Here is a 144,179-nt window from a genome sequence, read left to right on the forward strand (position 1 = left end):
GAGTCTTGTTTCTTCTTATTGATTTGTGCAAGCAGTGAGGACTATTAGCTGTGACACCTAAAAACATGTACTACTTGTGTTCAGCATGTCAATAGTAAACTCCATCAACATTTCTGAGATGAAAGTGTGGCATCATGTGAAAAAGTGCTTCAACAGTGATTACGAACTAACAAGAAAGCACCTTCATCTTGATGGGTCATATATGCTGGATGTTTCGATTTAACTGCTCGGAAAAATATTCTGTGGTGCTTTAACAAGCTCCATTTGTGGGTACAGTAAGTTGCCATTTTCACACAGCTTATTTAACAAAAACATCTAATAGCTTTATAACTTCACAGGCATTAGGTTAGTAGCTCTTGTTTCATCTTAGAAGGATGAGTTAAATGCTGCCCTGTTTGACTTACGGAGTGGTGGTAATATGAGAACTGCTGAAAACCATGACCTCTGTTAGCTCGCAGCCTGTCTGCGCATACACCACTGGACTGTGCTTGCTCTCTGCAACAGGAGGTATTTCTAAAACTGGAAATAGCTTCTTGGCTCTACTCAGTTATAACTTTGCAGTGCAAAACAATATCCAAATACAGTTGTTAGTAATGAATGTTGCTGATAGCTTTTAATCTGAGGAATCAAAGATGAGAGCTGAAATTGGCTTCTCATGCACTTCTGTTTATATATCCTTTGTCCTTGCCTGGAGCTTCTTTTTGGGGTTAGAAAAGTTAAAAAATTTGCTAATGAGAAACTCAGCAGACCAGTAAGGTCTGTCAAGGGGTTTTGTTCATTTATTAGGCAGGAGGGTGTGACGTTGTGCTAAGATCCTGGTGGTGTTGACTTAGAAGTGTAACTCCACATGGACCCTCACTGACTCCAAAGGGTGAAGAACTTCAGCCTGCTTTTGGGAGAATCTGCTTCACAAGTGATGTTTGTAACCAAATGCCCAAACATTACCGCTATGAGTGTTTGGTCTGGTTGTAACACACAGGGAACGTCAGGCCCTGCTTCAGTAACAGTGATGTGGGATAAGGCAGAGGCAAGGTCTCTTGGGAGGACAATGTGTGTGGGAGTGTGTATGTGCAAGCATGTGCATACATATGTGCATAAAACTGTGTGGATGAATATATAACCTCCCCCCACAAATCAGTGAAATCATATGTTGCACAGAACAGTGTGCTCATGCAGCTGGTGCAGGGGAGCTCCCGTGGCTGCTGCAAAGGTGCACCTGGCTGCAGGCAGGAGCAGGAGGTGGCCCCATCTTTGTGCACGTGCCAAAACCAAGGGTACTCCATGCTGGCAACATTTTGTCTCCTCTGACAGCTTCTGAGGGATTTGTTAAGAGCTTTGGCACTGCCCAGTCTGGGATCCAGGGAGCTGTAATTTATCTGCTTACTAAGTGGATGGTATCTGATATGGAATGTATTCAAAATTATTAAAAATTCAAATAATTTTGGATCACACGCACAGACTCAGCACCTTATTTGCATTCATTGCTGTACGACATCTGAGGATTTCTGCTTTTTTTCCTTGCATTCAGCCTATGGAAATGCATGATTTGGTGGTGGCATTAAAATGACTTAGCCATATTAGCACTATTTCAATGTCTTCTTCCACACCAAATTTTCTTTCCGGGGCGCTGTGAGAGCACTGTGCCTTGTTTTGCTTTGGTGGCTCTGGCGGCGACACGCCTGGCTTTGCGGGGGTCCCTCTGCTGCCCTTTCTCCCCCGGGTGTCCATTGTAGCAGGCTCACTCATGCATCCCTAAATTCAGCGCGTGCAGCAAAATGCCAACTTCCAGGGGCAGGAAGGGCCTTCCTGAAACCGCCCCGCTGGCTAGAAACACCACGCTTGTTTAATGCCCTCCTCTGGAAATAGCCAAGCCCCGAGGAGCCCGCCCAGCTTCCCACCTCGCCCGGGCAAGCACCCTCCTGTCCCTGCCTGGGCGGTGGGGGGACAGCCCCCGGCCGGGCCCCCCGGCCTCCCCTGCCCCCTTAATCCCTCCGCCCGCGTTGCCCAGCCAACAGGCCAGACAAGCAGGTGATGCATTGACAGGGAGCAGATGGTCTCCCGCCGAGGTAAGCGGGGCTCAACAATGAAACCATATTGATCATATTGCTCCCTTTCTCTTCTTCGGCTTCAACTTCGGTCTTGAGGTTTTGCCGCTAATAACTTCTCGCCCCCCTTCTCCCCCATCGCTGCAGCCTGTCAGCATTTCTGGGAGAGAGGAGTCCAAGCCTGCACCCTGCCCACCCAGCTCCAGCTCTGTTTCCTCCCTGGACGAAAAGCCCTCTGCAAGCAGGGGAATTCAAAGGGTGCCTGCCATTGCCTGTCACTAGATGCAGCCACCTCCCCCTACCCCCAAGACCCTTTAACCCTGCCCCCCGCACCCCTCTTCATCCTGCACCCTTTCCTACCCAGCATGGGGCTGAGGGGGCTGCTGGGCCCCCAGCCCGACCCACCGAGGCATGGCACCCTTCGCCCCCTCGTACACCTCTCCCGTCTTCGTCCTGCTCTCTTAACCTTGTTTGTGTGCACGCGTGTAGCAAATAGGCCAAGGAGATGACAGATTTGCTCCCACCTTCCCTCGGGTGAGAGCTCCAGGGACCCCCTCTCCATTTGCTGTCTTGTCAGTCCTCTCTCATACCTGCCTGTGGCCACAGCTCCTTCAGTCTGCTCAGAGTGTTTAAACGAAAGCCAAAGCCGATGACTTACGCTCCCTGCCCCTGTCACTTCCCCTCCCAACTGCACTCCCTTCTCCAACAGCCAAAGAGCCAAAAATGTCCCAGATCTCTCCCTGTGCTCATTTCTCACCACTTCTCCCTAAGTGAGCACTGGCAGAAGCACAAGGAGCCCTAGTATTTGCATTTTGCTCTTTCCATCGTGTGCCCCGCTCTGCATCCTCCCCAGATGCTGATGTACAGATAAATAAGCGAGAAAACCCAGGCCACCAGCCTGCCTGCCCCCCTCACTCCCAACCCATTCACCAGCCTCAGCCCTGTATTTACTGCTGTGTGAAGATGCTAACACTGAAGGCTTGAGCACTGTTAGCTACTATTCACAATTTTAATACTAGCTTCATAGCTGTCACATAAATTCATTACTGACTTCAGGCTTAGAATGGCAAGAGGGAACTTAAAAAAAAAAAAAGAAAAAGAAGGAGCATGTAAGCAAAAAGAAAAAAGAAATCCTAAGGGCAGTTTGCTATGGTGTCTGCACTTGTTTGCAGGTGGTTTTTGAAACTATAACTACTGTAACTCCATGCAGTGTTCTCTAAAGTAGCTGTCACATTGTGGTTTTTTTTTTAATTTTTAAATCTATTACCCCAGCACACACACTTCTTTTTTTTTTTTTTTTTTACAGTAGATAAAAATGCCTATAAAGGTTTCACCCCTCCCTTTTTTTTTTTTTTTTTCCGAGGGAGTTGAGAAGGAAAAAAAAAAGAGAAAAGCAAAGAAAAAGGCTTGTGAATGAATGGAAAACAATGCAGGGTCACAAAGCTGTCGCAACCAATGTCATAGTGGCGCTGCTGGGCAGGCTTACAGAGGACTTCTTGTTCCTTGATTTTTATGGTGATCGGTAGAACGCATGTAGCACTTTGCGAACAGGTTTAGGACAAGCGGCAAAGAAAAGGGTCCTCACAATAAACTCTTTTCTACAGCATAGGGAGCATTATGCCTGCAAACACCTGTGGCTTGCAAAGAGGGAGCTGTAAAGGACACACACAAAAAATATATATAAATAGACGGGAGAGACATTGTTTTCAAGTTACACTGCATGTCACAATAGTGCACAATGGTGTTTTTTTTTTTAACTCATCTGAGACTATGGTGTTTAGAAAAGCCCCAGAAATATTACTGAATACAAATGCCAGCATTTAGAGGATGCTGAGCTCGGGAGACAGAAAAATGAGATGAAAAAAGGAATGGAAAGATCAGCCTAATAATCCCACAGGGTATCAGTACTGCTCTGCGACAATGTGGCAGGAGCTAAGACTCTATTATTCTTTCTGAAACGTGTCTCTGAAACAGCCACCAAATCCCTACGATCTGCTAAGGGCCTGTGCTGAAGTCCAAGGAGCATCCTTGCATATACCATCCAGCCCTATAAGGGCCCCAAATTACAGCCTAGACTTTCTTGCCTAGGTACTAGAAATTAGTTTTAAAAAATTAAAAACTGTTAAAATAATTTATCTTCCTCTTCTGCAAAAAGTAATAAAATGTGATTAAGAGAACCTATACAAATGCTCCTTGGCTTCACTGAGTTCAGGCTGGTGAAGTAGACGTCTTTGCACCTTAGGATTTCTCATTCCAGTACGTGTATTGTGAGTCAGGTCCCAAAAACTTCTTGGGGTAAACATCCCCATTCATTTCCAAATAGACAGCTATTTTCATTCAAAACCTGTAACAAAGGTGCTCATTAGCGTCCAGGGAGAAACCTCTTCTCCCTCTGGAACAGCCAAAGTTGTTCATTATTTCATAAAATGAAAATGTAAAAAAAAAAAAAGTATAACTTATTTTGATTCTCTAGATCCTTGGGCGATTCTCCTTTTCTGTTCCAAGTTTTTCTTTTTGGACGCAATTCCTTAAGACTTCACATTTCTTTCTGTATATTTTTGTGGTGGTGTTTTTTTTTTTTTTTTATTCTACAGTATTAAATTTAACAAAACCTGTTTTACCTTGGTAAATTATAAAGTCCCAGCATTCCTTGTCTTGATTAATTCTGTTGCTAGGATCTTTTTTTTTTAAAAAAAGACACCTCAATTGCGCCCAAACTTCATCCTACCTCTTCCTACTTCTTTTCAATTATCAATATAATTATGTATGCAACTTCACTGATTTATTGAAATATATTATATTTGAATGAGAGAAGATTGCTGCATGTTTCACTTGGAAAGTGATCTCATATTGTGGCTAGGGCACTTAACCAAATGCAGGGAAATAAAAGCGCAGTCACCCACCTCTTGTATGACACTCCTTAATGCTTGAAACTATCACATCTTGAATCATTTGGGGGTCTCTGCACTCAGGTGACTTTTTAAACTGGTACACAAATAAATGAAGCAAGCAGGCTTTCAGATCACTTGAAAGTGAGCTGTATTTCAGAGGGATCCACAAAAATAAATTGATGCTTGGTAGTTTAAGATTGTTAGTCTGAGATCTGCAGCCTCTCTGTAAACTTTCTGGCAAATTGGAATGAGTTGGGAGCCACTACAATAAAGGAGGACCTGAACAAGATGATACACTTTTTTCTAAATCAGTGAAATCCTCTTCTCTGTTCCCCCCAAAATCTGAATATGTTTCATTAAAAATGGAGCTTTTCCTTTTTTTTTTTTTTTTTTTTAAGATGGATTGAAGCTTTTCGGTTTTATCTAAGCGCTCTGAAGATACTTGCACAAGAAGAATTTTAGTATGAAAACTCTACTGCTGCAATTTAACTTTGTAGGGGTCTGGCTTGTCCTATTAAACCTACAGTTCCAAGCACTGTAATTCAGAACATTGGTTCCTAGTGCAAAATTCTTGCTTTTCTAGTAGTTATCTCTTGTATTAAGATGACTGGAATAAATGTCTTTTTACTCCTTAGATAGACCTTAACTATAGAGTTGAAACAAAGTGCAATGAATCTTTCTGTTGAACTTGTTGGCTTTGGCTCACTTGAAACCTCAGTGAAATTGTTGTGCAGGGACACGTTACTCTGATTCTGAGTTTCTACCCCTTTCAGCAATTCTACTCCAGTAAGTGTATGACATCTAGGAGTTTCAAATCAAATGTACATGCATGTGATCCTCTCCCTTAATGAGTTAGATATGCTTATCTGACAATTGGCAGCTGCATTAATTAACCTGAGTTAAATAGCAATCTGTTGCCTTTGGCTGATGTATAACCAACTTTTTTTTTTTGTTTGTTTGGGAAAAGCTTTGGGGTATTTTGTGAAAACTTGATTCTGCTTGGGTGTGCTGGTGATGACACTGTTACTGCTAGACCTTAGCACAGCATCAGATGGGGCAGGGGGAGCGTTTGCTGTTCCCAGTCTGTGTGGGCTTTACCAGAACAGGGTTGTGAATAAATGACATTTCCTTGCCAAGTTTAAAGAAATCACAATGCCATGTGTAGTCAGGGCTTTTAGCACCTTAATTATATTAGTAGCGAAACTGTGGTTCTTCAGTTCCTCTTGAAATGCTGACACGCTTACCTGTCCTTTGTGATAATGAGGTTAAATAAGTTCAGCATGACCAGCAGTGATGTACTAGAAGGATGATATTTTGCCCGTAAGTACTTGAGACTGATAGCTCGATTGTGTGAGATAGACCTGCTTTCTGTATGCTTCGCTAGTTGTCACTTGAGCATGGACTGAGATTAAGATATTTTCTTTGCCTTTGCATCTGTTCCAGACACTTTTTTGGACATGCCTGGACCATTCATCTTTCAGAAGTCCAAAGAGATGTATACTATAACCTATTTTGGTCAACTTGAAGCTGATCAGACAATGAACCTCATATTCAAATGGGTATTGGCTAGAACAATTACAACATAATTAATTATTGGAATTTATCACTTTGTAAATTGCAAGTTTGCAGCTTGATCCAGGAATTCTTTACAGCCTTATGTAGTACTGTTAATACCAATCAAGTGTGAGATCATGAGGCCAGAAACTTTCAGAATGATCCATGTGTATACTTTCACGTATAAATAGTATTACTGAAGTTGATGAGACTCGTTAGAAGTATAAAGCTATGCATGGAAGTGGTTGCAGCAGTAAACCCCTAATTTGCCTTTGCTCATTATGAATTGCTTGGCATAATTTGGTGTATATATACACATACCTTCAGATATGTATATTTACATATGTGCTTATGCACATAGGCAAAATTTATCTTCTCTTCCAGCAGTGCCAAAGTAGAGCTTTCTTGACCATAAAGTAAAGAATGAGTCAAGGCTTTTCAAAACGGCTAAATACTATTATTTGTACTTTGTCATGTGGTTTTGTAATGCCTATAGTCATGCTTCTTTGCAGTTCTTATTGGCTATGGGGAGTTTGCTGACTGCAGAAAGACTATTCTGTTTGAGATAAAGTCTTCCTGACATTTAGAATATACCCTTTGACCTATATCCTCTATTTCTGCTTTCTCATACGCACACTCTTCCTTTTGTTTGTGGCAAGGAAACGGATTAAAGAGATAGCAAGCAGTGTGAACTTTCAGCTCTGACAGGGCCTTGAGGCATCATCAAATAAGTTTATTACTTTGAGAAGGGCAAGCAGTGTGCTTGGCTCAGCAGTCTGAGAGCATGTACTGACTTGTTCTTAAAGGTGCTCTCCTGGGCAAGCATTGCTGCCACTGAGCTGAATTTATCTGAGTAAGGAGTGCTGGAGCAGATGCTACAGGGCTATCTACTACATGGCTTTCAGATTCAACTGGGTTTCTCTAACAGGGTATGTAAGTAAACAGTATTTCAACTTCCAAATGCTTCAAAATACAGCCCTGCCACAACCCTGGTAACTACAGTCATTGTTTCTGCACTGTGGTAGCAGTCTGGTTGTGTGATGTAAACTGAGAGGACAGGATCCCAAGTTTCCTAATTGTTTCCTGACCGCATAGAGCAGGGAGCCTATAAAAGACTTGGGATTAAATCTGCATCTGAGCAAAACAAACAGGACCCGTTTATTGTATGCTGAAAGAGGCAGACTGGCTATAGTTTCTGGCTTTCGCATTATTGACACCATGCTACGAACACCATGGCTGCTTCCTTTGCAGTGACAATTGAAAACTCCAATATTCCATACCTTAAAAATCTAGTGTTATAGTTTGTTGCATGGTTTTCCACTCATTCATGTTGCTCCTCAGTAACTTAGCAATGACCAGTCAAGATATGCACACACCATATTGTTTTACATGTTTGACTAGAACACTGACAGATTAATAGGAAGGGTAAATAGCTACGCACTCTGTGGTGGCTCAGTGTGGGCTGGCAGGATTGACTGCTGCCAGACTTTGTTGTATTTGCACAGAGGAAGCCGCAGCAAAAGCCTGCTGGGGCAAGGTGACGTGGGTCATGGGTATTTGTTTCTCATCTCTATAGAAAACAATTGTCCTCTCAATGGAAGACAGCTTTTGGAAACTATGTGGTTGCACTAGTGGGGAAGCATTTGTACTTCCAGAGCGCTAAATAAAATGCAGCTATAGAGTGGCAGATGCGTTAAGTGTCCACAATACAGTGCATATCATGCATGAGAGTTTGGGTTCACACACTGATAAATTATTTTCATCCGTTTCTTTGACTTGCTTAGATTAGAAGAACAAGAGTATTACTCAGATTTTCATTGATATTCTCCTGGCATTTTCTTCTATGCTGAATACATTTCTATGACATCCATTTAAGAAAAGCACAAGGGCCTGCATTTGTCTATGAGATAACTACCTTGGTTGTTACAAAAGATTATTATTTTAACAATTGCTAGAGCATCACCTAGGAAGCTCATCTGAGACCACATCTTTACAGAATTAGATACCATAAAAATGTACAGTGACACTGAGCTCCTAAAGTGGTTACAAACTAGCCAGGCACCTAAAGTAGTATTTTTTTCCCATAGTTTCCAGTGGGAAGCGCATCACAAAGCCAGTTGTAGACAGGTCAGATAGAGGTCTGAGGTCTAGAGTCAGACACATGGTTTCTTCAACTGTGGAGTTGCTGGGAGAGCAAACTGAGGCACTCAGGTTAGGTTCCTTGTGTAGATGGTCTCAGTACCTCTCCAAGAGATGAACGTCCTTGTGAAGGTACATCACCTGGATGTTCATTAGGTAGTTTAGGTACTGCTAATGTTGTTGTTGTGGCAGTACAGGGTGCTGGGGAGGCTGAAAAAAAAACACTTAGGAGGTTACCATGTGTTGATTTCCAGGATGCCCCTTCTGCACCCCTCAGTGGTTGATGCTAGCTTTGATGTACATCCACACAGACTACAGCCGTGTTATCAGGCAAACCTGATGTCATCTCCAAAGATCACACAGTGTCCTACCCACGCAATTTTAAAGCACAGTTTCTGAAACTCAGTCTTGTGTCTCAATCTCCCTCCTTTCCTGAGTTATCCTTGAAGATAAACTGAGTTTTGCCATGAACTGCAAAGATGTGGGGACTTCCCACTGTGTCTGACCACTACGGAGTGTTAGGAACTATTCCATGTATAAAGGTCTGTGTAATGTTCACTCATGGGATGTCCTGCTGTCTATTTGGTTACTAGATACAATTTTATTCTAGGTTTGGTAGTGGCTGCATGCAGTGTGTGAAGAGCATCAGCCTCATGCAGCGTAGGCATATGCCAAATATAATATTGTTTTGTCTCACATTCATGCAATTTATTTCCTTGAGGCAAAACCCCCCAAAACACCAACAAAAAGCACAGATGATTCTAAGTTAAGACATTTTTGAATTCATGAGGCTCATTTAAAGTAATTTGTGGTGGCTATAGAAACTATTCATTGCTTATGTATAATTCTCAAGCCCATAAGAAAATCAGTGTAGGAATCAAACCCCTGTTGTTAAGATAATGTAAATACATGACAAAGAGCATTAACTCCGAAATGGGAGGAAAAAGGCAATTCCTGTTCCTCCTTCCTGCAGTCTGTTTTACCCTTTCTCTGCTCCAGTGTAAATATTTGCAGTATAGTGAGGTGGCCATAAAGTGCTATCATCCTGAAAGTGTGGTGGCATGAACAGGTTGCTATGGGGTAAAGTGGTGTGTGAGCTTGAGAAGCTTCAAGTCACTCCCTGGGTTGAGTTCCCCTGACCGACTGCGCAGTAAATACCAGAGGGCTTCACTTTCAGTGCAAGATGCAAAAGCTACTTTGTATTGCTTGTAAAAGATCGTGTGTGAGGCCATAGACAGTAATAAGCTATATATTCAAGCTCTAATTTGCTTCACTGTATTTGTTTTGTATAGTTGTGATCTGATTTGGTGATGTTTTACGGTAACTTTGTAGTGGTTAAAATGACTGCAGAAGACCTAAGGATCCAGACTGGGCCCCAGTCTTTTTTTTCTTCTCAAGTAGAATATTTGAATAGGTTAATGACCACAATAAACCTGTGGACTGTCCAGAACCACATCATGATGTGACAGTGATTAGTTGCTGCCGTTTGGTAATGGAGACAAGACTCTCTTTTTCCCTCATTTACAATGACCTCGCCAGCTGTCACTGGATCTTTTCAGCATATGCAGAGACACCGCAAGGCCTCCATGTGATGGAAGAGGGCTCTGGGTTTTGGCCATAGTTCTACTGCAACCTCAAATGTACTTAGACACTCTCTCTCTCTCTCTCTCTCTCTCTCTCTGTATATATATAAAATAATTTACATATAGATAAAAAATCAGGCAGTGCAGTCATGGAGAGATTAAATGTGTTGCTGCCTTAAACTTTGTCTTCCAATGTTTCTGAGCTTGCAATAGATATATTCAACTTGTTTGACGGTAAAGGCACAACACAACTGCATCATAAAGAATCGTTGCTTTTATGCCAGACTGTGAAGTCTGTGAGTCAAAAGGGGAAGAAATATAAATAAGAAACAGTGTCACATATGAAGATGCCCGTAATCACTTTCTAACTCATACAGCTGGCAAAACAATGGAGACTGTGTAAGTTTTGTGGTGTTTGGAGACTTTTATTTTCCATTGTTCAAAATGGAGACCCCCCCTGCCTGTCTCTCAGCAGCTATTGCAGTAGTTTCTTCCCAATGTCTCCCTCCCATGGGGCAGGCTCAGACATCCCAGGAATGGCAGTGACTCCTGGGTCCAAGCAGGACATCAACAGCTTCAGGTATTGCTGGAGTAGCTAGCTCACGTAGATGTTTTCCCTTGGGAAAGGAAAACACCCCAGGAACTATCTTTTATGTTATGTGGCTTTATGCATCAGTATTCACAGAGGTCTTTCCAGACACTCCCCATGAAATTATGACATAGTTTCATGTTCCCTATGAAGACTTTTGATAGCAGGGCCTGGTGCTGGTCCACCGCACAAAGTGTGGCATTTTCACCCCAAATATTTCAGTGTCTCAAATGATACGATTCCTGTATGAAAACTTCCCCTGTGCAGAAACTGCTCTGGGCAAAGCACTGTCTTAAGCTTGAGCAAAAGAGTTACTGCTGTGACCTCAAAGCCCTAATAACGGCCTCTCTCAAAGCAGTTTCCTATGTAGGTAGAAGGAGAGACTAGATAGATGTGGCAACTGGGGTGTGAGCAAATATAGGGGAAGTCTGAGAGTGTAGGGAAGCTGAACTCCTTAGAGAGATCATATCTCCACTTCACAGGGTGACTTTTGGTTGGCTGGCTCTGTACAACAAAATTGAACAGATGCTTTTCATTAGTATCCATCATTTTCATGATGGATCTTCACCTGAATTATACATGGTGGGATTCAGCAACAGCTGTACATTTAGGATGGGTAAAGAATGGAAGTAAACAAAAGCTGTATCAAATTTTACTGTTATAATTGCATTTTCTTTACAGGTTCCCTGTTGCAAAGTTAACTGTTTTAAATGGACTTTATAAAGTATTGCCATGGGTCATTTCTGGAGAATCCACCCTGTTTTTTTGGTTTTGAGACATTGTTTTTGTGTTTGCAGAAACAGACAACACAAACAGGTACTGTCAAAGATCACTGGGAGTTAGGCACCCAGTCCCCACAGAATTTAAATAAGGTGTTGTAGAAAGGATGTCTCCTGGTTTATATAAGTATATTGCCATATAGTACAATAAAAAAAAAGAAAAAAAGCAGACATCAGTTTACCTTTTATACCGAACTCACAGACAGCATCAATGTAGGCAGGAAGGAACAGAAAAACACGCTGCAGTACACATGCACAACAGCTGCTTTCTATTGTGCGTTTAATAATTTAAGGCCAATAAAAGACTCTGGTAGAGCCTGACTAGCTCCAGAAGACTCCAGACAGACAGTGATTAGTTATGAGCAGGGTTAAATCCATAATGTTAGTTTAATTACTTAATTTATTTTTTACTGATTTACTATTTTTGCATGCTCCTTGCCAGGAAGAAGAGGAACATAAAAGTGCTGATTTACTTTCCTTTAAAGTATTTGCAGGAGCGGGACATCCCACAGAACATTTCAGTACCCCTGTCCAGCTTGCCTGACCCTTATCAGAGGAGTTGCTGTGTGGCACAGGGGTTGAATTCTGACCCAGTCAATGAAAGGGTTGGTCGATCAACAGGATTGTTCAAATCAAATCAAAAACAGGACGGGGTACAAGCCCAGGTACTGGTGAGAGAAAGGAGAGAGGGTAATAGGAATAGGAGTAGGAATAGGAATAAGCCTGTGTAGTAGGAATTAGTCCTGATCACTAGCATGGTTTAAGTTTCAGAACTGGGAAAGACATATCACATTTGAAAACAGCATTGGCATGTCCCAAATGCTGTTAACAAGGTGGGTGGTTAAACCCCCTCAGAGACTCAGTTCTGTTGCCTTTGCTAATTTTACTACTAGAGTAGTCCCTCTTCCATGGTAGTAAAAGCAGCAGAAAGGGGGCCTAACATCTGGAGTTCCCTTCAAATATATGACAGAAAGACCTCTATAAAATGGGCTGCACTTTAATGGTTCAATGATTAAACCTACAATTAAGATAAGATGAAATTTAGAATCCCGGAGCAGACTGGCTGAAGAATAACAAAGGTGCATGAGTAAACTTGTCAGATAAGAAAGCCTTGCAGAGAGGAGGACTGGCCTCACTGCAACATGAATTAATTGGCAGTGTTGTCACCCCTCCGCCTTGTTGGGAAATGCAGCTATCAGCTCAGGTGCAAGCCTGTAGTTCTGGATCTCCATTGCAGCCCCTGAGCCCTGCTGACAGAAAGCATACCTTTTCTCATTCAGACACACAGCCGCTGCTTTGTGAGCTTGTCCTCTTTCCATAACTTACAGTGCCACTGGCTCTGGGTTTCATATAAATAATCCTCGAGTCATTACCCAGCCCTTTCTGTCAATACGATGGTAAATGCTGACAGCAAACCCACTTGTTACTGAAGCACTGGTTCTTTAAAGGCTAAAAGTAACCCCCCATTTCTCCTGCAGAGCAAATATTATTGATAGTTTTCTGTCACAGCAGTTTGTACCAGTCCTGGAACAAAACCAAGATTTGTTAAAGAGAGTGGGTTACTCTTGTTTCCAGTTCACAAGATACTTTTTAGGAGCTTTTATTTCTTCCAATATGCCTCTAAGCTGAGAGGCAGGGCAAGCTGTTGTTTTGAAGGACCTGCTTGCTAGCTGTTGCCACTTACTGCTGCAGAACTTCCCTGGTCTGGGGTGGAGAACCTGTGTGCTTAGGGGAAAACTACGGCCATGGAAACTGAGGACTGAATTTTGGTTTCTGGGTGGAACTCACCCTGCTATTATTAATTGGAAATTTGTAATCACAATAATGAAGTTCATTCAGGCTGAAATTTCCTGGAAGCAAAATTGCAATTGGGAAGTCATTTGGGTTTGTGATTTTTTTTTTGCCTTTCTTTTTTTACAACTTTTGTGTTGTTTGAGCTGGTTAAAATAATTTTTCTGGTGGATTTTAATATTTCTCTAGCTTTACAATGCTCACAAATAAAATTACAAGAGCCCACTAAACTGCACCATTCAGAATATGTATAAAGACCAAGATAGATTTCCTTATTTTCTGTACCATATTCTTCTAATGGTCTTGCAATGAACAGGAAGGTTCAGTTTTACTTGGCCACATTGTGGCTCACTGACATTGTTTGGTGGCTGTGGAGACAGTAGTCAACTAATATGCTATCAAATTAGTTCCTGCAGAATTTAATTAAAGGCATCTGTCTATGCCAGCACTTTTTCTGAGTAGGGTTTAGGAAAACCCTTCCCCCACAGAAAAATATCTTGGCTCTTGTGAATCTTTATTCCACTTGGGGTGTTCTTTTTATCAAAGCTGCTGCTGCATTGAAAACCTGTGTCACGTACAGGCTTACTGTGGAGTCTGTAACAGTGATGAGAGCTTGCTACAGAGACAGAAAATGCTGCCGAAAGTGTTGGTGTTTATTATGAAACAACCAGTTGTTGACAACTAGACAGTTTCATTCAAAACCTAGAATTTTTGTCTTTCTGCCACCAGTTTGTTTATTGATTTTTCAGAATATCAATTTGTTCCTTCAAGAAAAGCTAAGTTTTTAAAAGACAGACGTGAAAGGAGTCTCCACTGAACTCAAAGTCCATTTTCTTTTTGAAATGAGCAGGCAGAACTGCAGACCTGATTTGTTTGTCAAGCCTCAGCTCTCTCTGGGACACAGGACCAATGACCCTCTGCGTGTGAAAACCATGACACTGAACTAGCTACACATTTTCCCTCTCCTAAATTTCCACACGGAGGAAGTGCATGGCCCTCTGGGATCAACTGCCTAAACGCCTGGTACGATGGCAGCCTGATGCCTCAGAAGTCAAAGTCTTCCAACTCACTGCTGATGGAAATTCATCTCCTACAAAGGAAAAGGAAAACAAAAAGAACAATTATAGGTCTTTGCTGGACTTCTGATGCTGGAAAGACCTGATCGAAATTTCTCATCCTCCTGTCCTGAAGAGAGGAAAAGCACTTATCTTAAAGATTCATGATCTGAGAGCCTGATAGGATCTGCCGTTTCCATAGAGCCAGGCCCTAGATTTCCCTTTAATGTAATTAAGCCTGAAGATTTATGAATACAACAGGCCAGAACTTGATCCATGTTCATTTTCAATTACTGCAGTGAAAGGCCTCCATCCAGATGTCTCTATTTACAGCATTCACACAGGCAGGACCGGGGGCTGGGGGGGGAGGGACCACAAATTGTCACACTTGTTAATTCTTCACTGAGGACACTCAGCAGAGGTCTTGGCTTTGACCCCAGGACAAAAGGTAGGGGTCCGCTGGAGCAAGTGCATCAATGATGAGGGGGCTGACCCGCCGACCCACCGGGGTCACTCCCTCTGCATTGTAGGTATTTGGGTAATAATGGGGGTTCATTCCTTATTTTTATTTCTGTTACAGTGCCGGGGCATGGAAAGAAAGAGAGGAGCTCTGATGTGAAAGACAAACATACATAATGAGAGGATCAAGCTTCCCCTGGCAACAGTAACGACTATGAAATGCTACAGGGGAAATACACAGTACTTGGTGACCCACATAATCAGACCTATTTTTGCAGCATTGTTTTATTTTTCTTTTGAAGACTTTGGGTTCTTTTTTCATGTTCTCAGTTCCATAATTTAGTTCAATGAGCAATATTTGGGCATAGCGTCTTCTCTCTGTTACCAGACCTAGCCTGATGCCCGAGGTAGGCTTTTAATCATGCGTGTGATGGCTGGTACAATATCAAGTGTTGCACTGTCTGTATATATTTTTATTCCCGTTCCTCAAGGCTTCTGTCCGACTCATGCTAGATGCTTTTTTTCCCGTTAAAAATGCTTAGAGAAAAGTAACTGAAGTGTCACTGTAAAAAGAAAACTGTACCTTTCAGACATCTATGCAGAGCTCGGTGCTTTGTTCATCTTCGACAAAGCTAGTGAAACATTATGTGTTCCTAAAAGCAGCAGTTTCTCTCTCATAATGGTGTTTCTATTTTCACAGCACAAGGAACAAGGCTGTGACAGTGCAATATTGTTTTCACTGAACTGTAATTGCATATCATAAATTAAAATATCTTTGTTACAACAAACCCTTTACAAAATTTCCAAAGGGCTAGATTATTTCTTGAAATAGCAGAAAATGTTCCGCTCCATTAGCATTTCAAAGAGATTTATTTCTTTTGCCTTCTGAAGCTGTACCTTGGCTTGCAGATAGGTTTAGGGGTTTTCAAGTGATTTGAACAAACTTTGCCAATGTGAAATTATGAACAAAACCAGAAACCCAAAGCATCCTCTCCACTTTCAGCCACTGAATAAAACCTGCACAAATACTGCCCAGGAACGGCTGCTATATAAAACTATTTGGAAAAGAAGAATAAAAAGGGAGATCAAACACCTGACACTATTAAAAATGTCTATTTTTTATTATTTATCAGGATGAAACTCAGAAGTTTCTAAAAGATTAAAACTGAGAACCACCCTGTAAGAGTGGGTGCCACTAATTAGGATAGCTATGTTGCAAACTGTAATACAAGGTTGAATCCTGCTCAGTTGGCTTCAGAGTTAGAATGCGAATGTGATTTATGCTTGGATTTATACCAAGAGGTATATTTTAGCTTTGGGCTTAAAACCTATTTTAGCTTTAGACTCTTGGTTTTTAGCACAGATTTCACCTAGGACTGGCCAAGCCTTGTGGCTCTAGATTTCAGTGGAATGTATGTTTCTGTGGTGAGGTTCCTTGTTCTCCTAGATGGACTTCAGTTCTACATGGGAAAGCAAGGCACAACCATTGTTTCAGAGTCTCTACACAGGGCGTGCAGTTCTTGCCTGTCTTTTTTGGGATAGAGTCTTCTTGTCATGCTCCCGGTGTCCCACCCCTGCAGTTACTCTGAGGAAAGCCAAGGAAGGTGGCTACAGGTAATCAGGGAGGACCTGGTGGTTCAAAAGACTGTTCAACAATAAAGAGAAAAACAGATAAGAATATTTCATTAAAATAAAAATAAAGATTTTTGTTATTGTTTTTTGCTAGAGTGAGAAGATCAGAATCCTCAACAGCAAAACTTGTGTTAAACTGATCCCAAACCATCATGGTGAAAAGAATGGAGGGGGTGGTAAGAAGGGAATAAGGGAAACATCTTTCTTCTCATTAACCATCCATGGGAAGGATTGCACTGATCCCAACCAGTCTTTCCAGCTATGATTTACAGTTTTCATAAGAAGCAACCATTCTACTCGCACATAGAAAGACAAGGATTTATTTTAGGAACTAATAAGTGAAGTTGAAGGTATGTGGCTTGATCTTGCTGCACTCTTCTGTTCAATTCTTGCTTCTCTTACAGTCAGGAGAAAAGATCAGCCAGTGACGGCAACACTTTCCATAATCTTTAATAACCTCTGATCATGTCTTACAGAGCACCCTGTGCTTGCCTACTGGGAACTGGGCCAATGCAGAGCATGTCAGAAAATCCCATCGTGATGGCCTGCAATTAACATTGCAACCATAGAAAAGCTGTTACAAGTATGCACTTGTAGTTTGCCATCTTGCTCAGTTGGTGCTCCTATTTTGTTTTGTTCTGCGTAAGTAAACCTGAACAAACTTTACGAGTTTTTATTTCATGTAAAAATAGAGATTCCAAAATTTTAGTTATTTCTGATTAAAAAGCACTGACAAAAAATGTCAAAAGAAAATTCTGGTTTGAATGAAAATTGTAATATGAACATGCTGAAAAAGAAGGTAGATGTATGCTATTTGTAAGACTTGTTTTACTAGAGAACACTTTAACTTCACATTATTTAATAGCATAATTAAACGTGGTTGAATCTTGAATACAGTAAGTAAAAAGCATGCAAAATTCATCTTTCTTCCCTCGGGGAGAAGACACTTTCTCTCTCAAGCATGGAACTGAGGCAGTGCAGTTCAAGCTCCTTTTTGACGGAGGAGGGATTTGAAGTCCACAGTGTAGAACACAGCTAGCAAATTGTACAGCGTTGTTGAAATGGCCCAGGGGCTACTCTTTCCCTAAGATTCGCTGGTGTTAATATTCAAACCGAAGTTTCCTACCAGGTTTTCACAGAAGCACGACCCCGCTGAGGTCAGTAGAGATGTGCTGTTTTAAATTAGTCATTATTGTTTCTTTGTCTGCAGGTAACAATGGTCTCACATCCCAGGACTTCAAAACATATATTCCATGGTTTGCCATTCAAAAAGTTGCATATCTGTTTATTAGGTACTGAGCATGAACTATCACTATATTGTTATTGTAAGAAAGAAATACTTTGTGGAATCTTATCATCTTTTCATGACATACTGAGACACTTTTGACTTATTTTTATACTGTTTAGGTACCTTGTCAAAGGTTTTATTTGGAAATATATTGCTTCAGTGCACTTCAATTTTAAATGCTGTTGTAGGTAACATGGTCAGTTTTCTCTAACCCTGCACTTGGTGGATGGGGAGGAGTTCTGCTGAGGCAGGGTTTTCAGGATCAAACATGCTAAAACAACGGGTTTGAAAAAAGAGCTTGTTACTTGGGTAAAACTTAATGGAACGATAACATGGTGGGTGAACACAGTTGTCATGGGTGACAGGCAATGTAGCTGGTAAGTATGACATTGCTTTTAGATTTGCATACTGTTGGTGACCAATGGAGTTGAGGAATTTGGATGTTTGAGGTCCTGGTCTCCCCCTCACAGCCAGTTTACCTGGCAGGGGGCAGCATCACAAACCTGCCAGCTCTTCAAAGGGACACACGGGTTCCTCTGCCTCCTCTTTCCAGACAGGGAGCTGGCATGGTACTGGTCTGCCTCACCCATGCTCTTTTGGAGGGCTCTGGATTTGCCTTTGAGTCTTCAGTGAAGACTTCGGGGTGAAAACAAGAAAAGTAATGTGTGGCTGAGGTGTGTAAAGAAGAAAGACTCCTCCTGCTGGGTCTCTTCCTGGTCTCTGAGGAGATACTAAGACAGCTTGTGCCTTCATCAATATTCTTTTCTGCAATAAACCTGGCTGCAATTGCCTGGGGTCCCACACCCCCCCAGGTTTTATGCATGGGCTTAACTTGGATTTAGTTGGTTGGACAGTGAGACCACTCTTGGTACAGATAGGGAGTGCACATATCCTTTGCAGGTTCAAAACCAAAGCTGATGGGTCCATAACTGCATCTCTTCCTTACACAGTTGAATTTGCCACTTGGCAAAATGACCTGAGATGATGTAAGCTGCTTTATTAATAAGACATAACCCTCCCTTTCCCCCCATACTCTCTTAACTCTGCTCCAGGGATGACTGAGTTCATCCTAGATAATCTCAGCAATGAGATCTGGTTGCTTTACTCTTCTTGGAAAGATAGTGTAAAGGCCTGAGAGTGGTGAGAAATATTGTACTGCTGGCACCTCTGACTGATGCCAGTACAGTCTATTTTCCAAGTGTTCCTCCTTTTTTATTAACCACAAACAGTAATGCTATCTTGAACTTTCATATACTGGACAATTCTGATCTGCTCTTCTACACAATGTTAGATTCTTATTGTTATTTAGCCTTTAAACAACCAGCCTTTATGCCTGTAATTGCATTTATTGGCTTTTGTCAGGCTGCAAGAGTGTACATTCTTCCTTTAGTTTATCATTTACAAGATGAGCTTATACCTTTGCGGAGAACACCTGAGATAAAACACTTGACTGCCAGTTGTCATCTGTGGATAATAGTCAGGCAAGAATTTATTAATTTTTCCCACTGTATCATGCCTCTCCCTGAAGATTTTGAACATTATGCCTAGAGCTGCAGTGCAGAAGGTTAAGACACACTTATGAAAACCTTTGAAGCAAAGACACCTATTTTGCTTTCTCAGAGGAGTCAGACCAAGTAATCTGCTATGCAAGGTATAAATGACTTCCTGTTACAGGGAGGATGAAAGATGTATTATTTAAAGAGGGACAAAAAAAATCTTAAACTGACCACCAGCACAGTATGGCAGCCTAGTCACTTGTTTCAGAAAAACCTTTTGAAGCAATTCATGTTAAAAAACTCTACTTTAAAAAAGGTGAGTGTGAGCCTGAAGATTTTACTCACTCACTGGCTCAAAGTCTCCTGAAGGGCATGATGTTTTTAAAAATCTTAAAAATAACCTCGAATCCAATCTCATGAAAACACAAAAAGCATTTTCCTAACTTCCACACTGAACTGTACAGAGTTGTGTGAGAACCGATCGGTCTTTCTCTTAAGTATTTTTTCTAACTTAGATGACCTGTGCTTGTTCATTTATTTTTTTCCAAAATGTGTTTTTGCATTTGAAACACCTGATACAGTAAGTAAAACCACAAGTACTTCCATTTGCATTTTGTGCTGTTAATGTAATATAATTGCTGTTGTGAAGATGGTTTTAGCTTGTTCTCTGAATAGGGCCAGGAGTCTGTTGTCACGCTGGTGTGTTATAGATACCCGTGCTTCCTTCAATATTCAATTGTTTTATGAAAGTTAAGAGTTAGAATATTAAAGTAATTGAAGTTGAAAATCCCCAGTGCAACTTCATTTCAACTGAGATGTTGTTGATCACTTGTATTTTGCTTTTCTCCTTGTGGGATTGATAAATGAGGCACTTGCTGCACCAGTTAAAATTTCAAACTGCTTGTTTTGCTATGAGGTTTCAGACGAGTTTATTTGCTGCCTAGGTAACAAATCCAGATGTGGCACTTGTCTGTGTATTTTACTGAATTATGTGGAACAAGCTGAGGACAAACACAGGAGACCGTACTCAGTGAAAGTATATGCTATGGTATCCCAGTGCGTTACTACGGAAAACAAATATTGTACTCCTTGTCATTTGGATATGTCTGGAAGTGAAACCAGAAGCTTGGCATTTAGACACGAATAACTGCCTGTATGATTTCCATTATCTTTAGTTGACCCAAGATTGTTTTACTTTAAAAAGTAATTGCTTTGTGTATTGATTAAAGCCTCATGACTACAGTGTTTCAACAGAGGAGAAAAATCAAGCAGAGGAAAGAGCAGGATTGTTTGCTGCTACAGAAAACTAACAGTAGTTTGTGTCTTTTTATCTCTGATAACTTTAACCTTGGAACTGGTTTTCTAATTGTGATTCACTTTGAAACATGCTTCTGAACTGCAAAGCTCAGCTTGCTGCTGGGACTGATACAGTTAATGATAATAATTTTGCACATCAGTATAGTACAGACATATGCCTTCTTGGAAGAACAACTGCATTTTCTAAAGAGTAATTTACTTGGCAAACAAAAGCACCAATACTTTGCCATTAAAGGGGCTACTGAGGAAAAAAGCCCAGGGCTCTGCCATAACATCTAACTTTCTGTTCTGTGCTGTTTAGCATGGTAATGACCTGAGATTCAATACTATAACTATAGGCATTTAGGAAATATAAAAGGTGTTTTCTGTATTTAATGAGGTTTGAAATGAAGGTAATATTCACAGTACGAATACATTATATTCCTGATGTCCCTAGAATCATACTGATTTCAGCAGAAGATTTTGCAGTTTAGCAGCAAGTTATCCTCCCGTTGCCTGACCTCTCCTCAAACCAAAATTAATGTAACCTAAATGGGGAGTTGAATAATCTCTCTTAGTTTTGGTGAATGGCTCAACGGCTAAGACCAAACAGGATTTAGCAGCTCGGATGGTGTTTGTGGTGACTGTGGTCTAAGACTCCCTCTCTGGGCTGAGACTGCCCCTGCTCCAAGCCTCTGCAACTCTGCCCTCAGATTGGGAGCAGAGTTGAGTCTTTCAGAAAGCAGCCTGGTGGGAATGAAGAAGGAGAGAAGCTGAGCTTAATTTTGAGCAAAGAGCTGGGAACAGTCCTGGCTCCACTGAAGTCAGTGAGTTTTGCCATGGACTTTGATGGGGTCACGGTTTTGTGTGATCTGGGGATCTATTAGCAGGGCCATGGATGCCATCCCATGCTGGATCTGAAGGAAGATGCAGAGAAATATCCTATGATGGAAATGTTCAAGAGAAGGCATTTTCCTGGACAGGAATGAGAAATACTCAAAGTCACAAAGGACTGCAGCTGAAGTGATTTGAAATAATAAAAAAAAAAACCCAAACAACACACCACTCAACTTGCATCTTCTCATACAATAACAGATACGCTGGCTCCCAGTGTCTAAAGTTCTTTCACTGTAAAATGATTGAACAAAATCTGAAGGTTGAACAACTCCATTTTACCCTATCATCACTAAAAGAATAACTGAGTTTGGGAGGCAATTGCATTAATATTGGTGGGAGTGCTTTAAACATATTACGAGGGTGGCAGTATAATAGTAGATGTTCTGAAATATTTGGTATTACACAAACTTTTCAATTGGATGCTTCAGGTCAAATCCTGTCACTTCTGTGCACTTCAGTAATCATAGGGACTGTAACACACATTTGCTGTGACCAAAGTCACCTGGAGGAGGATCCTGACAGTGTTGTCTCAACCTCCTCAGTAGTTTTGCTTGCTGCGTTGGTGGTTTAAATGTGAATTTGTGCATATATGATGATAGCTCTTCTACATAGTGGCTTGAAGAAATATTGAGAATACATTATACATTCAAAATGGATCTGTACCCTGAATTACCTTCTACTTTTAAAGTCAGTTGTTTGACTCAACAGTGGTGTGTTTTTGAGGCTCCATAAGGTAATACTAACTTTTCAAAAAAACGCGTATCTGTCAGCTCTTGACAGCAATGAATCTTAAGTAGGTTTGCAAGTTATTTATGGGTATCAAAGTGATGTTCCTATTGTAGATCAAGAGCCATAGTATGCTTCCCCTCTCCTGCTTTCCCCCTCGCAGTGCTGTAAATCTAACTTCTGCCCATCCTATTGTTCGAGGAAAAGCAGCCATATTGTGCTGATTGCTATTAAATTAAAGCAGAAAGGGAGGGAAACAAATGCGGAAGCCAGCCTTACCAGCAGGGATACCACTATCTTTTATTTGGCCTTTTGGGGGTCACAAAGTCATGGCAGGCAGCTGACCTCTGATAACCTTTTCAGTGCCACAGCATGCAGTTTCTTTCGGAAGAACTTAATTAAACACAACTGAAGTTCCCAGCTAACATTTGTGCCTGAAAAGAGTCATCTTTGATTGGTGTTTTCTGCTGAGGCGACAACAGAGATGCTGCTTTTGTTCCGAGGAGAAAAGTTAGCATATGTTAGTTAAGGATTTGTGGTTTCCTATAGTGGTGCTGGGTCTTTCTGAAGATTCACTGGTTCACAGCTACCACTGAAGCACCACAGCAGTGGAGGAAAAGCACACCAAGGAACTTTAAAACATGTTTTAAATGAGGATACTGCTACTTATTGAGGGTGATGTGTAGTTTGGTCCAAGGTAAATAAAATCATATTCTCCCTGTAGAATTGGTGATGTACCTGCGGTAGGCCATGTCTTTGATATGAACCATGCAGCATGGATCATCTATCTGCCAAAGTTTGACTTGAGCTCAAGCAAGATTAATTTGAGCAAGATGAGGTTTATTTAGTTCTTCTGTTGTGGACATGTGCTTACGACATGGGAGAGAATAAGCAGGTTTTATAGCATAGGATATAAATCCAGAACACTGATTGAATTTAGACAGCACCTGCCAGGTGAAGTGAGTAAAGCATTTTTAATTGCAGAAATATCTGGATATAAGTAATTTTCTGTATGACTGTTTTATTTTGATCATATTGGCATTTTGTAAGTGGAATCGGTGGCAGAACATTTGACTACAGGGAAAGGCTGTTACTGACTCCTGGAAATGGAGCTGGGTTCTGTACTTGGTGATTGCTGAACCTCTTTGAAACAGGAAACATTACTGACAGGTCTCTTGGTCTATTTCAGGATGTGTGAGCATCTGTATGAGTCTTTGATGAAGACAGAATTTCATCTTTACTGCACTAGCAACAGGCAGAGGGAAGACCTTTCCTTTTCCCAGTGTCATGGGCTGGGTGTTGGCAGAACCTAGGTCACTGGTTTGGTCAGGGAAGAAGGTCCAGCTCTCTGAAGTAAGGAGTGATGTCCCGATGGAGGGGAAGCTTGTCTCAGCTGCTACCTCATGCCATAGCACAAGGGCCTCTCAGTTTGCAACATCTCACTTTGTTTCGTGGGTCAGACTTTGCGGCCTCTCTGGCAGCCAAGGTCCTGCTCTGCTGGCAGTCCTTGCTTGCTGGGACAGGAGCTCCCTGGGAGCTCTCGGGGCAGACAGGAGCAGGGGAGCAGCTCCTGCACTTGTGGGTTGTCCTGTGTGTTGCCGTGGGAGGCGAAGTGGCACTGCTTCATTGAGCGCAGTGGGATGGGGTGTGGGAAGAGATTGGGGACAGGAATACATTTCTCCATGGGAAACCTCCTTCACTAAAGGGAGACCTGCTGAAGCAAACCACAGCCAGGCAAAAATTTTCACATTACTTGCTCGTCAGTCTTCTCTTTCCTCCTTTTGCCCCTGTTCTTTGATACTGTATGTCTTAATCTTGCAAAAGAGATGATATTTGCTGAGGCTGTGTCACCTTCCTCAGAGTTAATGTGTCTCTGTGCAGGCAAATGGTACTGAAAGCATCTGTTTTTGGGGCTGGGGCCACAGCAAGCAGAAATCATGCAGTCAAAACTGCCTGGAAAGATCAGGTTACCAACTCATTAGAGAGAATATGTCCTGGTAACTGTAAAATGAGCTTCCATATTCCCTCATTTCTAGCATCTAATTTGCTAGGTGGTTTCGTTTATTAGCATACATTCAAGTGTGTGGGCACTTGTATGGCTCTTTCTTTAAGAAACAAAAACATTAACCCTCCAGTACACCACCTGTTTGCACTTCATTGTCAACTGTGAGGGGTTATTTTATTGTCTTCATTGTTTCACTTTTCATTAACTTTTTCTTTATTAACATGCAGGCTGCAATCTGATTTCTTTTTGCTTGAAATGGACTTTGTTTGTCATTAATACCATACTTCTGGCTGTATTTCTTTATTTAAAAGAAATGAAGCTTTTCTTTTATATCTAGTCTTTATATCTACCCTTGGTCTGTGTCTCTGTCCTAGTGGCTTTCCAAATGTACTTGATTTAGCTTTTCAATATGTAATTAATGCCAAACAAGTTAATTGCTTTACAAGTGTCCAAAATTCCCTCGTTTCATTTCTATTCATTTATCAACCTTCATTATACAGCCACTGTTCCACATTAACACAAATGATTGTTAATGAATGCCTAATGTTGTATTCATTAGAAAATCAGGTTAATGGCTAGTAATGAATATCTGAGCTACTTGTTACTTCCAAGTATGTTTTTTTTCCTTGTTGATTACAATACTTCTTTAAGCTACAAAGAAATCATACCTGTGTGTTAGGCCAACTGAAACACGATGAGGTCAAACCTTTGCAAAATCCCACAGCCATTCCCATATTGCAGGTGCTTTCACTTTAGGTGGAATGCTGAAGGCATTTGACAAAGACAGACAACCTGTAACTGCTCGTTTATCCTCAGTTTGTGATTAATCTACTTAGGGGGACCGCTCATGTTCTCAAAATCATTTTAGGCTAGTCAAGGTGACAAAGATCATTCCTAGATGCCCTTTTACAAATCTTCCTAGATTTCATTATGCAGGATTAATATCTGTAGCTGACACATGCTGAGACAGGTATAATTTTAATGAATAGCATATTTCTCATTGTGGGAGTATGTGGTGCATATTCTAATGCTTCCACCTTGTTTTGCAAGCTATTAAGGTTCAAGACAGGTGAGCACTCAAATTGAAAGCAGTGATAAGTTTTATACTAGCTAAATTTTGACAAGATAGTATTATTTCACATACTTCTATACATCCATGTGCTGTTACAGACCAGTAGGAATGAGCAGGTTTTAAATAATTTAGACTGCAGATCCCCAGCTGCTGTGTATTGTCTAACACCATGAGGATGATCTGCCCCCAAGAATGCCTAAAGCAGCACTGGAAGTTTACATCTGCAAAGCTGCAGCCCCTGCTTCAATAGCTGATGCTGTGTGGGTTTTCTAGGCAGTGGTCCATTTTAGGGTCGTTTTGGGCATGGAAATACAATCCTGCACTGAACGTTGGGTAGGACCTGAGACCTTCAGAAAATGTGCTTTGGGAAAGACCTTCTTTGAATCAGAGGTAAAACTGGGTCCTGACTTTCTTAGTAGTTCAAATTTCACTTGAACTTATCCCAGAGCAGATATAAGACTCTGCCCTGACCAAATTTTTTTCTAGCTAACAATATTCCTTTCTGTCTACCAGAGGTAGTGCATTTTAACTTCTTGTCTTTATAACTGTTGCAGTTTATATTAGCATGGTTGGTATCTCCCACCCCAGTTGTGCCTGCATTTCAATGAATGAAGCAATCCCTAGATGTTGTCTACAGTGAAATGTTTTAAAATGCTGTATTTTGACTTACAAAGGTTCAGTAATCCTGATTCTGCTAGGTTATCCAAATGCAAACGTGTGTATGTGCATGCATGTGCAGTGTCTTTTTGCAGCTATTTAGAGATAAGTAATACTTAATTGTATCTCTTGTCTTACTTTATAAGGCTCTGCCTGCCAAGAGGATTTAGCTATTTGAAGTTATATGTCCATAATAACTAGGCTATGTTTCATATTTTGTTTTATAAAGCATTGGCTCATCTTTGTTTGCTATCGCTTCTGCCATGGTAACATGAAGGTCTGGAGATCCTAGGAGCATTTGAGCTGGAGCTATAGTTCTTCAGTTCTTCTGAGGGCTCAGAAAACAAAATACCTTGTACTGTTTGCATTGATATCCATCAACAGCCTACCTGTTTTGCCTTATTAGACCTTTAAGGGACTTCCCAAACATATTGAACAATAATGGTGATGAACATGGTCCTGCTGGACACCCCAAGCACAATGGCTCTTTACAGTTATAAAGAAATTGCTCCTTATTGGTAAGTAAACCTTGAAAGAACACATTTGCCATAATTATAAATGGTGTGAAAAAGAGTCCCCAGAGTGACTGTGCAGACTGCTGTTTGTCAGACATTGCAGATAATTAAAAAAAACCCCACAATACAGTTAAAATGTAATTGACTATAATGTTCCTGTCAAACAAATTACAATGTGAAATAAGATGAGAGAATTTATGCAATGAAAGACAGTAAATTGTATTTATTACTTAATGAAAGTATTTAAGTGGCAGTGCTGCATCAGAAGGCATTATCTGCTCCTAGTTAATGTTGGTCGTTTGTAGTAACCATGGTCAGGATTAGGGTCCTATGTCAGCATAACAGCTAAGTCTGTTGTGTACGTTGCTTGATCTCTAGCAGGAGTAATTAACAAGTGCTTATGGTCAAGATGATTCCCAAGGGTATATCTCATATGTTGAAAGTTGAATATATGCTGTGGGATTTTTCTGAATCATTTCTACTGACATCCCAGATGTCATCAGCCCCCTCTCTGTCTGCTCAGCACTTTGCCTGATGGAATTTTAGTGAAAGTGCCAAAATTTAGGCAAGTGCTGGGGTTACTCATTAGGCAGGGACAGCTGAAATTACTGCTAGATGCAATATGGAAGAGCATTGTGGTATCTCCAGGCAAGTCTTTTGTGGGTGCTTTAGAACACATGTATGATGGGTTCCTGGGCTTGGCCTGGGAAGGGAAAGGGGAGCAATTAATACTGACGTAGGGCTTTAATGTACTATGAGAATAATAGTGAGTCAAGTCCAAGGTATCTGATTTTACTTACGATTATTTTGAGCGGGTCAAGAGTGTCAGCCAATGTATGATGGAGAAATCTCATGCTTTGTCTTTCCATTGGACTTGGAGAGTGGAAATTGTAGTGCAGGCAGTCTGGTTTTAAATGGCGTCTAGCCCTAGATGATGTAATTTCTAGTAAATTATCAGCAAGTATTTGATTTCAGAAACCGTTTATTAGTGTGACACGTTGGCTGAGAAGCCAACCAAGGAAATCTGATAATGACAGATCACACTGCTATACTGCAAACTTGCATGAGTCAAGACTAAAATAGGAGCTAAAATATCTGTTCTGCCACCTGGGAGTCTCCTTAGATCTGTTATACCTTTGAAATCTCTTGTAGAAGCTATGTGCTCAGCCTCCAAAACCAGAATGAAAATAAACTAAACTACTTTTTACATACACTGCAGGCTGTCCCTTACTACATATGTCCCTTACTACAGCCCATGTGAGTGGAGTATCATGGGTTGGAGACATTTAAATGTGCTCTACGTGCAGTCTCACAACCACTGTGTTGCATTCAATGTGGCTTTGTGTGTTCTGCTCTACTGGCATCGGTCCCTTGTTCACAGAGGTTTGTTTGGCTCTTCAGTGCTCTTCACCGCACATCCTGCACATGCAGAGGGATGGCTTGTAGTTTTGATTCTCTCATTCTGCTGCAAGGAGGAGAAAGACCGCCAGTAGCAAAAAGTGTAACCTTTAGACCGTAGACATCAGACATGCTTGGTAAATCGGCATCATTTGCTGGCAGCTGTGGAAGGGTTGGTGGGAGCAGGTAAGGGTGAGATACCAGGGTACCTAGAAGTCCTGGACAGAGGGACAGAGCTTGGCGTGTAGCACAGGGAACTCATGGAATAGCACAGCTCATCTCCGCCAGATGAGCCAGACCTACAGGCTGACAGCAAGCAAACATCCAACAGGAAACACCATCCTAGACCTCCCTTTTCTACCCACAAAGTTACTCAATTTTTAGCTCTTTTTAATAAGTGCTATTGCCACATCAGTAACATACAGCATATTCAAAATGCCCATCATAACTGTGGGAGATGTTTTTGCTTGTTTTTTGTTTATATTTCATTTCTCATGTAGTTTTTAGGAATTTCTGATCAGGCTTGGAGCAAGCATTCTCATGCTGTTGGATAGCTCTTGATCTTCTGACTGATTAAATAACCCCTTTTCCACACACAAGGATTATAAAACAACACAAAACAACAACAAATAAAACCTTGCTTGGTGTAATCTTTCCTACTATTTCTAGTACTATCACCTTTTGCATTTAATACGCTATTCAGATGACTCTTCGAAGCATATTTTAGGAATACATAGATGAAGCATTGATTTTGTTATTCATCTACTGTGTAAGAATCAAAATCAGCTTTATAGGTGCAATTTTCTCTTCACTAGAGGTACAAAGCACAAAAATTACAAGAATAATTTCATCTTTCTCTTTCAAATAAAAATAAATAGATGAGTTCATCAAGGAAATTGCTGACCTGTTATATTTTTTCTTTCATTTGCTAATGATCCCCTTTTTCAGTGAATGAAGCTTGAGCCTGGTGATTTTCTTGCAATGTGTACATGTATATCTGGTAAATTAATGTCAGTGTGCCCGGGGAAGATGGTAGCCATAGGCCAGGGCTTTCCGTTGCCATGGATCCATTGGAGACCTCTCTGATTGTAGCTTGTTAGGGCTTTGTTTAAACAAGTAGGAACTGGGGAAAAAAAGAGGTTTTCAGCTATTTCTGTCATTTACATTTTAACTGTTCTAATTGTCCTAATTTCCTTCCTATTTATGATGAATGGTTCGGGGAGTAAGCCTTCAGTGGTGACCACTACACTCTTCAAACTCAGGCCACACACTCTGTCCATGTTTTGTTCCCTGTGCTATTCTGGCATGGATAGGATTTAGCCTGCCTCAGCCTGCTTGTGGGAGACAATATGCTGTACCTTAGATACACGCATACTCATCACCCAGCATTAGTTTTAGAAAATACTGCTCAGTTCCACCATACTCTCTGATCTGGTCATCTGTGTCACTTGCTTGAATTCCTCAGTGTGTTTTAATTTTAGAAATGTATAGACGATAGAAAAAAAAATATAAATTTAATTATAGAAATACACCCTTTGATATTTTCCATTGTTGTTTGTATTGAGAGCAGGTTTATGCTAAACACAGGTTGCTGTATGTGAAGACCAGCGACCTGCTCTGAGCACAGCAGTGGTACCTGCCTGTGCTGCAGCCACTGCTGTGGTGCCAGTGTGGGGGACAGTCATGGTGACAAAATGTCAGTGGGCCTCTGGCCCTGTATGGACAGTAATAAAACATCTGTGTCCAAACGTGTCCTCCAGCATGGCCTTCTCATGGTGTCTGCAGTGAAACGCGGGAAATACATGACACTGCTGGCCTGAACTCCACCTGCACCAGAGGACCTGTGTTATTTCTGTGTATTTTCCCTCTGTGTCAGTTACGCCTGTGCAGAAGTGCTTCCCATCTCTTTCTACAGACCTTCTCTTGCGTGAATAAAGAATTACTGTGTATCAGAAGAGCTGCTAGGCCTTGTTTTCATTGCAACTGAAGTCCTTTTCACCCATCTAATAAAATTTAAGGTAACTTTGAGTGATGTACATCCAGTTTACTGTTACTTTGAAATCCTTTTTTACTCATCAAGTGGCTGAACTTGCTATAATGTAGATGACAGCCTGTTTTTAAATTTGAGAGCAGTATTTCACCCTGAAGTTGAGTATTGTGACTTTGCTGTGGTTGGAGATGTCTAAGGTTGTTACACTTAGAAGCAAAATTCAGTAATGGTGCCAAGATAAGATTGATAATGATTATCAGCTGACTATGCATAATGATATAATTAACAACAGTGCTGATGAAAAAAGCTAATTTGTTGGCTGGCTTTTACTTATTCAAACCTGTATGAACTGGAAAGTGGGAACCAATTTCTTTCTCCTTTTTTTTTTTTTGAGCTGTAACACGCAGCTCACTCAATGACAGCATCTAACCTTTTTAAGATTGTATTGTAAACCAAAAGACTCAGGCTGGCCACAGACAGTGGTCCAATGAAGTGTCCCAGCACTGTAGAAAGTAAAGGCAGGATTAGGATTAACTGTAACGTTACCCCATTTTCTTCCTCTTTTTTCATGACATTCCCAAACCATAGTCACCTGCATTTCTTCAGCCATGAGGATTTTAGGGCAGAGGCAGTCAGGAAATAAAGGTGGTGAAGCAGCTGATGAAACAGCTATTCCATTACCTTTTGCAAATGTCGCTCTTAGCGTTACTTGTGACGGTGCTGAGGCAGTAGCTGTTCCTGGTCTTTTTGCTTTGGTGTTCTTTTCAGCTTGGCCACAGACCTTTCTCCCTGCCCGTATTGTCTCTTTAGGCTGTGAGGGTTTGGGAGCAGGAACAGTCACTTTCCTGGGCAATGTTGCACATGGTAGATCTTGGTTGTTCTTGTCCCTCAGGCTGTACAGTTATAAAAATTGTAGTCACAAAGATGACAATCTGTCTGGGAGGGAGAGGAAAGGAGATGGACTGATAAAGTTCAGCCTAAGGAATTATTTAGGCAACATTTGCCTATATGAATCCAAATCGCTATTCCTGTGGGCTCAAGCTTTTATTTGGCCAGCATATGGAAGATTACCTGCTTGCCTTTCTGTCACCATACACTTTTTCCCTTTGCAGTAAAAATAATCCAAGTGTTTATGGCAGCTTCTTCACATTGCATTTTCCTCTGCTACAAATAGCACTTAAAGCAAGACACATTGTTCTCCTCTCCTCCGCCAGATGTTGGGGCACGCATAAGTCCATAATCTTACAGCCTTGAGCTGTACAATGTGCTGCTAGAGTTAGCAGTGTCTGTGGGCAGAGGTCTGCCGGGCTACCCTGATAATTTAAGTCCTGGCTTTCTAACAGCACCAGAACAAAATAATTTCTCACTGGCCAAGGCATGCAGGAGCTTGCAGGCTCTCAGTGCATTTCTCTGTAACACAGCAGCTCGGGAATACCGCTCCAACTGACTGCAGAGCTGGAGGGAGGCTGCTGGCCCCTGATGGGCAAAACCTTTAGGTTTTGGTGCAGATTCTGACCCTGGAAAGGTCAGAGGGGAGGCAGGCGGTGATGGTGTGCCTATGGCCGTATAGGCACACAGGTATTACCCTCTAGTGGAGACATGACACCTGCCAGCAAAAGGAGGGGATTCTCCAGCCAATTTGCACATCAATATGAACAGTTTCAGGACAGGTTTGTCGAATAACTGTACGGCTGCTGTAGGTTTGTGTGTAGGAAATATTTTAAAAGCACATTTGTGACGGTTAGAGAATATGATTTATTTCTGAGACTCCTACTCTGGCAGGCAGAGCTGTGTAGTGTAGACCAGTCTTTTGTTATGTCATTCTTAGTATTATACATTTACGTGGGGGTAAATTAAGTAACTTACACTCAGTTTGCAATGCATAGCTATGCAATATAGAGGCTGTTAGCACCTTTTTTGAAAAATGTTTTCCTGAAAACTGCAGGTAGCAGAGGTGAGAATGTGTTGTATGCTATTTCTTGCTGTTATTACTCCTCCACTTCTCTGCGAACTCCACGAGAATGCTGAAATTTCTGCTGGTAAAATAGAAACAGAAATATAGGAATTCAGCTAGATAAATAATTAAAAAAGTGAACCACAACAAATCTTCCTTTTTTTCTCTGTCATTTCCATGTGGAAAGTTGGATGGCGTTTTGTCAAGATTTATAGCATTGGGATGATACTGGGATGATTGTATATTTTTCAGTAATTATTACGCTGACATATATTCTACTTCTGTTATAAACCACATTGATTTTAGTAGGAACAGAACTAAGACATGTTCTGTGATGTCTTTGTTTTGTTATGAGATAGCATAAGTGTTGCGAAGGAGCATCAAGAAAGGGGCAATATATATAAACCAAAAAATCTGTAATGCCTGCCTTGAATAATTCTCACTTAAGTAAAGGATATTACTTAAAACTGGAATATGTTATGTTGGAGGACGAAAAGATGTTGGAGATCTATGCTTTTTTGTTTCTTGAGTAAATTTTCAATTTGCCTTTCACTCACAAAAGCTATGTGAGAAATTGTTTATTTAATAATACAGTAGTCAGAATTTTGATATTATTTTCCAAGATTTTTATCAGTGTTGCAGATAGGGAAGCATTTTGAAGTAAAATATCCCAGTGATTACACTACATTGTAAAAAATGGAAATCAAGCTGCTGTAGGTATCGCAAAATCAAAAATAAAAGGAAAAGAGCAATGCTGATCCTTTAGTATCAATACTTATCATATCACATTTATACTGTAATTAGCCTTTTGATTGATTATCCAGTTAAGTGGGAAAAGTTTCCGTGACTTTGGATTTTGGATGTTTTCTGTATGCAAGGACTAACCTTTATTTCTGCTTGTATCATTTTGTTCTGAGCACAACTGGAAATGATATAAAGTACAGTTTGGTTGTCCAAGCCCTAAGATAGTTCAGTGGTCTGGAAGCTGGCTTTCCAAGGTGAAAGCACCCAGGATTCAGCTGGGACCTGGTGTAATTTTGCTGACTTCTGAGGAGTGACTCTAGATTTACACCTTTGTAAACAACAAGCTTAATTAGGCCTGTTGTGTTGCCTGCTTAAATTGCTATGGGCTCAACTTTTTCAACTGCTTCCTAGGTTTTTAGTCAAGCTCAGGGAAGGTGGCATTTAAAGGAAATGCTTTAGTGTTCTTTTTTAGTGTTGGCTTAACGCCACTTTCTTTGAAATTAAGTGGAAGTTTTGAAAATCCCATCAGCACTGTCCGCTTGCTGAAGCCAACAGGATTAATTATGCTTAAGTGCTTTGGCATACTAGGTTCAGCATCTTAAATTTGTGTGAATGCAGCATAGAACCAGGAGCTGAAGTTACTTTTTGAACAGCGAAGCAGCTGTGTTGGGTTAAAATTTATTGATTAAGACATCTGCTGAATGAGACAACGGCATGTTTCTGGAGCGGCTCTGGAGCAATGAGGTTGTGGATGGTGTATTTACTCTGTGGAACGCTTGTCTTCAAGGGAAAATCACACCTCTAAAGATTAAATTATATGAAATTATAGTTTAGGATTGTGTGAGGTTATTTATATTATAAGGTATGAGGGGGATAACCAGTGGGGAACAAGAGGTGCAGTGGCAGAACTGCATAATCTTCCCTCCAGGTGTAAGCAACTTACATTCACCTACCAGGCAGGTCCTCTGAGGCACTCCCATCTGCAGTGGTGCTCTGGAGGGAATTATTTCAGCTGTGATCTGAAAATCAGCCAAACTGCGAGGTGCTGGCCTGCTAGCAGTTCACATATTTTTATCACAGAATTCTGGAGTTTGGTTTTGTGTCATTTTTAGTAAGAACTACAGACTCTGCCTCCCCTCTCAGCACCCCCTGCCCCTTGAAACTAAAGGACATAGGTAAATAGCAATAAAACATTTCCCTGATTTTCATTTACCATTTTGAAAGGGACTCTTTTTTTCCCCTAGAACTGTACAACTTGTCAAGCTCAGGCACAGCATGAAGAAATTAATCTGTGGTGATTTTTTTTTGAAGCTGTTGGAAAATAAGATGGTGAGTGGAAGAGGAAGGGCTATCCAGCTTTTACTGGAGCAGCTGTGTGCCCTGAATCCCTGTGTCCTTGGACAGAACAGTAGCGGCGGTGAGCTAAATCAATAAGTTTAAATGCAGGACCATCCCTTTCCTGCAGGCAGCACGTCGCCCTGGTCTCCCTATCCTGCTCCAGAGCGATGCTGGGGCTGGACCATGGCTGTTGCCTCGTGGAGCTCAGGGTGCAGGAACAAGCATGGGAGGGCAGTGTCAGGAGGCAAGGACACAGGGGAGGCAGTGCTTAGCACACCATAGATACTGTAGCAAAAATTGTGAAACTAACTGCAATATATTATTCAGACCAAGACACAAAAATAACCCTAAATCCCTCTTTTTGTACCTAAAATCCTAAAGGAGCAGTAAACCATGTTTTGTATGATGCCAGCTGTAGAGATTAAAATGCAGTAAACTCTCCTGGTGTTTTTCTTTCTCTGTATACAAAGGTATGTTTTCTTTCACAAGAAAACAGTCTAAATATGCCATTAATGCCTTATGCGTAATATTAGCAAAACCCCTTTCAAGATAGATTACAGTATTTTGATTTGTTACTCATCAGTATGTATAATTATCGTTTAACAATGTTATGAAGGACTGATGAAGGGAAGCAGGTGTTTAAACATGCGGTACCAGTGGTTTGACACAGCATTTAATTCTCTTTATTTGCACTTTTTAAAGACATCTATTCAAGGAGGGAAAACAATGAGGCACTATATAGTCACGAGTGTTTGCAAAGAGAAAGGAGAAAGATGTTTAGTCAATTTTTGGAGCAAGTATTTTATTAATTACTAAGGGTGAATTTTTAATGGTAGTATAACATCACATGAAGATAGTGAAGGTAATGAGGTGTATTACAATTTTAGATAGCAAGAAATTTATATCTTCAGATGGGCTTTAGACTCATAAAATGTTTCTGGGTAATAAGGGTAACAAAAAGTACAGCTTGACCCTGAAAAGCCAAGTATGACTTTTGAAGTCCACACACTGGAGGGTGCCATGGGCAGGCGGTAGCTACCAGGGCCCTGGGGAGGGCCAGCGCAGCCCTGCGGGTGATGCCCCCTCTGCCTGCCTTATGCTGGGCTTAGCTGTGTCCATTACCTGTGAGGGGGGCAGCATCCCTGCTGGAGACCGCAAAGGGGGGAAAGAGCCACCTCTTCAGAGCTTTATGTGTCAGAAGTTGGGATCTTCAGGACCAAAGAGTACTGAATGTGAAAACTCCCATTTGCCTCCAGGTAATGCTTTCTGGGGAGAGGTGCTTGAAAACCTCCATGGCTATGAGCTAAACTTTACCAGTAGCAGTGGTCTCCCTGACCACTGCAGTTTGTCTTCTCATAATTATTTAGCTACCAAGTTTTAATTGATAGAGGTTAATAGAACCTTCAAAACTATTTTTTATTTGGATTAAAAAGATGTGATTTTCTTGTTTTGTTTCTCCCAGCAGATTTGTCTCTTGTGTTCAAAATAAGGTAAGATGAACTATTTTGCCTTCTGAAGCAGCAGTTTTTGTATAGAGGTCTAGCAGGTGCGCCTGTAGCCAGAGCAGGCTGTTTGAAACACTTCTGTAACACTGCGGTGCCAGCGCTGAGCTTCCTTTGAACAGCACACCTGGCTGTTTCTTCTTTGTCTGTGGCAGACAGGCTGAAGTCTTATGAGGTGTTTCAGGACACCTACCTTTAGCTTTTCACTCTGTTTTATTGTGGAAGACCAGTTTCAGCATCCTGGGTATGGTGTTAATGCTGCAGCCTTATAGATCTTGCAGGGAAGACTCTCCTGCCTCTTGATGGAGGAGAGGTTGGTACCTCCAGAAAGAGGGCAGATCAGCCACGTCTCCTGGTCCTGTTGCTACTCTGGTGACGTCATATCTCTTTTTTATCACTCTCCAACTAATATTCATCTGGTTCTGTGGGGCTTCACAAACTCAATGATTGCTCTTCTGAGAGGCAAAAGGGTTTTTGCATTAGCAGTTGTGCTACCACCATTATGACTTGCTTTAAAAGTGCCAGACCTATGCCCTGCCTTATGGTGAAAGTAATTGTAAGTTATCCTAATGATTCCTGTCAGCCATAAAAAGTACACATAGAAAATAAACATAAGATGTTGTTTCATGATTACATCTGTGTTTCTCTTTGCCTGATAAATTTGTTTTCCCTGCACGATATTCTATTCATGAAAATGGTGTCTTTTTAAAGTGACTTACTTTGTGGGCAACACTAGTAGTTCTTTTCCTCTATTTACTTTGTCTCCTAATTGCTGTTACATGTCATTAACAGGGCGGCTAGAATTATTGCACCTGCTGGGCCACATAAGTGGACTTTTTCTTTCATTTCTCATTGATCACCTTGTTCAAATTAGTTCTCAGCATGCTTGACAGGTATAGAAATCTTCCACCTTGCTTGTGCTTTCATTAGGCAAATTTATTTATTATTTCAAGGGTAACGCTTATGGTGAACAGGTGTGATTGTATGTACCGAATCAGGCCCTGGGCAAAGCCAGTTCAGAGACCCAGCGTCAGCTCTTATTGTTTGTCTTGCAGACTCATCTTTCCTACCTTTTGGCATGGCAGACAACCTGAGCAAGGTGTTACTCCGCTCAGCAACCTGTCCCTTTATCCTTGATTGAATTCAGTGCAAAGCCCTGAAGGATGAGTCTATAAAGCTGTAGTTTTCCCCAAGACTGCTGTTGCCAGGAGTAAAATGAAGTAAATATAACAGTGCAGGCTACCTGTGTTTTATAGATATTCCCTAGTTGCTAAGGACTCTTCTTTGTTAATATGAGTGTCAAATGCTTTCATTGGGGAACTTCTTTGCTCCGCACATGTGGATTGCTTGCTTTTCACCTTTAACATACATCATGCCTAACCAGGCCTTTCCACCACCATAAAGTGCTATACAGAATTTGCATGCAGAGGTGGCATGTAAATGCCAACTCCCTTAAAGGCTACATTTGAGTTAAGGAAGGGGTTCTGGGGATAAATACAGGTGGGTCAGCAATGACTGTGTCCAAGGGACATAACCCCTGGCTCACCAGGTGGCTGGTGGTTGGGGCTTGGCGGGTCTGTGCTAATGTTTTGCTGAATTTCTTTCCATTTTTCATGGTAATTTGAAGACTCAAAGAGTGTATTCCTACAGACCTCAGAGTTGGTAGCTGGCCTGTTATTTCCCGCTGGGGTAGGTAGGGCCTTGCTACCGCTTGGGTGCAAAGATCACCCCTGAAGCTCCCAGGGCTCGTGCCCTGGAGGTGCTCAGCAAAGGGCTGTTTTAGGAGGGCAGCTGCTGTAATTTCAAGTGTCCAAGTCAGCTCCCTGCTCTGAATCCTCTGCCAGAGGTGTCTTTTCCTATTTTCCTATTCGTAGGGAGTTTAGGAAGCTGAGCTTCCTAATTTAGGCAGCTAAATATACACCCTGCTGCTTCATTTCCCGAAGTTTCTGTCAAAGACAGACCCCTGCTACATGGATGTTGTGGGACCCCAGCAGTTATGGGATGGCTTCCAACTGCCTCCTTAGGGTGCCCTGCTGTCTGCAGTGCCGGCGTGCCTGCTGCTCTGCCTGCCCCTCCTGTTTCCTTCCCCCAGCACCTTCCAGCCTGTGGAAGACAGTGAGCACGGGTTCAGCTCCCTCCTTCTGATGACATCCGCTGCGTTGTACAATGAGAAGTTATTAGGGCACCGAGCTCGTTTGACACATCATGTCAGTGATGTGATACCCTGAAAAGCACCAGCTTTTGTGATGAAACATTGCCATTTTGCCAGAGTTTTCAGCACGTAAAAGTTAACCAGGCTGACTTCAGGGGGAGCGGAGGGCTTTGGGCACCCCGCGGACACTCAGCCCAAAGAGCAGGTCCTGCAGTGATGGGCTCGATGTCATTTTAATGTAGCTTTTGTGTCTTCACAAAAAAATGTAACTTCTGGTGTCAGTTGCATGAGAGTTGAAGTTTAACTTCTTGGCCTTTAAGAAATTATAGTTTGACATTAAGTTTAACTTTCCTGGCTAATGAAATTATCGTGATGGAACAGCCCAAGTAAATAATAAATACAGTAACTCTTCTTTGCCTGTTGTGTGCTTTTACTATTCATAATTTTTAGGACCACAGATATTAGATACACTTACGTAAGACTTAACGAACAGTAATTATCTTTTGGCCAAAGAAAAAGGCCAAACAAATGCTAAGCTGCATTATCGCTTGGCTTCTGACATGAGCTGATAATCAGATTTTCTTGCTTAAATCCATGGTGCTTGAACAATGCTACCCACTGTCTGTCCTTCCCGATATTACCCTTAATTAGAAAGAGCAGAAACACAAATCTGAATTATTTGAAAATCTGGTTTCCATGGTCAGTGGTTGGAAGGGCTTAACTTTATTACAAATAAACCTGGCTTTATTTACTAATGAAATCTGAAATGCTAGGCCTGTAATAGTAGATAGTCTAATAGTATGGTGTTTACATGCTGAAAAATCTTGTGTAGGCAAAGTATTTTGTAATAAATCATTAAGTAATTGAATTATGATTCTTTTATCCAATTAATAAAGCTGAAAAGGAGACCCATAGGAAGCCCTATACTATAGTTTCAGGCAAGAAATGACACATTGTTCTCTAGCCTTGCTCTTTGTATGGACTCTTTTTTTAAGATGCTTTTGGTGAATGCCTGTTTCTGTCTTTCCATACATTTGAGATTTTGATTTCTCTTTTTTCCTAATCCTTTTGTGTTTACTGGTTCCTTGTTTCTGAACACTTGGCACAGTAAAAAACTTTTTCTTTTTTATTTTTTATAGATGCATATCTGGGAAAATCATTGTATTTTGTTCTTTTTATTAGTTTAGAGGATTGGAAGCCCCCTTTTCATCACTAAATATAATCTTTTAATTTTGCAGCACTAACTTTTAGTCCTTATAAACCACTAAAAAGGGTATTTTATGCTACCTGATCTCTCTTACTCCAATCTGATATAATTGCAAATCTGCTTCCATAGTTATTGTTGTGGTGAAATTAACTTTAGCAAAATATAAATTTAAATCTAGCACAAAACCAGAATTATTTAGTGCACACTTTTTGTTTCACAGCATATATTTATGTAGCACTTGTTAACGTACCAGCATACATACAAACCTTGTATCAATAGCTAGAGTTTTCTAATGCATTTTCAAGCTATCTTCCTTTTCTAGTAAAATACTGCACATCTTCAATAGATATTTTGTGCATAATAAATAGTTATTTAAGAGAAAAGCCAGGAAGAAACCCACAGTGTTCTTGGCAAGCCAACAATTGAAAAGTACAGGTGCTAGGAGTGGGTATAGGCCTAAAGTAAATAGTTATGTCGTTGTTGTTTTTTTTTTAATCAAAAGAAAGTACCTTTCGTTCTGAGAAATTTATTTCATTTAAATATTTGCAATCCACAACCGATAGCACATAACACCACTTTTCTTTCTTCGTTGACAAAGGGAATAGCTTGTGGTAACAAGCAGATGCTTGAGTGGACTGTGTGGCCTGAGGTGTACCATCAGCCAAGAAAATCAATATTTACTGTTCTAGTATCTTTGTGGTGTGGGAGTTTGCCTTGTTAAAAAGAGGATTGTGTATTATATATAAGACCTTGCTTTTAGTTAATCAAAAGAAGGGTATTATTGAAAAGGGCACGTTCTCTACAATGAGTCACACTTAACCCTCCATGGCCTATAGTCCTGGCCTGTTCTTTTATTATACCAAAAAAATGAAACTGAAATCAGCTGAATGCAGCTTGCAGTCATTTTCTTCTTTACAATTATTTATTGGGACATAATAAATATGTTTAATAACAGTGGTAAAACTGGTATTTGTTCACTAGCAGGGTGAGTCCCCAGCCACCAACAAGACCCCCGGACCTGGCTCATAGTGGTTTGCAAGAGCACACTTCTGGCAGCGACTGCAGGAAGGGCCAGCAGAAGATGCATCAAACCCCAGTATGGAGGAATGCTGAAACACAGGTCTGTGCCTTACTTGCGGAAATAAACTTTTGACCTCAAGGAAACATTTGTAATGAACAATAAAATCAAGAAATCTCAGAAACATTTTCCCAGTAATAATAATTTACTTTTCAAGATTACATTTTTCTAGAAAGACTCAGGTATCTGTTTTGCATTGCTTTCTGCACCCCCACCCCATGCCTCTTTTCACTTTACATTATAAAAAGAGATTTTAATCCATTGTGATAAATTCTCATGCTACCTTTTCTTGCACTGAGCCTTTCATCCGTAATTTTTTAATTCATAGTGGGAGAGTATAAACAAGGAAAACAGATGTTAGAGATGGCTATAGGGAAGCTATGAAGTTTGCAGGCCAATTTGGTGAAACTGAAAGTTACTTACTAATGGAATGGAAATTATTGTTCATTTCACTGTTCAGCTTTGGTCTTCTCTCTCTTCTTTCATGGTTTATTGGGCAGATGCTGTTTACGACGCCACACTTTAACTTCTGTTTATGGGTTTCAGTCATGCAGTAGTGTAAACCTCTACTTCATAAAATTCTTGATCCTGTGGAAGGCTCTCAAATGTGTCAGAAACTATGAGCGCTCCTGATATTGTAATAAAAAATGAAGTGGCAGAGAGTAGTAAGAGTTCCTAAGTCAGCCCCCTTGCTGCTTTTCACCGTACTCACTTTTCTTTTGTTGTCTTTGCCAGGATTGCAGGATTGGGAATTGAGAAGAGGGAGTCTGTATGCAACTGAAGGGTGGAAATGCTTTTGAACATGTTAGGCACAGAGAATGAGAGGCTGCAGAAAAGGGTGCTAAAGGGGCAGTCAGTCTCCCAGGAGCTCTGGAGCTGTGTTATCCCAAGTCCTGAGCCTGGTTTGAAGACCAGGGATTGTCTTTGAGGGTTGGTGGAGGGACATCTTCCACTGAGCTACTTCTTCCCACTAACTCCCCATAAGCCTCACCCCCCGATGCTGCCAAAACCTCCTCCTTTGGCTTTTCATGGCATTCACTGCCTTATCCAGAAGACTGGGGTTAAGAGCCCGGGGTGAATACTATAGAGCTGCCATGTGTAATATAAGCAAGACATTTATTTCAGTCATCTATGTCTCTCCTGACAGCCAGTGGGATGAGCAGCACAGAGGGATGTGAGGGGAGGTGGAAGGCCAGGCTGGCATGCACAAGGGACTAGCCAAAGTCACAAAAGCTCACCTGGGTCCCCAACCTGTGGGGGAAGGACTTGGTGGGAGCTGTGGCAGACACAGGAGAGCTGACATGCCAAGTTAAATGCACAGTTACTGTGCATCTGCCAAACATTAGTTCAGCATAAACCAAAACAGATTCTCCAGTTGTCATCATGCTGTGATGTTTAATTGATCTCTGTGTAGCTCCTGGGAGTCTGCGGGCCTTATCTTGCCCAGCTTCTGCTGCTTAGCCTTAAAAAGCTCACTTTAAAAAATGAAACTGAAGTTACTTGTTTGTAAATGAATGTGAAAAAAACAAGAAATGAAGGTGAATGGAAAAACCTGTCTAAATTTCAAACCATATCAAAGCAATATATATACATATATATATATGTATATCTTCCTTCTCTTTATAAACTCTTCATCTTCACATCCTGAAATAAAAAAAACCCCACAGATTATGCTGGAAAACACTTCCTACACCTCCACTTCAGTTCTGTTGCTCTGTGGTAGTAGGATAGTGTCTCACACAACACCCACAGAGATGTGTGGAATTTCACTAGTGTTTCACTTCACACAGCACTCCCGGAGGAAGACCCTTTGCTGCTTAGCCCCTGCCTTGTGCCATCTTTGATGATACTGTGTGGGCGTGGGCTCAGCACCAAGCTCTAGGGCCTTCCAGCTAAACAGGGGATTCAAACCTGGCGGGCAGCTCCCCTTCTCAGACTAACACATGTGAAAATCCAGGCAATAAATTTGTGTTTTCAGTCAAGGGAGGCTTAGGATGTTGGAGTTCTCAATGTTATAATTGTGAAGCTTTGCTGTTTGACTGTTTTTTAAAACAGAAAAATAGAATATCAAAGAGAAGTTAAGTTGTGTGCTGGTACTGTGGGCACACAAACATGTATCGTACAGAAAAAACATTCAATGTTTAATGTCTAATAGAACTCAAAGTAGAAAGGAGTTATTTGCTATAACCACACTTGTACAATACAATTATTCTTGCACTGTATATGGTAACATCATCTTGTGACATAAACATACAGTAGGATCAGACTGCATGACCTCTTCATGATAAATTTTTGATTTTCAACAATTGTAAATAGGTAAAAAATATCATATGGTAATGCATTCCTCTTTCTTGCTTATTATTAGCAGCACAAAGGCATCCTGTGTTGCTCATTACATTACTTTCTTGCTGCCCTTGCCTTTTTCAACAATGATGGTTGTAATTTGCCTGAATATATCAGTACTTTTTTCACGCTGAGAACAACTGCTTCAATTATCTGGCTTAAATTTCCTCATAGTCCAGAAGAGGTCACCTGGTGGATGGCAGTGGCATTGAAGCAGAGCTATCTAATCTCTGTTTAGAAAGTTCTCAAGAGTGAGGTGGCTTCTGTATTTCCCCCAACATTTCTTTCTGTATTTCCAGCCAACTGTCTCAACAGCCACATCATCCTCAGCACCTTATACTTTTCTACATCCACTTTCCCACTTCTGGATAATATTGGGCATTTACTGATCTCTTCAAGATAGTAATCCTCAAGACAGTTCTTGCAGGTAGGATTTTTGGCCTTTCTCTCCTGCCATGTTGCAGCCCATAGGTGAAGAAAGCTTTCATTGCGGTTTCTCTTTTTTGTGTTTCTGTACAACTCTGACACAAAATTTCACTTTTTTCAAGATGGGCTGGAAGTGCACCAGAAACATGTCATACTGATTTCCATGAATACCATATCCTGTGTCTTGGAAAGAGCCATGACGACACCTCGGCATGCAGAACCTACTTAAGAATATTGCCTTGAGTTGTTAGGACTCAGCAGGAGGCACTGTGTAACCTTTTCGCTTACCCTGAAAAGCAGAAGGTCCAGTTTGTTCCTTCCCAGTAGTCTAGGGTCAAATGTTTGCTCAGTGGGGAGCAAGACATTTTCTGTATAGTCTCCAGCTTCAAAGGAGAATTGGTGTGAGCCCAAATGCCAAGTGCTTTGGAAATTTCTCCAAATAGACTAGGGGCTACAGTTTACCTCAAATTATTGCTAAGAGAGGGCAGAAATTCATCATGGGAAGTCTTGATAGAAGCTCAAATTTAGGAACTGCCTCAAATCCTTAGGAATAGGTATTTGGAAAGAGATGCTGAGAACAGGAGGGGAATTTCTCCATTTAGAAAGTCTGCTTTTTCCTAAGATAAGCTTGGATTTTTATGTCTTCTAGTCTGAGAGATGTGAGAATTTTCTGAAGTGTATTTTGAAAGTGCAGAGCAAGTCTGACCTAGAGATATAATTTCCAGCAATATAGGAGGCAAAATCAAATTCTGCTTTTTGTGTTAAGTTGTGAGACAGTTCAACATTCATTCATGATGTATTTAAGTGTTCTTAGACTGCATACGTGTATAGATTGCAAGTTGAATGTCTGACATAGAGGGATGACTGATATAAACAGATCAAAAAAATGGTCAGGGGCATCAAAAAGAACAGTGGGAAGAGAAACAAGCTGGAACATTCTGAGTGTTTTTCAAACTTGTACATGAATTAGCTTCACCCTATGTGAGTGTGTAAATAAGCTGTAGTGCCTAGAACAAGAGGAAAAATATTTTCTTGATATATTGATTGATATATTGATGTTGCTGCTGCATTTTTTTATCTTCATTCATTATTATAAAGTATGGACATCCTACTCTTAAAGTTGCATGCTATTATCATTGATTGAAGGCAACAAGGACACATTCCAAATTTTAACTATTCAGGTTTAATTTTTCTGTATTCACTGTCAGCCTCTGGCAGAGTCTTTTCTTTTTAACAGTTTCAGCTGCAACAGTCGTGCTGCTTCTGAAAAGAGTGTCAAGGAAAACAACTTTACTTTGCTAATGTGGAAAGATTTAGATTGTTTCTTTGATAAACACCGGTGCTCCCTGAGAGCAGGGACTAGATCTCAAGCAGGATTTATGCCTCTATCCTGGATTTGCCTTTTGCCAGACCCATGAACTTTGCCAAGTGTATAATAATAATAATAAAAAATATTCTGTGCTTAGAGAATGATTAGGCAGCAAGTCTTGGAAAAGTCCTCAGACCTTGAGAGCTCCATTCCTTGCATCCCTCTGAGCCTCTCTCTCCAGGGCTGCCTGCCTGTTCAGAGCTGCTGTGGTGTGGGGCTTGCAGCCCAGGGACTGGGGATGTGTTCAGGTTGTCTCTTATTACAGTTGGGAAGCACAAAGGAGGCTGAAGATGCTGTACAACCACGGAGGCAATGTAGGAAGTTACAGAGCTTTGGATCAGTTGCTGCTCCTCTCCACCCTCTGGGTCCTGGTCACTCCCTGTCCAAGTTGTCTTCTTCCCTTTCACCACAGATCACCCAAAGGCACAGCATTTCTTCTAGTCACGTGTGCCTGATACTTATGCATTATTATTTAGAGCTGAATTAATGGAACTAATCCTTTCAATTTGGACTGGTCAACTCAGCCTTTGTATTTGATAGCACATGTTTCTTTTCCTTGTTCCAAGCACAGGAAGGCTAAAAGTCAGCTGATTTCCCAAGAAAAAGCTCACCTTGATTAAAACCAGCAAGATCAGGGAGTAGTAGGGGGAAGCTAGATCCAAGAGGTAGGAGAGAAGCAAATCACAAGAGACAGACGAAGGTATAAGGAAGCCTGTAGGTAAAATTCAGAAAAAGATCTGGAGTCTACTGATGGCTTTTGAGTATGGCAAGGCAAAACTTAGACACCGCCATAGGAAATGAGCTGCTTCAGTACCGGACAGTGTTTATAAACTCCTGAATGCTTCTGCTTAGATGCTTAGCAAATAAATGGTCCTCTGAATGCGAGTGGAATGGCTCACTGGAAATCAGATACTGATTTTTTTGTCAGTAGAGGCTGAAATGTTGTCCTCTGGCTTTTAAATCTGGTTTAGTTGCAGGGAACCTTGCTGTTGCAGTCACTCTCAGTTCAAACAAGGGGAAATTCGAGCTCTGTACAGCAAAGCATTTGAGCGCATAAAAAGTTAAATGCAAAACGGTTAAGTCTGGGTTTGGCTTTAATCCTAAGCATAAACTTAAGTATTTTGTCAGATCCCATGTACGATGCCTGAATCCTTTGCTTTGCCAGAAAGAAATCTGCTGAATTATGTTGTGTTTTTTTCCTCCCCTCCAACATAAATTTTGAATGTAGCCAGTGTTTCTAATTATTGTCTGGTTACTTTACACAGGTATGTGCCTGATTTATAGAAAGCTCACTCAGCAGCACGACTGTCATTCAGGATTTGGCAGAAACAGCCTTCTATTATTTCGTAGTGGTTTGGTTTCTGGAGGGCAGGCTGTAGACACAAACAAGAGACGTAGCCCTCAGAAACATTCATGAAGCATCCTTCAGGAAGGGAGGGGTGGTTATCCAAGTCCCCATGCTGCTGTACTCATATAAATGCTCCCTCTTTTGTTGCTGCTGGACTCCAAAGAATAAAAACAAAACACAAAGCAGAGGCGGCACCACTGAGCGAATGCCATAGTGTTCCCTTAATCCATGTGGATCAAAAACATGAACGTTTTGATTCTGTAAAGAATCTTCCTCAGCATGCTGGATTAATCACATGGATTAATAAAACACTGTTGCACTCACTCAGTGGTGCCTCCTCTGCTTTGTATTTTCTTTTATTATTCTTTGGAGCCCTGCAGGAACAAAAGACGGCGCATTTATAAGAGTACCATAGGCACTGGGAATTCTATAAACCTCTCCCTCTGTAAGGTATGCTTCTTGAATTTTTCCCCATGGATCATGCACTGCAGATTTGTCTGCATACTAAGTTCTGTGCTAGTGTTCCTATCTGCCTGAAATACACCCAGTTTAAAGCCCATGCTTTTTTCTATCATTGTGTTTCTATTTAGTTCTGCAAAGAGTGTGGCGGGCAGCACATGTGGAACGCTCTCATCTAGCTGATTTTGTGGAGCAAACAGTTTTGTGTATCATTTCAGTCGCTGGCTGGAGAGTGGAGCCAGTGGACAGGGACTGGCTTCAGAGGAACCCTTAACTCTAGCAACTTTCCCATGCAGGAGTGAGGAGATATAGACTTGCACTTTTCATTAATGTATACTCACACATTAATATATATGTTAATATTAGCCTTTGTGAAGCCATGTGATAAGTTGCCAGCATCCGGCACCTGACTGTTCAACTCCCTCTCTGTGCACCGATTCCAGCAATCTGCATTTTTTCCAACATCTGTTTTCCAAAAAAACATCCTTTTCTGCCTTGTAAATGTGAGGCTGACCCTTTCCTCCGCTGTAGGCCCCCACTTCTTTTCATGAGTTCTGGACATAGGATGAGTAGTAATCAATCTTATGTTATAGGTAGGTTAAAGGTCTGAAATCTCTGGGTTTAGCAGACCTAAAATAAAAACTTCAAACCTTGCAAACAGAACACACAGGGTCCCTGGATGACCTTAATGGAGTTAATTTCGAAGATGCAAAATAATTCCTTTTTCATGATTAGAATGTACTTTGAGTCTTTTTTATGGGCTTATGTTTATCACTTCTAGGGTTGGTATACAGTAAGAAAAAAAGAGTTCTGATCAAAAGTAACTTGAAGGTTTTCTAAAATGTTCTGCTCATGACTTTGCACACCCAGGTTTTATAGACATACAAGGAGATTCTATAGGTGTTCCTGTGTTCATTATTTATCCACTGTAATTAGAGATTCTGGCCTTTATCTGTTTAGTTCTTTCTCACAGCCGTTCCGCCTTTCAGGACACCTGGGTTACATTGAACCTAACAAATTACAGTGTCATGGTCTGTTATAGTAGCTTAGTGTGCATATGTACTGATATTCTCTATCCTAGGCCTTCTGAACACTGTGGATGAAGATCTGTTATAAAGGATGTAGGTGCCATAACAAATTCGTCCAGCATAGTAATTTTCTCAAACAGTACATCTCTGCATCCTTACAGAGGTGAACATTTTCTCATGTGGCTAAGGGAACATCTTTCTCGTTACATTCTTCACTGTTTCTCAGGCTTCCAAAATTCTTTCTGTTCCTACCTTCCTACCCATACCTCTGTCCTGGAATGCTACCACAGCATCCCTTTTACACACACATCGCTACAGTGCTGGCTGACTGTCATATTGCACCTACCACTTCCAGAATGCTCCAGGGTCCAGTCACCCCGTTATCGGTCCTGCAGCATCCCCTGACCTTCAGGAGGTACAGCTCTTCAGACTCCTTTTCTTTCTGTGCTTGCATTTACTTTTGCTAAGACCAGCTTTCATCCCCTCTGCCAGAGACTTGTACTTGATTGACTGTAGCGTTACACCATCAGTAACCTGGTGTTTTCTTTTGAAATGCTGCTCTGAAAATGCATTTCTTTTAGGCTGATAAGGCAAATTTCAAGCAGCAGGACATCCTGCAGTGAACTCCTCCTTTACTTTCATAGTCTATCTGCTTTGTCTAGGATTCTCTTTTTTATATCCTGCTTTATTCTTTGAGGTTTAGAAATTCTCCTACGAATCATATTGTATAATTGATTCATACTACATAGTATTACTTTTTCTACCATGTATTGCAGAAGTTGTGGCACTTTGTTCTGCAGTTCTATTGTGCTGAGCACCTTCTGCTATCATATTTTGTAGCCAATAGTGCTAAATTGTTGTTTGGGACTATTCTCTATTGGTGCTAAGTGATGCCAGAGTTGTGCAGCATAATTTTCCATAGAAATTCTGAAAGCAAAAAGGTAACAAGGGAGGAATTGCTCAATAAAGGGAATTTTAAACACACAGGGTATAAGCTCTTTCACTCTGTGGTAAGTGCCACTCTGACGAACGTAGAAACATTTTCCTCTGCTGACTAGTGTCATATAAGTATCCACTGTAAAGCTTCTTACATCTTCCTTTAATTTTTTAGGTGCTGACCAAAGTCCTGTATTGAAAGGAAAAGCAAGCATCCCTGATAATGTGGTAAGGCTGCTGACATATGTGATATGTTGCAAGGGAATCACGTATGGTATCTGAATATGTATTACTACTACTGCCAACGTGAGCAACAGCTGTAGAGTTATAGTTGCCTAAAGTGGGAGCAATAACTGCTAGGTACTGCAAACACTTACCCATTTTCCTGTGCTCTTTCTTTGTTCAAAGGTATTTCTTGTCCACCAAAATGAAAGAAAACGCTTCCTTCTCCCAGGTATTTGCATGATAAAGGAAACACACCTATTCCTTTCTATTGCTAGATGAAATGTGTTAGACTTCATATGGTGTGAGCTCACTGAGGCTTTAGAGAGCACCTGATGTGGCACTCTCCTGAGCAACTAGAGAATTATAGTCTGGGTTACTGTAGAATAGACTGGACACAAAACTGACTGCATAGCTATTCAGCCAGGTGAACAGCTACAATTTGCAGTGGCAGAAATGATGACTTAAGAATTGTGGCATACCCTGGCAGACATGGGACAGAGCCTGTCAGTTCTACTCAGCCCTGATCGATGGAGTGTTTTGCCAACTTGGGTAGCAGATTGCAGGAAATACGTGGTATCCATTTTAGAGCAGAAGGGATAATAAGAGTCTTGGTAAATTAGAGCAGTCTTCAAGGATACAAAAGAATATGAAATCTGACTAGAGACTCATTTCACAGCTGCTGAGTATTTAACAGTAAGTTAGTTCATATCAAAAAGACATAAAGGTTTTATTATAACATATAAAAGACACTTCTGGGTAGGCTGGCAGGGAGTGGTAAGATATTTTTTTTTTCCCGAATTTTTGACATAACTTGACGCATCACTGTAGCTGAAAAGGACAATAGAACAATCATTGCCCCAGTGCATTCTTGTAGTGTTTTTCTTTGTTTTTGTTGCCTGAAGTTAGATGTTAATGTGCTCAAGCACAGAAGGAACAATATAAGCCAGCTTTAGGTCAGTCTCATCTCCCAAAATTGAAAGGACAGTCACTTTAAGGTGGCTCCACATGCTTTAAGTTATTTCCTTGGTCTCAGATATATCGCTTTCTGAATTTTAGATTTTTGGGGGTGTGTGTATTTCAGGGCTTTTGTCTGCTGGTCCAGGGCAGTTAACCTGGGGGTTATTTGTGCATTTTGTGTGTGTGTGTGTGTATATACAGTCTCCAGATTTTGTACATAATCACTACAATCAAGGTTTGCCCTGGCTATCCTGATTGCTTGTAAATGAAAGGATAACAAAACATGTGCTTTTCAGTCTGGTTAAAAGAACTATGAACAATTTCTGGCATATATTTGGAAGCAAGTGATTGTGGGAGAAACATAGCTTTCCTTTTGCAAATGCAGGTTTTAAAAAAGATCAACTTACAGAAAACTTATGCTAGGAAATAACTTCCTAGGAAAACTAAACTTGAATACGCAGTCCAAATGCAAATTGAAAACTCAAAAAGGAAACCAGCCCCTAAATTTTTATTATTAGGACTATTTGTTTAATGTCAGTTGCTTTTAGCCTTCCTCATACATCTTGGGAGCATAACACATGATTTCTAGTATATGGGATAGATATAAATGTTGTTTAAAGACTGCATACCAGCTAGGCTCAGGAAGAAGAGCTGAGATGGAATGAGAGGAGCAGATACACCTTACAGGGCTGTTTACATCATTCAACTAAAGTTCTGATACGTGGCAATTTTGGGCCTGCCAGAAGAAGTTTTTGGAAGAGCTGATGGGTCCCATGTCTTCAGCTAATCAAGTAAGATTTGGTGTGAAGCACAATTCTATGCTACAAGCAGGAAGGAGAAAATAAGATGACAAGTAGGCCACTGACCATGTGGTGGGTCTGGAAAGATAAGTGTCCTGGTTATGAAAGAAGGGATTGAGTAGAATTCCCCTAAGGAGCCTCTCATGATGGAATGAAGAGGGCCAAAGTGACTAGAAAAGTGAGAAAGGAAGGGACTGCTTAGAAAGAGGGGCTGTGGAGGATTTGTGCAGCGTTTTGTGGCAGAGCTGCTGCTCCAGAACACGGGACACTTGGTGGGTCAGCAGAGGGAGAGCCCCTGCGTACGCTGCAGCTTCCCTGGCACACCAGAAACACCAGTTCAGCAAGGGGAGAAAACCCCAAGAAGCTGTATACCTGTAGAGATAACAGGTGTGGGACACTGGTGTGGGTATGTGCCTTATTCCTAGAGGAGTCCACCAAGAAAACAGGATAGCAGAAATCAGTGGTTGGTCTGTCTTGTTCTGTTAATTTCTCTGGATTAATGTGTTATTTTTTCTCTCTGGACTTCAACTATCTAGAAGTCGGCAATTAATCAAAACTATTTTTCCAATCTCTTTTCATAGACAGGAGAGAAAGAAAAGCATGTTCTCAGGTGAGCTGTGCTCTCTGCTTTAGGTATCTACTTTAGAAGCAGGAGTACCTGTCTGCCCTGTGACCGTACATGTCTGCCTTGTCCTTCAACATTGGATGAGTCCTGAAATTACGGAAGAGTAACAATGACTCTTGCAAGGTAAATCAAGATTTGGGTATCTGGTTAGGCCTGGATGAAAGCTATTGCAGACAGGGTATGGAAAAAAGGAGAAGAGAGAGGAGGGTGAAGAGCCTTAATCTATGTCATGTGACGTGAGTGTTCCTTTGATAAAGGAGAAGCCTCACACCCTCTGTAATACATGCCAAAAAATGAACAATTGATTCTACTGTAAATGGCCTGTCTTCCTGGAGCAGTGATTGTTTTCCATGCAATAGGGAATACTGAAGAAGTTAATTGCTTCTTCAGAAAAGAAAGGGAAAAGCACCATTTCGCTGGGAGTGTTCTGAGACAATGTGTTACAGGAATAAGGAACAAACCCACCCTCTTGAAGGGATGTAGCTAGATCAAACTGACAATAAATGGTACTGGCTCATAATGCCAGTTCTGGCTACTGAAAATTGCAGCCTGTGTCCTTCTGCTCAGAGTTTGAGATTATCTTCATGCATTTAACTTCTTGTGGTATACTTGTCTACATGTGTCTTTCAGCATCAGTCAGTAAACAAGTTTTTGTATTTCTGAGAGTCAACCCATCATTGTGTAGGATGAGGAGTATGATGAAAACCTAATGCAAAATGTCTTTCCTCCATTGCAAGTCATAATAATAGTACTTAAATTATTAAACTGAGAGATTAAGCAAACGCAGCAGTTAGACATCTGGTAGAAATCTTGAAAATATCATTGAGGATATTTTATACAGAGCATGAAATACTCAGTATGATCAAGCTGCTAATAACCTGATGCATATTTTCAAGAGTTGTTCAGAGCAGGCATGAAGCATCCTGTATCCATTTTAAGGGATTTGCATGGTCCTGAGCCATACCACAACGTGTTGGTGGTGACAACAAGGAATGACTAGGAGGAGTTTTTTGAGGTGCTGGTTAAGGAATTTTAAAGCTCTTTTAAGGACATGTTGAGTCATATTCTTTTCCACAAGAGTATTTGAATGGGATTTAATCCTACGCTCAAGCACTTTTTCTGAAAATGGTTGCCCTCTGGAATCAACATTCACTTCAATTTGTCATCTAGTGACAGCCCCCACCTGGATTTGAAAAGAGGTCATTGGACCTGAAAGGTGAGTATCTAAGTAGCTTTCATGAAGACTTACTGTGTTGCCTATAGCTACTTTCCTCTTAAATAAGGAAATGTGGCATGTTTGTACTCACAAATGCCGTTGTGCAATGTTCTGTCTCAATTGGGGCTGTCTGTGTCTCCATATTAATTCTGAGGGCAGCTGCAATTTCCTCCATTTCATGCAAATTATCTTCAGCCTTAAAGCTCCTGGCAGGTTGCCAGCATAGCCCTCTGGCAAAATTTGGATTTATCTGGGCAAAGGTATTAGCCCTTTGGCTTCAAAGGCCTTTATTTAGGCAAATATTTCAGGATTTTAAAGATAAATACTTAAGAAAAATCTGTATCTTTTAGACAGATGCATTTTTTAACTACTAGAATAGTCCCAAAGATAGATAAATAAACCACAAATACTTAAAATAATGGTATATATTCTTGCTGCTTATCTTAAACATTACTATAAATGCCACTGCACCAGTGCCATTAAAATGCATGTCAGGAATTATCCTTGGCTGCCTCTATGTGGCCTTTTAAGATCATTCAACTACATAATGACTTTTAAAGATATTATTTTTGAAATGGAAGGACTTATTTTCACAGCCTAGCTGAGAAAGGTATTCCACAGTTTTTCTGTGCAGGTTTTAAAGGTATCTTAATTCCATCTCTCTGATTTTTGTAAAACAGTTAATTTTTTTAGATTGCAAAATGATTTTGTGGTTTAATGTTTTCTATAGTTATTCTGAGAATTTTTTAAACTTTTACATTATTATAACTATTCTAGCCATTCTTGGTTTTATTCTGGTTTTATGCTATTCTTTTTAAAAGTCAGATTGATTTTTTTCCTGTAAAAGTAATAAAGGTGCTAAATTCTTCCTCCTTCTTTTCACAAGGATCACATTCATAGATTTCCCAGCAGCCATTATTTAAATTCTAGTTCTACCTGAGCAGTGGCAATAAAATAGCATGAAAGATTCTGCATTCATGATGGCACACTGATTTTGCATTTAATTAGTTAGCAGGTAAGTTTTATCTTTTCCAGATATTGCTGCCATATAGTTTCTTGGCTGCTTAGAATCAAGGTATGTTTGTCCTGTAAGGTTATCATCAACAGAAGTAGAAATACCACAGTTCAACTTGTGCAAACGTGTTATTTTTACCTGATGCCCTCATCTCTATAAACCCTCTAGAGCACAGTGGACTTCCACAGGCATTACTGAAACCACCGTCTCAAGACACTGCTTGTGATTAAAATGATTGGCTTTTTTCTTTCCTGTTCCTCCTGACATGCAAGATGATAAGATCCCAGGCTGTAGTATCTAAAGTGTTTTCCAAAGCCAGTATTTAGAAAAATATCGCTGTATTTGCACTACAGTAACTGGAGGCACTTTGCAACTGACTGTTCCCTTGTTCCCGTAGTTACTGAGCCAGCATTCATGAAAGCTCCCAATTTTTAGGCCATCTATTGTTGTATGCACTTATATCATATCTGCTGTTATGTCCTCTCTAAGACAAACTGTGGCAATCATTTCAGTTTCTGTTTAAGAGCTTTTCTGTGGCCTTCTCTGGGCCTCTGTAATTTCACGCGGTACCTGGTCACCCATGGAGATGGAGAGCCCTCTCTGCACAGAGGGGTGAAGGCACCTGGTCTGCCTTGTGATTTTCCAAGGTGATAAAAAAACAATACAGATATTCATTCTTCAGGAATGGATTGAAAGTTTGAGAGTAATACAGGAAAACAGGGTTTATTGTTCAGCAAAGTGTGGTTAACTTTTGTAGCTGCTGTAGCTGGTCACCTGGCTGGATGTTTTAGGTAGTTAGATTTTTAGAAATATTTCTATGACAGTGGTTAAATAGTATAATCTACTGTTTTACTTGTGCTGGAAAATTGGCTGTGTCACAAAGTGAAGCGATAAACAGACCGGCTTGTTAGGGACAATGAAGTATCCATTGTGACCCGTCATGGCCAGCAGATGTGGCATCCACAAGGTGATGGATGTCTCTCCTTGGATGATTTAAAAAAGGCTAAAAAACATTCCTGTGTTATCTAAGATCTTTTAACCCTGGGAAGCATACGTTTTCCTGAAGGGAACAATTTTATTGGAAATACTGGCTCAACCACAATTACAAGCTGGTGGATCATAAAATTCTTGAAGTTTCACCTTCTTTTAATTATAATCTGTATTTTTAAATGGATATTTGCTTACCAGGCAAGTAATTTCACCAGGAATTAGGTAGTGGCTTGGGTATAAATGTTATCTGTTTGATCACAAAGAATCAGAATTTCATTTAAGTAAAATTCAGAAGTTCTCAGATCTTGGTATACTGAAAGACAACTGTTGATGTATTTTCTCCATGTATTTTGTGTATGTAAAAATCCTACTAATGTGAAGAATCAAATAACGGCCTAATGCTTTGGTGAAATATGTTGTTATTAGAATGCCTATTGGCACAGCTAACCTTTATTTGGAATGCTGGTAATACCCATAACACAACCCCTGCCCCAGCTAATTACTATTTGGGGTGGAGTTCCAGGGCATATTTTTTTTCTAAAGTTTTTTTTTTTTTTAAACACAGAACATTTCTATGATCAGACACAGGTGAGAATGTGGTGGAAGCAGTTTGAAGGCGCTAGCACAGATAAGCACGAGGATAGGAATGTCTTAAACTAGCTTTGCCTGAAAGTTTGTGATCACAGAACTCTATCTTAGAGTCCTTGAACTCAGTCTTGGCCTGGCAACTGGTCCAGATCTTCATACCTGAGTGCTGGCACTCCATCTCTTGCTGTGTAGAGATAATTCTGCTCTGTGTTCTTTGTATGTCATTGGTACCTGTTAATAAAAACTAAAATACTGTTCTCAGAATATCCAAACCACTCAGAAAGGTCCACTGAAGGAATCTGGTCATATCTAAAGTATGTGAGTGTTTGCTGTAGTGAGGTGCTGCCAAGGAACTTACTGCATCAGTTAGATTACCTTTACAATACTGCAGTCCTGCTCTCCTGCAAATATTAAACTCCTGCAGGTAGTGAAGAAAAGAGAATAAAAAAAAAATAAATAGGAAAGGAATGGGTGCAAATGAAATCCACTTTTCCATAGGCAATATTTGAATTAAACAGGATGAACTCCTGCTTGTTCTAACAACTGTTATCAACAAGATTTAGTGGAGCATTCAGCTGTCAGAAGATAATTTCTCCATTTGATACTCACACAAATTAAATGGAACAATTGGTGTCTGGGACAGCACCAAAGGGAGCTAAAACTGCATCCACTTTCTGTTCATAACAATGGGAAAAAACCCAAAACCATTTGCACTGTCCATGCATGTTAGCTGTGTCCAAAATTTGGGTTAGTCTTGGGGAAAAAACTGCCTACCTAATGGACAGGCTCAACACATCATAAAGGAACAAGTGCAGGTGCAGATTTCAAGACCTGTCTGGTAGTCATATCCGGAAAGTGCGTTCAGACCTGGGTGCAGCTATAGCCTTTGTGGTCCACTTGACTTCTTGCTTCTGGGTTACTCATCTGGCCAAGAAGATGCTTTGAGGAGGGTGGTGGGCACCATCGGTACCATGGTCCAACTGGTCTATGTGATGCCAAGGGGATGAATGACTTGCCCAAGGTTTGGCAGTGACAGGGACAGGATCTCAACAGGGATCAGGCTGCACACCTGGGCTTGCTCTGTGCCTTTCACCACTGAATCTACACGAAGGAAACTGAGGTGTCTTGGCTGCCTGTACTGTCCCCTATCATCTGCAGAGTAGCTTTTGCCTAATATGTTATAATTGTGATGCATATTAAAATGTGCATGTCTGTGCTACACACAATCTATATGCCAGAGTTGCAGTTGTTCCCAACAGCAGTAGTTGATTTCTTACAGACCTGTTTGTAAATAGTTACTTTTATTTTTAAATGGCTTTAGGGTGCATTTGGGACACTATTAATGGCTGCAATAGCCAGAACCATTAGCTTTCCTGACTGTGATCATCACTTCATGATGTCTGCACAATATGGGGGTATTTAATCCCATATAGGAATATAGGTAAGATCTCTTCTTAATCAGAGGGCTAGAGAAAAGAAACTCAAAACACTTCAGGGAGCAAAATGTGCTTAGAGGTCTTAGCTGAGCTTTTAAGTCCATTTGATGGAACTATCAGACATATTTACCAGGTTTGTCCTTGTAGGTGAGTGTTTGCTCAGAGGTCTGGGACTGACCCTTCAAGGAGCTTGCACACTGCAGGTATTCAGTATAAATTCATATGCATCAAGCACTCAGACAGAGAGAAGTGTGGAGGAACCTGCATCCCAGCTATTTGCACAATGCACCTCAATTGCCTGAGAACAGAAGACGCCTGAGAGCCCTACATTGCCAATCCTTTACGTGGGTCGAATTTATCATTTTAAGAAAGGGAGAAGCAAGATGAGACAAGCAGGATAGTTTATTGCAAAGTTGCTTTAGTGTTTGAGAAATGGAGAAATGTGGTTGAATTGTACTTTTCAGCCATGACTTGCCACCGTCCATCACTCGGTGCCCTAAGAGTCATTGGGATTCTTGCAGGGAGCGCAGCTTGCTGCCAGAAGATCTCAACTTTTGTTAATGTATAGGCATTCATCATCTGCTGTTCATTATCACACGTATTGCTAATGCCTGGCAATGGAGCGAACATTTTTCTAGAGTGGGGTCGAAAAACTAATTATTCACCATATGGTGGCCAGCTCAGCAACAATTGCTGAAGCCATGGAAGCAAAAGGAAGTTGGCTGGTTGATTTCTTTGGGCAGTTTGCACAGTGATGACTCTCTTGACACATGCCATTCATGTGGCCGCTGCATAACAGATGGGCTAAGGCTGGGAACTGTGGAAAAATCATGGCAGAGATCTGGTGGCAGCCCCTGTCTTTTTATCCTTCAGAATGACTTTGGGTCACGTGGGCTGTGAAAATAACAAGTAGGGGATTGTGCTCTGAGGATTTCCCTGCTTCTTTCATAAAGCCAGAGCGTAATTTTGACTGCCTTTTCGTATTTTGTTTATTAAAGGGATCAGGGTTTTAGATGAAAGAGATTACTTGGTTTGTGGTAGGGGGCTGTGCTGTGCCCATGACACTCAGCTCATTGTTAGCAGGAAAAATGCTGGCAGTTTGATAAGGGATAAGAAAATGGAGGGGTTTTAAATTAAAATTTAAATTACTCCGTATTTGTTCTTTTCTCATTTGTAAATCTCACATAGGCAAGTTAAGATAAGAGCTGTTTTAGATTCAGAATACTCAAACCTGAAATGAGTTAGTGTTTTTTCCAGAGGAGCTTAGTAAGGGAGGGTAAGATTAATTTGAGCATGCTGCCTTTGCAACTTGTATGCTTTCTGGATTGCATATTGTCCTAACAGTGACTGAATGGGGAAGGCACTGGAAGTTGCTGACTTTTAGTGTAATTCAAAATTAAATAGGGTGGGTTTGAACTATCTGCAAATTAGATGTTAATTGATTATAACAAATTGTTGCAGTTGAGAGTTTTCTCATGTCTCCTTTCACAGGAGTTGAGAGGAAAAGTTGACAAGCAATGAAGGTTTTGCTAGATCCCTTCTGATGCAGCGCAGCCTTCCCAGGTGGGTGCTGGTCACAGTGGACATAGGAGGGGAAAGGAAAGGCGAAGTGAAAGCAGAACTGAGCTCAAAGTTGCCCTGCATGAGGGGAAGCTTGAAGGTGAGTCAATCACAGTCATTTGGGATTTGGGTTCGTCTTGTCAGGAACAAAATATGAAGTTTCTTAGGTGAAATGTGATTTTGTGAGGTCTTGGTTCGGGATTCCAATTCTGTAAAAATTTTTTATTGTCATATTTTAAACGTATACAGGCTCCCCTCCACACCTTCCCCTCCCCCTCAAAAAAACTGAAAGAAATTAAAATCTCTTACATAGGAAACTTCAAGCAGTATTTCATGATTCACTGGTTTTGAGATTTCTCTTTATAAGCAAACGGGCCTGTGTGGCTTATCATTGTGGTGTTACACTGTTAGCTGCTGACAAGCAACACTGTCATTTCTTTAGCAGTTTGCCACAGAGATGGCATGGTGACACCAATCAGGCTGTCGAGTGAATGCCACATGGCTTTCAGAGTCCTCACATCAGCCTTCATGCAAAAATGTTCCATTCTTCCACGTCAAAACCAGGCCTGTTGGTTTCAGAGGTGGGATCTGCTTCTCTCATAGCAGTGCTCACAGGGAGCCTCTTCACAGGCTGGCACTCACTGCATCAGGGCAAGTACACGGGAGAGATTGAGTGGAATGAAAAGAATCTGTTTTTATCTTGGATTCCCCTGTCACTCTTTACTGCAGGCGAGGGGGTAAATAGCATTAGTTTTCACCAGGGCATGATACTTTTCCAAGGGTAATCAGGGGAACCAGCTCTATCTCCTCTGTGAGAAGGAAGTTCACTAGCCCATAATGTTGCTGGCACTGAGCATTTCTTCTGGAGAAGGAGTAGTATGTTTTATTTGATGAACTTTCTCATCAGCTGTTTTGCCCTGCAGTGATCTGAGCAAGTGCAATGTGGGGATATGCTGAATTCCCCTTAGCTCTATCGTGCGTTGCCTGCATTTCTGGGCTCTTGTGATCTCCTTAGTCCATGATGGCTTTTTCGCTCAGCCAGTGCATACCCCACCTTCCCTTAGCGGTTTTCCTATCAGTGCTAAAGAGAGGAATACTCTTTTTAGCAATAAATGGGTCCAGCAGAAGATCAGGACGATTATCCTCTAGCAGTTGCTGGAGATTTACATGTCTCAGTGCCCTGCTAGGATTAGACTACTAGAGGGCTGGATTTTCAGATCACTGCTTCTCTTTGGCTTTTGGACATAAGCCCAAACTCCCAGTGCCTATTCAGGTGTTCCTCCATGTGTGTTCCAACTGCTCACCTGGCTGGAAAAAGTCCCTCAGATTTTGCATAGAGATTTGCAAGGAGTTCTTGTGGGTTGCAATACATAAATTTGAACGCCTGCCAAATGTGATGGTAATAGTTTCTTTTCTCATGAGAAAAATCCAGAAGAGGATAAATGTTTATTAGGAAAATTCAACAAAATACCTAAGGCCTCATGTGAGGTGTAAAGCCATTTTGCAGATTTGAACAGAGAAGAAGATGGCATGAAAGTGTGTCCATATACACATTTACACATAAATGTACAATATACATACATATGCACTTCCATGCCATTTCCCAGACATGCACATGTGTGTATTCAAGCATATACTTAATAGCAAAATAATTAATTTTAAAAATAAAAGTTACATATTAGGAATACTAGGTCACAAAGAACAAAGCCAAAGAACCTGAACGTAAGACCATTTGGGTTTTTTGAAATGCCAGTAGTTGCCGTAAGACAGTGATGGAAAAACGTTGCAAACCAGTTTCTTCAGAAAGTGCTTCTAATCCAAAAGATGATTTTGTAGTGATTTCACCGTACGCAACTACTCATCTCTTTGTCTTTTGTTAGAATCTTATCTGACTATTTTACTAAAAGTGCACGTGGTGGGTTTTTTTTTTTTTCCACAGTGCAATTAGGAAAGTGTAATCTGTGTTCCTCCCCTGCTTACGAAATACATCAAACATAAAAGGCAATCTTTAGACATTAAAATCTAAAAATGGTTTGGTATGAATGAGGTGAACAGCCCAAGTATCTGTGTTGAGGTCAGTATCTCAGATTATGTTTCAGTTACAAAAGACATAAATGAATTTGTCTCTGTGTTAATAGCTAATAAGACTGCAAATGATATAGTTTTTCTTTTGCAGTCAGCTGAAATACCACATGCAGTGGGAAACATAAGATTTAATATGTTGACTGTTTTGCTTGAAGTGCTCAGAAGACTGAAATTTGACAGAAAGTTTTCTCAGATCAGATTTTGCTGTTGCTTGCTCAGGTTCCTACAAGAACTGGAGGTGGGGATGGATTGTACAATGATTCCTCATGTGAAAATCCATCTGTTGCTGTGCTTTTGTCCTTTTGCTGCTCACTGAATGGTTTTGGTTTTAAAGTTTCCTTCACAAGAATCTTATCAAAGTGTTCAGGCTTTTGAAACAGATGATAGATGAGCATAATGTTTTGTTTTATGAATGAAGATGTATTGTAGAATAAAGGGGGTTTTTTTGGGGGGTGGGGGTGTTGTTGTTTTTTTAAAAAAAATTGAATTAAATTCCAGACATCTGGACATTGAAGTGTAGGGTTTAATTTAACATTTGTTTAACTCTTCTTACACAACCAGCAAGAGAAGAGCTGTGAAGCCCCAGGTATAACAAAAATCTTTCTGTGTTGAGGCACAAGATCTGCCATGGGCTTCATATAGGGAACTGGTGGATACTTGCCTTGCAAAAAAAAACTCTATAAATTGCCATAAATTATGGTTACAGAGCAATGCAGCCGTTTCTGGCTAAACCCTGGAGCCCAGAGTTTGCTGCTTTATCCAGCCCTCCTAAATCATATCAGAGTCCCTTGTGGAGCTGATGGACTGACCCGTTTGGATAGGATATGCTGTTTATTCTGTTGCTAGGCTAAAGCACCTCTCACTTTAAGAACAGCTGAATTGTGTTGTTCTCATCCTTGTTTAATACACATCTTATGTAGATTATATGAACCAAATTGGTTTAAACGGGAGATTAAGTGAGCGATGTGCAGTGATTATATCTGCCTCTAAGTGTTAGGCTGGCTATTTAAAACTTTGCTGTGTATATTTTTTCTAAGTTGGTTCACGTAGAGCATGGTAAGAAACCCCCAGTCAGAATATAGGGATTTTTCCAAGACGAACATCTTACACACTTCTTGAATTAGCTTTGTTGCAGCTTTGTCAGCCTTATTAGATGAATCATCACAAATGTTTATTGGATGTTTTGGCTTTGCTACTGTCTCCACCATGCTGAAGCAGGCCATTAACTTTGGGAAATACTCTACTGCCATTCTCCTGTCACACATTAGCAGTTTCAGGGTCATAAACAATGAAAAGAGAAAAAAAGAGAAAGATAGGATGGATATTGCTTTCTGTATTTCCCTGTGTTTTATTTACATTATTCGTTTTTGTCCTCCAGCAGCTGAGTTGAAGCAGATGGTTTAAAGGGGAGATTAAGCAAGGACTGTACAACCCCATTTTTGGGGGAATCTCAGCCAAAAGTCTAGTCTCCACCTCCCAGGAAACAATTCAACCCAAATTTGATTTTAATTAGATTATGGTAGAGAGCAAACCTTCCTGCTGTTAGTTATAATTTTTCTCAGAATAAAATTTATCACAAAACTAACACTAACCACTAACCTTGATGGTCAGAGTGGACCTCAGGGTGTCTGGAAGCCCCCAGTGAAGTAAGGATCACCAATAATTGTCCAGTTTGTGACTAATTTGTCTCACAGGCTTGTGGAGGCCTGCAGAGGTGGGGTCTCTGCAGCCCCCTCAGGCAACGTAACCCAGTTGCATGTACCCTTCTTGCATAGAACTAGGTTTCAGGGTTTTGCTGCTGCACTCAAAAGCCGTTTAACATGGGACCCTGGAAGACTTTTGGGTTGCAGGCAGCAGTGCCTGGCAGTCAGAGTTTAAAGCAGGTTGCTTCCGATTAGCTGCAAATAGCCTGGCACATAGGGATTTTTTATGGTTTTTTTACACAAATAAGGTTAATCCCGTTACCATGCTGTCAATACATCTGTGGTCTCATAAACCTGTGCTCATCCTAATGCCACAAAATGCCTCATTTGTTATTTGATCTGGCCACCTTTACGCATATTTCATTTGATGTCTGTGTCAGCCTCAGCTTTTTGTATCGCCTTTCAAGTGTACCTAAAAAAGATTGATGGTAAACAGGTCTTACGGTTTTCTTCTATTTGCCCGGGAGTGTGTAATGCTATTCCATTTACAGTAATGTTCCCTGCATTTTACAAAGGCTGTATGATGAATTGTCTATGAATAGGAGATCGACTTATGTTGTGTGACTCTTTTTTGGGATGTGCTTCAATGTTGCTGAAAATCGGCAAAAACATGAGCAAAATGCCTGGTAAGCAGATTGCTTTATGATAAGAGTAAGGGTTGTCAGAAAAGATGTCAAACACTTGTATGAATTGTGGGAGTCTCAAGTCTATACATATCTGCACAACTAAATAGGATAAATATTTGTGGTGGGTTGATTTTGTTTATTGTGTTGGTAAACTTGCCAAACACATGACATGGTGAACACAGGGATTGACAAGAATGACAGAAGTGATAGCAATGACAATACGCAGGGTGTATTAAGGGCTCATAGTTTCCTACTAGCTTAAGTGATAGTGGTACCCTTATGGCACAGTAGAATTAGAATGCAAGTATTTGTGGTTTGCACATTTTGCATATAAAAAGACTCAGTTTTGGTCCTTGCCGATTCAGCCAACAAACTTTTTTTTTCTCCACGTATCTTTGGTCTTATACATGTTTATAACACTCAGAGCTATAATCTTACATGTATGGACACGTGCAAGCATGTGGATGCTATAGACTCAGTAAACTCTGAGCTTATTGATAATGCTGTGTGATATGGCAGTAGCTGCAAGATGGCAACCTTATTTTCTCTGGTTGCTTAGTACAGATGACAGTTTTCCATAACCTAAAAGTTGTTTCTGGCACTTACCATCTGCTAAGGAACTCATGAACTGTACTGTAGAAAAAAAGCAGAAGCTTAAAGACAACCATGATTTTGGAGAGAGAAAGTATTTTTCCCCTATCCTAATAATGATAACTTTACTAAGCCCATGTTTTTGATTTTTCAAAAGACATGATTTGTTGGGACAGAGAAATTGATCTCTCTGAAAAAAATAGGGCGTATGTGTGATGACAGCTGGGATGTGTTGATGTGGTGGTTTTTTTCTGTAGCCATCTAATTTTTGTTCTGAGAATGTTACACAAACTCAGACACTCACTAATTCAGCAAATAAGGACCCACTGCCAAAGCAAATTCCAGCTGTGAAAATGCAATCAGTTCTGTGGCTCAAATAGGAAAGTACCCTACGCTTAAATTCAATTTCCATGCACATTTGTCTGTTTGGCTGCTCCCTCAGTCTTCGAACAGTGCAGTTTTGCAGTCAGTGCAGAAGCCGACCCCATTGTTCTAATAATAATGAAAATAATTGTTGCATGGAATGTTTGGGTTTGCATCTGGGTTTTCTTTAACAGGACCCGAGTGAAAGCCAAATCCTCAAGTATGGCTGTGAGGGTATAACCTGACTGGCAGGCGGGTTCCTGTCTGAAATGTTGGTGGGAGGTATGTGCAGCCTTGGTGGAGGGGGCAGGGACCAACTGCTCGCTGGCATGTCACCCCCACCTGATGTCCCCTGGGTGTGAGGATGCACCTCCAGCACAGAGAGCTCTCAGGGTCTTCCTGCTTGTATGATGACGTTGGTCTTCAGTGCTGAAGCACTTGCGGATTAATGGGAGATTCCTTCCCACTCTGGCAGTATTAGTGACACATATGGGCACAGCCACTGCTGTCATGTGGCAGCGGGGTTGCTTCCCATGCAGCTGCTCTTCTTCTGTGCCCCTCCAGTGAGGCAGTGCTAGTGCCTGCTGACCTCTGCTTGTAGATGCAGAGCATGGGATGGGCTGTCACTGATGGTGGATAGACAGACTAGTGACCAAACTGGTCCTTTGCTCCTGGCAGGCACCCAGAGGGATAAGAACAGCAATGATCAGGAGCAACATGTCTGCTGCAGGGTTTTAGGCTTGGGAGAGAGCTTTTGAGAGCATAAGGAAAGGCCCTGAGAAGCATTTCTGGGCTCAGAGAGCTCAGCTGTGCGTCCAGGCACTTTGAGGTAAGGTGATAGGCACTTCTGCACAGCGTGGATGTGCTAAGGCTGGGCCACGCCAGTGCAGCTGGGGAAGCCTCCAGGAGGGGCATGTAGGCTGTGCCCTGCAGCAGCATGCTTGCTGGACGGGCTTAGGATGTAAGCCACGTTCAGCTCCCACAAAATGCTTGTGAGGGTTGGGAGCAGGATCTGCCTGGAGATCAAACCACTGTATCTGCTAACATCACCTCCTGCTTTGCTTTGAACTCACACTTCTGGAGATTTCTGGGTTTGCCCCAAAATTATCTGTGCAAAACAGGTATCAGCAGCAGAATCTGTGTGTTTGCATTGACCATTTCTGGTTTGTTTCTTTTTAAATGGTGATGAAGATCGTATTGGATATATTACTATTTAGTGCTGAAATGCAAAATTACATTTCAGTGAGCAGTCAGACAGAAGAAATACTTTCAGATACAACTGAAACATACTGGATGAATTAGATTTAAGGTCTAGAGGCAGTTAATGTACATTACCTGTACCTGATGTTATGCCGGAGCCAGTTCTAGGCCTTACTCATATGGGCTGGAGGCTATATGAATATAGTTGCAGCTTCTAGTGCTCAAGCCCAGGGCTGAGGACACAATGAGACTGAGTAAGACTATCTGCAGAGCCAGAGCGTGCAGCTGAACAGGCACAGAAATGTTCTGCCAAGCTACAGTCAGAGCGTGCCTCATGTTTTGGAGAGCGGACCTTGAGAGTCAGCAGATGAGTCCCCCCAAACCATGCTCACTGAAGAGCTAAAGGGTGTGATTCTTGAGGATGTCATAGGAAATTATTTCCCATTTTGTTCTGCTGTGGCTGTTGCTATTCAATTTTGCTTTCCTGTGGAACATGGTGGATTCCTCACCTCCACATTACAAGTGTGGAAAAAAATTACCTTCCAAATAATTTTGTGCTTGGAATGTTATCTGAATTTCTTCACAAAATTCACTAACACTTGCTGAAAAATTAATTAACCAAAAATCTTGGAACATTATTATCAAGAGCATATAGGTTCATAGTTGAGTTTGGTATTGCTTTTACTAAACCACAGACTTTGTGTTCTGATTAAGCTGTGTTTCAGACTCTGAACTGAAGGTATTTAACACTTTCCTTAGTTCATATTCTTTCTAAGGCAGTTGCATAAGCTATGGTATGGTTAGGCCAGAGCTATAAGAGCCTTAATAAATTAACGATCTCTGAACACAAGAATTAATTCAGCTTGGTTCCTGGTAAATTCAGATCTCATGTCTGTCACATTTTAAGCAAATGCTTAAATGCACCAGGGCTGTAGTTTACCTTTTTTGAGAGCACCCTTCCCTCAAACCTCATACTAAAATATTTGTTAGAGCAGAAGGGAGCTGCTCAGAAGGAGCCTTGACCAAAAGTGCATGTCCTCTCATGCCTGGGAAGCCCGAAGCTTGGGCTGAGTCGTCTCTGTGGTGAGGAGAGGAGCAGTTTCCATCCAGCCCTCAGCCTCTCAGTTCAGCAGTGAGTGGTACAGCCATGGATTTTGCTGGAACTTTGGCTGGCGGAAACCCATTTGTGTCATCCTTGGTGCCTGCCCAGGAATCCCTCCTGGGCTGCTTGATGTAAGGCTGTAAAACTGACTTGGAAGCAGAGTGTTCTCCTTCCTTTTTATTGTTCAGCTGATAAGTAAACACTCTTACCAAATTTAAGAAAGAAAAAAAAAAAAAGGAGATTTTACAGAAATGTGTCATACTCAGATTTTAATTTTAAATGTGTCTGTACAATTGTGCTGTGCATTGAACAGCTGTTAGAACCAAAGTGACCAATACATAGTACTATCTTTCTGGTTTCTAACTGTTCAGTGGGGCAGAAAATGATTGGGAAGCTAGTATTTGTTCAGTGAACAAAGGAGTCAAACTATTTAATTTAACTAAATGAATGAACACTGACAATGGAAATTTTCTGTCATCTATTAATTTTACTAAAAAGACCTCTACAAGGATTGTAACAGTTTTGTCCCTTCCATGCCATCTAAGGGCCAGACTGTGAATGTCATATACTGAGAAACAGTTGCTGATATAAGTAGTGCAACTGATGTTTAACTGGTGTAACCTCACTGGCATTATTTTCATGACTACTGAAGGATCAGTCAAAGATTTTAGCTGGCTGCACTATACCCTTTTTATGTCAATTTTCAAATGTTTTTACAAGTGAAGAGTGTATTATTGGGCCTCAAAACTAGAGCATCATTGCTGACTACCCATTACTGGTTAGCCAATGTGAGAGCTATTGTGGGATCTCTACCTTATAGGAGGAACTGCTGTTCAGCCTAATTATTACAGATTATTAGATTAATTTTTTAATTGAGTAGCCTAATTAAAGTAGCCCCCCCACTAGCAGTTAGGATGAATATATCTATTATCCTGTGTTCTCCTTCTCCACTGCTGCTGTGCATTCAGCCCCTTGAAGAATTGCCGCTAAGGAGGACCGTCAAAGTGGTCGCTGGGTTTGCATCGGTTGCCAACTTTCAGACGTGTTCTGAAAACAACAGGTCTTGACAGACTTCTTAAAGCGTTTTGCCCCCCTGTTTTGGGGCGATGATGAATGTGCCATACAGATCACCTTTGCACAAGGCCGCATGCTAATACTCAGAACCGTGCTTTTGTTTGTCTGGAACAATGGCTGTCATTAAGAAAGCTGAGTTTGCCAATATGCCCCCCTGTTTCAGCGCCGGACTCTTCCTGATTGGACACCGGGAAGCATCATGTGCCTTTGACTGAAATGACATGGAAGATGTATGGTCCGAGTGCTGTCCTCAGCACCACTGCTGTGATGGGAAGAAAACCACGCTGACCCAAATAGACCTGTGCTCAAACAATGTCACACCAAACGAAGACAACATATTGGGAAGAAAAATGCTTGTAAACTGTGTGTGCTGGAAGATGTATTGGCCAGACGGCCATAGGGCAATCTTTGAACTATTGAAATCTTTAGAAATATTGTTTAGTTCTCGAAGAATACTTACAAACCTAATTAATCAAGCATAGATGGTTATTTTCACTCTTTACATACTGCATCATTTTGGGACAAGAATAGGGCTGTCACATTTATTTTGCTGACCACTTCCCAGGTGCTTGCTGGAAAAAACAGGGTTTGAACATCCATTTCCCCAGCAATCTTCAAGTAACAGCCTTAAGACAGCTCCTGGTCTTCTCCTAACCCTTAATATGCTTCAAAACTTCCTGTGTGTTTCCATTTTTCTGTTTGTGCATGTCTTTGGCTATGACACTTCCATTTTCTTTTTGGTTTAGTTCTGTTTATATTTAAGTATTGCTGGGAAGAAATCTGACATCTCCAGAACAGCATTTTAAACGTAGCATGAACTTAATAAGTGATGGAACAGCTAATGACATAATTTTAATGTCAAATCAATTGTATATGTACCTCTCAAGAGATGTGCGGATAAAAAGTTCAGTATAAGACCTGTTATTACTATTTTATTTTCTTTTCTTTTACTCCAATCTTATGTGTAGAAGCTCCTGGGAAATATTCATGCCACAAATTCCTATTGAATTGGACACAAACTGAAGACTTCAGTCTCTTTCCAAAACTTAGATTCTTTGAATCCACAGTCCTACTGAATTCCAAATTCTCATATCCCTAAATTTAGACTACTGTTACTACAGTAAATGTTTACTGGTTTCAGAAATGTTGACATACACCTTCTGGACTACTAGAAGTAAATAACATAACATATTTAATTAGTTTTAGAGGCTATCATCACATTTAGTAAGGGCTGAAACTAATTTGTACAGTCTGTAAACAATTCATGAAAATGTTAAAAACTTTAAAATTCACCTCAAGCTATAATGTACAGCACAAGCCATAAAATACTGTATTTTGTTATAATTAAAATCACTGAAACAACATTTTAATAGTTTAATACCAATTATATCTACCAATTTAATACCAATTTGATATGTATCGTCATATAATAGTCATACTAATATGTTCAAGTGGTGTGCTAAAGTAAGCTATTATTCAGAAAAATGTTTAAGTCACTTCTGATCTTGGACTTGACTTCAAATGAAAAGTCAGAGTTAAAAACATGTGTATGAACTGCCCTCAGAGGCAACACTTTCTCAATTCAGAGATTACTTGCTATAGGAATAGGCGTCCTTAAGCATATGGTTTACTATATTCGAAGGCAATGCAGTAGAGATATACCCATAAAACACGGAACTATTGGATGTAACCAAGAACTATTTTGCAGTTCTAAGTGCACATAGTAATTAATATGAATTGCATGTTTGTCACTGTCTTTTTTTAAGCACATTTTTTAGTCTACCCCCCTAGTAGTCTCATGCATGTATATTTAATATAATAAACAGTTCATATAGAAGCATGTCCCTCCCAACTAGGCTTGAGTTGGTGTGGGAAAATGTTCACTCATTGCTTGGCAAGGTCTGCTGTGCAGGAAACAGGCGTGTACCATCCTAGAAATCTTCCCATTTGCAGAAATGAATGGCAATAAGCCATACAAAAAGCTGTTTTGATCAGGCTAGAAATGTTGAACTCACGTAAAATTAAAATAGTCCCAGGTACGTGGATCTTCAGGGTCTGCACACACAACCTGATTACAGGTAGCTGTGTAGATCTACGGGCTAATTTTAAAGACGCCAAGCTGCTAGATCTAATCAGACAGTGTTTCTGTCTCTCAGCACTCAGAGATCAGGAACTGAACCACTTCTTCACTTGGCATTTAAAAATTCAGGATCTTTGGTTTTATTCTACAAAGACTGGAAAGGCAGTATTTTCATGTAAAAGGGAGAGACAGTGACTTAATAACTTTAGCTTGGGGGTTGCTGCTCCGCTGTATAGAGGTTTAACTTCTTTCTCTGTCTGTTTCAGTTGGGTTTAGAGGAGAGGACAAATGGGTTGTGTCATCACAGTGTTTCCAAGTCACCTCCCCCCCGGAAGGCTTCTTTACCAGGCTGAGGGCAAGCAAGTATCCAAACCTTCTTGGATTCTGTGGGCCAACACAGGTGTTGGATAAAGACGCTGCTATATTAGATGTGCTGTGGGTTGATGGTGAGAGTAGAGGTGAGGTGCGCCCCGAGGCTGCATCGGGGCCATGCCCAGGCTGACCAGGCAGCACCCAGCAGCAAGAGAGTGCTGCCAGGCCAGGTAGATACGACCCCATTTTACCTTCTTTTTCCCTGTGTGGACTCATTCACTCCGTTCTACTTTCAATCTCATCTTCAGCAGCACCAAACCAAGCCTGTCTGAGATTTCTTTACGTCAACCAATATTCTGTAGCATATTTCAGAAACCAGTTACACCATTCATCACATTTTAAATGGAAATGAAAACCCCATCTTTAGAGTATATTTTCCATAGCTTGGAGCTCCTCTCCCTTTCCTTCATGACCAATTTAAATACTGATTACACTGGAAAACAGATATTTCTATCATAGGGAAGCTGTGTTGAGGTTAATGCAAAAGAAGAGGAACTAAGCTGTAAACCTAAACAGTCTAATCATGAGACAACATTCTGACATAACATATTCCAGTCCCTGGTGACCTTATGAGTCAAACGACATGTTGGTGACTGTCTCAGTGTATCCATCCTTAGATGAGGATGGAGGTTGCTTTCTGGCCCCACTATGGTAAGAAGATAGTCAGCCTGCATGTCAGGCGCTCTGCAGGCACCATTTCATCCGCCTCCATCATTCACAAACCTGCCTGCACCAGTTGCACGTTTTATATATTTCTGTACTAACAGTGACAATAATATCTAAGTCTTTCCAGGTCTTTTTTGTGCGTACATCTATATGTCAGCTCATTTGCTGAGCAAATCCTCACTCGTAGTTTTTTTCCCTGAAATCTCCTCAGCTTTTTCTCCACCTGCGAGGGTCCCCTCAGCTGCGGACATGGAAGGAGGCAGGAGCAGCATCCAAACCTGCCAACCTGCGCCACATACAGGCTGTGCCTGGGTGGCGGAGGGTGGCTGCGGCCCCAGCAGCCCCAGTTACCATGGCACTGGAGACATTCTCCAGGCTTCTTCATATTCTGTGAAAAAAATGCTCGGGGCAAACACCTTCTTTCTCAGAAATTTGGCATGACCGTCTCCTTCGCCGCTGGCCTGTTCTTCCACCCATCTCCCCACAAAGAGGTTAATAAATGTTTACTTTTTTTCCTGTTTCCATATGGTTTGTTCACAGGCTTTTGCTTGTGTGTGTATGAATGCTCACTTGCATTGACTGCTGTGAGGGAATTGTTCTACTAATGCTGGCCATCTTCAAATCAATGCCTGCACATAACAACAGAAAGTGCCTCAGATGTAGTGGTTTCCACAGGACTATTGTTAGGCCTTTGTTAAGCATTTTTGAACCTAATAAATAATGTCAAAAGTCTCTATCCTAGCCAAAAATGTTCCTTTTGAAACAGTTCTAATAGTATTTTTGTTCTGCAATGTCTCCCAGTGTTGTGAAGAATTTGTGCCTCACAATAGGAATCTGGTATATCGCGTGCCGCATTGCCTTTTATTTATTTATTTATTTATTTATTTATTTATTTATTTATTTATTTATTTATTTATTTATTTATTTATTTATTTATTTATTTATTTATTTATTTTGAGATGTGAACTCATCTCTTCTGGGCAGGAATTCCCATTTCTTTACATAAATGCTACTTTTTCTTGGATAAGCACATAACCTGGAACTTCAGTTCTGTAAACACTACTAAATTTCAAAACCTACAGGAGGATCGAATTTTAATAATGATGGAATGAAGGGAAGGAAAACAAATCGCTGAACTTAATTATGTGTTATTTCAGTGAACCTCCTTTGTGTTTTGTTGCATAACTCATAATTAAATTATGTCTAAAGCAAGGTTTTAACAATTGCTTTATGCACTGAAAAACAATGATAACAATGGTCAAAGATGATCACAGTAGTCCCCTCTGGCTGTAGGACCTATTAATCAAGATTAATGACTATTGACCTTAATGACTATTTATTCTGGATAAAGCTTTAATTGGAGACTCACTGTGATTCATTATACCTTATATAGTACATATTAACAATAAATTTGACCTGTGCTTAATCTGTAGTTTAATTTGTGGATAATATTCCCATTTCTGCAGTGCAATAATGTGTAGCAAATCAAGCTGGGATGAAGCATATTTGCTAGACATATTTTATTTTTGTGCATTTTACTTTGCTTATTTTAATTGAGCTCTGGGGAAAAAATGTAAAAAAACACATTTCTGTGCATTCATTTTCTCTGTGGCACCAAAGCCGTTGGATGCTATCTGTATTAAACAACTGTTTATACTGTAGGGGTTTTTTAGTCATCTCATTTCAGCTTAGTGCTAAAAGAGACATTTTAGCTTGTTTTTTGGCTACAGTAGAAATAAATGTAAGTTCTACAGTAGGAACTGCTTATTTCTGGTGTTATGTGGGAGGGTCTAAAATAAATTTCAGCTCACTACAGTTGTAGTAGAGAATGAAACTCTATTTGGGGTTTGATAAATCAAGCTTCTAATACTTCTGATGATAGCGCAGTAGGCTTATGTCTGTGTTCACTTTCTTTTACAGTTGATGTCAGTGGAACTGCTACCTTGGACTTCTGGAGGGCAGACTTTGACCTGTTTAGGAGCCTGGTTGACAGAGTCCCTTGGGAGGCAGTCCTGAAAGGTAAAGGAGTCCAGGAAGGCTGGACATTCTTTAAGAAGTAAACCTTATAGGTACAGGAACAGACTGTCCCCATGTGCCAAAAGACAAGCCAGTGGGGGAGAAAACTGGCCTGACTGAACAAAGAGCTTTGGCTGAAACCCAGGAAAAAAGAGTTTATGACCTTTGGAAGAAGGGGGCAGGCAAATCCGGAGGACTATAAGGATGTCATGAGGTTATTCAGAGAGAAAATTAGAAGGGCCAAAGCCCAGCTAGAAATTAATCTGGCTGCTGTTGTAAAAGACAACAAAAATGTTTCTATAAATACATAAGCAACAAAAGTAGGGCTAAGAAGAATCTCCATCCTTTACTGTATGCAGGAGGAAACACAGTGACAAAGGATGAGGGAAAGGCTGAGGTACTTAATGCCTTCTCTGCCTCAGTCTTCAATAGTAAGACCAGTTGTTCTCCAGGTACCCAACCCTCTGAGCTGGAAGACAGGGATGGGGAACAGAATGAAACCCCCGTAATCTAAGCGGAAATGGTCAGTGGCCTGCCACACCACTTAGACACACACAAGTCTACGGGGCCTGATGGGATCCACCCAAGGGAGCTGGTGGAAGTGCTCCCCGAGCCACTTTCAATCATTTATCAGCAGTCTTGGCTAACTGAAGAGGTCCCAGCTGACCAGAAGTTAGCAAATGCGATGCCATCTACAAGAAGGGCAGGAAGAAGGATCTGGGGAGCTACAGGCCTGTCAGCCTGACCTTGGTGCCAGGGCAGCTTATGGCGCAGATCATCTTGAGTGCCATCATGCGGCATGTACAGGACAACTAGGTGATCAGGCCCAGCCAGCAGGGGTTTAGGAAAGGCAGGTCCTGCTTGACAAACCTGGTCTTCCATGACAGGGTGACTCGCTTAGTGAATGAGGGAAAGGCCGTGGATGTTGTCTACCTAGACTTTAGTAAAGCCTTTGATATAATTTCCTACAGCATTCTCCTGGAGAAACTGGCTGCTCATGGTTTGAATGAGTGTACTCTTCACAAAGTAAAAACCTAGCTAGATGACTGAGCCCAAAGAGTGGTGGTGAATAAAGTTAAATCCAGTTGGAAAATGGTCACAAGTGGTGTTCCCCGGGACACAGCACTGGGGCAAGTTCTGTTGAATATCTTTGTCAATGATCTGGATGAGGGGATCAAGAGCACCCTTAGAAAGTTTGCAGGTGACATTGAGTTGGGGGGGAGTCTTAATCTTCTTGAGGGCAGGAATGCTCTGCAGAGGTATCTGGACAGGCTGGATGGATGATGGGCCAAGGCCAGTTGTATGAGGTTCAACAGGGCTCAGTGCCAGGTCCTGCACTTGGGTACAACAACTCCACACAATGCTATAGGCGTGTTGAAGAGTGGCTGGAAAGCTGCCTGGTGGAAAAGGACGTGGAGGTACTGATCGACAGCCAGCTGAATATGAGCCATTAGTGTGCCCAGGTGGCCAAGAAGGCCAACAGCATCCTGGCTTGTATCAGAAATAGTGTGGCCAGCAGGACAAGGGGAGTGATTGTCCCTTTGTACTTGGCTCCGGTGAGGCCGCACCTTGAATACTGTGTCCAGTTTTGGGTCCCTCACTACAAGAAAGACACTGAGTTGCTGGAGTGTGCCCAGAGAAGGGCAACGAAGCTGGTGAAGGGTCTGGAGCACAAGGCTTATGAGGAGCAGCTGAGGGAACTGGAGTTGCTTAGCCTGGAGAAAAAGGAGGCTCAGGGGGGACCGTATCGCTCTCTGCAACTGCCTGAAAGGAGGCTGTAGTGAGGTGGGTGTCAGTCTCTTTTCCCAGATAACAAGCAATAAGACAAGAGGAAATGGCCTCAAGTTACACCAGGGGAGGTTTAGATTGGATATTAGGAAAAATTTCTTCACGGAAAAGGTGGTCAAGCACTGGAACAGGCAGCCCAGGTAAGTGGTTGAGTCACCATCCTGACATGTAGACGTGGTTCTTAGGGACATGGTTTAGTGGTGAACTTGGCAGTACTAGGTTAACGGTTGGACTTGATGATCTTAGCAGTCTTTTCCAACCTAAATGATTCTATGATTCTATGACATTTTTTAAAAAAGAAAGAAATTTCCTTGCACATCAATGCAGCACTCTTGGCCCTTGAGCTATGGCATTGGTGCAGGAGCAGGACGCAGGAATGAGGACTGCTGATTGTCATGGCTTCTCCAGGGAACACAGGATGCTGCTGGTCCCAGCTGACATGACTCCAGGTGCAGTATGGTACATGATATCCCCTCAGAGTAGGAGAAAAATGAGTGCTATCAGTGCATTTTTAAAGTGCTGATAAATCCTGGAATATCTTCACTTTATCTGTTGAAGTAGGAAAAAAGAGATGAATTTTGGGGTGTGAAAAAACACCTGAAGAAGCCTCTCTGAAAACTGAAATGCCTCTTACCTACACAGGGAAAAATGAATTTTAGCAGAAACTTTATTAATAGAGGTTTTTTAGATTTCTTTTTAACTGCTGTCTCTCAAATTTAACTTATAAGCTCAAACCAAAATGAAATATCTCTCTGGAAAAGGTTTTAGCAAGTAATATGATTTGCTGTCAGAATTTAAATAACAGTGTTATCAAAGTGTCTGCCAGAAGAGAAAAGAAAAAAAATCACCTGAAAAGCTGTGTGAATGTTTAAAAGGAAGTATTAAGAGTTTATTTTCAGTATTGAAATTATGAAGAGGAATACTGGATAAAACAGTTCTATTGGATATAACAAATACAATAAAAAATAGTTTTCAAGTATAGTTGTGGGGTTTTGTTATGTTACAACAGAAGAAAAAAATTATGTTGAACTTTTTCCTAATATTTGAAAACTCAATGTAATTTTAAATATGTGAAAGTTCTCTTTCTCAGAGAGATTATTTTTTTGTAAACTTAGGTGGATCCATATGAGTTTTAGAGTGAGGTTAGGGTTAGCATAGAATTATTTTGAGTTTTACTGAGACAGTAATTCTAATACCTCCCAGTTTTCATTGTGCGTTAGGCTGCACAACACTGAAACACTTCTGCAAGGCATGACTGACCAAGTCCCAAACCATGACACAAATGCCATTGGTCTACAGTAATAAAGTGGAAAAAATAGTTTTGTTATAGATGAATGAAAAGGTTAGAGCCAAATAAAAGAGCTTATGAACAGCACCATTCTCAACACTGATATATGTCTACAGTCAGATAGACCTATCAAAATAGTAACATAAAAATAGGGGAATAGCAGTGAACTTAAAATACATCAATTATTGACCACTGTACCAAATTAAAAAGGGACTCTTTTTAAAATGCAGGAGACTTCTTTCTTCTGAGGGTGAAGTCTGCTGCTCAACTTGCCATTGCCTTTTTTTTTCCTCAAGGTCTTTCCTTCTCAGGAACATGTCACTGTCGTTCGGTAGGACAACCCTGGGGAAGTAGCTGTTTTAGAGGCTTTGGAGGCTGGTGGCAGATGCTGCCAAGCTGCGACGTGTGGCAGCTTCTCTGTCACCAAAAGTGGGTGCCAGGCAGAGGCTGTATTGTGGTGGGTAAATCGCTGGCTGGGCAAGGGGGTGCCTGGCTGTGTCATAGAACCATAGAATAGTTTGGGTTGGAAGGGACATTTAAAGGTCATCTAATCCATCCCCCCTGCAATGAGCAGAGACACTTTCAACTAGCTCATGTTGCTCAGAACCCTGTCCAACCTGAACTTGGATGTTTCCAGGGATGGAGCACCTGTCACCTCTCTGGGCAACCTGTTAACAGTGTTTCACCACCCACATTTGTTAAAAATTTCTTCCTTACATCGAGCCTCTTTTAGTTTAAAATGATTACCCTTTGTCCTATTGCAACAGGCCTTGCTAAAAATTTTGTCCCCATCTTTATTGTAGGCCCCATTTAAGTACTGAAAGGCCACAATAAGGTCTTGAAGCCCTCTCTGCACCAGGCTGAAGAACCCAAACTCTCTCAATCTTTCTTCACAGCAGAGGTGTTCCACCTCTCCGATCATTTTTGTGGCCCTCCTCTGGACCTGCCTCAACAGATCCATGTCTTTCTCGTGCTGAGGGCTCCAGAACTGAACGCAGTACTCCAGGTGAGGTCTCACCAGAGTGAGGTAAAAGGGCAGAATCACCTCCCTTGACCCACTGGCCATGCTTATTTTGGTGCAGCCTGGGGTACAGTTGGCCTCCTGGGCTGCAGGTGCACTTTGTTGGCTCATGTTCATCTTTTCATCCACCAGTACCCCCGCCAAGTCCTTCTTGGCAAGGCTGCTTTCAATCCCTTCATCCCCCAGCCTGCATTGATACCGGTGGTTGCTCAAGGGTCCTGCCAAGGGACAGGCTGGCATGGACTATGTGGTGGTCTTTGGAAAGGCTTTGGGAGGTATTCAAGCTCCTCCTGCATCCTGGTGGCTAGTGCTCTGGGGTAGACTAATTCCTATCATTTGAATAGTACTAAGGCAATGGAGCTTTCATCCCAGCTAGTGCTAGGGGGAGCTCCAGTTATTGAAAAATTGAATAATAATGGTAATAATCATCTAATAGCATTGCCCTTTCTTTCTCAAACAGACTACTTGTAGCCATGCAAGTCTGAGACATTTTCTGGCCATTGCTTTTGCCATTGCCTTGGGCAAGGGGAATGGGGTGATCCCGAGCTTCCTGATGCCAAACCGACCTGACCCAGCATCTCTGCCTTCCCCACACAGCATGCAGGAGCTGCAGCCTGCTGAAGTCTCTGCTCTCAAGGAAAGGAACATATTTTGCCACAGTTCACCTGAGTGCAAACAAGATGGTGGGTATGAGCTTGCTTCGATGTAGTTAGCTTCAGAAGTGCCCCATCACTGATGCAGAATGGGCCCCAGTAAGTGTTTTGGGCAGGTAGCCCATGCTGAAGCTGGTGTTTGGTTGGTACCTGAGGTGGCTAACTTGACTCTAACATGAGTGTGTCTATATGCACGGTCACTAATTCCCAAGGTATCTTAAGTCTCTGCTACCTGCTTGCTCAGCTACATTGGTAAGAGCTACTGTTTTCTGAGTTCACATTCAGTTACTCTAAGAGGTAGCAAAGAAGGTCAGAGTTTGAATGATTTCTATTTATTTTTTCTCATAAAATTGTCTTTTTTCCACAGTATGGGATTTTTTACAAGGTTTCATCTTGTTTTTTTAGAACAGATGGAGAAAAAAAAAGAAAGTTGATATGGTCTGTACTGAGGCCGTCTCTAATAAAATATGTCTGGTCTTCTAAGGAATTTTTCTAGGAATGATTCAGAGACCTTCATGGTGTGGATTGTCTGGTGCATCTTTAGTACCTCCACAGACAGGGCATTACATAGAAGGTTTTTTCTTTTCCTTTAATAAAGGATTGATGGAATTGATATATTGCTGGAAGAAAGCCAAAGTACTTACCTTACCCATGAAACATCTTCCCTTTGACTTGAGAGATCTGTAGCTTTCTACCTCTCTATTACTGCAAACAACGTGCCTAACAAGATTCATGTCCAAAGAAAAGCCCCTGTAACATAGTAGCTGTGGAACAGTCGTTCTGCAATGGGCAGAGGCATAGGCTGGACCTACAAGTGGGGTTTGGTTCCGTAATTAAAAACATAAAGGTTACCTGGTGGGGTGGAAAAATGAGAGGACACACAGAGAGCAAGGAAAAAATCTGTTCATTGCTGTCAGGCTTTGGCAACAAGTGGAAAAGAGCAACAGATCTGAGCACCCTGATTAACTTCCAACATGATGAGTGTGGCAGCATCAGGTGTGCTAAGCAGTAGCCATGAGCACTGCTGAGCTAGTGACAGTGCTGTAGGTGCCCTGAACATCATATGCCAAAAATCCAGCCGTGACTACTGATGCATCTCTATGTATGCACAGTCTGAAACTATACAAATTTGATTTGAACTGAGACTCACTGCCTTCCAGTTGCAAACACGATATTATATTTCCAAGGGCCAGATCATACATTTCACAGTAGTTTTCTTTTACATGAAATATAATTCTTGTGGGGAATCTTCATGGGTTCTGGTGAGATATATTTTCTTTCGGACTATGTTTCACTAGTACCTAAAACCCAGAGAAAAAAAATTAAATTGAAAAAAAATTGCAACTGCTGGTGATGGGAAGAAGAAGAAAGCCTTAACATTAAATTGACTGTGAGAGAGAATCTAAAATAAGGATTTCTGGAGGTAGGAGTTCTTGGTGATTGATATTTGTTGTTTCTTTTGCTATGCCTATTCCTGCAATTTGTATTTTCTCCTTTCCTGGAGACTGCTGAACTTCTCAGAAGAAATCAAGAATTCAGCTCTTCTTGCCTCACCTTGCCTCGCTTCTCCCTTAACCCCTGCAGAATGAATACATTTGAATGTTGCATTAAGCAACATGACTGTCATCTGTTCATGGCCGCTTTCTTCTCTGCTTGCACTGCCTTACCGGTGACCTTTTCATTTGTTCTGGTTTTCAAAGCCTGTGATGGCTGTTAGCATCACTCGCCGGCAGAGTCCCGAGGAGGCACAGCCAACACTGTTGGGGCTCCTGCGACATAACTTGCTGGTCCTGGGCCGGTGGCCAGAGCCCCTCTGACAGTGGGACGGGAGCCGCCTGAAGCTCAGCCAGGAGCCTGGCTGGTGTTACACATTGGCTCTTGGCTGTGTGCTTTTCATAGCCCGGCTGCTGTAGCTCAGCTGGCAAAGCTCTGCGGTGTGCACCTGGCCTTGCTGCCTTTTGGACCTTGTTCTTCAGGACAATTATTTGGAAAGACAAGGAGGAGACTGTATGTGATTCCTTGTTCTCCTTGGTGGACAAAAAGAAATTTCTTATGAGGATAGTGGGGGAAGTTCCCTAAGAAATTGAACGGTTTGATATAGGATTGAATGAAACACCTGGGATTCCCCAGAAGGGTATATTTTAGCCATAGAGCCTTTGCACCTGGAGCCTTTTTCTGTCCGCCATGAGGCTTTTCCAAGAAGGAATCCAGCTTCATGATAAATATCAAATGTTTACAAGCTTCTTGGAGCCGAGTAGGAGTTTTCTTCTGCTTGTTGAAATGGTGTCATCCACTCAGCTGTTTCACGTTTCAGCAAATACCTCAAAGCAGCCTCAATGACAGCTTTTACAATAGGGGCCAAGATGCGTGAGAATGTGTGACCCTCCAAACCCAGTTTTCTCATATCCCTATTTCCTGTAGGCAACCTTGCAAAGAGCAAAGCTTACTCATGAAAAGTTACAAGAGTTCTGTCTTGTCTGAGGTCCTCACAGCATAGTTTTAATATAAAAAAAATTAATAAAAGTTTTCCTTATCACCACCAGTACTATGTTTGATGGAACTGGAACTTTGAAATTCAAGGCAGAGTGTTTTTGCTCGTAGGACTTCAGTTTTTCCTGAAAAATCCTGAAATACTGATTTAGCTAATCAATTTGATGGTGACACATGAAAGAGGACAAAGCTATAATTGTTCTGCTAATAACAGAAGTGAATTGCACTGTGTCAGTCAGGTGTACGCTCCTGAAATCAGAGGAAATAGGCTTTTTTTAGAGAGGAAAAACCCTGGTATCTTTTGAAAGCACTGTAAACAGCTATCTGAAGGTTGGTTGTTTTGTTGGTTTTTTCCACTTGTCATCCTCAGAAGTGTACCTGAAATGTACATGTGCACTATCTGGCTAAACAATTAATTGCAAATATATTACCAGGTGGATTTAACACTTTTGTTCTTTAGTCATTAATTAAAATAGTTTGGGTTTTTGAAGGTATTTACTACTGCAACAATTTAATTTTGTTTCAGAAAACTTTCCCCTGTGTTTTCCGTGAGCTGTTCCTTCTGATCCACAGCTAGTTGTTGTTCATGGAGCATAACTGCCTTTCTGAGTCACGTGTGATTGTCTCCTTCCCTCGATTTGAGAACTGGGTCTTTCTAAAAAGAAGAGTAATGAGCTGTGATTAAAGATTGTTATTGGGCACATGTTCATACATCAATACAGGATAATGGAGGATATTGGTGAATTTGCCTTAACACTGTACAGACATGTATGAAAAGTGGCCAAGTTAAAAGAACAAAAAGGACAAATTTGCTGCTTGTCAGCTCTGCCTTTCACAGAGATACATCAGCAGAAAATTTGACCCAACATTTTTGTGTTATCTAGAGTGCTAACAATCACAGGCAAATTTAAATCCTAATTATGTTCTAATTAGAAAAATCATAACAAAATCAAACCCACATTTGTCATTAAATGTCTTTGTACTTCATACTACATTTCCAGCTTATTCAATTTACGGTGCTGTTAGTGATGTCTATACACATTCATCATCACAAAATGTTTTTTCGTGTGTGTCACTTAGCCAACCTAATGCTAAAGCTGAATTTTTTTTTCCAGGTGTCAACGCTAGGATAAAACTTTTTGGACTTTCAGCAGGTATCATTTATCAATGTCTGACAATAGAAATAGATGGAAGTGGGAGATTGTTTTTCTTACAGCAAAAAAAATGTACATGAAAAGCCTGAAAGCAAGATTTGTATATAACTGTGTTACAAGTTCGGCCCTGAGCATACACAGATTTCACCTATCCTGAGAAGACGACTGTGTGTCTGCCATGCCCATTTCATGATCCCCAAGGCTGAACATAGCTTTCCTCCTCCTTTGCTTCTGACTGTGACAGCCTGCTCTCATCTTCAACATTAAAACCCAGTAAGGGGACAACAGTTCCCTTATCCTCCAAACACCCTGTCTGCTGAGATTCATGAGCCATGGAGGGTAATAAGTTGTCTGAAGGAAACACAGAGGTTGGGGAACATGGTGCTGTGGGGGATGGTGGAAGAATATGAGAGAGAATGGAGGATGGAGGGGGAAAACCAGGATAATGACATAGCCTGAGTTGCCTCACACTGTTGGTGGGGGGAGTTTAAAACTTTGACCCTTGCCAAGGCATTGCTGGTGAGGCTGGGATAGTCACATATGTCTCAATTGCACAGAGGCCAGCAATTGTGTAATGACCATTTTCATCACTATTTTGAATGATCTAGTTTAAGACCGCTTTCGCAGCAAGCCTAAAAGTCACAAATGCTTTTGAAAAGAGTTAATACTGAAAGAAGCACTGATAATAGTACCGTGACTCCCATTACTGTTTAGTACCAGGTAATCATTTGCATAAGGCTGTAAAAAGCTCATTAAAAAAATTGTTCTAAATTCAGAGACAAGGGTTGTGCGGTATAGGGATTAGTCTACAAGGCTTTCAGCTCAACTTACCTTCACAGAAATATTTGGTGCCAGATGAACGCTGAGACATCAATATTTTTGAGTATTTAATTTTTTTGTTGGAATGTGTATGAGTGTGAAGTAAAGAAACTGAGCAGATAAAATAAGAAGTATGACATATTTATAAAAACTGACCAGGGATTGCTACAAGACAAGTTTTCACTGCTGAGATGAAATGATTTGTCAAAAAGATGGAAAAGATTTTATACCTGAAAAAATGACTTTGAAAACTCTTGAAACTATTGACCTTTGATTAGCATTTTAGGAATAGATAGCTTTGATGGGTGTGTGTGAAAGAAATTTTGTAGAAGTTTTAAGTAATTGAAGCTGCTTTTTTAACTGCAGGGAAGATAATGGTAAATAGTGTTTGTTACATTCATTATTTCTTACTCTTGTAGAAATGGGCTCCCATTACAAACCTTGATTTTTAAATATGATATGAATTTGAACTTCCTCAAGTCTTAAATAATTTCATTTTTTATGACCTTCACGAATTTCATGTCCAACACTATTGGTGACTAAGGAGAACACCACAGACCACAGTTCTCAGCAGCTGAATGTTGGCTCATTGATTTTGGGGAGATAAAAAGCTACATCACCTCAGAGGCCAGTTCTGCATCTCAGCAGATACAGGAAGATCTAAGAAAGTCCAGCCCCAGACTCAAGGATTTTCCAAAATTTGAGAACCTGTTCAGTGTGGCTACACGGTTCCAAAGATGATTTTTTGTTCTTATTGTCATCTTGCTTGAAGGCTTGAAAAAGCAAAAAGGGAGAAGCTGTCTAATAAGCAATGTATGCAAGACCATCACTGACCTAGTCAGAAGTACAAGTGTGTGAAAACAGAGCTGACTTCTTGCTCCCAGCAATGTTACTGGAATTTTTGCCACTGACTTCAGCAGGGTGGAAATTTCAGGCATTTTTCCTGTCTGAAGTCGCTCATAATGGAATGTACCCTTGCTGCAAATGCAGATGCAAATGAATACACTTCATGACTAGTTCTGCTGAATGGAGGCTTTTTCAGGCTTATTCCTATGCAATGCTGCATTCAAAAATCAAAAACAAGCCAACATTTTATTAATAGAGAAATTAGACTTCTAATAATAATAAAAAGTAAGAATCAGGTTTACCTAAATAAATGGCTTTAGAAAAATCTTTTATTTCATGGAAAATTTATCTTGGGAATTACATTTGTGTAAATTAAGTCTACAAAACTTTTTTACAATGGTAACATCTGACTTTCACATAAGTGTGACGAGAACATGCAGACACAAAGAGGTTTCAGTAGGCTGTATAAGTATTGATTTAGATCATATGCATGTAACGAAAAATATTTTTGCAATTTTCCATTTTTTTCTTTTCAAACAATTGGTATTAATAAATGAGCAAGTCCATTTCAGTACCTAAGATGCACCCATTCCATTGAGCTGTGCAACACACAGTGATTCCCAAGGAATGTTGTGAAAGCTGGAAGCAGACAAATGAAAAAGTCATGGGAAAATTACATCTATTTCTCTCAGCGTTGCTGTTGGTTTTCCCCTTTGTTACTCAACCTATATCTCTCTTGTCTTTTCTGTGCTCTGGATGTATGTTGCTAAGAACTGCCATATCTAAACTGAAATTCACGGTTTGTCCACTTGTGCTGCTAGGTTTTTTGACTCCATTTCACTATGAGATTACATCAGTATTTTGTGTTGCACCCCCCGCACCCCTCCATACTTCCCCAGCTTAAAGATGTGCTCTTTTAGATTTTTTTGTGTGTGACTTTAACAATGTTCTGTTCACATTTCCTTGGATAGACCCAACAATTGCTTGTTGACCCATTTTAACCCCTTTTGAGCATCATCTTCAAAGTGTAACTGTCCTTGACAATGAAAGAGACCTTCCTATTGTCTGGTCCTTCCAGGCAATCTTTAGCATTGAGTTAAATGGCTTTCAGATGGAGGAGTTGGCTGGAAGGAAGGAGACAAAGTGGTCTGTTGTTTCTGAGTGACTTTGCTAGAGTTTCCCTTTTTTCTTTTAGAATGGTGCATTTCTATAGAAGATGACAGACGTTTTGACAGGTGCAATATGCTTTGAACTGTTGTGTCAGATAATTCTTTTGTCTTGGTTTTTCCCAGCAGAGTGGTACGTCTCCTTAGGATGCTGATATGCATATTGTTTGCTTTTCATTTAGTGTGGTGAAGCCTTCCATCCTCCTTTTCCCTCTCTCCCTCTCACTTTTTTTATGGCTCTTTGCATATATGTAGCTAACCCAGATAGGAAAGCGGAGTGACCATGACTTTAACTTCTCCCTCCAACCTTTTGATTGTGATAACTGACAGTTATAACTCAGGAAATTATAATGGTAATAGAGGAAGAGCTGGCAAAGACACACAAAAGCACGACCTCAAATAAAATCCTGGTATAATATCTCCGGCTGCAATGAATGATGCTCGTATAAAAAAGATGGTTTCAGGGCTGTTACTTCAGAGCAGAAAAGATCTAACTTTGCTCCTCTATGGATCGGCCTAGGTGAAAACAAAGGGCAGTCCCATCACACAATCAAAACTGGTTTGAGGGGAAAAGAAGAACTCCATGATAAAGTTTTAAATCTTAAAAAATGTTTTATCTTACTCCTAGTAAGGATGTTTTATTTCTTTTTTAATATTCTCAAAGAGTATTTCTCAGTCAGGTGGTTTCATGTATTTGCAGTGTGTAGGGCATGTCCTAGGGCATGATCAACGTTTTTGCAGTGTCAGCTCTGAGGGTTTTTAGTCCTGCTATGAATTGCTGTATTGTAAATAGCAACACTGTTACATGGGTCTTGCAGAGAAGATGTCAGGGTTTGTGCCTGATACTGTTTTTCTATATATGTCTGTGCTTCTGCCTGCCTGCCCATTTTGGGCTTAAACAGACTTTCCTACTATTACTGTTGATGTTTTCTTTCTATTTTCAGAGTTAACATCCCTTCTTTTGGTGGCCTGGGTATGACTCTCATTCATTGTGTCATGAATGACGCCCATGTTACTGAAAGACAACCTGACCCTGAAAAATTGAAAACAAGATCTTCTTTTGCAGTTGCTTCACATGGCGTAATCTCGAGGGGCAAGGCAGATTTAAAGGCTGCCAATCAAAGAGAGGAATGGACAACATAATTTACTGTAACAGGGAGAGGTGGTTTTGAAAATGTTGCTTTACAAATCCTTCCAGAACATCTGAGAACTTGATTTAATGCCTCATAGCATACGTGTTTAAAATATTTGTTCCAAGTTTTTTGAAAATCAGGGACTAGCAGCTAAATCTTTGTAAACCATAGCTGGGTGACCTGGTGGCTTGATTTCCAAAAATGGCAAAACCCCACGAACTTTAGCAATTTTCACATTTGTCTGCTCCACCCTGAGGAATGCTTTAGAGCATCTTACTCTAGTGTTTTAGCCTACAGTGCAATTTAAGAATTGTGTGTGTTATGGTATATAGTGGGTAATCTTGCATTAAAAATATATATAAATTCTAAAATGATAAAATTTATGGGAAGCTTTTGACTAGTACATATGATATCCCAAGCAGTGAATGGCTATTTTTGTTTCATTACTAATAGATGTCTCAGTGCTGCAGTGTTCTACAGCAGTACCTAAGCATGTGAGATCAATGGATCTGAAATACATGGCTAAAACATTGTCTGAAATGCTGTCTGCTGCCATAGAATGGTCCTAATAATTGTTATACTTGATTGTAAAAGTGCTTCTTTGGAATCACTAAAATTTTCTGTCTTTTCAGTTACTTTTTTCTGAGTAATTCTTGTTTATATTGTAATTCTTGTTTTTGTCAGTCATGCAAACATGATTTTAGTGGTTATTCTTCTGAGCTGAAAATGTAGTATTTTTGCCACCTGTGTTCTCTGCTCAGCTGTTACTACTAGTCTCTGGTTGCACATTTATTCATGTATTGACTGATAAATGGTTGAAACTCCTTGTGTCACAACAGCAGAAAATATATTTGCAATACTGGAAATTTCAAAACAGATTTTTGTAGTTAAATGTGGTAGGCAGCCGAGAACAGGTTCTTATGAAGATTGTTGGATGGTCTTAACAACAGGCCTATTTACTAACACCATCTCTAATTGGTATGTGTCATGGAAAGTTCTCATCTTAAGAAATCTGACATCATTCAGAGAAGAACCAAACAGATCTGACATTGAATTGCTTCAGGCTTTTTTGCAAAGTAAAGTATATCTGAAGCTGGGAGAATTTTGCCAAGGGACTCATAAGGCATGAATTTCTTGGGACGATGTGCATCACATTCAGTTTTATGGTTTCCCTTTCACTATTTGAGGACATTGCATAGCTGAATAGTTTGAAGGGGAACCCACGCCTTTTCTCAAGAGTTCAGTGTAAGCATGGCAGAGTCCTTGTTATGGTCATCAGTGAGATGGTTATTTATTACTTGATCGGTATCTGAAATTTCTATAGGGTTCTCGTCAACAAAATGGAGGTGGTTGCTCTTTTTATCAGGTCTAGCAGGAAAATACGCAGAGTTCTCACAGACTGCTGATGCCTCAAAATATGCCCACTGTAACAATTCAAAGGCTATACAGACTTCATGGTTGTCAAGTATTCTGCTTGCCCTTGCCATATAGACGTCATGGTTGTCACTGGAGATAGAGCGCTGTACCTTCTGCACCAAACACGTAGGCTCCTACTGTCAGTATTGGTATCGTGTTGCGAGCATGGGGAGACTATGCAAATTGGATAACATAATGCTGCTCATATAGGAGCTGACTGTGCTAATTCCCACGTTAATCCTGTGAGCGAATGCAGTATGAATAAGACACTCACCCTAAGGCTAGTTGAGGCCAAGCCATGTGTTCCCGCCATTAAGAGCTGTGTCTGCTCTCCAGGTGAGCAGTCTGACTGCTGAGTGCTCACTAAACAGTGCACCTGCCACCCAATAGCATTTTCCATTACCCTAAAAGTGTTAAGAATGGAATAATTGGTAAGGAATCCACTGGTGAAAAACCATTTTAAATCAGCTGGGAACCTTTCCACCATTTTGGTAAAATTTGAATCACATCATCAGCAAGAAAGCCATGCTGGGCGCATACTTTCCCAGAGGAATCATTTCACCTGTCAAGCAGAATAACATCAGATTGATGCAGTCTTTCTTAGAGCAACAGAATATGAAAAATCCTACTTTTTTTCCTTGCTCAGGAACCATTCCAGGCCCATAGGTTCCTTCCTACCTAAAATATTCTATTCCTATTCTATTCTATTCTATTCTATTCTATTCTATTCTATTCTATTCTATTCTATTCTATTCTATTCTATTCTATTCTATTCTATTCTATTCTATTCTATTCTATTAATTTCATTTCACTACGTTTCATTTCATCTCATTTAATCTCATTTCCATGGATAGGAGTAATTTGTCAGAGCAGCTCTGGAACACTGAGTTAAGCAAGAGGCAACAGCATCAGTGTTATCACTACCAGCTGCTTTCTGGTCAAAACCTTTAACATTTCTTTGCTTTATGAAACCTTGAATGCCATCACCTGAACGTATTTTTTCTTTGAACACAAACTTTATTGTGTTTTATATATTCTTGCATTCTTAGATCCCTCTTGCACTCTTAGATGAGTGAGATGGCAGTTTGAACATTCAAATTTAGTGGGTTGTACAGACCTTTAATGAACGTGGAGAGCTTCTTGCATACAGTCTCCTCTTTGTCCCAGCAAAAAATGACTCATCTGACAAGACAGTCATACCTCTTAAGTATGTTTTCTTGCTGATTCCTACTCATAACTGCCATGATATATTGAAAAAGACTATAGCACTTTATGAGTGCATTCTTCACCAAGGTTTAAAATCAACCAACAAAAACTTAGAATGAAATCTCTAAGTCCACATTTACTTATTCAAGTTTCTACTGTGTTTCAAAGCATGTTAGCATGCTATAAAATTAATGGTGATAATGAAATCCCCATTAAAAGGCATAAAAAGTTATGAATCCAAACCCACTACATTTAGCAGTCGCTTGCCAACAAAGTACACTTGTATGTGACCAGATTCAAACAAAACGATAGACCCATAATTTTCCATCTTCATTATTATGTAGGTCAACATAAAATTCTATTATCAATCATCTCAATTCAGTACTGATTTGATGCTGCTGAGATATGGTGAAACCGTTAAGATGTCCTTCTAGCCTTGCATCCAAACATGCTAGTCAAAAGTTAATGCCTTTTTCTAGGTAAGGTTAGTCTCAGATACTGTAGTCTGAAGTGTTTCATTTGTTGTATTTGATGTATTTAAGCAAGCTGAAGGTGTAAATTAATGGCTACAATAAATAACTACAATATCCTGTCCCATAGCTATAAGAAAGTTCATTTATGCGTTAACTTATATGGTCTATGTAGTGAAGAAAATTCTGAGAATTAATTTTACCTCTGATCTCTTTTCTCCCTCACAATGATGATGTTCAATCATTAAGATTTTTCATTTATGGATGGTTTTCCTTATATAAGAATTTAAGGATAAACTGAAAGAAATGATGCACAGAGGCCAAGCAAAGTTCTCCACATTACTTTGAATCCTACTGAAATATTTTGTGTAAGAGTTAGATGATTTCTAAAATGGTTCTGAATGACTTTGCACTTTTTATTTGGGCTGGTTGAAAATTCTGTTTTCATCTATTTTCCTTTTACAAAATGTTGATTTTTGGAAAACAATATGTTCCCCAAAAACATACTGATTTTATTACTATTTTAATCAAAAATTCCTGAGTGATATTTTCTTTTCAAATTCAAATAGTTTTGTTCCAGGTTTTCTTGATCATCATTATTTTATGATTTATGTTATGATGCAAGACAGAAAAAAAAATATTGAAAGGATGAAATGTCACTGTGAAACATTTGATAATGTCAAACCAAAATCTATCATTGTATGGAACTCTGCAACAAAAGTTTTTCATTCTGCTTCCACGAGAAATATCAACATAACATATTCTAAATTAGCAGTATAATAGATGCTGCCAATCACTTTTCCTCTATGTTTTTCATTTCAGGTTTCTCAGACTTGAACATTATATAAAGAACCAATAAGCAGTTGTTACTTTATCTTTGTTTCACTGAGTTCAGTTTATGTATAAATTTCTGTTTCAGGAGTTCTTGGTCTTCTTGCTTGACTGAGAATTGAAATCAGTTGCTTAGCCAAAGTTTAATCTTCCTGTTTGTAGTGCTGAGGGTGACAACTAGCATTAGTAGGGTGACTGTTAAGTAAACTGAAGGAGTTAAGTTCTTACTATTTAACTGAGACTTACAATAATAGTGTCATTTATTCCAGTAATGTTACTCCACATAATTTGATCCTGGAATATGACTTCAGCTGAAAAGCATTTGCTGATGTTGACTGTAGAGAAAAGGATCACAAAAGATATCTTAGTGCTATGTTGCAAGAGGAATACTATAATTATTTTCCTAAAAAACAAAGATGAAGTAATTTGAAGATCCCTTTTTCTTTCTCCTTATATCAAAAACTTCCTTGTGAAATGTGAACAATACTTGGACAGTGTCTCTTCACTGTTACCTGCTTCGAGTCAACACTTAACTACTCTGGAAGTCAAGCACAACAAATGCACCTACTTTGCATAGACTACATGACTACACAGGCAGAAAGGCACTGGAGAACCTGGATACTATACTCATTCTTTAACCCCTGGATTGCTGGGATTTAATTTTGTGGCATATTTTCTTCCCTTCTCTCTTAAGAAGCCAGGACAGAAAGGATATTTCTAAGGAATTCTCTTAACCATTCACAACAAAATCCACGAATCATTGCAAATGCATTTTTCTCCTTTCAGAAGAATTCAGTGTAATTAATAGCAGTTTTCCCTGTTGGAACTGAGATTTGAGCATTAATTATGTATGCAACAATGAATGGGTAGTTGGTATCAGACTTTCTTTGCTGGAGAACCAGAAATAGGAAAAGGTGCGTCATGAAAAGTATAATTAGAATGTTTTAAGAACCAAGTAAAGTTTGCAAAGATATTTCAGGATATAGGAGGCAAAATATTGTTGGACCTACTACCACAAACAGAAATGGTAGGAAGACGTTTACATCAGCAGGGCTTTAGTTTGAAGTGACTCTGATTTTCACTTGGACAGCAGTTAATATATTTGTCTGCAAATGTACTAAGTCCAACTCACTGGCAGGGCAGTCTTGAGGATTTTCCTTCAGCCAAATGTGTAGAAGGCACAACTGAATAAAGACTGAAAGGAAGCAGTGGACAGGCTACAGAAATGGAGGAGGAGAGGGACAGGATAGTGGAACCCAAGTTCTTGCCTATGACGGTTTGTATGTCAGCTGCTTCAATCTACAGAGGCCAAGGATGTGTTTGTTGAGCTCAGATGTCTCTTCCTTTTAGTGAAGCTGTTACAAGGCGAGTCCTGAAGGCTGCCTTGTTATTCCCTGGTATAGTCCCTGTGGTCAGGGATAACACCTCAGTCGTTGAGACTGAGAATATAATATCATTAGTTGGAAATTCTGAGCCTGGGAACTCCTCATTCCCTCACAAATGCTGAAATACAAACCCATAATTCAGGTTCTCAAGACTCAGCGCTTTCCTATGTTCTGTATGTGCTAATGGCATCTTGAAGATGTTTAAGTGTAACTAAGAAGGGAATTTGGTTATTAACTAATACTGGTGCCTCTCCTATGGTGATGAGTTACCTCCTTTATGGTACCATCACATTCAGTTCCCAGGCATCAGCTCATTACATTAGCTTCAGGCACAGGTGCTCCTTTTCTCAAGTTTTCCCACAGCCTTACTCTCTCCCTTCTCTAAAATGTGTCACACTAGTTTGAGATGTATTTTGAGAGTTTTTGCTGTCTTTGGTTTCCTATTATGTACACTATGTGGGAAACTGAACTAACCATGACATAGTCACATCTGCGAAGAGGAAATTTGCCTTTGGTAAGATAAACTGAGACAAGGACAGACACACTGCACATCTAACAAGTAAAGCTAGGATGTAATCTACATTTGCTAATGAATTGTTTCAGAGTGATGTACAACTTGAAAAATCAACATCTAAATGGTGAGCTATCTTTGTTGTGGTATTGCTTGATCTTCATGGTATGATACATAGTTCTGAAGGAAATGCAGATAAGATTAAATAGCACACAGCTTTTCAGCTTCCATTCTGAATGTCATGCACTTTTCTGGACATAATACAGCTGGGAACATAGATCTTGTGCAAGCTTTAAAAAAATATTTCTTAAAATGGTTTTCATTTTGATAGCTTTAAGGTAGCTTTCCTATATCAAGATGAAGATTTCTGAAGATGAAGTGTTTGACTTACAGCCCAATTTCAAAATATACAGATTACTGTAAGTTATTGTGATGCAAGAAGAGGAACGACATTGATCATCAGTTGTTCAATTTAGTTTTAATTTTACTGATGGATGAATGTTGAAAATAGCCCTAATTAATTTTTATGTGTGTTAGTGTTCCAGTAAAATGCTGATGTGGGTTTCCCTAGTATCTACTGATTTGGATAAGATCAGGGTTGGATGCCTCAAAGTGGTATCTGTATTTATATTTTAATTATATGCAAGGGAGAAAGGGAATCCCATAACTATATTTTGCATAGCTGGCAAACCCCAAAATATTTTTAAAATAGCTGGTTTGAAGAGCTTCTTCTTGAACTGGCCTTATATGAGCAGGTCTAGTTTAGTTCCCAAATGATGGGAGACAAGTAGAATTAACATGTTTACAGCATGTTGAAGCCTGTTTCACTACCAGAATAGGGGTTTTAATTATACATATAGACCTCATGCTGAATCACTGCCCAAACCAAATAAACCAGGGACCATTCCAAGGCCAAGTCTTCCAGTTTTCTTACAAATACCTATGACCTGGCTGTCTAGGAGAGAATGGCCCAAAACAGATGGGCTGCTTCAGCCTGCGTGGAGGATCCTTGTTCCTGGTAGAGTTTATTTTTGTTCCTGGGAAGAAAAATGCCAGCAGAACATCACTGCCTGTCTCTTTGGCTATAGCTTGGCCTTAGCTGCCTCAGAAATCAAAGTTTTGAAGGGGGGTGGCGTGTGTGTGTGTGTGCGCGTGTGTGTGTGTAAACAGTAGACAAGGAAACTTGGGACATTCTGGGACTGTATCACTTCTGACTACACCATGATTGAGTTACTGAATGAGCCAGTTCACCCAGGGAGCAGCACTTGCCAAAGTGGGTAACAATTTCAAAATCTAGGCCATGCTTCTTTGCAATTATTATCTGTATAATTTCATTTGAACTTCTCAGCATTAAGATTACTCCCCTAGCAGAAAAACAACTATCATTATGGTAACTATGGTATCAAAAGCAACTATGGTATCATTATTATGTAGTTCCAAGTCATAGGATGTTTTCCAAAACTATTTTATTTTGCTTATAATGAGACAATGAAAATGTTTTGTTTTAGATGTACTAGAAATTATAATGGATAAAGAAAATGGAGCCAATCTGTTCAATGTTATTTTCTTCTTAGTTTCTTATTACTCTACTGTTTTAATTCCTGGCAGCATTGCATTAATGTTAAGCACTGGTCCCCAGCACCGAATAGCAATTTATCATCTTTCTTGGCAGGCTTCCTGCTTCACCCTGCACCTGCCTCCTTGAAAGAAAACAAGACATCAGATACTTATTCAAATAATGCAATAGCTGATCAGCAGAGTATCTACACAATGGTAAGTTATCCATGATAAAAGGACAACTTCTTCATGCATTATGTGTGACATATGTGTCCTTTCTCTTAAGATTTATGACATTCATGACGGTTAGTATTGTTACTATAATCAAATCTTTTATAGCCTATCTGCAAAGGTTCAACTTATTGTCAATAGATTTCTATATGAGAGTCAATCAAGCAATTTCATAAATGCTTTGAAACACCTGCACTCTTCTTGGAAGTGTAGAAATAGCAATATTATGGTCTCATCTTTCAAGTCATGAAGCTACTATGTCTTTGTAAATCCCTATAGGCAAACTAAGTGGAAGAAGAGTCAAAACTATATGTTCATTTGCATTTTTTCCATATGATACATCTTTTACATATATATGCAAGTGTGTATATTCATATATGTATTCACATTCATACATATATATATTTATGTGTTTATATATATAAACTTTCTGAAGAAAGATATATAAAATTTCTGAAGAATATTATAGCCTTAAGGCACAAATAAAGCAGAAATCAAAGGAAAGCTATATCTAAGAGTCAGGATGTGAAGAGAATGGTAGGAACTATTCATAAAAAGGATACACAAAATCTTACTCACAAATATGAAAGGAAAGTTCATGCGCTTTACCAGGAATTTGCATTTTACAAGCCTCGCTGGAAGCTAAATGCACAACTTCTAGGAAGCGGGATGTCATGTTCCTTCTGGCATGGGAGGCAGGTCCTTTGGTTAAGGCATTCATTAGAGTGAGGTACGGAAACCATTTCCTTGTGCTGCCACCGATCCCCTGCAACTACCTTCTAGCTTCCCTTAGCCCCACTTCCCATCTGTAAAATGGGTAATCATAGCCTTTCCCTGTGCATTGGCTGTAGTTATCCAAGACACATGCAGGCACCAGTCAGCTTCTTGTATTTGATCCAAAGTATTTAAAATATTAAAACAATGCAGCTGCATTTGGGAGCATGGTGATCGATAAAGCCAACTTACTTTCCGATGAGGAATACTGTGCTATCTAAGATTATTAAGAATCCATAACGACAACCCACTCTGTTAGGAGATGTAATTAAGGATAATTCTTGCTTGAGAGCTCTCAATCTAATGAGAAAAATGAAGAGGGGTTAGAAACAGTGAGAATGGAACTATTAAAAATGCCAACCCCACACAACGCAACAGGCTTGTGGAAGAGTGGCTGGAAGCTGCCTGGTGGAAAAGGACGTGGAGGTACTGATCGACAGCCAGCTGAATATGAGCCATTAGTGTGCCCAGGTGGCCAAGAAGGCCAACAGCATCCTGGCTTGTATCAGAAATAGTGTGGCCAGCAGGACAAGGGGAGTGATTGTCCCTTTGTACTTGGCTCCGGTGAGGCCGCACCTTGAATACTGTGTCCAGTTTTGGGTCCCTCACTACAAGAAAGACACTGAGCTGCTGGAGTGTGCCCAGAGAAGGGCAACGAAGCTGGTGAAGGGTCTGGAGCACAAGGCTTATGAGGAGCAGCTGAGGGAACTGGAGTTGCTTAGCCTGGAGAAAAAGGAGGCTCAGGGGGGACCGTATCGCTCTCTGCAACTGCCTGAAAGGAGGCTGTAGTGAGGTGGGTGTCAGTCTCTTTTCCCAGATAACAAGCAATAAGACAAGAGGAAATGGCCTCAAGTTACACCAGGGGAGGTTTAGATTGGATATTAGGAAAAATTTCTTCACGGAAAAGGTGGTCAAGCACTGGAACAGGCAGCCCAGGTAAGTGGTTGAGTCACCATCCTGACATGTAGACGTGGTTCTTAGGGACATGGTTTAGTGGTGAACTTGGCAGTACTAGGTTAACGGTTGGACTTGATGATCTTAGCAGTCTTTTCCAACCTAAATGATTCTATGATTCTAAGAGTATGAGCATATGTAGACAATTGGTGTGTAAATAGAAGTTCCTGTGCTTTTAAAATATAAAAATCTGACCTCAGAGAATTCTCTCTTTACCATAAATTTGCCAGAAGACACATGGATCCTGATGGAAAAAAACGTCATAACTGTATGGAGGTGTACAGGGAAAGAGGTACCATGTAGAGGTACCGTGCAGAGCTGATCAGATCATTAAAAGACAAAATGTTTCTTCCAGCTACCCACCTCAAAGCAGGGACCTGAACTTGGGTATCCTTGTGCCAGGGAAATGCCATGGGGCTAGGGAACAGCCCATCTCCATCTTTCTTGTCAGAGCTGTTGCAATTGTGCATAGAACTTTAGAATGTGGCTACAGAGAAAGACTATCATGGTGGCAACAAAGTATTTTAAGGCAAGCTGGATTTTTAGTTTATGTTTTAAAAGATTTTAGCTCAAAACATTTCATTTGCCTACAGAAATACCATCTGCAAGAGCCATTTGATCCAGAGGCTAAATCTGGTCTCTGTCTCCTCTGAAAGAATTCTTCATACGTTCTCCTGTTCTTGCTGTGGTGCTGGTGCAGCACAGTCGCATATCATCTCCACAGAAGCCAGAGACCTCCACCACTCATAGCATCACCTAGGTCTGTACTGCTGTTGCTCACACCTTACACGTCCCAGGGGTGGTCTAGGGAATTGGTTCTAGCTGCTGGACCTCATGATTTAGAAGAGCAAAACTACTGGGAATGCTTATCGGGATTTTTTTTTTTTTGTACTGTATATGTGGCTATTTGATTTCTCAGGTTTTCTTGCATGTGTGGATACCCTCATTTTCCTGATGAGCCCTTGTGTGCAACTGCTTAGTAAATACCAGCCTTAATGCTTCTGACTTAGAAGCTTTGTTCAGTAGCAATAAAGGCAGAATAAATGCATAAGGCTTTGTGTATCTGGTTGCTTGGGCAAGTTGCCTTACTTAGCAAATGCAAAGATATTAAATTTCTATTCAGATGATTAAAAAAGAGCTTCTTCATGTTTTACTGCATGACTTGCTCTGTTTACGGTGCATTAGGTGTTTACTATAGTGATAGAAAAATGGCACCTTCTCCATCTCTCTCCTCCTTTGTAATGTGTTTCTTCAGAAGGACTTGGTGATCACCTGTGTCTCCAACAGCATCTAACAAGATTTTATTTTTTTTAAAAAAAAGTAATATGTATGCTTGCCTTTATTTGGTTAAGTTTTGATTTCTAAAGGTAACAGCTAGTGTCATGTTTCTCAAACTGCTCCTTCTATTTCTTGTTTTCAATTGAAACAGTGCTGTGTCAGCAAAACCCGCAGCTCACTGCCGCGCTTTCTTTTGTGTGGCAGTTGTTTGACACATAAAACTAGCAGCTGCTCTTAAGGGACCCTGCGAATTAACCGTATTAAAGACACAAAACATAAAGGGGTTCTTTTTCATGATGGTGGGAAGCTTTCTTAACTACATTTAATTCAGGGGTAAACCTTTACTACCATAATTAAAAAGAAGAGTGAAGTAAGAGTGTGTTTTACATACAACAGGACTGCTAACATCGAGAAGATGGGATGAGATGGGATCAGAATTGCCTGTGGAGGAGTTATAGACTCACTTCTTCCAACAATTATCCTGACACCTGAGCTGTAGCTGTTGAGTGTAAGAGACAGTGTCCTCAGCCTGCTGTCACTGCTGATGTTTGTGTTGTGTTCAGCTTATACTCGCGAGTGTCACCAGTGTGAGAGCCTTTGGGAAGAGTTTGATGATGCTGAAAACAGTCTTGGATCCCTTGAGGCACTCCTGTTTTTCAGTGAAGTGACACAGGACCTGTGGGTTTGCATGGTCTATGAGCAGATACAATCTGTGCAATGCATTAGATATGAAATACTGAAACAGAGCCCTGCAATCAGCACTTGGAAAATTATTCTGCTGGGGGTTTTGCTGGCCAAATTTTAGCTCAAACTGGAAAAGCTAACTTTCAATGATTTTGGTTATCTTGGAGTCGGAATTTTTGTATTTATCTGAGGAGAAAAAAAAAAAAAGACCCCAAAAGGTGATCCTGGCAGGGGTTTTCTATTGAGATTTTTTTTTTCTTGTAACATAAAATGCAGCTTTTTACACTGAAGTTTCTGTGAGGAAACCTCACCCTGGTTTAAGTCAGTACTGCCCAATCTGTGCTTCAAAGACAGTTATACTTCATGGAGATTACAACAATCTGTGGGTAGTGAGGCAAGAAAGCACGGCCAGAGGAGAGGAAGCAATCTGGACATAATTCTCCAGAGGAGAAAAAGCAAACCTAAAGACTGAGTACGAGAAAGTCAAACTACCACTAGGAAGTTATGACCACCCATTTTCACCATAAAAGCTTCCCAGTGTGACAGCATCCAGTCTTCTCCTCTGTACTTAGATTTGAACCAGACTAACATGGATGGTGAGAAGAATTTCCTATACTCCAAAGGGAAAAGCCACAGGTTCCTCAAAACTTACTAAGGACTTAATTACTGCCAATCTGTTTGACCCTGCAGATACTCAGGTTTCATTGCACTGGTGGGCAGTGGGGCAGAGCTTCAAAGCAGAGAAGCTGTGTGACATTGCTGGATCCACAGATGTGTCCACTCATGAGTGGTAAATGGGCTTAAGGTAAGCATCCTTCCTTGAGTAATTTCAAATCAATGTGAAAGTTTTTGTAAATGTTACAGATTTTGAGTGAAAATGGAAGAATATAGAGAATTAATTACTATATTGTGCAATGTTTTTAGAACTAAAACATTCAAACCTAAGGAGGATGAAAGCCTTGTGCTGTGTTTCTTCAGAATATTTTAAAATGTTAAAGTTCCATAACAAATTTTAACATATATGTATGAGAATTAGTTTGTCCCTGTGCTACTGCTGTTCTCCTGGAGAAGACATTCTGTCATTTCAGTTACTTTATGAACTGGACCTATAATTTTGATAAATATTTACTGATCCAGTGCTTTATCAGAAACCAGAAAACTTAGGGAACTTAGTTCCTCAGGTTCCCAGCAACCTCATATTTTATCATGTATGAAACTTTCATCTTTTATCAGAAGTGTATAAAGTAGTTTGTTAATCTGTAGCAGGGGATTTTTGTCCATCTGTCATGTTTCATTTAGCTCTGTCAGGTAAATGATGCCAACCATATAGCATTCAATTGGAAGGTGCCTACAAAAAGTCTGTTTCATGAGGGAAGCCTGGAAAGTATCTGGCAAAGCCAAAATGGTCTTATAAAGGAAGGTAGATTTGCAAGGGAAAGAGGAAAAATGGTAGCCCCCTCTTAAGATCCCAGCAAAACTCTGCTGACAACATGAGCAGCACGAATCCAAATCAGAGGAGGAATATGTATGTCTGGGCAGATCCCAAAAGACTGACAGCTTTTATCCACTGGAAATGGAATGTAATGGGATTTAGGGCTGCAGTATCTTCCACATGAAGGTCCAAGTATAGCCTAGAAAAACCCTGTGAGACATTTCAGGGAGTGTCAACAGGCCCCATTGGTCTGGAAGGCACTGGAGGTCTAGAACAAGAAGAAACTGGGTTAAAATGTAAATTTGGCCAGATCCTCTAAATCAGCAGAGCTCCACTGAATGTGTCAAGTGACCTGCTATCATTAAGCAGGCTGAGGAGAGCTTGTGATTTAGTCTGAGCGTGAGGTGCCTATCAGCTGAGGGTCAGTGATGTGAGAACGTGTTTGATCTGGGCCTTGGAAATCACCACTTTTTTGTTTTTCACAAAGATCTGAGAGGATCCTGCCTTCCTATCCCAAGTAGGCCTGCAAATCAGTTTTTAAAGCTCAAGCAGTCCCTGAAAACATCAATTCAATTCTGTGTTGGGATATAAAAGTTGCAAATCCTGGCTGCTTTTTCTGGTTAAGAACAGTGTAGTGATGTTTTTTCTGTTTCTCACAGATGGAATTGCAGAAGGAATGAGTGATATGCAGGCTTGGCCTGAAGCGACAAAATCAGCAGTTTTTCCTTTCTCTTCAGTAGCCATTTATCTGGCCATTTGTATTATTTGGCAAATGATATACAAATCAAATGTTTCATATAAATGATTGGCTTTGGTGCACTAATATCTGAAGTGACCATGCAAATCACGAACCAGATATACAACTGGAATGTCAACATATGAGCAATTTGCAAATCTGAAAATATTTGGAGAAAACATTTGTGACAAATTTGAATGATTTATAAGTTCAATACTTTCACAGTCTGTCCACACTCATCCAAGTAGAAATACAGGTGCAATTCACCAAATACATTGCTAGCTGCAGATTATTCTTTCAGTAACTTTAAATGAGGCCAGCCACTGTTTGGTGCTTTTATTTAGTAATGGAGAAAAATGTAGGAGCCCTCCGGTGGTCAAAACACACTTCTCCAGCTAACGCATATTCCCTTTAATGCTAAGCAATTTAGCTGATAAAAAGCTTTATTGTAGCTAGCATATTAGTTGCAAGCTGTTTTAAAAATAATTTTTAAATTATTAACACACCTATCATCCTGCAACCATGGCTAAGTAAAGCCAATTTTTTTGCAGATTTCCACATCATAATCAAGAAAAGCTATCAGCAGCAAACCCAAATAAATTAAGCAAAGGTCTTAGGTAAAAAAAGAGATTCCCTGGATTCTTGATGTTGTGTGCTATGGGTCCTACCTAAGCACAAAGGGAGTCTAAAATAAGCACAACAATCTCCAGTTTACATTCTCCATAGGCATATATGTCCTAGTGCAGTGAGGTCCTCATCCATGAAGAGACCTCACACATTGCATAAAGCAAATAACTAATGATAGCAGTACTTTGGCATATATTTGACACCAAAGTGAATGACTACACCTGGGGCAGTGTGACTGTGACCTGGAACTCTGATGGTTCTCTGGGAATCAGGACAGTTTTCTGATAAGTACTTAAGAACAGATTTTTACGTTTCTCCATTACTGAATAATTTAAGCCGTAAAGAGAGAGGAAGAAAAGATACCACTGCAAACTGCGTGTATCATGGCTATAAAACAAGGATGAGTAAAAAATCATTTCCTATTGACATTAACAATGCAACCAGGTCAGTTTCTGAATTTAGAGCTCCCATGGTGAGAATTTATGGCAACACCACATTAGGGTTAGTACTTCCATTCTCACCGAAGCACTCTGGTAGCTAGCACGTGTGAGGTAACTAACTGATAAGACATTGCAGTCTAGAATCAGTATAAACCATTGTTTTGCTTAGCTTTTGTGGGGAGAAGGGAAGAGGAAAAATTACAACTTAGTGTCTTTGCTCTCCTGCTCATACCTGGCTGTAAGTACAAGGCTGATCCCCAAGGTGTGCTAACGGAGTCTCTTCTGGCACTGACTGGCACTGAATGGGCATAAGTCACCCCCAGTTTTGAAGTCCTCCTCTTTACTTCTTGCCTTTGAACATGCCTGGTCTGTTTGATGACCATCCCCTGGTCTGGATGTTCCTAGAGCTGAATCCTGAAGATGTGCTCACCCCCTGGCTCTCCTCTTGATGTCAGCTGAGTGTTTCAGCATGCACAGACTGCTGGTTTATGGATTGCTCTCAGGGTAGCTGCTCGCACACTAGTTCATGGCCAGAGCACTCAGCACCTTGTGCAATTAAATCTTCAATATGAGTGTCCTTATACATAGTGCAGTGTCTTCATAGCACAGCCTTGTAACCATTAAGAAGGATGCTAATATACACTGTGTGTCTGATTTACTGTACTGAAATCAGTGTAAAATATCTTGTTTTTTACATTAGGGTAGTCCTGGGTCTAACATAGTCTTGAGTATCTCTTTATTGACAGGAGCTAATTGCAAGATGTAGTGTACTTCTGAAAGTAATTATTTCTCATTGTGCTTTTTTTTTTTTTTTTCTTAGTCTCCTGGAATAAAATCACCAAGGACCCTCAGAAATGCTTTATCTACTCCTGAAATGCATTTCAATAAGCAATTTGGAATAAAAATATCTGAATCTTCTTTGATTAAAGATGAATGCTTGTTCTACCAGTTACCAGGTAAGCAGGATGCAGCAGCAGTTAAACTGTAGTGTTCAAAGTGTAACGTGCTCCCCACTTCTCTTCACCTAAGAGAAGAGATAGGAAAAGACCTACAAAAAATAAATGGGCTTTCTAGAGATGATAAGATAGCTATCTTAAAGCCCCACTTGAAAAGGTGTATTTTCCTTCCACCGAATATCCTACCTTCATGCAGAGTAGATCAGCTTCCTGGGGAAGTTCACCTGAACTGTATGACCTGAACGAACTAACTGTAACAATGAAAACCAAGTCTTTAAGGTTATTAAACAAAGGGAAATAGATGGTATAGCTAATGTAGCTCTCTGAAGTACCATTGTCAACCCAACATTACATTTTTGCCTAATGCAGACGAGGAGGCTGCTGTGGTTTCTTAATGAAATGCTACTCCTATCACTAAATGTACAGTTTGTCTTACTAGTGTCTGGCATTAAAGGAGACAGAAAACCACTACATGCTCAAACTTCTGCTGTTTTCCCAGCCAGACTGCAGTCTGGGCTTATGCTGCTCCCACTGCTGATCACCTGCGACTCCTGCTCTCCTGGGCAGAACTGAGCCTGTCACTTTGTAGAACTGAGGTCTCAGGAGCAACAGAAATTGCCTTTGATGAAAGCAATTCCTCGGCCCTCAAGAGGACAGACAGGGAGGTATTACATGCTGTCCTTAGCCATGAAGGCACTTTACATCCCTGGGTGAGATCTCATATTGCTTTCATTGTTGAAACTAAGAGGGGAAATAGGGATATAAGGGAAGCTGAGATGATTGTTTAAAATTCTTACCATTTTTACAAGTGTTGTTGAAAATTCACAGGCTCCATGATTGATCCATATATTTAGTTGAATTGTTTGCTTTACAGTTGGGTTTAGTCTGTATTGTATAAATGGCTAATCCACTACCACTGAACACAAATACAGTGAATGCTGTCTAACCTGGCAGCAGCAGGAAACTAGCTGTAAGGCAGAGAGTCTTCAGTGATAAAGTCATTGAAAATGAAAGAAAAGAGTTGTGACTAGACTTATGAGAAAGAAAATCACGAGTATGTTGCTGTTTTGAAACAAAACAAACAAATGTATTGACTGTTCTATAAAAAACTCTGAGGTAATTACAGTTGTTCTCTACCTCCAGCATTAAAGGTCAGCTCATGTCAAGCTCTCAGAAACTCACAGGGAGGACCACTGAAGTGTACTCAGTTCTCAGCTTGGTGTGCTAGGCAAGCATGGGTAAATCATTTCACCTCTCTGTGTTTTGGCTCACCCTAGGTGTCTCCTGTTTTGACCTTAAGCCCTCAGAGCAAGGGCCTCCTCTCTTTGATGTGCCTACCACTAACAGGTCATCAGACCAATTTCTCTACTTAAACATAGATAAATAGTGTTGATACTTCAAGAGTTATAAGCTCTTGGCTGGCCTCTCCCCACTTGGGAAAGTTGCTGTCACTGCTTCAGTACTGATATTTATTGACAGTCAAGTCCAGAAGTACCACAGATCTACTACTGCTGCCTTTCAGCCAATGCTGAACTGCTCCATCCCTCCTTTGTCCTGAGCCTGAAGAAGAATAGGGAGCTCCCCTGCATAACCCCTCTGTGGGGTTTGGTCCAGCAAACGTCCTCAAAACTTGCCCAACACAGCCAGCAGGACTGAGCCGGAATGCAGTTTGGGCTGCATAGCCTAAAAAAGCCCGGCTGAGACAAGGGTAGAAAGAACTGTGTCATGGAGAGACCAGGACTCTCAGGGTCAGTTCCTGTCCTTGCCTGAAGGGATTCAACCTGCATCCTGCATGACAGGGTCCCATATCGCAGCCACTGGCCCTTATAACCCACCTGCTGAAGCTGTACCTCTGCAAAACACAAATCAAAATGTACAGGGCAAAATAAAGAGCAAAGGAAGAGTGTGAGTGTGTCATTCAACACTGAGGAGGGAGAGGACATAAATCTGGTTGCTGCCATTGGTTATTTCATCAACAACTGATACAATTACAATACACAAACAATCCCAGAACTCTACCAGGGCTATTTTTATAGCGGTAGCAAATTACTTGTGTTGGAATTGGGTGATAAATGGCCACAGAGCTCATCTGGGTGGAATGCACAGTGGCTCTATGATGACAGTTCTTGAGTATAAACTCCTGTTCCTTTCCCACTTCTGACTGGAAATTAATTACCTGAATGACTTCATACTGAGCAAGAGCTGAATTTGTCAGTTGTATGGGAAAGGACATCAGAAATAACTCGTTTTCTGGACTGCATTTTTTTTCTTTTCAGAAAAAAAATAATTTTCATATAATCCTATAAGAGTCTGCCTGTGACCTACTCATAGTATTTTAACACTGGACGTATTTCCTTCAGCAAGTGCTGTATTATTCCACATAGTATTTAATTATTATAAATTCAAAGTCAGTTTCAATGTTAAATAGATAATGGAAGTATGGCAGTGGCATTTTCCCTCTCTGAGGATATATCCAAATGGGTAAAATAAGATTTTTGGATTCATAAGAATCAGCAGTAAAAATGCTAACAGCTGTGACATCACAGATAAATAATTGCATGTCATGAATTCACTATTAAAGATGTATATAACATAAAAAGCAGTATTTGAAGGCTTGGTGTCCCAGTAGCAATGCAGGGCACCCACTAACAGAGCATGTTTGGGGGCAGCCCTTCAAGGTTGGCAATGAGGGCAGAATTACTGGAGTCCTGGTACTTTGCTGCATAGGTGAAGGAACAAGGGAAACAAGGACAGTCCTTGGGCAGGATGGCTCTGTGCATGGTCTGTAGGGTGCTCAGTAGGCATTTCTGATGAACACCTTCTTCTCAGCCCTCATCAAGCCTTTCAACTCATGGTGAGTCTTATGGTTTCTTTCAAAGTTGTGAACCAGTCCCTATCTCTCAACTGCAGTGAAAGACCCTGAAAATTTTATAGCGACCCACCAGAAAAATCTTTTTGCATCTGTTCAGCTGCTCTTGAACATGTATGCCTTAGTCAAGTGAATATCTTGTATGTGCTTCCCATCCCTAGTATCTCCTACTACACCTAAACATGTAGAGCTGTGGTGTTGTCCACTTGCAAGCAGCAGGGCTGAGTACCACCCAGCTTTGCTTCAGTCCATAGCCAACCCCAGGCTCTAGAGCAAGCCAGACCTGTGCTGCTTTGGCAGGTAATACAGGAGAGGAACCAAAGGAGAGTGGCAACCCTGTGACTGCAGATCATGATTGGCAAAATGTCACTGAAAATAAAATTTAATAACCAAATATTAGTATTATTGCCAGAAGCAGTCTTCAGTCTTTATTCTTTCCTGCAGAGCTGCCCAACAGTGTCTGAACTTTTTTTCCTGATGTCATTTTTACTGAACTACATTTAAAATTCTCTGCTAAAGAAAGTCCTCAAATTCAGATAAATTTGGGGTGGGGGGAATAAACTGTATTGACCCTTTGGAGGTGTATTAAAATTAGCTGCACAAAGGAATGAGCACGTTTAGAGTTTCTCCATAAACAAACCAGTAAGGCTTGCATAAGCACTTCTCAGGTATGTTAGACGTGAATGAAGCTGACTTACTAAAGAAACTTGCATGCCAACTGGGATGTATATTGGATGGCTGTTTTTTCCTTGGAGAGAAGCAGGAGACTGAGTAATGGATAAAGGACACATGCTAAAGAAGAAAAAAAAGAAATTAGAATCTGGAGTACATGGGTAAGAACAGGCAATCCTTACACCCATCATTACCTCAGGCCTGTCCTGCATGGGGAACATGTTCCTCGTGTGCACAGAGATGCTCTGATGACAGCACAGGTAGGACCTGGGGGCTGTACTAAGACCTGCTAGCTGTTAAACTGCCCTCTTCAAGGAATAGAGCCATTATTTTTGTTAATGGCCTAGCGATTTTCCTTTTGTTTTGCTTAAGTTTTACAGCGAAGTAGGCCACAGAAGGAACCTTTAGCTGTGTAGCAGAACAATACATTGTTGTAGGGATAGGGGCAGAAATAAGAGCATGACAGTTTCCTCTGTGTAGTATCATATATTTTTTAATGTGACACCGTTCAAATTACTGCTTTCCAACCAACTGCTTAGTAGGGTTGTCTAGGTAGGAAATGTGATCTTGTTTGTCACAGCGTCTGTCAGTGCGTGAATGGAACTGCTAAATTGATTTACAGTGTTTTAGCACAGCTACTCCTGGACATGTGAGGCTAGAGTTACAGAACAATTAGTGTGAAGACATCAGTGGTATTTTATTTATGAAAGGTCTGTCCACGTTCTGTAATTAGGCTGATCTAACCACAATTATTTATGAGCTGTAGCTGGTGAAAAATATTCTCAAAAAGTTAATTACATTGGACAGTGGCCAAGGAAATCCTGATCTACAAATGTTTTGCAGCTAAAACGGTGATACTTATATAGATACTTTCATTAAGAAGTTTTTATATCCTCCCTACTTCTTGCATGGGACATGCTCAGAGAGCACATAGAGAGGAGATGATGCTCTTTGGACCTGATGCAGAAGTGGAACATGTGCATAGTCTTAGCCCCAAATAGGCTTAAAGTCTCATTTAAGATGATTTAAGGTAACCCTTTTTCTTTTGCTCTGCCATGGAGCAAGGAGGTGTACGTGTACTTCCAGCAAACGTGCCACTTGTGTTATTCATCTTTACAGATAAAGCCTTTACACCTCCTTGATTCATGTGAAGTTTTGCCTGGCTGAAGACCACATAGTCAACTGTGACCAGAACATGAGCTTTTTTAAGGTTCCCCAGCATCAGACCAAGATGCAGATTATCATTTGTTCCCTTGAGAATTCTCACATTCAGAAGTACAGCACTTTCAGTTCCTTGCATTTTTACCTGAACAAAGTGACTTGAACGTACAGCTTATTTTGCAGATGATGGTACTTTCTGCTGTCTATCAATATGGTATTTAATTATTTTTTAGATTTTTCACAGTCACCAAGTGAGCATAGATATTTGTCCTCAACGGCTTGTACTGTGGGGATGTAAAGACACTTTCTCTCAGTCTCAGTTTTTTCAAAGGCGAGAGGATTCTGTGCAGAAGCCATGACCCTTAGCTGTAATATTTTCATCATCTCTGGCAGCAGCAGGGCAAAACATACGGTGAAACCTGACCATACTTGAGGAAGAGAGCTAACAGAAATGAGATGACTGAAGTGGTGTTGCCTGCAGGCTTGTGTTTTGGTTTGAGGGATGTCAGATGTCATCCTTGGTTCAGACCTGAACCCTAATTTATGCTGTAGCTTGTGGTCCATCTAGCTAGCTAGTCACACAGAAATTTATGCCAAGTGACAGCAACTGGTCGGAATAGCTTCTAAAATCAGCTTTCCACTGTGGGGGTGGAAGTGGCCCTTACTGCAAATACAGGCAGATTGAGGTGGCTCACACAGCCATTTGCCTTTGCAGTGGCTGGGGAGAGAGGTGGTCATGGAGCTGTGCAGGCAACATGCACTTGGTCCTTGTTCTTGGGGCTGCTTCCCTGCAAGCCGCTAGGCAGAGGGTGTGGACTTGTCAGGACCTGAGGCATTCTGGGCTAATCTTGCACTGTGTCCATCACCTTTGTAAGAGAAACTACTGCTAACATGCAAAAACTGACAGAGAAAGCATCCCAATGAAAGTTCTTTTTTGCTACAGTTTCCTTTTCCCTTTTCAGGTATATAAAGAAGAAAAGAACCCAAAGAATAGGCCTCTTAAAAGGCCTTTTAAATGTTAGAAATTGTTTAAAAAAATCATTTCATTGATCTTCAAATCTTCTAATTCTGTTATTGACAAGTATTTCTTCAGGTATCTTTGACTGGAATAATATGGGGAAAAAAAAGCCATTATGGTAAAAGAAGAGGTTGGTGACATGCACTGATAAACTTCTTCATATTTAGAATATGATAAAAATCTCTTGGCCCTTGTTCAGTCTTATTTATTCTAACACTCTCTGACAGGTTTGCATGAAACTGAATCCACACTGGAGAGCTGAGACAGTTGTTTTACTGGGCAATTGTCTGAGACTCAGGATGGCACAGGTAAGCTGAGGACTGTTTTCTGAAGGCCTTCTTAAATTTTATATACTGTGTTTACATTGCTATTAAAGCACACTAGCCTGCATATCTAATAATAAACACTGCTGATTCCCTTGATAAACTGCTGGTTTATCCCCCAGTTTCTAGTCCCTTTTCTTATCTGATATCTGCTCATGCATGATGTTTTTTTCCCCTCTGATCTCTCAGTTTGTCTTTATTACAGATCTCATGGGTTGCTGAACGAAGTCTGGTCTCAAATAGCACTTGCCTTTGAAGGTCTGATTGCTTGATTTGGGGACCTAAAAGCTCTTGGCTTATAATTCAATGATTGGAGGGTTTTTTTCCTCTGATATTACACGCATTTGTGTACATTCTTTCTCTGGCCTTCAGTATAGTGATATATTTACACAGATACTATATTTTGTAAACACTACAAAAGGCAAATTTGAATTAATCTTATAAGATACTGTATATGGACTTGTGTATCTCTGTGTATTATCACAATTTTGAAATCACTGAAAAATTTCTAAAAGCTCACTGGGTATGAGCTTTATTTTTCTGTCACTGATAAAAACCGTATGAATAGCTGCTGACATATGAACCTTCATATCACCATGTTATTACTATTGGTGAAAACCCCAAAACAATTAGAGATGTAAAATTAAAAGCAACTGGTAACTTTACTAAGCTTTCAGTATATCAGAAACTGCTGGCAACTTCTTGCCCTAGTGGTTTTTGTCTGGACAGTTTCCCATAGAGGTTTGAATGAGAAGGGTTTATACGTGGTGGTAGCAGGCAGGAGCAGTTTGGTGCAGAGGAGGGTAGTGGCTTGGTAATTCAGCTTGGGACTGTCACCTCCTACATCAAGCAAATGGATCAGGTCAATGGTGATAGTTGTCAGAGACGTGGACAAATAGGTGCCAGGTCTGGTACAGCTGGTGGTGCTTGGAGGATGTCATGCAACAACAGGTAAGAGAAAAAATCTGTCAAGACTGGTGAAGTCACTTTGAAATTGATGAAAAAAACCTTTAACTTGGTGTGGAATGATATGATGGGGCAGCAGGGTAAAAAGATGATCTTATCTATAGTGCAGATAATTAAAAAACTTCCTGGCCCTGGACTTGCTAATGTATAAGGTGATGTAACTAGGTGCAATTTCAATGCCAAGGGACTTTAAACAAAATTCCACTCCTCTCCTGTCCGTTTTTATTTTCTCATGGTCTATTACTTGCAAATCACAGCAATATACTCTGCACCATGCACAGGCTGGGCAGATGCTGTGTTGGTTTAAAGAAAGCTTGCCTGAGTTTAGAGACGTCTACCTTGTTTAAGAGATCTGATCCTTATACATCCCTTTGAAATCAGTCGAGCATCCAATGATTCCTCTCTTTAATTCTGATCCATATATTTGCATTTTATCTGAGCAACTTCGTATCATTTGTCTACTGAAAATATTTCCACAACTGTCAAGCTGCATAAACTGTTTCTGAATCCTGTGCAACTGCTGTGCAAATGGGAGCAGAATTCAGACTCTTAGCTAAATATCTGGAGCTTAATTATTATCCTGATCTAATGAAGGTTACTGCGAATCTAATTATAATTATACTGAATTACTGGAATACTATCTCTGAAAGCATGTTACCAATGCAGGTCCATGGTCACTGTCTTCTATTGTATCCCAGTTTTTTATGCTGAGACTGACAATGCAATTGTAAGGCTATGTGGGTATAGTTTTCGCTGTGATTAAACAAACTTGCTGGACTTTTTTGACATTCAGCTGTTGCTGAAGATGTTAAAGCAAAAGTAAATGTACTAATCATTGGTAACAAAGCAGCCTAATCCATGCTGACCTACAACTTGTTTAGGATCCTTTGGAGCAACAAAGAGATTAAAGTATATAAAAAAGAAGAGGTAAACAGTGGGTCAGAGATTAGAAGTGAAAAAGGAAAAGGCTGGCTTCCCCCAGACCACACACTGATAGTGGACCTTTGGTCAGTGATTGTTAGAAAATGTTTCATGTTTCATTTTCCCCCAGAACCTTAGAAACAGAAGGTTTGATTGGCACTTGTCATGGCTGATAGAGAGAAGAAGATGCTTTGGTAAAAAGGAGAGGGAGGCAGCCGTGTCAAAAGCAGAAGTAGTCAAAGGATGATTCCTTCTTTCTGTGGTTTTGTCTCTTTCTAAATTATTCAAATCTGGGTGGCATCTTAGGATAACTGGCATTTTGACACAGCTTAAAGGATTGTCTCACTAACTCTATTGAACTAAGGCTGCCATCCTTTTAAAAAAAAATTATAAAGAGACAGATCTTCTATAATCTGATATGTATACAAACCAAAGGCAGCTTGATGCAGGCGTCTTAAATTTTTGGGGGTGGCGGGGGAAGCAATTTTATCCATTTTGTGACTGATTGTCTTCTACATCCATCTGCAAGAATGCTACTTATTGGTTTAAAAAAGCCTTTATTTGATTTTCTTTAGAATATCCATAGTTGTTTGCAATGCATCTGGTGGTTGCAAATCCAAGTCAGGCCAGCTGGATTAGAATCAACAAATGTAGGGAATTTTCTCCGTCGAAATAAGGTACCTCACCAACAGGGAATCTCCTTTATTGATGGTCATCCCGATTATGGATTTTTTCTTTTAGCGGCAATTTTCTTTCTTTCTTTTCAGAAAGGGACTGTGTCCCCCCTTAGTGCTTTGTCTGAACCACGCTGGCTGGTGTAAATGGGCTCCCCAGGGTTAAGAGTTCCTCTGTCATTCTAAGCTGCCATTTTATGCTTTGGTGTCCTCTTCACTTATCCATAACCAAAGCCAAATCCTGCTCACTTTATTCACAGGAATCACCCACTGAAATAAATAATTGCATACATTTAGCAGGATTAGATGTTCAGTGGCATTCTGTGCTTAATTTATTAAAATAATTCAGCAAAGCCCATGCTTCCCACACAGTTACAACTATTGCAATTCACTGTAGTTAGCAGGAAAAATATCATCTCGGTCCCTGTGTTGATGTATTTGCCTTGAGCTCCTAAAAGCCAACCATCAGCTGTCATTGGCTCAGCTTTTTGATTCCTGGTGAAGAAAGTCTCTGATTTCCTGAAAGGGCTGGCTACATTGGGCAGACTCCTTACACATAGGGTGCCTGAGCGTTTCAGAGGTCCTTCATCCCCACCCAATAATAGCTGGCAAGCTAAACTCTTCCTAATGGACAAAGTGTCAAACGAAACCAACCAGTTAAGCACAACCTTTAATGATGAAAGGCTGAACTCTAGACAGATTTGGCTGATTTTTTCCTAGCAGCCCATTTAGCCTATGAGATGAATCTTCCAGACTTTTATGGACAGGACATGTACATTCATTATTCCAATAACACAGACCAAGACAGTTGTGTAAAGTTTCTGAGGAGACAGCTGAAACAAGAGTACTCCCAACATGGGGAATATGAAGTAAGCACCTTTTTATTTGACAACACTTGGTGCTTTGAACTATTACATCATGTTTTTATTAATTGTTCAGAAGGGAAAGGCCAAAAGAGATGAAGAGATGCACACCTAGTCTCTAATTATTTTTTTTTCTGATTTGGAACAATTCTTACTATTCATACCTTCACTTATGATATACCTTTTTTGATCTAGCATTATAAGAACCAGCTGAAGATTCATATTCAGAGAAAGATAGCTTTTTCACTGGAGGTGGGATTTCTGAACTCTGCAGAAGGTCTGCATGAGACTTCATGTGGACTTTGGTAGATCTCCCAGCCTGGACTGCAGAAACCCCCAAGATGCAGAGCAGTGATAGGAAGAAGGAAGAGGCACAAGTCTTTCATGTTAATTCAGAACTCAAGAAGGCTCAGGTCACCCTTGCCAAAGTACTGAAAATATGACCATCTCCAGCTTCCAAGACGGTGAGTTTTTATGTCTAAGCTTGTGTTTGATTCCAGAGATCAAACAGGAAGAAGGTCACTGCACAATTAGAAACAAAATCCTGCCCCTACCATTTTCTATTATGTTGCCATACTTCAGACATGATCATGATTGTCAAATAACCTTAGTCAGCAGGAATACACTTGTGAAGATTATGTCCTCTGTAAAGTGATATCTTTCATGATAGCAGAAAAGAGACAGGGGGTCTATTTTCAAAACTAAGTAATACACTCAAAATCTGAGAAAGCCTTCCTTTTACACAATTGAACCTATTTGTGTGTATGAAATAATTGGATTGTCATGTGCAATTGCTCAGAAGAAATTCTGAATCTGCACCGGTGACTTGCATGAAAGTTAGGTTTTTGTATTTGCAGTTTAAGCTGCTCTGCTATATAATCCTGAACCAAAGAGTTTTCAAATGCACTGGTTCATCTGATTAGAACTAAAAGCATTATTGTTGATGCCACTGTGTGATTGGTGAATAAGACTTACATCCTGCAAGGTATAGCTCCTCACAGGCTCCTGTATCAGGTCCCAGATTTAAACTAGACAGCAACAAATAAAGCAAAATGCTGAACAACCAGAATATCCTAAACTGGAATTATTTGTCCAGGTTGCTGAAATCAGTGGCCTTAAAGTGCCAACTGTATGATCTGTATTTGCCTCAAACTGTGAAATTAGATTCCTTTTATGGATCCATCACGGTAGTATTGAGCCATTAGATACATCATACTACACTTGTCAGCCAGCCTTCCCTGTTCATCGGGACTGTAAAGCATATTAAGCAGACAATAATAGTACCCTTCAGGATGATTAGGTTGTCACGTTTTCCAGTCGAATAATGTACTTCACTCCTGCATCTCACAGGCAGCAGAGGGCTTCTCTGAAACCCAGGTGCCCCATGCTCCACTTGCAGAGGGTAGTGCCAGAGACATTTCTTCCTCCTCTGCCGCCAAGTTTCCTTTTCCAATTGTCCCAGTGTGGTACCTATGAAAGTCAGCACAGATGCCAGGTTTTTATCCAGCCACACTTCATCCCGCCGTGCCAGTTCCTGGAAAGACGCTGAAACGTGCTGGCAGGCTGCAGAGTCACAACATGGAGTGAAAAGAGAGTTGTTCAAACAACATCTAATGGACTTAATCCCCACTTCCTGCCCTTTCAGGGTAACCGCCGAGTTTCAAAGGCAGTGCAGACTAATACACAACTCCTAGGAACAGTTTGACAAAGTTAAAACATCCGTCAGATTGAAACTGGTGACAAATAAAAGTCTCTCAAGAGGCTAGAAAGGTGAAAGACAAATTTCTTTTGTGATGTTTCAATCTACCCAGCGACCTGCAGCCTGGCCATGGCCAGGCATGAAAGACGATGACACCTGCCCCGAGCAGCCCCTGCCCTCCTGCCCTCGGCAGCCTGCTCTCCTTGCTGTGTTGCCAAGGCATGGGCGGCTCTGGGACTGGTTTTGTGCCATGCAGGGAAAAGTACATCTGGGATCTGTAGATGCTAAATTTAACTGAGGTGGGGCCAAACTCACATTCAACTGTGTTTCCTGTTAAAAGTCAGTATTTCAGTGGCAAATTTCAGGTATAACGTCCTTATGTTTACCTCTTCCAGTAGCTGCTCCCTTAATTTGGTTATATCTGTAAAAGAAAAAAACCACAACCCAGACTCCACTGAGATGTGTTCCCTGTTGCTTCTTTGGAAATTCCCTCCAGAGGTGGTGGGTGAATGATAAGGTATCACTGACTGTAGGCCTCCTCCTGCTGTGTCAGAAGTACTGTGGCTGTGGTGCAAAGTCATCATCTGTTTTAATGTGTCAATTTTGTACCTGCCAGTTTTATGTCCTGTAAGGTGATGATCATCTGGACTACTTTTTTTCTTATATCAGGCCTTTTTTATCCTTTTTCTGGTGACATTAAGCCAGCATGGGGACACTAGTGTCGCATAACTCCATGTTGCACCTTTCTGGCTGCCTTGACAGAGATACAGCTGCATGTTCATGCCTGGTTTGGATCCTATTTGTAGAGCTGGAGAACTGCTACAGCATACTCTGCTGTTAGTGATCATAGAAGCATCACATACATCTTTCAAGGTGTCAGCAACCGTTTGAGCTTTTCCATTACCACAGGGATATGCATGTACTGAAATGAACTGTGGGGTTTCTTGCCCCGTTGTCATCCATGAGCATTATGCCAGTGCTCCTCTTCTGGGCTGGGGCATCCTCCTCCTCCGAATTGCTGCTGACAGCTCCTAACAGCACAGGCGGCGGCCTCACAGCCAGTTTTCCCATCCACACTTGCTGTCGGCAAGATTAATGCTGAAAACGCCAACAAAGCAAATTATATGCTATTGTACGATCATGCTACAATCATTTCTGTAGAAAATGTGCCTTTAATAAGTGCATTGTAAGAATTTCCATTCTCTTTTGTGTATACCATAATGAACCTTCAGACAGCATTTTAAAGAAAGCATAGCAGTCACTAAGCTCCTATTTCTGTGTTTATTTATCCAGCAATTTACATTAAGCGACAAGTATAATTAACTTTTCTGAATAAACACTAAGCAAACTGGGAGTATTTTAAAAACATGATAGGGCACCCTGCAGTGGTTATCTTTTTTACTTTATTCAGAAAAGATATTTCCAGATGCCACAGATTCTCCTGTTTGACATTGCTTAATGGCTAGTGTTTCAAGACCTGTCCTGAGCACTGTTTGCATGAGGGTGGCTGCCCTCAGGAGTCATTAACAAGTCTTATCTAGCAGAGGGTTTTAAGGTGTACTGCTAGATAGTTTGACCAAATCAGCACTTTCTAGTGGTATAATCAAAGCAAAAAAAATAGGCCTTGACTCAATCACATTGTAAAGGGATTAACAAGGTGGAGCAAAGGCCAGAGAAAGCCCCAGCCATGACCATGCACAAACCACCACAGTGGATGTGCAAACATCAAGGGAGGGCTTGACCATGGTGTTTTCAGGTGTATGTAGGTAGCACGGTGCAGCTCCTGGTTGCAAGACCCCAATGAGCTGGTGCTCCTGAGCCTTTATGCCTAACCCTCGGAAGCAAACATCAGGTGTGGAGCTGGTGTCTAGGATCATGGTGTGCACATGTCCCTGCTCAGGTTGTTATAGATAATTTTTATAATGATGTGCTTTTATTTTCACAAAAATGATCATATGAATCCAGAACTGGCTCCTTGTGGCTCCTATGCACTGTTCTGAACTTCTAGATGAGGATCAGGTTGTTTCTGTCCTCTCATTCTTGACACATTTTCATCCTCCTGGTAGAGCCCAGTTCTGGAAATCAGTGGTTCCCCTGTGATCTTCAGAGCAATCTGCATAGGAGCACCCATCCCTTGGGTGGTCCTTGCATAGCCTCTGCACTGCTGTTCCTGCTCAGGGACGCATGGAGGGAGGTCAGCAGAGTTTCAGTTTTCCCATGAAACTGTGAGTTGGAAGTGAGTCTTTCTAGGCTGTCCCTTTAGTCAGCAGAGACGCATAATTTGTGCTACCCATCTGGAAAAACCTGCTTCTCTCCATTGACCACAGAGGGAGCCTGAAGTGTCCTAATTTAGGCTTCCTGCTAACACTAGCTAGTAAGAAGTGTCTTCCTCCTTCAGTGAGCTGCAGAGCCTTTACAAAGCTCTCTGGGCTGGCATCCCAGGAGCTGTTAGCTACTGCTTTGTGCTGGCAGGGGTGTCAGCACTGTGTGCCCTCTCTGGCAGGGTGGCAGCATGAACTCCACAGTTTTGCAGGCTTGTAATAAGACAGCACCAGTTCCTTGCACTAGAACAACAGCAAGGGGAAGTAGGAGGGAGGAACTGTGTTTATGCATCAGGCCTTTCCTCTTTCACACCTCCGTAGTGAACAGTTGGATGTTGCTTATTTTTGGAACAAACAAACAAAATTCAGCAAACACCATCTGCTTCTGACAAAATGAACAACACTCACTAAACCAGATATGACAATATTCATGAAAATACCTCTGAAAGATCAACAGGCCCCAGAAAAATATAACAAAGGCTGAGGTTTTGTTCAATGCCAAAAATATGGGTAGAAAGAAATGTTTCTGTTAAGTCTAAAATAGAGTTGTACCTAAAAGAATCCTAAAACAAACCAATAAAACAACTTTGATTTTTTTCTGCTTGAAGTCAAAGTCAGAAACTTCCGAATTGATTATTAACCTGTCTCCGTCACAAGGCATCTGGGACACCACACTGAAGTTACAACAGCAGTTTGACTGCATCTTCACTTCTGTGATGTCAAAGGCCTGTTTTTCTCTTACACAGAACTGAAAGCAGTTCAGTCTGATGGGCAAATTCCAAATGGTCATCTCAGATGTGTCTTGCTCAGCTTTGTTTTTCTGGAAACGGTGCAAGCCAATGAATGACCAGTTATTATGTTTGCCCTAGTGAAAAAATTCACTGAACGAAGATCCTTGGAGCGGCTTTCCAACTTCACACTGGGAGGGTGCCTTCATGCTTCTCTGCTTCTCAGAGTATGTCTGATGTAATCATCACTCAGTGTCACAGAGAGAGAGAGAATACAGAAATTATGTAGTTAAGATCATCGCTCTGCTGACATTGCATGATGTGACTCTTCTCTGGTCCCCTCTTAAGTGGACTGCAAAGAGGTACTTAGACAGCTTTTCTGTGATATTGGCGTCAATATCACATCAAGGCTATGTGGACACTGCTCACTTCCAAGGGCTGCCTCTGTGAGTGTGTCACCGCTTGAACTATAATCCACATAAAAGACTTCTAATGTCCCCTCAGACTACTCCAGGCCTCTATCCCTGTCAGACCAGCCAGGTAACAAGGTGCTCATGCAGGTTCTGGTTTTGGAAGACCTTGTCAAATTTGTAATGCCATCTGTAGATGTTGTATATTATCCATATGGAGAAACAGCCATGGGCCCCCTTCTGGGAACAGGAGGCAACCCAGGCCATGGGCTCCTAGGGTTCTCTGTGAAGGGGCTAACCACAGTAGGATCGTGTTCATGGAAAACTGCACAACCTGTGAGGCAATGTGGGTGGGTATGACCTAGCAATCCTGTAGGCATTTTAGTCAGCTTGGGCAGCTCCAGGTGGAAGCAATGCTTGCAGGGTGGGTGTACTGAATAGTGCAATAAGGGAGAGGTACCATTCCTGTAGCACTCTCTTCCATACTGTCCAGGTACTGGCAGGACATTTAGGGATGATGCTTGAGTCTGTTCAGTGTATACTATCAGGAAATCAGGCCTTGAGAGCATCTCCAGGGGCTCTTTCCTGCCAGAAGTAATGTAACAAGTCTAGGTCTCATTCATATTCTCTGATCTATTCGTGTGAAATGATATTTAAAGCTGTTGGCCATGGTATTGAGCTGGAAGTTCATGTTGGGTGGACTCTTCATTATGACCCTCAGATCTTTCTATTAGGAAGTCCTTACATCTAGTCACTTCAAAGCTCATATTGCTTTACTGTTTTCAGCTAGCTAAACCATCCAGATTACTCTGGATAAGCAACAACAAAGCTGCTTAATAATATCATCCTCCTGAGCAACTGGTCCTCTGTTGTCTTTAGTGACAAGTCTTTCTTCTGGATCATTGACAAAGATGTTAATTAGGAGTGGAGCGAGATACAGGTCAATAAATGTTCTTCATTTGTAATTACATTTTTAGACCTGTCAGCCAGTTTTTAACCCATTGAATAGGTAGCATAATTGTTTTGTGTCATTCTGGTGTCTTAATCAAAATTTGATGTGATATCAAGTGAAACACACAGTAGAAGTCCTAAGTCTAATACTTATATCAACCAAACCAGTAATCTTATCCAAAAAAGAAATCAAGTTAGTTTGACAAGATCTATTTTCATAAACCTGTGTTGACTGGCATTAATTATATTTCCCTACTTCCATTCTTTATTAATCAAGTCCCTGATCAGCTGCTGCACTGTTTTGCCTGGGTTTGATGTCAAGCTGACAGGTCTATAATTACCTGGGTCATGCCATTTACCCTTTTTAAACAGTGGCACAATATTAGCTTTCCTCCCAGCTTTGGTGCTTCCTCAGTGTTTGGTAAGTGAGGAGTCAAAGAACTGTTCCAATTTCTGTTAAAATTCTTGGAAAAAAATTCCAGGTTGGTTGATGTCTAATTTTTGTGTTTGCTTTTTAATACCCCTATAAGCTGCTATTGCAATGGAAGGCACTTCATGATCATCCTGTGATTTCTTTACATCAGTGAGCTTAGTATAGCAATTTGGTGTTTTTTTAATTACAGTGGAGGGCTATATATTGAGCACTCCTGCTTTTTCTTTATTGCCATTATTGGCATTCATATCCTTTCTTCTTATTGTCACTAGAGTAATGTCATTGTTAGGATTTATTTTGTTTCTTGTATAGTTTAAATCTTCCATTGTGCTCATTTACCTCAAAGCACTCTATGAGCTTTGGGTGAACAGGCTTTCCCACAATTTCCCACAATTTGACTAAGGAGCTCAGCGCCATGGAAGTCAGCAAATTTCTCAGGTGCGTGTAGGTAGCACAGTGCAGGTCCCTTAGATGCTGCCACCATGCCTAGTGCAATATTGTGTGGCTCACCCAAAAAAAGCCTGGGCAGTCAGGCCTTTGGAGGCTCAGACCATGCTGGCTTCATGGTGCATCCCCTCCTGGAGGGAAACGGTGGTAGTGGTGGGGGCTGTCAGACTGTACGGCTTACTAACTGACCCAAGGACCAGTCTGGTCTTTCCAAGCAGCCTCTACAGGACACACATTAGAAATGTGTTCATGACCTTCAGAAAAAACGGTAAGGAAGGTGTGAGTATACAATAATGTGGTGCAGAAAATGCTCAAATATTAAAAAGGGGGCAAAAGAATGATTTCCTTGTCTCAGTGGTATAGGTAGGAGAAAACATGGCATAAAGTCCTGCTCACATTTCTCCTATTTTGTTGAGGAACACTTTGGTTGTGCTGCTTTTAAACATTAAAGATATCTTTTGGGGAAGGAGAGGAGAAGATAACATTTTTTTAGACAGGTTCCTGCTGCAAATTATCATTTCATGCTATACCACATAGAAGAAACCAACCTGTGTCCTTTAAAGGGAAGTGTGAGGGGGTGGGCAGGGTGCTGGTGTCGGGGAAGGGGAGGCAAGTACTCAGTATGTAATCAGATAAAGCGAGCTGTTTGGTATTAGCGTGTTAGCTTTGTCCAAGCTCCTAGCACCTTCAACGGGCCCAAGCACACTCTTAATTTGTCACCCCAGCGCACCTTTTGTGTGAGTAATTTCCCATTGGTATTACCCAGAGCTTGGAGTTGATTGCTGACTAGCCTCTTTGCTTGTACTATTATGTCCAGCAAGCTTCATACATCTGCAATAAATCCAGGAGGATTTGCAAGTGGGCTGAAGAAGTATGAGTGACAGAATGAGCTGATAAGGCCCGAGTCCCACAGAAACAAAGGGCTTCCCATTTTGTCCTGACAAGACAGGCGCTGCCTTGGAATTGATTTGATTTGATCAAGTTTTTGCCAGCTGACCCCCGAAGTTCATGCAAGTGAAGGATTAATCCCCCAAGCTCTCTCATGCTCCCTAGTAAACGTTCACATCAGTGCCAAGGATGAGAGTATCTGTTGTGAGTTGGGATGCCTGTTAGTTTTCAGCAAGCGGGATCACTGAGGCTTTTTCTGCTGACGTTGTTTTGATGAAACTGAGAAGTGTCCAATGATCCACAGCTCTGTGGACAGAGCACCCTGGAAGAAAATTTAATTGCAAAGCTAAGTATCAAGATACAAAAGCTATCGAACTTTAATAAACTCTAAAAGGTTAAGACCTAATGAAGTAAAGCATAATAACTTTCTGTAAGTCCTTATTCTTAAGCTGGTGCCTAATCAGGAAAGCATAAGACAGAGCCATCATGAATCAGAATGCCTGACTGATATTACAGGGCCAGACTGTTTTCAAAAGTCAGTGAAAAATCTTTAGGAGGGTGTAAAAAGGTACAGGTCTACTTCTGCTTTGGTAAAAGTGAAGATAAAGCTGGCATTTTAGGTTGCACTAACTATGGCAGGAAAGCATGAATGGACTGGGCAACTTGGCTAGCAAAGGAAAAACTGGTGTCAGAAAGCTAAACCTTTCCAAAAAGAATGGGGTCTTCAGAGAAATGGATTTTTTCATAAAAGGTGTTGTTATTTGACTTGTGCAGTACAGTACCACAGGACTACAGACGCAGTAAAATAGATTGTCCTGCCCGTCTGTTGGGGGTGTGTGAGGGGTACACACACTTTCTCAAGTTTCATCCTACTTTATTGAGAATCTTCTCCAACCTGTGCAGTCTTGATCTAATTGGTTTATAATGCGTTTATGTATTTATGCCCAGGGAGGCTGATTTTGATGATATACAGCTGAATTTTTTCCCTCTTGGCCTTTCCTATTATACCACAGAGCTTTAGGACTGACAGGCTGGCTGTCTCTTGCTGTTACAATGGCATTCACACCCTTGTTCGCAAAGAGTAGTTAACATTTGTGTAACCTAGGAAGAGTCATCCAAAATAGAAGGATTTCTGTGTTAATGTATATATGTGTGAGAGAGAAGCAAGAGGGAGAAGCTAGTTTCAAACCAAAGTCCGACTCCTAAATTTTAAGATGTATTTCTTTTTAAGGGGAATAAAGTGAGTTATTTACAGTGCTTCATGGATGCCACACCTGGGAGTTACAGGACTGTCTGTTGCGGAGGCCAGTAGAAGGAGGTGCCCTTTGGACCCCCTTACCCTAGAAAAAAGGTCTGCTTTTTCATATGAAACAGCGTTGCTGTGTACCTCAGTTAACTTTTACTTCTGTAGCATGGGAGTCCAGACTTCACAGACTCTTGAACATATTCTATACTTTTATCTAGCAGTGGTGATGTGTTAAATATAGCTCTGTGCACAGTTTGTGGCAAACATCAAAAACCTGTAAAACTGTTGGAAATCCCCATTTAGGAAGCATTTTTGCTTAAATGAATTGTCATATTTTCTTGTAACAAGGTCCATAAAAATAATGTAGTTTGGTTAAAAATACTAACACCAAGATTTTGAAGCCAGTCGAATGCAAATAAGAAAAGAATTCCCTTGCATTTGCAAAATATTGATGGGCTTTCTTTGAAGTGAGCTGATTTTGGGAATAGGTATGTGTGCTTGTACATACACTTTGGACATTCAATTTCTATCTTTATGCAATATTATTCTGCCCCCTGGTTCCATATAAATGTTTGGTTCTGAAGAGCTAGTGTGTTAACTGCATGGGTAAATGCAATGAATTGCATAGTAATATTTCAGAATTATTGCTAGGAACCTGAATGTTTGGGTTCCCAGCCCTGACGTTTGAATAGTCAAGTCCCAACATAAAGTAGTTTCTATTCCAGCAAAGCTTCTTCAGCTCCTTGTAAGGAATATACGGGTTTTAGTATTTAATTGAGCCCCTGATTATTCTTTCCCTTGTAGTTGCCTTTCTATCTGTCTCATAAACATCTATGATTGCCCAGTCAACAGCATTACTTAATTGGCTGAAGATCCTAATCCAGCTTTCCTGAAAGGAAAGCAGCATAGACATAGTTGCCAATTATTCCATTATCTCTATTGACAGCCTGGTGTAGTTTGATGTCCTTCAAAGCTCTGACACAGATATCCCATGGGAGACTATTGTCTCCAGTTGAAGCACGGTACTGAGGAGCAGCGTGAGGATTTTCTGTGTCTGCTACCACCATATTTGCTGGCTTTGAAAATGTTACTTAATCTCTTGATTTCCCTATCTGTAAAATGGGAATAATGTGTTGTTCAAGGAAGGTTAAGAGCGTTAATCCTTTGATGTTCATAAAATGTTATGTGATCTTCTTTATAGTTTTAAGAACATACAACAAATTTAATCAAAAACTAAGTGGAAGTTATGGAGCTGGGTAAGAATAGAGGTTGCTAATGATTTCGTGTTAGAGTTGCCTCTGTTTTTATCTGATTTTGAAATGCCAAAGCTAAAGTTTCCATTATAATCTGACTTCTACCCTCCTTCTTGCATCATGACGTGGCCTTTCAGAATGCAGTACTGTAGTATTTTCCATAATTTCTTAGCCTTTAAGCACTCTGACTTTTGAATTCTAATATTCTTTTAATATAAGCAGCTTAGTGTGAGTATGAGATTTTTAGTTTACAAAAGCAAAGTAAGCCACCTTCCCCTTCTCAGGAATGGGGCTTGCTGCCAGAGCTGATGTGGCCCATGAGCTCTGCATGGCCACAAGGTCCCCATGCAAGCTTCCCCCCGGCCTGGGCACTCCCCTTGAGTGTGTCCTGAATCCTCTTTTATTTCCCTGGCATCTAACATGCCCTTTGTCTAACTCTCCTTACTCATTCTCAGCTGCTGGGCCCTTTCCTTCTGCAAACTTGTGCCTGTTTACTTGGGACACCTCCTGTGCACGCTATGAAGTGCAGAAAGCAGTTACACAGGCATGAGTGTGTGTATGAAGTAAGTGCTAGAGGTGGTACACAGCCTGTGAACAAAGGAGCAAAGACTAATTTTCCTGCTCTGTTCCCCACCACAGTAATGTATTTTATTTTTCTAAGTGCCTTTATTAGATAGGATCTTAGATATAAAGCACTAGAAAAGTGTTCTAGTACTAGCTTTTTTATTTTCCTTTAAGGGATTAAATTTTAGTTTTGCAACCCTCTATGAAATATTTGGTTAGAATGATTTCTGGTTTCAATAAACATCACCTTTTTATTCCTCAAAATTAATAAAAGTACATTATTCTACCTGTACCTAAGGAACTAACAGCCTTGCAACTGTGCTGCTGCAAAGCTAGAATATTTAAATGCTTTGGAGTCCAGACTGACACTTGGCACAGGGTGGGTGACTAGTCCAGCCTGGGCGATGCACCCTCTCACTGTCCCATAAACCTGGCCAGTCCATGCACATTCGGTTTGAGTTTGACAGCTGGTTTTTCTTAGGCTTTCCTCAGCTGTGTGCAAACTGAATAGCTACTAGGAGAGGGCCTGAGCACAACTTTGGATGCAATCACTTCTGTCACCAGCCCTGGGGTCCCCGGTAGAGATGGGCAGCGGAAACAGACCCTGATGGCGGTTGGGTGGAAGAGCGTGCCTGGCTGTAAAGTACTGAGCAACAGCAGGACAAACATGGCAGACCCACACTGGGGCCTGCCCAAGCCCAGAGACCTCTAGCAACCTTTTAGGGGTCTGTATTATGAGAGGTATAATGCATGTGGGGCCCACTTTCCCCTGACCTCAGTCTCCATAACTCCTACTGGGGGCACTGCAAGCAAGCTTATATTGAAAGCTATGGAGCTGTTTTTAAACGGTTCTTTATGGCAGAGAATAATTAATTAAACAGGTGGTTCCATGAGCGGTGCTACTAATGATGGCTGCTTTCCAGGGTTTCTCTCTCGTGTGGATTTCCAGGCAGTAACAAAGGTTGAGCTCATGCTGAGGTCTTTCCCTCAATGAGGGAATTAATAGGGCCTCCCTCCCTCCCTCTGCTCTGCTGCCTATTTTCATGAAACTTGTAGGTACTCAATTCCTGTCAAACCTCTACGCCTCCATCACACTTGGTCAAAATTGATCGACGATTTTGAAACTTCCTGGGGACAGGGGGAATAAACAAAGAGAGAGAAGCAGATGCATGAGGAACATGGCTGGACAACCCCCCTGCCTTATATTGCCCAAGACTGGAATGGAAAACTGATCTTTGTTTGCCCCTTTGGCCATACCCAAGGGAAATAATAAGTAAGAGGAGATCTATGCTGCTGGTGAAGTTGTCCATACAATTTTGGTGTCCATGTTTTAAAAATATGTCAGCCTTTGTAGGGAGGACAAGAATCACTGAAAAATCCTTTAAGGATTGGTAAAAATGTCTGAGAGAAATAGTGACAGAGCTCCACTTAATTTCCACTGAGAGTGAACTTTACTACAGCATATAAGGGTTTTTACAGGGAGAATGTACTGGCTATTAAAGGATTCTTTAACCTAGTGAAAACTGCTGTTATTGGGACTAAACACAAGTTCAAGTCACATGTAAGCCAAACAGTATTTTCACAAATAATGGACCATACATCCATATGGGATTCTTCATATTCTGACAGCTTCAGATTAACCAGGACACTCTTCCAGAAAACTGGGACAAATAATCAGACCAATGACACAGGGATATGTGATGTCCTTTGGCCTTTGTTATGCACTAAATCAGAGCAGATGATTGAAGAACCTAATCTGACCTTAAAAACTGACTGAATAAAAACTAAAGCTTGCCTTCCTGATCCTCCGTTTCTGGGACAGAAATGTCCTTGTCCAGAAAAGTCCCTAATGTGCTCACTCTTCCCCCTCCCAAAATTGCTACCGGGCTATTTGGTTAGCCACACAGTTGAAAGTGATGTTGCAATGTTATGAAATACTTGGTAGGAAGAAACGTCAAGATTATACTGAGAGCAAACATGACACGTTTTCCTTTATGCCTTGATATTTTCCAGAATCACCAGATGGCGCCAATGTAGATTGTCCTATAAGTGATGTTCTGGCAGGTTGGAACATCTACATCTCCTAAGCCCATGTCAGTGTGCAAAGAGGGCAACTCCTGAAAATTTCTTGTGGGGAAAGTAGGTGTTAGATCCTGGGGAAGTGTTCAGTACTTAGTGTGATGCATTTTTTTTTTTCTAGAAGCTACACCACTAGTGCAGTTGGTCCTCTGACTTAAATCTTTCTTAGTTGCTGCCAATAAGATAGATATGTGCAAAACCAATTTTGCCTGGAATTAGTTTTCTCCGTCCTTTCAGTATGATAGTTTAGTTTGGAATTCAGAAGCACATCATATGACAACAATCTTGGAGCGTCTGTCAATTTGTGCTTGAAATAGAAACCTCTGTTGTTGTTTTGCCATGGAAAGCCAAGATATTTTTGCTGTTGTTGTTATCATACAGATTTGGTTCATCTGGAGTGTATAGGCTAAGAAACAATGGGATTTAGGCATCTTCATTTGTCCTTTTGTACTGTTTAGGTCACAGCTATAAACAAACAATGAGCCTTCCCTTCCAATAAAAACCTTTCTTGGGCATGCCCCAAAACACAACCTGAAGAGAAACGTGTTCTTTTGAAAAGAAGCAGGGGATTTATGTTGTGAGTTTGTTCAGACACCAGTCAGAATACCGTGTTGCCAGAACCCTTTGAATCACTTCCTTTCTCTTTACAGTAAAATAATGTCACTGAGAATGATGATGATGATGATGATGATGATGATGATGATAACAATAAGTCAGAATTTTTTCAGGCAGCCTTTTGCAAATTATTACCTCTATTTTCCAGTTCTCACTCTAAATGAACAGGAAATTAGAAGAGCTGAGTTCCAACGCTTTTTCCCCATCAGGTCCTGAATTTGCTGGCAGTTTCCCTTGAAGTGAAAATGGAGTGTCTTTCATATGAAGGTGATGATGAAGTGATAGAAACAGAAGCCTAGGGACACAGACAAAGAAATTAGAAGGGAACAAATAAGTGTTAGGAGGAGTTTGAATGCAGAGGTGACGTAGTCAGTATCATCCACAGAACTCATGAGCCCAGATTGTGTTTGTGGTACGACTGACATTTCCCTCCAATTTTCTCATCCCATTTCCAGCAGATTTTAATGCTGTGTTATGTGTAACGAAGCAAGGCCAAATTCATACAACCCAGTAACTCAAGGTCCTTGTCTTCTTGGATGATAGGCCTAGAAAAAAGCAAAAAAACTTAAGGAGAGGGAATCACATATGTTATTTTTAATGGTCCAGTGTGCCTTATTTGACCTCAATCAAGAGAGAAATAGGAAAAGATACGTTATTTGTTACAGAGCTACTTCATACTGGAAAAGTTTATGTTGATATACCTGTCTCTTCTGACTGGAACAAACCAAAGAAATTTTGATTCTATTGCTACCTTTGAACTTGGGAGTATATATGGAGGATGCTGCTCTGCAGAACTTGAGTCTGAAGAGGTTCTTTTCTGAGACATTTAAAACAAACAACAACAAGCCCTTGCCACGCTCCCAGACTACTGCCTGACCAGGATGGAGCTCTTATGTGTTATACATGTTAAACATCTCCTATTCAGAGCTAACTTTGACTTTGTGCCCTGGGCCAGGTGAAAAGACTTTTCCAAATAAGAAAGTGTAAGAAACAGCCCCACAAAACAAAACACAAGATGTGAACCATAAATTGAAAATTCTACAAGAGGATGTTTCTGTGGCCAGCGTTGTTGTGCATTTTAAAAGATAGTTTTCTTTATGGCAATTTACTAAAATGCTGAAGGAAAAGTGGGGAAAAGAGTTCTTTTATGGGCTATTTTATCCTTTTTTTGTCTGCTCTTGCAGTCGACTTTTTGGCAAAATACTTCATCTTCAGCCAGGAGAAGTTGGCGAAGCACAAAAGGGCTTTTGAAGCAGTAAGTGTAAATTCAGACTTCTTTTCTTTTCTTTCTTCCCTTTTTTTCCTCTCCCTCTCCCCTCTCCTCCTGTGTCTGTAGACAGTTAAGCAGAAATAATAAGCACCATTGCTTGCAGTACACGTCCCATGAATTACGCTGACATCAAATGTAACTTTAGAATGGAGGCACGCTTTATTCTTTTCGACGAACTGTTCCCCTATCCATTCTTTATTTACATGTCGTGAGCCTAAGCGCTGCACAGCCAGTCAGAACACACACAAGAGGGGGGAGAAAAAAGGAGGCCATTAAACAAATTAAAAGGGATGGGGATGACTAATACAGTACTCTTGGAATCTGCAATTTGATTAGTCTGAGTTTAATACAAAAAAGCAGCGCCGAAGCAGGAGGGGAGTCGAAGTGCTCTTTAATAACCTTCTACAATTAAATTATGGTGATGAATTTAACTATTCTGTGCTTCTAAAGGGGTCTTATTATCTGATTGACTCTGAAAGAAAGTCAGTATTTAACCAGGGTTCTTGAGTCCAGCTATTGGTAGTCATACAGTAGTTTTATGCATTAACAACTATTTTTTTTGTTGTTGTGTGCCTCTTCCCATTTGAATTCATCTGTGATTTGAGAAAGATGGCTCTTAGGGTTATTCCCACTGCTCTTGATGGGAGTGTATGCTAACCCCTTTACTGTACTGCCCAGAGAGTTAAAATGAAAATTGTATGCTTGGGTTTGTCTCCTGTTTTGTATTTTTGCTTGTAATTTGTAATGTTCATTTATAATTTTAGACTACTTCCCTCTGCTGGCCCTCTCCATTGTCTAACAATGCGTCATTCAAATGTAGACAGTGTGTAAAGCATGCTGGGATCTTTGAAAAAGACTTTTGCCACAGTTTATCCTGACTTCTGGTTTTCTCCCTTCCCTTTACATGTTTTTACATATGCTGAAAGGGGAGTAAGATGTTTCATGTATGAAATATTAGTAGAGGTGGGAATTGAATGTGTTCCTTGAAACAGGATATTTCTTTTCTTTTTTTACTAGCAAGTATATTTCTTTCAGTTCTTTGATCTTTGACAGAGAGAGGGAGAGAGAAGGGGACAGAGACTTCATGATTAGCCTGATGTCAAAATCAGAGACCTGATTTTATTCAAAATAGAGGAATATGATAGAGGCAGAATCCAAATACTCCAGCTTTTACTTTTAATGGCCAAAATGCTGGAGCTTCTTTAAAGAGTTTAATCTGAATATTTGGAGAGGATCTAGGCTGAGGGGATGAAAAGAGAGAATTATACAGTGTGCTGACTATTCAGCTAGGGCCTTATGCTGATACCTATTTTCATGCTAAGTTGTATCTTTCTCTGCCAGTAGTTTCGTTTAAAAAAAAAAAAAAAAAAAAGAAAAGGATACTATTTCTGGTGTTAAAATACTGTGCTATTTGCATGAGGGTGCTATATCCAGCCCTCGTTTTGTTCTTGCGTGCAGTGCCCGAGCAGGAAGCTCGGTGCCTCTGCTCCACCGTGCCAGCTGATGGCCCCGGAGCCAGTCCCCTGGCATGGCTGAAGGGCAGCGCTGGCCCCGGCTGCCTGCACAACACCCGTGCGTGGGGCCGGATTCAGAGGTCTTCATTCAGCTTTTGTGCAGCTGGCTGGCTCTGGTGAATGAGGCCAGAGTGTAATTTAGACCTCTGCCGCTGTGCAGAGGAGGGAAGGGGCTCTCGCTCTCTCACTCTGTGTTCCCCTCAGTGTCCTCCGCTCCCTGGCAGGTGAGAAGGAGTTGCTTTGAGGGGCTGCTTGCCCTCCTTTTGTGGCATTTTACATTGCTGTTGTTTCACAAAAGTGTGTGAGGACAAAGTATAGTTGTATGCAACTATGGGATAGCTTGCCATGGATAGCAAAGGAGCAGCTAACGCAGCCGAGGGGTGCACAGCTTAAACCAGCAGTGAATGCAAAGTGCCGGCTACATCTCTGGCAGCCCAACATTGAGTGTACTGAATGGCTTAGAGGGGGCTGAAAATTGCTGTAATTTATGTCAGCTGCCCCCAGGAAATATGATAACATCTGAAGATGGTCACTGCAGTAAAAAAAAAGACAAAGCTGTGCCCCTTCCTTCCTGCCAGGGCTGTCTGCACACCCCGCAGAAAGGACTTGGGTGCCTGCACAGTGCTGCTGGCAGGACAGTTCCCTCCACCCACTATGCCAAGGGACTTTGTTCACCCTGAGGGCTCCTCTGGCCTGCACTGAACACCGGGGGTCTCAGCACACTGTGTGCTGTAGTTACCCCCTCCTTGCTGCTGCTTGTGGCTCTTGTGCTGCTGGGCTGCCAAATTTCTGGACACTGGTGCTCTCTATAGCTCTGTTAACCAAGATGGAGCAGCAGACAGCTGATGTGCATTCAGAAGCTCTGCTCTTTATTTTTTGGCCATGTTTTTTACTCATGATGATCTGTCTTTACCCCTGTGAAGGGTCAGTTAAGACCAAATACTTTAGATCAAGGACATTGGAGGAAAAATTGTATTAGTGTTTTGATATTGCAGTTTATTGTTTTGTCTTAATAGTAAAATCCTTCCTCTTGCTTATTAAATCATGGCAGAAACTTCCATGTGAGCCAGTGATGACAGGCAAACATGATGTCAGTTTTTAACAAGATGCCAACCAGAGGTTTAAGAGAGCTGATTTTTACCAGAAGCTTTTATACTACTTGTGTAGTAAAAAAAAATAGATTGCGAGTAGCATCCATGGCTCATGCTTGGTGAAAAGGGCAGCACGCTGCATGAAACTTAGGGATGCTGGGCTGAGCAATGCTTCCTTTTAAGAAGATTGTGCTCCCAAATTAACTTGTTCCGATGCTAAGCATAGCAGAAACAGTGCTGCTGCTAAGCAGAACAATTGCTTTTCCTTTGTAGTCTGCCTGCTGGTTTGTTCAGGCCTGCTTTGTGTTCAGCCTTGGCTGGGTCTGGGACAGTGGTTCAATAACTGTGAAGCTCTGTGTTTAGATCCTAGCCAAATCAGTGACACACAAAATCAGGGCAGGCAGTGAATCCTCAATGTGCCAGGTTTGGGAAATCAGCCCTCTGAATAGATGAGCCAATATCCTGTATTTATTTTGCTGTTTTCTGTACTCATTTCTCTTGCATCTGGGTATTTAATACATATTTCTAACCAGCAACACATCACCCTTAAATTAAATTCTCTACTATGGGCAGCAAAAAACAGGCCCTTCCTTCCTTGTGCTGTTCCAGCTCCGTAGCAGTCACCCAATACAAGACCATGCTCCCCCGCAAGCCCCCTCCCTCTTCCCTCCCTCCCCAAAAGCAATTTTAAACTGCTTGACTGAAAGCAGTATTTGAATGAGGATTTCAGATATGGACTCAGGCTTTCTCTTTAGCTCACCGTGAGAGAACAGCACAGAGTAAATGGTCAATTGCAGTGAGCACGCCGGCTGTAATTAACTTCAGTATTCACTAGGTAAAGAAGCGAAAAATGAATCAGATGCACTTAAAGTGAGCATGGTAGCATTAAATATTTTAAAAAAGGTTTAAAATAAAGGGGAATTTTACCAAAAAAGATAAAATGGGACTTCTATCTTGCTCCCCTTAGCCTGCCATGGTGGAGCCAGAATGCCAGGAATACGCAATATGGAGAAGGAAGCAGGGAAATGAGTCACAAACATTACAGTGAAAAGGCAAGTGAGAAGTTTGGTCTCCTCAGATATTCCCCATTTCCCAGCCTGCTGCCAGCCTTGGGGGGTGCTCTGAGTGCTGCTGTGCTCCCGTATGCATTGCACAAAGGAGACCTTGGATCTGGCCCTTGCTCTCCATGTTGTATAATCTCCTCCATGAGCTGCTTGGGCTCCATCTGAAAGCTGTCGTGCCTGCTCCTCTGCACTGATTAGCAGACTTTTCAGACCTGGGCTGCTTTGGTGGTAAGAAATCTGTGTCTAGTTTCCAGATTGCATTAGTTTTTGTGTTAACGTTGCCCATTCGTTTAGCTTGTTTCTCTTTCCATTTGCTTACCTTGGAGATATTTATTGAGGCAGTTGTGCTCCAGCTTGGCAGTGGTATTGCAAGGCTGACCAAAGCAAGGCTCCTTCACTCTCCCTCATGCTCCTCTCACCATCCTGAACCTCCTCCAAGTTGACTATCTCCTCCTGTATCGGGACACAGCAAGGGTGGGAGAGCTGGAAGATGAGGATAACAGCAGGGTGGGCAGGGCAGTGGACTCACTGGCACAGTCCCCTGCCCCACAGCACTGAAAAGAGGTGAGCAGGACATGTCCACCAGCAGTCAACAGGGTCAGATGTAGCCCAGTGGTTGCAGACACATCAAGAGCAATGAGGTAGGTCTTAGGTCAAGCCAAGAAGTCAGTCCACAGGTCAGGGTCAACCATGTAGCTCAGGCAGGAACCAAGGGCAAGTGTCAGAGCTTAAACACAGCTCCTGAGCACACGGGTCAGGCCCCGATGAGGCTCCTTGCAGCCGTTTCCATGGCAGTCCATCCAGCAAGGTTAGCCCACAGCACCGTGCCAGGGCTGAGCCCCCTGGAGCAGCCCAGTCCCCAGGAGCAGGGGAGCGGTGGCAGAGCCCATTGGGGTGATCAGGGAGGGTTCTGGCAGTCTGGAAGAGGGTAGCCAGACTCCAGCCATCAGCATAAATAAAGTCTTTCTGCTGCTACTCACTAGTGATTCTCTACTGAAAATATACCCTTGAGAGATCTTACATCACATTTTTCACATCTGCATCGTATTTCTGGCTCATAATTCTCTCTTGCTTGGATGATCTCACATGAACTTCCACCTCTTCTGTCAGCTGCATTTGGCATGTTCCTGCCTAACAGCAGAAATTCCTATTATTAGTCCTGAAATACATGCCTTTGGACATTTTACCTGAACTTTGTCTCTCCAGTCCTCAGTAACTTCCAATTCCATGAAAGACTTTGATCCTTCTCCTTTTCAGCCTTCTGCTAATTGAATGACTGCTTCTCCTGCTACGTAGTTGCTCACCTGAGTCTGGTGCTGCTGGCCAAGAAGAGGAAAGGGACTATAGGATTCTTTCATTCTGTGCATATTTTTGACCTTGACAGATCTGTGACTCACCATGACACAGATGTTCTTCTTTCTTCTGTTTCTCTCCATTTCCTTCAATGCCCTTCTTTTCTCTTGTCTTCTCAACCTACTCTTTTAGAAATGGAATAGTTGTAATTGTGGGAGTTACTTTTCATTCAGAATACTGAGTCTGGAATAGTATTTAGATTCATATCATATTGGGCAGTGCTTTTAAGAAAAGCTGCTGATTAGTGACTGTTAATCTCTTTTACATTATGGTGAAGACACTTTGTTGAGTTGCATTTTGAGTAACAAAGGTGGTTTTGCCTCGCTGCAGAGATGAAAGACCTTTTGGCAGAAGTGCAAAAATATCACGATTTGGTTTAAGAAAACAGGCTTATCCTTTCAGGAAAACAAGCTTGGTCCTAAAATTTCAGTTGTTGATGGCATGAATCATTGCTTATGGAAGATTTTCATGTGGCAGGTTGGCAGTTTTGAATCCAGTGTTCTTCAGATGTGAACACTTACTGCCATGTTTCTGATCCTTTGAAAGCTTTGGGTGAGATCAGTTTGGGCACTGACATTTTTCTCAGGTGAGGTGCCACTGCAGATCTGCAGGGACCTCCTGCCTGTTGAAAGCATTTGCGAGAAGTAGAAATACTGGGTTTCCCAGGATACATGTTTGTGAAAGATGACAAAACTCATGTTGTTGTATATCACATAAGTTATAAAAGGTGTATATTTATCTGTGTGTCTAAGAGAGAGAGCTGAATACATAAAACTAAATATAGCAACCCTTCTACCTCCCCACCACCACTATAAAACCATGACACGTTCACAAGACTTCTGGTTTTGGAAGGTCTGCTTTAAGACAGTTGAATGTTAGGAGTCAGCAAGCTGATCCTAGTGGTTTCCCAAGTGCCCCTGCAATTACTGTCTTTCCGTGATATTTTGCTGAGAAGACAGTCTTCTCCAAGATGGTGAAAGACAGTGTGGTGACTGAGTATCAAGGGATTGTGTTTTCCAGTCACACGGTTATATCAGTTTCCACACAGACAACTGAGCTTGCTCAAACACACTTCCAAACGAGATCTTTGTGGCAGAATCTAACAAAAGCCTTAGTCCCTAATGTGCTGCCAGGCCCAGATCATCTGTGTGCGAATGACCCCATGGTGCTGCCAGTGTCAGTAAGACCTGCGTCAGCCTGTGGTCTGACGGCTGTTTGCACAAATTTGTCTAGCTGGGGAGGGCGGCTCTGTGCAGTTTGCTTCTCTTTCAAAGCTTCTCAGAGGAATGTCCTTGTGCTAATGGCAATAGGTCCCCTTTTTTATGGAGCCCTGTGTTGTTTACTGCACATTTTGTGGGCGCACGTAGAGCAGACAGAGTCCCATGGGAGCACTGCATGGTCCCACGAATATCTGTTGGTGTAGGGTACGCCTGCTTTGCTTGCCTTAAGTTTTACTAAACAGAAAGCTATGGAGAATTTTGACTTCTCACCTTCTTAGGGTGTACCTTTATAGGAGCAGAGGGTGACCTGTGCAACAGTGCCAGAGCTGGCTTTCATCAGACTGGCTGTGTAAAGTGTGCTTTCCCCTGTGCTACCCAACACTTACTACATACAGAATTCATTAGCAGTGGGGAGGGATGTATATGTATAGAGAGAACCTGAGCTCATTACCTGTGAGTAATCATGGCATCTTTTCCTTTCTTTTGCTGTACTTTCACTGTTGTGAGTTTGTGAAATGTACTGGTAGTCAGCCGTCAAAATATCTATTGGCTTGAGCAGAAAGGGATACTGGCTACACTTGCACGTTCTCAAGGCAGTGAATGAAGGAACTGATGTGATGGGATGTGACGGCTTCTCCATTGCTGATTTTCAGTACTGAACCTAAAGTGTAAGCTGCTGCCTGGAAAGAAGTTGAATGAAAACAGAAATCAATAGTCCAGTTATGTTCCAGAAGGACAAGGAGATGCAAATCCCCAGTTTGTATGATGGCAGAGCAGTTATTTGCTACTTGCATATACAACTGGCTTTTTTTCTCCTAATGTTATCTCATATATTACTTTATTCCGCACCCAAATTAAAGTGAGCTTTAGTAGTCAGAGATACTCCTCAAAATAGGAAGTTGACTCCATTAAGGAAACTTCATGGACATCTTTAAAACTGACAATAGGCTCTTAGCATTATTTGCTGGTAAAATTGAATGGTAGCGACTTCACCCTGGATGGGATCTTGAAAATCCTTTCCATTTCCTGATGATCTCATTCTCATGTGTGAAGAAAAGTCACATGTTGCTGGGCAGGGGTATCCCTGTTCATATCTGCTGCAAAACACAGCTCTGGTGTTTCTCCCGGGATGCCTTGGCACATCTGTACTCTGACATGCCTGATGCTGCTGCTTCTGTGTGGATAAAACAAATGAACAAAATTCCCACTGCTAAGCTACCAGCCTCTGGAAGATTAACTGAAGTTTATGACCTGCTGCTTAGCAAAGCTCTGGTTTGGAAACTCCATCACTCCCAGTCCTTTCTTCCAGCTCCCTCTGAACATTTCCCCCTGAAAATATCTGTCACTGCTGGCACAGGACTGCTCACCCCTCCCTGGGAAGGCCACAGCGTGCTGCCTTTGGGGCTGCCAGCCGACAGCAGGCTATGGAGCAGGCAGCAGGGAGTGTTGATAGTGCAAAGTGGTCACCTCCCTCCCTCCTGCCACTCTTCTTGCCGCCTTTCACTTTCCTGGGAGGGGAGGCACAAAAGGAAACTCCACTTTTCAAAACTGTTCAGTTTGCATTGGGCCGAAATGTGTTTTCAACTGAACAATCACTCTGTGCAGACAGTGACAGCTCAATTGGTCCAAGGAGGGGGGGCGGGAGGGGGTGCTAAGGTTTTCTTTCACTTCTTGTAACGTTAGACCATGTCAAATGAGACAGTTGAAACAACACCCGGTTTGTTTGTCTTGCGGCCTGGACTGGGGTGTGAAATATTAGGACAGCAGCAAAGTGTTTGCATCTCTCCACAGCTGGAGAACACCTCCCACACAGCTTCTGCCCCTCTTCTCTTCAGTGGGGACCTGCAGAGCACCTTTCTCTGGGTAAAGGCTTCCTTGGGTGCCAGGTTTCTGGCCTCAGACTCTCCCTTGAGCATCTGAACAGATCAAAGGCATATTTGAGGAGCTTTGCTAAGCTCTCACTCTTACAAGTTCCTTACTTGGGATATAAAGTTGATTGAAGTAGGATGCTCAAGTTTCAGGTTATCCCTGAGACTATTTTTTCACTGTAGGCTTCCTTTCCATGCTTCTTTCCCTTAATGCTGTTGCTACATTATTGCCTTGATTGAACCACAAGCATAAACCCGTGCAGCTGGTGAACTTGAGAGCAGGGGAGGGAATCCACAACTCTGTGGTTATAAGAAGCATGGAATACCTTCATATTTCCTTCTCAATATCTCTCTTTCCCTTTAAAACACAAACTATGCTCTTCCTGTCCAATCTGCATTACAGCAGTAGTGTTTCTACCCTTTTCCTACAAAAGATTTTTCTAGTTTGTGAGCAAGACCTGCTTTAACATTGAGTGAATTTTTAGTTTGGTTGTGGGGTTTTTTTTAATTGCCATTACTAACTATTTTGGGAGGTTCTAAGCACCAGCAGAGGCTGACAAAAGTCTCTAAGATGGCAGCTCTGCCCCTCAAGATCTCCAGGAAAACCTTTCTGTCTATTCCTGCAATGACAGAGCATTGGTTTTGCTTTTGCTCTGAGTCCCAGAGAAACAGTAAACAGAGGAGTGAGCACAGACTTGTAAGAAAGCTCACAATACTAAACCATGTCCTATGTGGACTGTTGAATCTGAAAAAGGAATGTTTTATATCGATACTATAAGGAACGTATGTAAGTCAGTATGTCAGTGTAAGACAGGTGAGACTGGTAGAACTGCAAGTGGAATAAGAGAGTTATGCTGTCAATGTGAACAGATTTTCTCCACTGGTCACATTTACTTAATTCATGCAAACCTCTAAATACTGTGTGTAATGATCTGTGGCCCCGAGGGAGCTAACCCAGCTGGGTGTGAAGTAAAGCAGGCCCAGAAACTCAACAGCTTTGTTAGAAGATGCACAGTCCAACGTGTCCTGTTGGGGATAAGGTGTGTGGATACAAAAGCTGAAATCCCTGAACTGCAGGTAAGTTGCTCCCAGACTCATGCTGGTTGGCATAGGCTGTGGCACACTGGAACGTGTGGGTATAGCAGTTCAGGTCTCCATCGACTGTGGGATCTCTGCACCGTCTTCCAGTTTGCAATGCAGACATGACCATTGTCTCCTGTGTAACTTAGATCTTTCAAATCTAGCGAGAGCAGGTTGTTGCAATGTCTTTTTCGGTCAAAAGCTGGGTGGTCCTTCCAATGAGACAGGTAACTACTGAAGCTCCATGAGAGAATTTAGGCTGTTTATTTCAGGATGCCCAGAGTTACGCTACATTATCAGATACCAGGGAGTTGCACAGTTTCTTCCACTGCTAGGCACTGCGGCCAGGCCCATTAGACTTAGAGAAGACCTTGAAAGTTTTGTTGAAGTGGCAAGGATGGCACTTTCTGAAGACTGAGGAAGCCTGTTTAGGCTGTAGAGAGAAGAGAGGAGAGGAGAGGAGACAAGTCCCTGACAGGGAAACACTAGGGACCTCTCCAGCTTGGTGGATCGAGGGAGCACACTATGAGGGACAGCTGAGGTGACCAAAAAAAGAAAAAGGTAATAGTCTTATATGTGAATGGTTTTGAAGTAAAAAGTGTTGGTTTGGGTAGAAAAGGCTGAAAAACACACTAATTCTTGCTTGTTCAAATCTGTTTTTCTCTGTCTACACATGTTCTCCATTTAGGCTGTGCAGTGCGTGGACATATCTGATGTACCATCTCGTGGAGAAACTTAGTGAACACTAGTGTCTCTGTAGAAACACTGTTATGTGTTACCTCAGTATAATGGGAACTCATGGACAGCCGTCAAGTCCCTACTTTCAGCAGTTCTTTATATTCACATGATTTTTGAATTTGCAGTTATTCTGCTGCTGCTACTTGGGAAATGACTAGTTGGTGAAGAAGGTGATGTGGAGCCAAAAAAAGCTAAACGACTGTGCTTTTGTGCTCAGTGAAGGGAAACAGTGAGAGGTTTTGAGGGTTTCCCTCAGCTTGAAAAATGAAAGCAGAGCATAACTACGCATTGTGAAAGCCACACTTCTGAGACACTGGAGTTCTGCCTAGAGGCAACTGGCTAATTTTGTGAAAACTGATATTGTGAGCATCATTCCAGGATGATACTGATGAAGATGGGTACTTGAACCACTGGCAAGTTTTGATGTCCTTGAAAGAAGTTGCTCCTTCAGAAGCACTGGCTTACAGCATAAGTAAAGCCAATAGATCCATTCCTGGAAAGGCGTGAGAAGGGCAAAAACTTCCAGTACTCATACCTTCATCATTTATTGGTGATAATTGGTTGGCCAAAGCTCCCCTTAAATAAAGGAAAGGAACCTGACCAGCAGCAGCACTGACACATGTGTAAGACATTTCTTCATTAAACAATTCCACACCTAACCCAACTAATAAACAACACAACTTTCTTTTTCTTCAGTTTTGGAAGTAACAGTAGTGTTAAAGTTCTGAAAGGCCTGGAGAGAAATCAAAGCTCTGAAAAAAAGGAAAGACCAGAGGTCAGCAGTGGAAATAGGAGTTTTACCTTGGTTCTTATACAGGTAATTTTGGCCATGTAGTTGGGACAGGACCAAGAGACAACACTAAGGGTGCAGTCTACTCATGCTACTCAATATTATGGTTTTGCACAGACTTTTTTTCTTTTTTCAATTGATAGCTACAGATTGAAAAGTGACAGGGGACTTGGGATCTGTCCCATTTTTGTCAGCCAACTTGGCATAATGTAGAAGAGTCTAAATATAGTGGTAGGAGGTGTTACTCATTAGGCAACTGAAACCACTAGACAAGATAAAAATATTCCAAATAATCTGTAGATTTAATCTTAATCTCCCTGTATAGCAGCTCCGTCTCTATGTTAGTTGCATTAATTTGCTTCTTACAACACGCATATTTCATTACATTTAAATGTTTTGTCCATGCTCAAGTATTAGAAATTTTTCCAGGCTTCATGGTAGTGCTTGAAAATTTCGATGTCTGGCATTAAAACATTTGGTTCTTCAAACGATTCTGGTTTGTAGCTGATGTACTTCAGTGGAGTTGTGCCAGCTTCCTCCAGCTGAGGCTTCGGCCCTTCACTGCTGGCCTTTTTGCAGTTCACTTATCATGATCCTGTTTGAACCATCCAGACATACAGCGTGAACTCTGTTAATACAGAAAAACGGTACTAGGAAATACAGGCATCAAGAAAAAGAAGTATAAAAACCTCCGTGATTTAATCCAAACCTTACAAAGGCGTTGTTTCTTTGGACGTTTGCTTTGAAAAGGCTACCATTTCAAACAAAACAGAAGGAAATTAGTAGGAAGTGATTATGGAGACAGGAAATCTGAAAGCCATGAAACTGTAAATAAAGTGTTATTTGTACTACTGTACTTGGTGCCCTGCTTTGCATTCCCAGCACGAAATGTTAGACAAGGCTTTAGCACTAGAGCAGGGACCAAGTTATTTGGATGTTATAAACAACAACAAAAAAAAAAAAAAAAAAAAAAGAAAAGAAAAAAATGTTCCAACTATTTATTTCATATGATTAAAAGAAGAAAGTCTTTTGGACAATTATTTTGCATGGAATTCATCTGGGAACATCTAGGCAGATTTTTATGTCAAACTTCAAGCCCCACAGCCAGTTTCCATCACAATTTGTTCCTCTTTGCAAAGGACTTGTTTAGACATCAAACACATATCAAGTGACTTGATGTTAGTATTCTGAAGCATCAGCTCTAAGGCAGGCGCCAGTGCTAACATCATTACACAACTCATGTTGCACAGTGATAACCCAGTTCAACAGTGCCTGCATTTATTGTTTATTTTTATCAGACCTACAAAGCTCATCTTTTCCATCTGTCACTATTATCTTATGTGATCCATTAATACAGCTAAGAGGGATGTTTTACACTGTACACTTGAATCTCAGTTAATGAACCACCTTTCCCTATAGTAACAACAAGGAACGAATGAACAAAGATTTTAATTACTTCCATTATGATATGTTTGCTTTGGCAGTGGTTACTGTCATACGAAAAGTTAACCAGCAAAATTAATCTTACATCTTTGGTTGTTTGTATTTATTCATTCAGAAAACATCTTCCTCTCCCATCCTCAGCAGCCGTGTATTGTTTTCTGCTATAGTTTAAAAACAATTTGCAAGGCTCAGAGGGATAATAAAGCAAAGCACCTGAGCAAGAGAGCATGTACAATTCCAGTTTGGTCTGAAGAGATTCTCTGAAGCATATGAACTTTATGGGAGTTGAAATTATGTATTGCCATGTTGTGAGAGGCCACAGAAGTCCTGTGGGCAGGAATCAGCCTGTGAAAGACAAAAAGGGCTGACAAAACCAAAGCTGAAAGTCCATTGTTTCACATTGCTGTCCAAGCAGAAATGACTGCTTGAAACTGCTGTAAGGCCTTCGGTTGCCAGTGGTCTTTCACATTAAGAGCATCTGGAGATAAAATTTGGACCTTGATTTTTGAACAGACATCCATTTGAAGGGAGCTCCAAGGAGTCTGGTGATGAGACCTACAAGGAATTTAGACTGGTGTGTCCCCACGTGCCAAGAAAATCAAGATGACACCAGCATTATGCTTGTTGCTGGTAGAGTAAGTTCTGCAAGTGTTAGTGAGTGGAGCAAGTGTAAGACTGGACAGAGCAGACAAGAAGTCAGGTCATGTTAGGCGAGTTTTAATACAGCTGGGTGGCTCACCCAGCCAGTGTTATTGCTGGTACTATTTCAGTGGTCACAGAGGCAGTTAAATGGGTAATATGTTTCCTGAGAGCATTTTTCACTAGATAGTCTTGTTTAAAATGTGGATGTGTGGCAAGGTGAATACAAGGTAGCTGAGATCTACTTGTGAGTCCTCACCATTCTAATGCCTTAAAAATCAGCAAACACCTCCTTTGCAGAGGGAGGGGGAAAGGAGGAAAAGACAAGGGTGTAAGGAAAAAATTGCACTTACTTTCTGGTGGTACCCTGGAGAAAGTGTTATATAGTAGCAAGAGAGAAAAAGGGGTGGGCATCTTCACTGATTCAGAGGATGTTCTCACAGAATCTTCAGTGCCTAGTTGTGTATGGCAATGCCTAAACTGTAGCTGTAATTTTTTAGGGCCTCCTTCAGCTTTCCTGCCGCAAAGCATTTTTTCCACACCAGTCTGGTGTCCTTGTCAACTTCCTTGGAGACTAGCACTAATATTTTGGGGGGCTGTTTTGCTGGCTGTGTTGGTTGGGCTTGTCTCTGCTTCTGTCAGGGCTTATTATCCAGCCTTCCCCCCTTCCCCCTGCCCCCTGCCTCCCTCCCCTCCAAGCAAGGCAGCAATCTGTTCTTTTTAAACCCTTCATCATCTTTGCTCTCTCCATCTCTGTTTCCCCAGATTTTAGAGATTGTTGACTATTATGTAACAGATGGCCTGACAGACCTCCGACTCTTTGCGGTGATGGCTAGCTTGGCGCAGAAAATAGCAGCACTGGAGTAAGTATTCAGTGGCATAGACGCTCATGAATTTTAACTCCTCGGTGACAAAGGAATTCAAGGGGGTAAGAGCCAATCTACCAGTAGCTGAAGTAATTAGAAGACTTAGATGGCTCTCTAGTGCAGAGTATCCCTTCACCGCTACAGGCTGTTCATAGTAGATTAGGATAGTCTATGTCCCATTGATCTCTAAACCATAACTATGCTTCAAAACAATGGGACAGCTTAATCCAGAAATTGAGACATTCAAGTAAGCATCAGCGAGGGCTGTTCTTTTGGCTTGTAATGAAAAGTACTTTGCAGCATCAAGCTGGGACAATGTATATTGAGCACAGTTAAATTTTGATTTTTGTTTCTATTGCATTCCTGCTTAGCACAGGAAAATCTCTTGCACTAAATGACCAATCTTCTGTCTCAAAACATTTAATACTTGGGAAATTAATTTTCTTGCCTCATTCTCTCTTCTGTTTTCTTTGTTCTTCATCATTCTTGTTTCTGTATATATGTATTAAAAAAGTTCTTGTAAGTGACTACAGTTTTGGCACCCTCATATAGTTTTTTGTCATCGCTAATAAGTTTCTGAATATATTGTTCCCTTTCCCAGAAATCTAGCTGCTTGCCTTTCAGAAATATTTCTGTGTCTGACCAGTCAAAGGAAAATTTTTCTCTTAAAGTAGGGGAAATGAGGGGGAAAGACAGTCAGCTCAGAAGAGCATCTTCAAAACAAATCAGTCAGGTATTCAAGCCAGAGCAGGTTTATATTATTTTTAAGATGAGGTTAAATTCCAATAAAACCCAATGCCTGGACTAGTGTACTGCAGGGGCAAATGAGCGCAGAAGTAAAGATGTGGTCAGATGAGCTTCCACTGAACTGAAAATAAAGGGAGAGTTGAGTTTGAAGCTTGGCTTCTCATAGCTTCCTGTCGAGACTATGCCAGTCTGTGTAACCTGGCTAAAATATTGTCGAGGAGCATAGAGAGCTGGACGTACATCTGAGCAGGCACCGTATGGCTGAGGTAGGTACTGTGTCTCTCCCACAACATGACCAGAGGTACCATGTCCTCAGACCAGTGCTCACAGCAGGGACTCCGGGAGCTTCTTTTAGCCCAGAAATGTTTTAATTACCTTGAACAATGTTCATTTTCTGTAGAAACCTTACCAAGTTATCAGCAGAGGGGAAAATCCAGGAGTGGAAAACCAACAGGAATCTCTCCTTTCCCCTCTTAGATGTGCTTTGACACTCCTGCAGATGAGGGGTGAGCTTTCCATACATGCTTCTGCAGTTTAGGAATACTTGTCCTATTGGAAGCCACTTGTGGTGAAGTTTAATACCAGCCAGTAAAGTCTGCAAAGAATAATTACAGTTTATGTTTCTCAGCAAAATGTGTGCTCCCTCATAGTTTGCATTGGATCCTAACCTCGAGCTAGCCCAAAGCCCTAAACACTGGTAAACGGTATAGACTATCCTGGAGGGACAAAATTCTCTTTACCGCAGTTACCCCTTGACCACTGCCCCTGCCTATATGTAGATGCACATATACACACACCCCATCCCTCAGCACATCTCCAATCTGCAGTCAGTGCTGTAATACCGGGAGACCTCAGAGACCCTCCTTTGCACCTTTGGGTCATAGAAAATCATCCCTCTCCCTGCCAAATCTCCTTGGCTCTGTGCAAGTGTTGAGCTTCCCAAGGATGGTGTATCAATGAGAGGATGCAACATAGAAGTCAGCTGGCAGCTCCAAGCTCAGCAAAAGGTAACGATCTGCCTAGACTCTGTGAGTGCTAGTAATGTCATTTAGCAGCAATAAGTCTGTCTGTTTTAATAGGAGTGTCAGTGTCCTAAATGGCCATTTCAATAAGGTTTGGACACAGAGTTTTCCTGCTTTTGCAGCCCATAATAGCTAGTTAGTTGTGCTTAAAGTCAAACAACAATGTCTGGTCAGCAAATTCTTTATTCTACAAAATAGCTTAGAATGGGATGAGCAAATGGCATCAATGTTGTAAAACTGATTTATCCATTTCTGCTTATTGTTTATCCAAGTGTCACAGCTACAAAATAACTACCCCAAAAGGAAGTCCAGCATTCAGTCTTGGGCAAAAGAAATCTTGGCAAACACACCAGCTGGCTGGAGATACCAAGCAGTGACACGACCATTTCATTCATTCTTATTTTGTGTAGAACGACAGACTTGAAACATGATCTTTTTCAGCTATTAGAAATAAACAGTCCATTCTTAGGTCACAACAGTTTCTGGGTGCACAGCACAGCGGGGCTAGGATGGATGGAGAGAGGGAGCGATGCTCTTCCCTCCCCAGTGCCAACACATGGGCTAATCCCACCTGCGGCCCCACAAAAGGATTGTTGCGGGTGGCTGCTGATGGCCAGTACTGGCTTCCCCAAATGGGAAAGGGCAAACTCTCCCCATCATCTCTGGCTAGCAGATGAAAGTGAGCAGGGGACATGCTTCAGTCACTCATGTTTTTAGTAAGGGCCTATAAGAGGGCAAAAAGGAACAGGTTAGGGAGCTGTTACTTGGGCAATGTCCTGTGGCCAGTGCCTCCGCAGCTGCAGTTTCTGTGTGTGTGTGTTACCTCTTCACAGCACTGTCTCAGAGGACAGGGACAGTTCAGGGTGTTTTTCATCTCCACCTAACCTTCAGCCTAGTTGCTGAAGGAAGGCAGACACTCCGTGAAGCCCACTGCTCCACTGGGTACACCCGGCGTCTTGCAGAGCCATCCAAAGCCCACTCTTTAGCAAGAGCATCGGTCCCTCACAGTCATGGCTGAAGTCCTTTCAACAGTGGGAGCAAGGATGGTTTCGTGATTTGAGGGCCTGCCACCAGAATCCAGGAGGCCAGGAGCTCTGCACCATTGGGCAAGTGCTGACCTTTCCTCTGCTGTGTTCTCTTAGACGCAAAGTTAGAATAGCAGTACTTCTTCAGGCAGGCATCAGCAGGGGACTGACTATAAGGTGCTTGAGAGGAAAAGCCATAAAATTCAACACAGAAAAGCCTACTCACAAGTAAAGCCTGCAGTGTAACTACCCTTAATGGGTCCATTCTGCAACTCTGGTGAAATATTTAGCATCTTTGAATCACAACCAGAAATAGCTGACTTCTTTTCTGTCTCCAATGTTGCTATGCAAGGATTTCTCATGCAGTTTTGTACCTTTTTTTTCTTGTAATAATACCCCCAAAACTCTTTCCATGTAACATTTAGGCAACTATACCTTGCAATTTAATTGTTTGGGGAACTTTCCTTATTGCTAATACAGGGCAGCTAACCAAGAAACACAGTAACATGGAAACCTCCTGCTGAAGTCACATCGGACATCCCAGTATTTCTCTGACAGGAATCATGCTGTTCTGCTTTATTTTTGCCAGGCTAATGTCTACACTGCCATGTAATAGCAATAATAATAATATTTTTTAAAAATATATCTTTTTGCATTATTTGTTGGCGAATTTATCTTGCTTAGACAAGCCACTTCCTGAACTTTAGGCAAGTAAACAGATAGGAATAACCTGCATCTAAAATCAGTAAAAGACAAGTGCAGCACAGTCTGCTGCTTCTTTGTGAGTCAAATGTTCCAGCTCTAAAATAAACATCTGCAGAAAAAAAGGGTCATTTTGATCAGGCGTCACATGTGAGAACTACCTGAGGGCAAATAAATGTGAGGATCACATTCTTATCAGCTCTTTCTGATAATAATAGCCCAGTCACTGGGGACAGTCTGTTAGTGTTGGCCCACTGGGTCAGATAACAATCCCTTGTCTCTCCCTCTTCCCCCGCTGTGACCCGGCCCATCTGCTTCTCTCTGGCCATATGGTACAGAAGTATCTGGGACTGGAGACATTATAGTTTTATGCATCTGAATGCTCCTTGCTCTCAATGAAACTTTGCTGACATGACATTCCTTTGAATATTCCCTGACAAAAGTGGGTTTTGTTTTGGTTTTAGTTTTCATTTCAGGCAGAGTATAAATGAACACCGAGGTTTATATCAACAGAGAAGATATCTAACAAACTCATTGGGTGGGTAGGAAGGCTGGCCACGTGTTGCCTCCCAACTTACCTTAAATGCAATGTTATTTATTCTGCCTCTTAACAAGGAAAACAGCCTCCAGCATACCCAAAAGAGCAGAGTTTGTTTGGTTTTGTTATAAATAAGCCCAGCCTGACAGAGTATCTGCTTGCCATGGATGAAATGCAGTCAAACGCAAAAGCTGTAACACTGCTTTACAAAAAGTGAAGGAAATAAACCCACTGGGATAAACTGTGCTCAGATCAGGCATCCCTCCCCTACTCCAGACCAAGCAAGGGGGAGTCACAGGACACTGCAGTGCTCTGCCTTGCTGCGGCTAAGGTCTCAACCCTGACACAGCCCAGCTGTAGTCCTGCCCCTGCTCCTGGGGGCTGCTGGCCATGCTCCTCAGAAGTCTTCAGCTGGCCAGCACAGCATGGCCCCAAAACCTCCCTTAAGGAGACATCCCATTCCCCAGGCAGTCCTTGGGCATGGGAACACACAGGTATATCCTCCACTGGGGGCACGTTGCAAATGTCCAATTAGGCCTAATGAGAGCTCAGCCCAGGCATCAAAGCAGGGAAAGACAATGGCAAATGCACAATACTCCTCTTCAATGGTCCCTTTACCAAGAGGAGGATGTAATTATTGTGTGGGCTTTAACATAACAAAGCCTATATGTTCATACTGCGCCGGCATCCTGGGGCCCCTCTCATCTGGGACCTTTGGACATCACAGCAACCACCTGCGTGATGGAAGCCTGAACTGGAAAAGTAGAATAGGGATTATTATATAAATATTACCACAACAAGCTGATTTACAAATTCCCTGAGGCAAGTGTCCAGCAGCACAGTTGTCTTTCTGTAACAACTGTAATTAGCAATAAAACCCCAAAGAGCTGAATCCATATCTATGTCACTCCCACCCCTCATGTTTCTTACAGGGTCCCCTCATGCTTTCACCTGCCTTGTGGAAAGCCCCGCAGACTATGTCATGGGAAGCTCCAGGGAATTATAAAATCAGTGACTGTCTCTACAAGAGTACAAGGGTTTAGGCTATGTTTTCACTTTGTCAATCCACCCTGTTCTTTCGCAGTTCCAGGGAGGTGACTAAAATTGTTCATTTAAAAAAAAAATCAGTGTTTTTAGTTATGACAGTCTCAACAAATCTTAAGATTTACTATCTGAGGCTATTTTTAATGCCTAGATGCCAGAAACTAACGAACAGATTTTCTAGGGACATCTGAAAATTCAGACTTGATTGAGAGTCTTAGTGCTGGAATTTGATGTAGATAGGTTGCCTTTCCTGCCAAACAAAGAGGCTGACCACCTGCTGCTTGTGTAAAATAGACCCCCAGCCTCATGATGTCAGAGTGAGTTTTTCCATGGCCTGGGACAGCATTTAATGGATCAAAATCTGTAAGTCCATCACCCCCTACAGCCAAGTCTGGATGTGCTGGAAGGGATGCTGGCAGCACTGTTGGGGAAGAAGGGAAGATAAAGAGGGAAGTAGGGAGCCAATAATCTGCTTCATCCTCCTCTCCACACATCCCATTGATCAGTGAAATATGGTAGGACTCACGTTACCTGAAAAGTAATACTGTCCTTTGCATTAACACCTTCCTGATTCCTCTTTAGCTCAGAAAATTTTATACTTAGAAAGCAAGATTTGGAACCTATTAAGCAATATGCTATTTCACAAGCAGTTTTGCACCTCAGCAATGATTGTGGAGCAATGCTTGCTGCCCTGCTGCCAAAGGGAAAAGCAACTTCCTCTCATAATCCCAGGTCTCACTGTCATTTACCTCCTTTCACTTCAGAAAAATAAATACTGTGAGTCTGGACTGCCTGTGCTGGGGGAGGCAGGGAGGGCTGAAAGGCCAACGTGATTATTGTGCCCATGTTAAGAGTTTGAAAGGAATACGGATTTCTGATGAAACTAAGTGCTTAAGTTTTCCATATGTTTTTTTTTTTCTTCTTTTCCTGCTGTTACCATTTACTGACATATCCCTGTTAACACTAAGGCTTACAAAGATGTATGTGCATGCACATGTGCACACATACATAGATGCAGAGCCTGCATGTGACACAGCTAGTGGCTGTATGGTGCTAGCACTGGCAGTCTGTAACCAGCACAAGTCTAGTCACTGGTATGGCCCACATCATAAGTGTATTCAGTTAGAGCAAAAGGTTCCTTCTGTCTTTACCTGAGATTTCACTGACCAATTTGCAAAGGAATAGAAGAAAAAAAAAAAACAACCAAAAAAACTAAAACACAGAGAAAATCTGCCATAAAAAATAAAAGCAGATAAGAATGATGACAAATTTCTTAGATTATATGATATTGACTTGTTATTTCCTTTAAAGAGGCTACTCCCTTGAACATGTGTGAGGAGGGAAGAGATGAAAGCAAAAATTTGTTTGCCTGGGAGCTGTATTCAGTGATGACTCAGAAACCCTCTGGACCCGGGCCCTCCTGTATTAGATGCTACATGGAGATGTTTTAAGAATCGTACAATATGATCATGTTATATTGTATGCATAATATTGCAGAATTGAATACAAAATGTGAATAATTGCTGAAGTGAGTTTCTCAACAGGCTTCAACAATCTCTCTCACAGCCATGATCTACCTCCCTTTCTACGATATCTTTGTTCCTTAAAACGTGCAAAAAGTTTTATATGTTTCAGAATAATGTACTATTAAGAGTTTATGTAATCTTATGTTTTATTCAAGAAACTTATTCTTAGTTCATCGTGTCATGTGTATAAGTACACTCACTCCTGTATAACTTATTGTGGAACTAGAGCAGTTATTGAAGTATACTTTCCACATTTTAAGAATACATACAAACAAAAACTCCAATGCCAAATAAAAATACACTGCCAAATACTTTGATTTTCACTGTTCTAGTGACTTGTATACATTCTTTGTTTCACCACTTCAATCCCTGGTGGGAGAACTTACACAAATGCCCTGGGCCTGTAAGCCTTTAGGAGCTGTACTGTGTATTTATGAGGCATTTATACCGCACTGTAAGTATACATAGTCAACAACAGTCTTCAGCGAACAGGATTTCTTTTAGGAAATCAGACTCATGCTAATTCAATATCCTGTTGCAAGAAGGGGCTGTACACGTTGTTTCACAGAATGACGCAACCAGCCCAGAAGCTGGTGATTAGGAGATAATATGCTCTTGCGGAAAGCCTCTTCCCAAGCCAATGGGTGGGGATGATGCCCTC

The sequence above is a fragment of the Falco biarmicus genome, chromosome 5 (genome assembly GCF_023638135.1).
Source record: "Falco biarmicus isolate bFalBia1 chromosome 5, bFalBia1.pri, whole genome shotgun sequence".
In the NCBI taxonomy this organism is placed as follows: Eukaryota; Metazoa; Chordata; class Aves; order Falconiformes; family Falconidae; genus Falco; species Falco biarmicus.